This window comes from Indicator indicator, chromosome 22 (assembly GCF_027791375.1).
Source record: "Indicator indicator isolate 239-I01 chromosome 22, UM_Iind_1.1, whole genome shotgun sequence".
In the NCBI taxonomy this organism is placed as follows: Eukaryota; Metazoa; Chordata; class Aves; order Piciformes; family Indicatoridae; genus Indicator; species Indicator indicator.
In genome coordinates this window covers 6,966,429-7,104,226 of record NC_072031.1, presented here as the reverse complement: position 1 = coordinate 7,104,226, position 137,798 = coordinate 6,966,429, and the positions used below count along the sequence as shown (strand labels likewise).

Genomic DNA, 137,798 nt, shown 5'->3' with positions numbered 1-137,798 from the left:
GGGAGCAGACTGTTCACAACTCCAACGGCCCCTGCTTGGCTAGCAGTGATGTGCCAAAGCCACACTTCCATTGGGATGAGGCAGAAGCCTCACTGGGATGAGGCAGAAACCATGCTTTGGCTCTCTTCCACATGCCTGTCAGGAAAGCTTGCCACCTGCAGCACCACTCCAAGAGCAGGCTGTGCCTGTGCCTCCATCCTTTGCACTGTGAACAGGCTGTGCCTGTGCCACCATCCTTTGCACTGTGAGCAGGCTGTGCCTGTGCCTCCATCCTTTGCACTGTGAGCAGGCTGTGCCTGTGCCTCCATCCTTTGCACTGTGAGCAGGCTGTGCCTGTGCCTCCATCCTTTGCACTGTGAGCAGGCTGTGCCTGTGCCACCATCCTTTGCACACTCAGCAGGCTGTGCCTGTGCCTCCATCCTTTGCCCTGTGAGCAGGCTGTGACTGTGTCTCCATCCTTTGCACTGTGAACAGGCTGTGCCTGTGCCTCCATCCTTTGCACTGTGAGCAGGCTGTGCCTGTGCCACCATCCTTTGCACTGTGAGCAGGCTGTGCCTGTGCCTCCATCCTTTGCACTGTGAGCAGGCTGTGCCTGTGCCTCCATCCTTTGCACACTCAGCAGGCTGTGCCTGTGCCTCCATCCTTTGCACACTCAGCAGGCTGTGCCTGTGCCTCCATCCTTTGCACACTCAGCAGGCTGTGCCTGTGCCTCCATCCTTTGCACTGTGAGCAGGCTGTGCCTGTGCCTCCATCCTTTGCACACTCAGCAGGCTGTGCCTGTGCCTCCATCCTTTGCACTGTGAGCAGTCTGTGCCTGTGCCACCATCCTTTGCACACTCAGCAGGCTGTGCCTGTGCCTCCATCCTTTGCACACTCAGCAGGCTGTGCCTGTGTCTCCATCCTTTGCACTGTGAGCAGGCTGTGCCTGTGTCTCCATCCTTTGCATACTGAGCAGGCTGTGCCTGTGCCTCCATCCTTTGCACACTCAGCAGGCTGTGCCTGTGCCTCCATCCTTTGCACTGTGAGCAGGCTGTGCCTGTGCCTCCAACCTCTACGATGCAGATCAGCTGCTCAGCACTTCACATCCTAATGCAGTTGAAAAGAATGTGAGAACCAAGAACGCATACCCCACCTTCCTTATCACAACTGAACTTCTGCCATAGCAAAAGGGTTGCTTCTTATCAGTGCTCATTAGCAAGAAGAAATATTGCAGATCGGTTTTCCTTGGATATCTTTCCAGATTTGGTGCAGTATTACAACACCTAAGTACAAGACAGGTGTATGGCAACAGCCAGGGATACTCTGAGAGAACTGGGGGTGGTTAGTCTTCACAGAATTACAGAATGGCTTAGGTTGGAAGGGACCTTAGAGATCATCTACTCCAACCTCCCTGCCATGGGCAGGGATGCCTCTCAACTTATCAAAGTCTATAAATATCTGAGGGGTGGGTGTCAAGATGAAGGTGCCAGGCTCTTTTCAGCAGCACCCAGTGATAGGAAAAGAAATAACAGGAACAACCTAGAACATAGGAGGTTCCACCTCAACATGAGGAGACACTTCCTTATGGTGAGTAATGTGGAGCCCTGGAGCAGGCTGCCCAGAGAGGTTGTGGAGTCTGTTTCTCTGGAGACTTTCAAAACCCACCTGGATGTGTTTCTGTGCGACCTGCCCTAAGTGATCCTGCTTTGGCAGGGGGGTTGGGTGAGATGATCTCTGGAGGTTTCTTCCAGGCCCTAGCATTCTGTGATTCTGAGGCATGCACCATTGCACTTCTTCCCTCACTCCTTGGCCCTTGCAAGCAGCAATAGAAAAGAAAGAAGAGACTAGCCAGCCACTTGCTCTAGAAATCACTGGGACTATCTGTGTAGTAAAAATTGTACCAAGCACACGCCCAAAAGAATGAGAATAACATGTGAAAAGGGCTGTATTTAGTATACTTGGTGCACAAGCAAGACTTTGGCAGGCATTCAGAACAAGAGGAGGTGCTGGCATACATTCGCTGTGGGAATCACCCCACCTACATTTATCTGCTGAAAAGACAAGGTCATCTGTGCTAGTCCTCTAGCTTCCTCCTGCAGACTGAGAAGAGAAACAGACACCCACAAAAAGGAGTTTATGCCTCTTGCTTGCTCACCCTAAGTATCCCATCTCAGAGCTGGGATGGACCTCTTTCTCTCCAATGATTCAAGAGAGCCCAGAGGATGAGCTTAGGCTGGACAATGAATAGGATCTGGCCTGGTCTAAAATTAAATCTCCTATCTAGGGTCCAGCTGATACAACAGAAAGAGCCTGCCATAAAGATTTTTTTTAAGGGTTTGTTGTAAAGATTTTTTTTTGTTTCTTTGAATGCTGAAGAAGCATCTTTGCATATGCAAAAGATTCAAGTCGATACAAACCAAAAAAAAAAATCCTAAATTTAAAACCTAGCCTAACTTACAAAATTTCCATCCAGCACAGGTAACTAAGGTTGCACACACTAGCAATACTAAATACTATGTCTGAGTTGCCTCTCAGCACTGACACATATGTCCCAGATGGATGTTACATAATGGGGGGGAAGGGGGGGACCAAGGGAAAAAAGAAAAAGAAGTCCAAAAAAAAAAAAAAGAAGAAGAAGAAAAGCTTTTTCCAGGGATTTCTGCAAGCAGAACTGGGTGTGCTGTTCTGGGCTGCTCCTGCAAGAACACTGCGTGCCCCTACGCATGCTGCAACGCAAGGAAGCACAGCCCAAAGTGCCGTGCAAAATGTCACCTCGTCTCCCTCCACGTTATTCCATCTAGTAATATCAGAGGAATGATGACAATATGTTGTTCTCGATGGAAGGAGATGACAGGGCTATTTGTGAGAGCTGGCAGCTGCCACTCGCAGCAGAGCAGATGGCAGTGATAAAAACACAAGGCGGGAGCAGGCTGATGAAGACATCTCCTCATCATGCTCTTGCTGTAGGACCGCGCTCGGCTCCAGGCGCAACCGACACGCGTGGCTGTGTCACTTTCCAGCAGGAAGACCTTGCTTGGCTGAGGAAAACAACTCTTGGGGAGCAATTAAGTCTGCACAGATGATTAATGGGAATCACAGAATCACAGAATGTGAGGGGTTGGAAGGGACCTTAAAGGATCATCCAGTCCAACCCCACTGCCAGAGCAGGTCACACAGGAACACATCCAGGTGGGTTAAGTCTCCAGTGAAGGAGACTCCACAACCTCTCTGGGCAGCCTGTTCCAGGGCTCTGGAACACTCACAGTGATGAAGTTTTCCCTTATGTTCACATGGAACTTCCTCTGCTCCAGCTTGCACCCATTGCCCCTTGTCCTGTCATTGGATATCAGTGACAAGAGCCTGGCTCCGTCTTCCTGACACAGCCCTGCACATCTTTATCAACAGGAATGAGGGCACCCCTCAGTCTCCTCCAAGCTAAAGAGCCCCAACTCCATCAGCCTTTCCTCATCAAGGAGATGTTCCACTGCCTTCAGCATCTTTGTGGCTCTGTGCTAGATTCTTTAAAGCAGCTGCCTGAGGTCCTACTTGAGCTGAGGGTCCCAGAACTGGATACAATATTCCATATACAGCCTCACCAGGGCAGAGTGGAAGAGGAGAAGAATCATCCATCTCCTCTCCATAAAAAGTAGCCAGGAAAGCCACTGCAAGTCTTCTTCTGTTCATACTGTTCTTGCACACAGAGAGACAACCATTCATTTCTGGTCATGGAAAACCACCAAACACTGTCATGGCCATCATCAGTCTGTATTCCCATCTACTCTCCCATTTTCACTTTTTTAAAAGCTTTGGGGTTTTGAGGAAGATGGGGGCTGTTAAATGAGTACATTGCTCATAGAAGGTACCAGCCAACCACTCCTGGAAGCAGAAACTGACCCTAAGGCACACATGGCAGGGTAGCAGCAGCACTGGCCTTTCCTCCCCTTCCCTGCTCCAGGCAGAGGACTTTGGCTGGCACTGACAGGCACTTCTCATCTTCAATGGTCACTAAAAGCATAGACTGCCCAGAACAACCAGGACAGCATCTTCATGACACAGACAGCTGGAGGGGAACTGACAGCCATCACCCGACAGAAGCACCACAGTTGTAAGCAGCAGTCACCACCACCATGGAGCCAGGAACCCTAGTGTGACAGAGCCTCAGGTGCTCTCAGCAGCACCTCAGCTAGACACCAGCCCTGCAGGGAGATATCAGAATGCCAACACCCAACTCAACAGCTTCTGCTCGCTCTGCAGAGTGAACAACCTACAGATGCCAGTTCGACTTAGCTCAGCCACTGGAAAGGTTGATTTAGAGAACAAGGATGCTGAGCAATGCTCTTGGCCTGTTAGCTCCATTCAGACACTTGGTCCTAGCAAGGCTTTCTTTTTCAGTGGACAAACTAATAGAATCAACCAGAATTTTAAGTTGCAGCTGAAAATCTGTTAGCTTTTGTAACAGAGAATCTAGACCTGAAGCAAAACATAAAAGGCACATATGTTTATTTTAATATACAACCTCTAATCATGATACTTTTTAAATGTTGGTTCCACCCTTGCTTAATAAGTAATCAGAGTAATTAACCTTGCAGTAGTTCTGAGGTGTCTGTAAAATACACAGCAGAAGTGTTTTGAACACTATCTATGTTCTTACAGGGCATTAGTGGAGATCACTTTTATCTGCCAAGATAAACAAAAATTAATCTCTACCAACACAATAATTAACCATATGCAATGTAAGACTAATGCACTGGTAATTAACATGATAAAATGTAACTTTGCCGATACACAAGGAAGAGATACAGCTAAATGCACATATGGCTGAAACAGGAAGAAAGATCTGAAGGTTTTAAACCTTTGTGTAGTCAAAAAGCTGCTTTGCCAGGAAAACAATGCAGGTATTTGTCACCCATTTTGCTTCTACTAGCCTGATAATGAGCTTGTAAGATACTCTGCTTGAAATTCTGATGTAAGGCTGGCTATACTCTTACATCAAATCTTGTGTGGTTTACTGTGCCTGGGTATTTTATATCCTGAGACAATCTCAAATATTATGGGTTGGAAGGGACCTTGAAAGGTTAATAGAGTCCAACCCTCCTGCCAGAGCAGGATCACTGAGAGCAGGTCACACAGGAATGTGTCCAGGTGCGTTTTGAATGTCTCCAGGGAAGAGGACTCCACGAACTTTCTGAGCAGCCTGCTCCACTCCAGGGCTCTGTCACACTCACAGTGACAAAGTTTTCCCTTATGTTCACACAGAACCTCCTCTGCTCCAGCTTGCACCCATTGCCCCTTGTCCTATCATTGGATATCAGTGACAAGAGCCTGGCTCCATCTTCCTGACACTGCCCTTCCCATCTTTATAAACATGAATGAGGTCACCCCCAGGCTCCTCTTCTCCAAGCTAGAGACCCAGCTACCTCAGTCTATCCTCCCAAGGGAGATACTACTCCCTTATCTTTGTGGCTCTGAGCTGGACTTTGTCAAACAGTTCCCTATTTTAAAAACTGGCATCTAACTAGTTTGGTTTATGTACCAGTACACAAGTCTAATAAAGAGAGCAAAGCTGACAAGAGCTGGAACCCCAAAAGAAGATGATGAAATATAAATTATTCAGCTGTCCTGTCTCACAACTTGGCCAACACTGATCTTAAATGCAGCTGCCTCTACTAACACACAAAGGGACTGAATCCCATGGTGGAGAAGTGGAGAAATTAATTTATACCAGAAACCTGCCAGCCCCTAACTCCAACTCACAACTGCAACCATTATTCATAGCAATGTGCCTGCAAACCTTGGATCTCTGCAAGGTCCACCTCACTCCTTGTGCCCTTAACTGGATAGGCTTGACTTTGAAGGTTGGTTTTTAACTTTTATGCCTTACACTTGCAAATGAATCATGAAATTCCAGATCTACATTCACCTGACATGACTACAGAGTCCTTTAATAGTCCACTATGGTTACTACCAGACTTAATTTCCTTTGCAGAAGTAACTGGCTAAATAGTATCATTTAGGGGCTAACACACCTTAGAGTCCCACCTTTACAAACCATAGAGACACAATTTATGCCAGCCTGGTAGCAAGCCAGAGTGTAAGCTTAACAAGGTTACAGAAAATTAGTGTTTCTTAAAATACAAGATTTATAAAATACTGCACCAAGCATCACAATTCAAGGAAATCAAAGTTTCAGTGCAATTTCCATGGTTTCACCTTGGTTTATCTTCTTATTTACAAAATGGGAAAGAGAGAAACAGACAACAAACTTTTATTTGTTGACATCGATTTGTTTTTATTTCAGAGCAGTAACTCAGAGGAGCACAATGTAAATTCCAGTTTAGGAAACCATGGCTGCTGAAAACCACAGTGGAAGGAAATACCACTTCTCAGGTCAGGCTTTCCCCCACCAAGCTGCAAGAGTCACTTCAACCCTGGTCACATCCATTGTTTGGGTAGGGACAGAAGTCCCAAAAGAAGCCCCCTGGTGATTATCACAAAGCCTGGATGATGAGGAAAGAGACCACCTCCTTTGGTAATTCCAGAGTGCCAGGCTGCCAAAAGGGACATAGACTTCCTGATGAGCTCAGTGGCAGCCTGAATTCCTGAGGACATGGAAAATCTTTTGTGCTGTTGTTTTGCTCCTGCAGAGACTGTCCAAGAAATTATTCAGTATAGTAGCACACCTCATAAGAGCATCAGAAAGGACCTGAGCCACAGTACACCTGGAATGTGAGACAAGGTGGTCCAGCAGCAGAGCCCTCTCACACTTGGACCCCTTTATGCCCATCCTGTGAACATACTGGAGAGACAACTGACAAAAACCAGCAGAGAGAGCTGCCCTGCTTGCTGCTGAGGCAGGCCAAGCACAGCAGACAGATGGAATCAGAACCTCTGACACCACGGAGGAGAGGGCTCCATCTTTAATCAAATCTGCAGGCAAAGCCAACCCATTTGACACTCTTCTGCCCATCAGCAGTGCAAGTAATTTACACCTCCCTGCTTGGGTTTATGCATCTGGGGCATCTATTTAGTTTTTATTACTTCTGGCCTTGGCTCCCACACTCCTTCACAGATCAAGTAACTGCTTTGCCTGTTTGCTAATTCCAACAGCTGGTTATTACTCACCAGGCTCTGCTACACTCGCCTGGGGAAGAATCATAAATAAATGTGTACCAGCAAGCAGATGCTGTCATTTGAAAAATGGATCCACCTAGTAAAAACGTCCTACTGAGGACTCAAGTGGTCAATCACTGAGCACGTGTCCTGGTGTCAGTTTAATGAAACCTAAAAACAATCACAGGTCTTTGCTCATTAATTCAAATTAGTAAATGAGAAAAGAGTGTTGTTAAAGATATTGCTACAATAATAAAATGCCAAGCAGGACAAACACCTGCAGAAGACAAAGGCAGTACGAGATACAGAACTTTTAGACAGATAGATAGATGATATAGATATACAGAGATATAGATACAGATATAGATGATGGAGAGAGAGAGAGAGAGAGAAAGAGAGAGAGAGAGAGAGAGATGATATAGATATATAGATGATATAGATATATAGATGATATAGATATATATAGATGATATAGATATATAGATGATATAGATAGATATTGCTAGAGATATATAGATAAGATATAGAGATATAGATTAGAGATAGAGACAGATGAGATATAGATATAGATATATAGATCTATAGATATAGATATATAGATCTATAGATCTAGATCTATATCTAGATCTAGATCTAGATATAGATATAGATATATAGATAAAGTGGTGTAAATAATCACTTTTCCACCAGTGGTAGACATAGTAACCTCAAGTAACCATAGGTCCCAGAGTCTATGACTATAAACAGAAGAGAGAAATACAGATGGTTGATCAGACTTTATTATCTCTCTTAATTGTGTCCCTGATTATTTGGTTTTAGTTTGGGTTGTTTTGGGTTTTTTAACAGGTAATTTCTTTCTGAATGCCAGGCCTAGCAGAAAGTGAGCTGCCTGAAGCATACTTAGAAAATAGAATACAAAAGAGAACAAAAAGCTCTTTGCTGTCTACACCACAAGAAATAGCAGGAATAAAATCCTGGTATCAAAATTTCCTCCCTGTTTGAAAAGGGACATCTTTCTGCTGGGTCAGGCAGTTTGGCTTCCACGATCTTAAAAGAAATGTACTTCTGATAAAAACAGCCCAAATTTCAGTGATGGCAGCATAATCCACAAGGAAACAGAACTCTGTTTCACATCCATTTCTGCAGATCACACAGATACCAATAATGTTTGTTAGTTGGCAGCAGGAATTAAATTATTTCTTGCTGTCTTAAAATGTAAATGTCTAGCACAGAGGTCACCAACTTCCTTGGTCACATGACTCACCAAAAATGTAGTTTACAGACATTTACAAACCAGCACACACATACCACAAGGCTAATTGCTCTGCTAGCAAAGCTTCCCAATGCAGCTTCTGGAAATGTTTTGGGGTTTTCCCCATTAAAGCGAATTTCAACGAAATTGCAAACATGCAGTAGGATATTATGAGCTTTTTGTGGATTTTCTTCCCAAAGGGCAGACCTACTACAATAAAACTTAATACACACCTGAAATCCATTTTTATCAGCTCAGCAGATATACAGCTCAGCCCCTTCAGAATACTGATGTTATATCAGCATTCAAACCACTGAACAATATGACTGACTACAAATAAATGTCTTCCAGTGTAAACTCAGAGAGAGACACTGAGCCTTCCAGAATGCCCCCAAACCAAAATCCACTCCCAACTGGTTCTTCATCTACAACAAAGCTGATAAAGTTGATCACAGCCTTAACGCCCCCATATTAAACTGGAGATTATGCATGCAGAAGTTAGTGTTATTTAACATACCAAAGAGAAAATCCAAACCTTCAAAACATCATTTGTGAAACTATTCCTACTATTCAAACTAGGAAAACTATGATTGAGCAAAAATTGTATTAACCAACTTAAAGAGGAATAAAGATTAATATAAATGGCAATAAGTGCTGGTCAGTCTCTAAGACTTGCAACACTTGCCAGCATCATAAATTACAAGTACTGAACATGAGGCCGAAGGAGAAGTTCTCCTTGCCAGTTAAATATTCTCTACTGTAGCAGCATATATTAACATTTAGCAATCAAGGAGGAGAAAAGTCTAAATGAAGGTGCTAAAATCACACAGTCACAGGACAAATTGAAGGTGCCAAGAGAAAGGCAGTTAGAAGGCAGAGAACAGACAGGCCAGCATGATGAGCCAATGCAGCAATGTGACAGCAGGAGAGGAAGTCATTCAAACCAGATAGCTGGGGAATAGGCTAGAAGAAAGCCACAAGCAGCAGTAACAGGAGGACTCAAATCAACTCTCTTTCTTTGAAAGCATTAGCAACTGAGCATGGGGCAGGAGAATCAGTGTTCTTGCAGTCAGAAAGGTGACAATTTCAACTTTTCCTGTAAATGTAAGATTTTGCATCAAGTTTAAAGTTTTCATCACCATGTATGGTGCCAAACACTTTTCTATGGGCTACAAATTCCTTGCTTTAGATTTTGGTTCGTGATGTTAAGACATTTCTCAGAGCCACTGAATTTTAAGTGAAATACCATTTTCTTCACAGTCAAGTTTTAAGTACAAAGCATAGGTTCAAGGCACACTATCAAAACAAGATGGGGCTGAAAGGTGCCATGCAAAGTGCATTACAAGACTGAAATGCATATTCCATACGGGAAGCACAGACTGAAAACGTGCAGCATAAACTTCCCAAAAGACACTGCCCCAAAGCAGCGACCACTCGTGATGGTTCGAGACCCCTCTCAGGTTACTCGGATCAGCATGCAAGGTGCCAGAAAGGCTTTCTAATACTTAAGGTCAACGTTGATCAAAGTATCTCCCTGTCACCCAGCAGTTAATCTACTCATTAATGGCTGTCCCACTTTTGGAATAGAGTGATTTCCAGAGTGAAAACAACTGTCTACCTCACATCATTACTGCAGGGTTAACACACAAGCTACAACAGAAAGCAAGCTACACTGGGGCTGTGCGTTTCTCTTCAGTGCAAATACCTGCGTCAATCACAGAGTTGCTGAACTCCATCAGTCACTGGTCCAGAGCCCAAAGGGCACTGTCTGGGCTGAGCCTGAGCACTGGTGTGCTGCTCATCAATACCCGGGCTGAGCTCCGCAGAGCCTTTAAACTCTTTGAGAGCCACCAAAATGAGGGCTCTGCGTCTTTGCTCTTGCCCTTGCTCTGCACCTGCACAAGCATTCAGCGTTAGGGGCTGGTTGGGCGGTGGCGCTGCTTCGGGCTAAAACCGACCTGAGGAAATAAGCAATTTTTAATCGAGGTTTCCATGTGGGTTCGTTACGCGGCTGCACGAAGATTCGTAGCAGCACAAGGGTACAAACGCAGGAACGTGAGCAGGGCTGCTCCTTCCCGCCGCGGCATACGGAGCAGCTTGGGGAGCAGACCGAGGAAGCGCGTTCAGCAGAGCCCGCCTGGAGCAACGCGGCAGCACCGGGGAGTTGATGACACCGGCCCCCAGCCAAGCCGGCACCGCGGAGCGCTGGCCGCAGCGACCGCGCACGGCAGCAGCGCTCCGACCTCGCACACCGGCACCGCCCCACCAGGACCCGGCACCAACCCAGGCCCGCATCCCGCAGCGACGCCCTCCGCGACCGCGCACGAGAGCAGCACTCCGGCCTCGCACACCGGCACCGCCCCAACCAGGGCCCGCCCCCGAGCCCGCCCAAAACCGGCAGCGCGGCGCGGCCATGGCTGCGCCCTGTAACGCTCAGGGCCCCGTTGCTAACTCTGCGCTGTGGGCGGAGGTGCGGGCGCTTCTGCCCGGCGCCGAGGAGGGGTTGACATTGGCGCTGAGCGGCGAGGTGGAGGATGGGATCCTACAGCTGCTGCGGCGGGCCCGAGGGCTGCTCTATGCCCAGCCCTGTGAGGCGGCAGCGCTGGGGCGCCTAGGCGAGGTCCTGCGCGACTACTCCTGGGAGCGGCTGAACGCGGGGCCGTGGCGGGAGGTCAGGAAGGCCTGGCGGCAGGTTTACACCTACGGCTGCCTCTTCGCGGCGCTGGCCGAGGTCGCCGCCGGCCGCCCGCTGGAGCCCGCCGTCCGCCTCTGCGACATGGGGCTGCTCATGGGCGCCTCCGTCCTGGACAACGTCCTCGCCCGCCTCGTCCGCGTCCTGCAGGCGCAGCTGCCCCGCGGAGAGCTGTGCGCCCACCGCAGCGTCAAGGTAACGGACCCCGGGCTTCCCCCCCCCCAACCCGCCCCCGCCTCCCCTTGCCCTCGCAGCTCCGCTCCTGTGTGCTCTCCTTCGGCGCTCCCTGCCCCGTTCTGCCGCCCCTGGGCCAGGCTGCCCGCCCCCACCCTCTATATCCCCCCTGACCCGGGAACTCCCCGAGTGCTCGCAGGCCGTCGCTGGCAGCAGCTGCAGGAGCAATCTCTGTTTCAGAGGGTCCGGATCGCCCGCGCTCCAGCCCCTCTTGTGCAGCCAGAAGATGCAATTCCACACCTTCGCTGCCCTTCGTTGGAGCACTTCAGAGACAACTATCTCATCCCGGGGAAGCCTGTTGTCTTGGAGGGGATTATTGACCACTGGCCATGCATGAAGAAGTGGAGGTGAGAAACGAGAGCTTCTCTTCTGCCCTATTGATAGAGGGGATCGTTTTCTGTGTCAGGTTTTGTGATGCTCGGTACAGCAGTAGAGCCCCGTAGAAGGTAGGCGTCATCGGGCATGTCTTTTGTTGTCAGCACCTTCCTGCTGCAATGCTGGCTTCGTTCTGTAGCAGCTGCTCCAGGGAGAAGGGAAGCACATCCCAGCATCCCCGGCGCTGCAGGGTGAGCGCTCACTCCAAGGGGGCAGTGCCCAGCCCTGGCTCCCGGCTGCACTGGGTAATACTCAGCTGGAAAGGGGACAAGTGGCATCACCAGCAGCTCAGGGAGCCGCTTGCAGCTTAATGGGGGCCGTGTCAGTGATTTTCGTGTCTTGGAACTTGCTGATAATCAGTGCAGTGGAAAGTGAATTTTGGAGGTGTGTGAGCAAGTGTGATTGGCTTTTTCATTCCTGAGTACAAGAATTGATGTTTGTGCAGCTCGAGTAAGAGATGGAGCCAACACTTCCAGTACTGAGAACCATGTATTTGTGAGACTGAGCTCATGATCCCTTAGAAAAGGGGAGATGCTTAGTTTGAGCAATTCCTTTTGTGCCTCAGGCAAGGGGAAAACTGACTTCAGCTGAACACACTTGTTATTTCACAGGAGTTTTAGTCTTTTTTGAATGAAGGTTCTCCACTGCATAGCTTCAGACACTCAAAAAGATTTAGTCAGTGCCCTTGGAGAGATGTGCACGTCCCACCGGTCATTCCTGTGACTGCAGCTGGGATGGACGTTACTGGCACCTCTGTACAGAGTTTGGCACTGGCAGAGGGTTGATCTGGCATTAACAATGGAAAGACACCTTGTGTTCAGCAAGTGTGGCAGCAGAAGGATAAGACATCCTCCCTAAGCAAGAGAGACTAACAGCTTGCATCTCCTCTGCTCCTACGGAAACAATAGTTAGCTGAAGGAGGTTTTGAACCAAAACAAAATAGTTGTGATATCATGTACTCACAAACTTATTTCCTTGCTCTTTCATCCTTTTCTGTTGTCTTCTGTCACTGGTTGGCTAGGTTTAGAAGAAATGCCTGGTTGCAGAGCTTTACTGCTCTAAAAGGTTGATTTGGGTGGATTGCCTTACATTCAGCATCAGTAAGAGGAGCAGAAGAGAAGGGTAATGGAACTTTCTTTATTTCAGTGTGGACTATTTTTGTCAAGTCGCAGGGTGCCGCACAGTCCCCGTGGAGCTGGGTTCCCGATACACAGATGAGGAATGGTCTCAGAAGCTCATGACTGTGGGTGACTTCATCAGCCAGTACATTGTGAATGAGGTCTGTTACCCTCCTGGTGCTCCTCCAAATACGGCAGTGTGTTACTGGAACAGAACTTCTGCTTAGAACAGACTTGCTTAGAAGTGATGTCAGGGCAGGGGGTATCACAGTATATCAGAGGTTGGAAGGGACCTCAAGAGATCATCAGGTCCAACTCCCCTGCCAGAGCAGGATCTTAGGGTAGTCCACACAGGAACACATCCAGGTGGGTTTTGCAAGTCTCCAGAGAAGGAGACTCCACACCCCCCCTGGGGAGCCTGTTCCAGTGCTCTGTCACCCTCACTGTAAAGAAGTTTCTCCTCATGTTGAGGTGAAATCTTCTCTGTTCAAGTTTGAACCTGTTGTTCCTTGTCTTATCACTGTGAGCCACCCAAAAGAGCCTGGTCCCCTCCACTTGACACCCACCCCTCAGATATTTATAGACATTGATCAGATCCCCTCTCAGTCTTCTCTTCTCAAGACTATATAGCCCCAAGGATCTGTCTCTCAAGTCCCCTAATCATCCTCGTGGCTCTGAGCTCAGCTCAGAATTAAAAGGTTATAAGCACAGCTCTGAATTAAAAGGTTTGATTTATTTTCACCATCTGAAGCTACAGAAAGTTACTGCAACAACAGCTAGGTTTGTTCTTTATATGTAACCATATGTATAGCAGCTGGAGTTTAACAGACAGATGCTTCTGCAGCAACAGTCTGAGTAGCAGACTCAGAATAAAAGAGTTCCTTAGCCCATAGTTCTGTTCCTCTTGGTTATTAAACTGCTTAGTCAGATCAAGGATCAAATCCATGTGCCACCAGCAAAAAAAAAAAAAAAAAAAAAAAGTTGACCAGCAGTTGAATGTCTTTCACAGCTGGGGATCTGAAGGCCTTGTTTGTGTTTCATAGCCTTCTGGCAGGAAGGACCAATGTGCCTTTGCAGATTTGTCTGTGGTGCAGCCTGGAATAGAGTATCAAGGTCCTTACAGGAGGCAAAGGTGGACGAGCCTGTAACCAGCAGGGTCAGGCTATAATGATGCAGAGTGTTGACACAGGCTTGACAACAGAACTGTTGAGGCTCTGTAGGAGCCTCATATAGCTCCCTTATAGCTTGGGTTCTTCCAGTAACTTCAGACAGATGAGTTGGTTGTGGGGATATATCTGCACTCGTAAAATTCCAGGTACTATTGCAGAAGACCCCTTCCAGTAGTTCACCTCTGGAACAAATGTTAGTGCTCTGAGACAGGACATTGGGGATGGGTGTTACCTGTAAGCAAATTAACTGACTGAGAAGTCTTTCCCTCTGTGTCCTTACAACTTTGTTTTTCTTTCTCTGCTGTAATTTCAGAACAGTGTTGGATACCTTGCCCAGCACCAGCTGTTTGATCAGGTAAAATTATTCTTTTAATCTTTTTTCCAGTCAGGTGTTCCTTTTGTCACACAAATCGGTTAATATTTCCTAAGCTTCTGTTTCCACAGTTTGAATGAACAGAGGGAAGAGTTTGTTCCATTTGGCAGAAAGACCTGGAAACAAAACCCTTGGAGAAGTACAGGCAGAGGCTCTTACTGCTGTTCCAGAACAATGTGGCATATATGTACAGGGATACAACCTGGAAAGCAGCATTTCCCTGAAAAATATCTAAGTCAGGGAAGAGATCTGGAGAGGAAACAGGCTTCAGTGCTGTTCAGCCTTTTCTGAAATGTCATTCCAGTTAACCAGGTTGTTGGAAGAGAAGCAAGTTTAATGTGTAAAAAAAGTAACTGCTCCTTTTCCATGAACATCAAACTGTTTGTTCATGTGGGTTTCTCTGGTTTCTGCTTAAAGCAAAGGGTCTCTGAAGAAAGAGAAAGCCCTTTCCTTCTCCTGCCTCTCCTTGCAATTGAATCTGCTTGCTGGAACAGAAGGTGTGAGAACATTGCCTGCAGATTCCTAGGAGTTTAGCTACTTCTCTCCAGCCTTTGCTGGCTGAGCAGTCACTTGTTTGCTTTGTGTCTAGCCTTGTTCCTCTGTTGTATTAATTGCATATCTTTAGCAAGTCAGCACATAACCATTTTTAATTCTTAATTCTTTATGGGAGTAGATCCCAGAATTGAAAGAAGATATCAGGATCCCTGACTACTGCTGCCTGGGGGAAGGGGAAGAAGATGACATCACCATTAACGCTTGGTTTGGTCCAGCAGGCACTGTCTCACCTCTTCATCAGGATCCCCAGCAAAATTTTTTAGCCCAGGTCTGTCCTCTACTTTGTCAACACATGCCATTAGTACTCTACCTAGAGAAAGTGCTCATTATGTGTAAGTGTTGGAGAACAGGGTAGCAGTCAACTTGATGAACGAGCAAAGGACTGAGAATATGCAGATGCTTTGCTATTCTGTTGTGTTTGTCACAACTGCAACTTGATCCTCAATGTAATCTTGTAGGCCACAAACTCATCAGTTAGACAGACCATTACTTCCCCTCATTTTACAGTGATAAATGGAAGTCACAAGAAGCAGCTTTTCTGAAGTCACACAGGGAATAAGTGACAGAGTTGTAGTGTTTTGGCACAAGCAGCACAGATGTTCACCCTCTGCCTACTGCAGGCATTCCAGTGGTATCAGTGCAGGAATCAGCTTGGACTTGAATTTAAAGTAATTTGGTTAAAGGTATTTTCCTGGTATTTCAAATTCTTACCTGCTCCAAGGGAACAGGTACGTGGAATGCCAATAGTCTGATTTAGTTTAGCTCTTTATTATAGTTTATTACTAGCAAAGATGTTTCCTGTATTCAGATATATTTGATGTTAAATGCCAACCATGGCCCCCAGTTTCCAGAAATGTGCAGGTTAATGACAGATTGGAAACCCTGACTGTGATCTGTACAGGTGTTTGGAAGGAAGTACATCTGCCTGTGCTCACCACAGGAGTCAGAAAACCTCTACCCACATGAAAGCCAAATTCTTCACAACACCAGTCAGGTAAGGGTCTACCTAGAATGTTAATGTCAGTACTTCATCATATTTGAGTGAAGACATTCTACTGATGATTGGTTTGGGCTTTTTGTAGGTGGATGTGGAAGATCCTGACTTAGAGAAGTTTCCCAATTTCAGAAAGGCTGCACTTCAGTCCTGTGTTCTGATGCCTGGACAAGTTCTCTTTATTCCAGTTCAATATTGGCACTATGTACGATCGCTCGATATCAGCTTCTCTGTCAGCTTCTGGTGGTCATAGCTATGAAGCCTGCATAAACTCTGCTGGTGTTGTTAAGAGAAACTAAAAATCAGGAAAAGTAGCATCTGGCATCTTCTCACAAGGGAATTATTTCTAAGCATGAGAATATTGTTCCCTGTCCAGAGGTTAGAGGTGGACTGGACAAAAAAAAAAAAAAGCCAAAGAACCAACAAAACTCTTGCTTCAGCATGGTGGAAGAATCTGGATGGGGAAATGGAAACAAGATGCTACAGCCACTTTATTTTTGTGAGGTTTCTAATGCAAACTCCTCACAAAGAGCAACTCTTAAGTCATCCCTTGAATGCTGTAACAGTTCTAGGGCGCTGACAGGACTCTGCTTCAGGCTTTTGGGCCGTGAGGTCAGCATCCATCTTCTGTGTGGAATTAGACAGTGAGGGATGTTGCAGCCCAGAGGTTCAATAAATAAAATAAAACAGCTAACACAAAGCAGGATAGGTACTGACCTGTGTGTGAAAAGTGGCTAGTGTCATGGTCTGAGAACATAGTTAATTGCAGTTAACCCACAGTTTAATTGCATTTAGCTAATAGTTTGATTAATCATCAGCTGGACTGTTGACACTGCCTTCTACAGTGCCATCCATTTCTGCCACAGAAGGAGCTGCTGCCATTCCCCTCTGGTACCAGGCCACATCTCGTCCTTGTCTGTCACTCTTAAAGGAAAAAGCATTCCTGCATAAAACTGGAGAGGGAATTGCTAAAAAAGCATCTCAGGATGGTAATTTTTCAACACTTGGCAGACATAAGTTGGCATTGCCCCAAGTCTTGTTCTTCTCCGTCCCAATGGTTTTAGCTGTGGTAATGTTCCCTCTTACTAAGCACAGCTGCTCATTACCTGGCCATGTGTCAGATGAACTCTTCTGTGCCTAAAGGGACAAAAAACAGGCAGCAGTGCCAGCTGGAAGCGTTGAATGTTCCAGGCAGCCTTTCAGTGAGGACACCTCAAGTACTGCACTAATTTTTCACTTGCTGGAAGTTTAGTTTCCTTTTCAGTTGTTAACTGAAGTTGGACAAAACAGGGACACCACTGCCCAGAACAGCTTCTGGTGACAACTGCCCTGCATGGATGAGCTTGCAGGGCTGGCTTTAGACCCCCTGTATCATTCCCAAACATGCACTGCAAGTCCCAGCCCTGGAGCATGAAGAACTCTACACAAAGCAGCTTCAAGTGCTGTGCAGATGGAACTGCAGGAGAAGAGGAAGGTAATTATAGTTTATTGTAAGATAGGTAACACTTCAGGGAACACAAGGCACACTGAACAATGCTCTCTTACTAGTGAATGCCATCTTATGGTCTGGCTAGGCTGCAGGAGTGGGGAATAAAGATGCCACTGCAGTGAAGTTTTACTAGCATCATCTTGAGCTGAGAGTGAAGCTCTTTTCTGCTCTCCCTGTTTTGGATGGTGAAGGGGAATCTATTGGACTTGCACCTGTAAAGAAAAGAAAAGATTGGTTAATGACACACAAAAAGGATGATCATGGTTTATACATTTAAGTAATTGCTTTCTATATTCTTGTGTTCCTCTTGAGAATGTCCAGTTTCCCTGGCTAAATAGAGGAATTCTGAAAAGACTGCTATTGGGAGCTCACTATTTCCACAAGTTTAGTGTCCTGTGTTGTGTCTGTCCCCTACCTGCCCCCACCTCCAGTCTTTTAAGTTTTTTTGAAACAATGTGCTCAGGACCTGCACTGAAGTTGTGCACTTCAGGGGTCAGTGCTGCCTCTGGATGCTTTACTGTCTGAAACACAACTGAAGTAAGAAATGCCTGCCGTCCCATTAGAGTTAACAAATAACAGAGGCACTGCTGATGAATCACATCCCATTCTCCAGTATTAATACACTCGAGTTATTTCACATGGGTTGTTTGATACCTGAGGTGTCAAAGGGCCAGAAATCGTTGCACTGAGGACAGCGTGGTTCAGTCTGAGCTCTGAAGTACTTTTTGACACAAGGCAAATGCATTCTAATTCCACAGGATTCACACATTTGGCTCTGAAATCAGAAGTATTTGTTAAAAAAAGTCTTTCTAACCTGTCCATTCAAGATAAAGCTACAGAGGGTGGCAGCTACACTGCTTGTGCCACAGAAAGCTGCATGCAGAGCGGTTGGTGCCCACCAAAAGTCAAAGCTGATGATGAAAAGGAAGTGTTTTCCTGAAAACTAGGAAATTTCCCTATAGGGACAAAATTTAGCTTGAAAGACAACAGTGACCTGTTTGGGTGCAAAAAGACCAGTGGGGATGGAAAAAGTAACCTGGCAATATGGGTGCAGAGTGGGTTGAGAGTAACCCTGAAGAGACTTGGGTGTGTTGATTGATGAGAAGCTCAGCATAGCTGGCAGTGCACTCCTGCAGCCCAGAATGCAAATCATGTGCTGGGCTACTGTATGAGGGTGGTGGCACACTGGAACTGGCTGCCCAGCAAGGCTGTAGATGCCTCCTCCCTGGGGGTGTTCAAGGCCAGGCTGGGTGAGCAGCTAAGTCTCTCCCATGGTAGGCAGGATCATGATCTCTAAGTTCCCTTCCAAACAACTATTCTGTTAGTTGGAAAGATGAAAAGATGCAGGTCAAGGAGCAAGGGAATGCACTAGTTTTGGAATAGGACTTCAGGCTGCAACCACTTACATAAGTCTGAACTGGTAACTTGCCAGCTTTCAAAGTCCAGTGCTTAAGCATGCTGTATCTAAGCATAGCTGTTCCTTCTCAAGTCCAAGGTACCATTGCTGAGGCCAAAACCCCAAAATGAACAAGTGTCATGTGTTTGTAAGGTCCAACTATAAGACAGCTAATTCCACCTATTTATTTTCTCTAGCCTGCTGGCTTTGGAAAGCAAGAACAATAATGTTCCTCGCTGGGTGAGTTCACTTCCTCCAAGTTTATACTTGCAGATCCTGCTCCAAGACAAGTTATTTTCTTTATATACATGGCACCAAATGACAAGGCCAGGATTTTTCGGTGCCTTCCTAGTACTCAAAGTATTGCAGACTTCAGCTACAACCACCTAAGTGCATCAGCAGATGGCTACTCAGATAATAAAACAATCATTACCTGGATGGCAAGGCTGTGACAGATGTTGCACTTCCTTGCCACATCTTGGTAGTTGCTGAGAATGTACTGTTCCATCTCAATGATGCAGCGAGTATGCAGAGTATATTCTCCATTCCTCTAAGGAAAAAAGTGGCAAGACAAATATTTTAATTCCTTGTACCATTTTTTGACCTTTCTAACCACCTGCTAGCAAGCATTTGACATCCCTGAGTTTTCTGCCATTGTGAAACTAACATGCTGACAAGTGATAGAATACAAAGCTGAAATGATTCTGGAGCAGCAGAGCTCATTTGTTTAGATGATGAGAATAAAGGCCTCAGACCTTTAACAGAGATCTAGTCCTTGGAAGGCACAAATGAGCAAGCACACTCTCCTTAAAAACATTCAGTTTGGGGACCCTTCATTTGCATGTTAGCAGAAAACTTACTGGCTTCCAGCAAAATCTAGGCATTACTGAGGCATAATTGAAAATCTCTGCTAAATCACTCCAATATAAGTAAATGTGTGGCAGCAGGTTGCTGATCTACCATGCAGTAAATCCAGGAGAGGAAGGATTGTGGTCTCCCTTGTGTTGGCAAGTAACTGCAGTGCCCACCTGGTAAGCTCATCTCTATTTCTCCCTCGCCAAGAAAAGAATTTAAAACTATGCACAATCACTCGTGCATTTCTGGTATTCAACATTCTGCTTTTCAGGGTGACAGCACCGATCACCCTGAAGAGCTTTCCCCAGCTCTTGCTCCAAGTTTAGGTATGCCATCCTGCTGTGTATGAAGGATGCTTCTGTGCTGCAGCACAGGGCTCTACACAAACCACCACAAGAACCAAACCCATGCTGTCTTTTATAGACCTTTACAAGGAATTTTTCCTTGTCAGTGTACTGTCTTTTCTCCAAAGACCATTGCAGCAGCAAAAAGCATGGGTCCCACAAAGGCATTTTTGCTGTCACTGATTAAAGAACAGCTCCAGTTTCAGCCACCACATCCACAACAAAATAGATGGGCCTAGTACCAAAACACCTGAAAAGCGTTTTTGTCACCTCAGAGAGCCACTTATCATCCACAAAAACTTTCAGCAGTTGTTCTGCTTCCTTCTTCTTCATTTTCTTAGTTTGAAGTTGGTCGGCCAAGTTTAAAATATCTGTAGAAGAGGCAAAGCCATTTTCTGAAAAAATGATTAGGTCCATCTGCAGAGAAGGAAACAAATTCAACCATTAAGAACCATGCAGTTAGAGAAGACACACCTTCATGTGCAGCTTTTTTAGCATCCACACACATGAAGGGATCCATCCAGAGGGATCTTGACTGGGTTGAGAAGTGGGCTAGTACCAACTGCATGAGGTTCAACAAGTTGAAGTGCAAAGTCCTGCCCCTGGGTTGGGCTAACCCCAGGTACAAATCCAGGCTGGGTGCAGAATGGGTTGAGAGCAGCTCTGAAGAAAGAGACTTGAAGGTGTTGGTTGCTGAGAAGCTCCCCATGAGCCAGCAGTGCCCTCATGCAGCCCAGAAGGCAGCTGTGTGCTGGGCTGCAGCAAGAGGAGTGTGGCCAGCAGAACAAGAAACAGGATTCTGCCCCTTTCCTCTGCTCTGCTGAGACCCCACCTTGAATACTGCATCCAGTTCTGGTGTCCCCAGCATAAGGAGGACACAGAACTGTTAGACTGAGTCCAGAGGAGGGCCACAAAAATGATTCAAGGGTTGGAGCACCTCTGCTGTGAGGACAGGCTGAGGGAGCTGGAGCTGTTCAGCCTGGAGAAGACTCTAGGGGGGACCTTAGAGCAGCCTTCCAATACCTGAAGGGATCCTAAAAGAAGGCTGGAGAGGGATTTTTCCTAAGGGTGTCCAGAGACAGGACAAGGGGGAATGGTTTAAAGCTATGGGAGAGTAGGTTTAGACTCGATCTGAGGAAGAAATTCTTCAGTACAAGGGTGGTGAGACTCTGGAATAGGTTGCCCAGGGAGGTTGTGGATGCCTCCTCCCTGGGGGCGTTCAAGGCCAGGTTGGATGAGGCTGAGTCTAATTGAGAAGCATCCCTGCCCATGGCAAGGAGGCTGCAGTAAATGATCCTCAAGGTCCCTCCCAACTTTGTTATTTATTTTCAGTTTACTACACCCACAACAAACTGACCTGCAACAGGGAATCATCATCCCTGTCCCCCATTCAGTCTGGTAAGATGGCAACCAATTCCTCAACCACCCATTTCCATTTCTGTTTGAGATGGTACCTTCACAAATAATATGATTTACTGATTAAGAACTGACATACTTACTGTTTTTCTGAACAGTTCCAATTCGTTTTCTGCATAGTCAGATGCCATTTTAGTTATTTCAGTTTCTGCCAAATTCACCTAAAAAAAAAAACAACAACAAAAAACCTTAAACTGAAAGCAAAGAGCCTGTGTGACAGATCCTCTGGAGTATAGAATGCATCACCTTACAACTGACAGAAGTGTCACTTCTTTAAATGCCATGAAAGAGGCTGCTCCTCGAAGATGGCACTCAATAACACAAGTCCTTTCTTTACAGCCCCTGATCTTCCAGCCACATATTCTCCACAGCTTCCTCTGCCCAGTCCAAACTCTTAAAACAATCCCATCTCCCCCTAGATCTGATCTATTGCACCAGGACACTGTGCTGGAGAGGAGCAGTAGCTATGTTATAATACACCATTTTGTTTCCCTGTGCAGAAGTTACTGATATTTCATAGTCTTCTTGCACATGCTAGTGCTATTTATTAGCACTAATTATTATAACTGACAAAATGACCCAGAAAAGTTTAAAGCAGCAGCTGATTAAAGCAGCAGTTAGAATCCCTCCTGTGTGTATAACCTCCCCTTTCTGACACACATTGCAGGGCATTGAAGGGAATTTGTTAGAGGCCATGTCTCATCAACACTTTTGAGCCAGGTTGATTTTTGAGCAAGATAAAAAGAAAATTAGAGAGCTCTCTGTGTTCATAGAATCACAGAATGGCTTAGGTTGGAAGGGATCTTAGAGATCATTTATTCCAACCTCCCTGCCATGGGCAGGAACACCTCTCAACTAGATGCACCTGCTCAAAGCCTCATCCAACCTGGCCTTGAAATTCCCAGGGAGGAGACATCCACAGTCTCCCTGGGCAACCTATTCCAGAGTCTCACCACCCTCATACTGAAGAACTTCTTCCCAAGATTCAGTCTAACCCTGCTCTCCCTCACCTTAAAACCATTCTTCTCTTGTCCTACTGCTAGACACCCTTATGAAAAGTTCCTCTCCAGCCTTCCTGTAGGATCCCTTTGGGTACTAAAAAGCAGCTCTAAGGCCTCCACCAGAGTCTTCTCCAGGCTGAACAACCCCAGCTCCCTCAGCCTGTCCTCATAGCCCTTGGATCATCTTTGTGACCTCCTCTGGACTTACTCCAACAGCAGGAGGTGGGGTCTCACAAGAGCAGTATAAAAGGTGTTTTCTAGTTTAAAAATTAATCTTCAGAAATAAAGTCTCCTGTGAAAAAGAAACTTCTCTTCAGCACTTAAGCAGTGATTAGGCTAAATAAATGAGAAGCTGCTGCACTCCTTGCTGCCACATCTCCATGCACCAAGGCTGTTGCCACTTTATCCTCCCAATTTCCAGCTCCACCAGCAGCTTCTACAGCAGCTAGCAGTGGAACAGTGGAAAAGCCCCACATTAAACCACATAGGACACTGCTTAGGGCAAGAAGTCTGCTGGCACACACAGCCTTGAATTTGGGATCCTCTCTGTTTTCTCCAAACAGGAGTTCTGTCACAGATACACTGCAGGGAAAGACAGAAAGTATCTTGACCTATGTGTCAGTGTGAGCTGAAACTCCCCCCCCCCCCCCGACAATAACCAGGCTAGCTCAGTCTGGAAGCAAATGAAGGCTGTATTTACAAGCAGAGTCTACAATCTACGATGAAATGCAATGAATATGTGCAAATATACAAAATTCACAACATTTACAAATATATACAATCAACAGAAAAGCACAACCGATCTCCCTTTGCTTCCCCCCAAGGGGACCCTCTCTCTCTCCCAGGAGCTTCCCCCCAGACCCCCCTGGACAGAGAAGCAGAGTTAGTTAAGCAGAAAGTTGTTAACTTAGCTGCCAAGGTCAGTACGTGTTATCTTCAGCCAGAAGAGAAGAAGAAACAGCAGCCAGACAGCCCAGCAACTGCCCCCACTGCCGAACGCAGAATGTGCAGAATGCCTACTTTGTTTTGGGTAATAGTTCTTAAACATTTCTATCTATCCAATGGAAGTGTTTAGAACAATCAGTATTTTGCTTTCTTACACCCAATAGTGACTTATTTACACTCTTTCACTTTCTCTGTTCTGAACTTTGCAAGGAAAAATTAAAAAGACAGTTTCAAACCATCACAACCTAACACCCAAAGATGACACTTGGGGCAGGCAACTCACCAAAGCATAATGTGCCCTCCCGTCACTCTCGGACAGCCCCTTCCGGACCTGCATGAACAGGGGCTGCAGGTGCCTGTTGATAGTGCTGATGAAATCATCCAGTTTGTCATGGGCATAGTAAACTGAAAGTAAATAACAAGGTTGGAAAGGACTTTAGAGATCATCTCCTCTAAGCTCCCTGCCATGGGCAGGGACACCTCTCAACTAGAATCGGCTGCTCAAGGTCTCATCCAACATGACCTTAAGCGTCCCCAGGGAAGTGGCATCCACAACCTCTCTGGGAAGCCTGTTCTAGTCTCACCACCCTGGTACTGAAGAACTTCTTCCTAAGACCCAGTCTAAACCTACTGTCCCTCAGCTTCAAACCATTCCCCAATGTCCTGTCTCTGGACACCCTTAGGAAAAGTCCCTCTCCAGCCTTCCAGTATGCTTCCAAGACCTTCAGCTCTAAGGTCCCCCTGGAGTCTTCTCTTCTCTAGGAAAGAGACAGAATACTCACATCATTAAGGTTTTTAATGTCAGAAATCTATTTGTAAGCTGCACCAGGAAAAAAGAAGTTAATAGTTCTTCCATCTCCCTACTAGAGTTCTTTAAAAGACAGACACACCTTTATGGATTTCACAGCAGCGCCGGTGTAACTTCCTAGCCACTGATCCTTCCATTATCCCATGGGACATCAGGACCTGCAGGAACCGCCGATGAGCATCAGTCATCTGAGCTGCCATCACAATCTTCCACCAGGCTTCTAACGCTGCAGAAGGGGTAACCTGGAATTAACACACACGTTCAAACAAATTAAAAATTCAAATCCGGACACAAAATCAGATCCCCCACATTGTTCTCAGAGTACAGGTGGTGATTAACCCCGGGGGTCTGTGAGAAGCATGCAAAAGATGAAGTCTAACTAATTTTTCCTTCAGAATAAAACAACGCAGACGTTGTGCTATCTGCCCCCCAAACCAAACAGCAGTGCCGTGTGTCTCACCACCCACACGACACCTCGACCAATTCCGTGTTAGTTGTTTCTCCTCGCTACGCATCCTAATAACTTGTGGAACTGCACTGTAAGTTACTTCAGACAGAAAATCCTCCTCTAAACACTATGAATATCAGAACTAAATAAATGCATCTCAACACATTCCTTGGCCACTGCCGCCAAATAACCGTTAGCAGGTCACACGAAAAAAAAAAAAAAAAAGACGCTTCCGGACTCCCGGGTTCTTCCACGCCGCAGACCGAAGGGAGCAAACCGAGCCGTGCACCGCCACCCACCCCGGCACACCAACTCTCTGCGACCAGCAGCTCCCGGGCGGGCGACCCGAGCTCACCCCGCCTCCGGGGCACTCTGTCGGGCCTGGGCGCGCTAGAATCGGCTCAAGGGGAGAGCAGCAGGGCTTCCCCGGGGCGACTCACGGAGCGCCGGCAGCCGCCGGCCGAGCTCCGGCCTGCTCCGGCTGGCGCCGCTTCACCGCACGGCCTAACGCCTCCGCACCTCCGCCTGCCGCAGCCCACGAGTGAAGCCACGGGCACAACCGCCGGAGCAACGCCCCCGAAAGACGCCTTCCGCCCGGGCCCCGGCACGAACCCCGCCCGGCCAGCCTCCCTCACCCACCGCCGCCTCCCGCCCGCTCGATAGCTCGGTGATCGCTGTGGCCGCCTGCCATCGATGAGCTCTGGCAGGCTGTGCGGCTTGGTGCCAGCCTCCGCTAGCGCCCTCAGTGGGTGGGTGAGTAGGCGGTGATCTGGGTTCAGGGCGCCCAGTGTCACTTCCAGCCGCTTCGGCCTATGGTGCAATCGTCGGCCGGCGGTGCCCAGGACAGCTCGGTCAGTGCCCGGAAGCGTCCAATCGATGTTACAGAAGATGTTGTAGTTTTCAGCGATGCTCTGGGAGTGGCACAGTGTCACCTCTTGGAGCCGGAGAAACTGCAAGGGAGTGAGAGAAGGTGGTGTGAGCCCAGATCCCTATGTTGGATCCCTTGTGATGCTGCCCGACTCCCAGTCCAGCCCAAAACGCCAAATGCCTCGCAGGCACAGATCAGGCTGTGTCCCCCCCACACCCACCTGCTCCTCCAGCCGCCGCAGCAGCATGGGGCCAAGGACGAGCCATTGCCCTCGGTGCCTGGGTCAGCCACCCCACAGGTCATCATCGAGGAGCAGGCTGAAGGTCAGCTCTGTCTCCGCTATTCTGTTGACAGACGCTTTTTGCCTGCACGGCAGGGCCAGCGCTGGCTCCCGCGGTGCTGCCCCGGCGCGGCCTCCACCACGATGAGAACTGCAGTTGCCACGGACCGTGACCAGCACAGGGATTGCCAACCCCGCAGCCCCGGGCCAGGCACTCTGCGGTGCCAGACGGCCGTGGCCCAGGAGCTCCCAGGGACTCTGGCCGCCCGAGTCAGAGGCCAGGAAGGGAGAACGGAGCCGTGTATGCAGGGAAGGAGGGGGACAACATGGTATATGGCCCTGGAGGGCCAAGTCTTGTGAAGCAGCTACCAGAGGGCAGCAGTGTGGAGAGACTGGCATGCTGGATGCAGAGTCTCCAGCAAAGGCAGGCTTGCAGGGCAAGCAGGACAGGACAGGGTAGAGGAGACAGGATAGTGATAGCAGGGCAGTGCAGAAGGACAGTGCAGGCAAGGCAAGGCAGGGCAGTCAGGATAGGACAGTGCAGGCAGTCAATACAGACAGCACGGTCACCGCAGGCTGCGCAGCACAGTGCACGCAGTACAGGCAGGGCAATACTGACAGCGCAGCACAGCACAGTGCAGTCACTGCAGGCTGCGCAGCACAGTGCACGCAGTACAGGCAGGGCAATACTGACAGCGCAGCACAGCACAGTGCAGTCACCGCAGGCTGCGCAGCACAGTGCACTCAGTACAGGCAGGGCAATACTGACAGCACAGCACAGTGCAGTCACTGTAGGCAGCGCGGGCCACGGGGAGGCAGCACGCCCGCACCGCAGAGCGAGCCGTGGGCGGTGCCTCCGAGTTGGGGGCGGGGCAGGGCGGGGCCGCTCGGCCAAAGCCCCGCCCCGTAGCCGTACCCTTGACCCGGGGGTAGAAGATGGCGGTGGTGTCCAGCCTCGCCCGCCGGATCGTCCGGTCAGGTGCGCCCGGCCCCGCGGGCGGGGGTGATCCGCGTCCCTCCGCCTCTCTCCGCCTCTCTCCTCTGGGGGTCAGCGTGTTTCCCCCCGTGTCTCTCCCGTACTCCCCCCGCGCAACTTGGGTGTCCCTAAGCCCTTCCCTGTGTCCCCCCCGCGGTGGTCAGGGTGCCCTACGATCTCCCTTAGTGAGTCAGCGGTCGTGCGTCGAGGTGACCCCCACATATTTCCTCAGTGGGTCAGGGTGTCCCCCATATCTTCCTGCCGTGGGTTAAGGTGTCCCCGTATCCTGTGCTGTGCCCTGACCTGCTCTACCTGTCTCCCCCAGGTGTGCTCCCCCTCTGCTGCCAGCCACTGGCATGGGGCAGAGCAGCCCACCAGTCCCTCCGACCTCTGCAGCCCCCCGGCCTCCAAGTCGCCCCGTGTCGTGCCTTCAGCAACAACAGGATACTGGTGGAGATGGATGAGAGCTCAGGTAGGGCATGTGGCACCTCGGCAGTGTCACCCTCAGCCCACAAGGCATTGTGGGACACAGAAAAAGCCCCTTTTGTGCTTATCCCACAGCGTGTGTGGCCCTGGGCATGGAAAGCCACCAGAGTCCCAGATGTTCCAGCTCTTAGGACCATCAGCGAGAAGCTATTTGGGATGAGAGTCTCACTAGTCATGGGCACTTGAGGTGGCTATTTCTTGGGTGCCAACTAGCAAACTAGCTGTCACTGTGGGCAGACCTCATACCCTGTCTCCTGCCCACATGTCCTTTCTAGGGACTTGGTAGAGTAGCAGAAAGCAGCTGTTGAGATTTTCTGCACCAGAACAGCTGTCATGGGCCCACATCCCTGCCCCAAAGAAAGGATGCTTCTTCTTGAGGGCATGGCTGCACCACTCAGACTGTGTTTTATGAGGACCTCTCTGGGTAGAGTAGTGCAGTTTGGAAGGGGATGAGGGCTTGGAGCCCTTCATGCTATGCTGGCCAGGGTGACAGTGCTGCTGGCAGGCTTATAAAGGTTTGTGACCCCATGGATAGAACCTGAAGGATCAACCTTACCCAGTGAGCCCAGAAAGAAGGGAACTGGGCTTGGGAACTAGCAGATCTTTGGGGCGCATGGTGTGCCACCACACACATGCTTGTTCACGTTCCAGGTCCACCACTGGCTCAGTGAGCCTAGCTTTCAGGTAGATCTGGGCAAAGGCAGAGCCTTGCTCTTGTGGGCTTTTGGAAGAGCCAGAAGTGGAAAGGCACAACCTAGGTGAGCAGGGAAGCAAGGAGGCAAGTAAGACTCTCTTGGACAAGGCAGCGCATGCTGCTGTGGTGGGGGGTTCTGATGTCTTTGTGTTTACTATGGAACAGGCATTGCCATGATGAAGTTCAAGAGCCCTCCAGTCAACAGCCTCAGCCTGGACTTCCTCACTGAGTTTTGCATAAGTCTGGAGAAGCTGGAGAATGACCGGGCCTGCCGAGGCGTGATCTTCACATCTGTATGTGTTGTGCTGGGCTCGGGCTGTGAGCTGTGGCAGGGGCAGTTTGGCAGGCAGGGATGCTGTTCCCTTGCTCGTGTTTGGCCTTTGGCTCCCTGGGCACTGGCACAAGACAGCTGGGAGGCAGCTTTGATGGCTGGCAGAGGGAGGGAAATGGGATCCTGGAAGGGCTGTGCTCTTTCTTCCATGCCCTTTTCTAGCAGAACAGTAACAACTGAGTATTGTCATTTGTTATTAGACCCAAAATTGCTTATCTGCAAACCTGATACATCCTTTGAGATCTCCTCAACTGCCCAGAGCGAGCTGCTTGGAGATGCCAGTGTTCATTCTCAGATGTGATGTGGGAATGAGGTGGTGCCTGGTCATAGGACAGGACAGGTTTTGTGCTGTGTGGTTGATGTACCCACACAGAGGCCCCAATATTGAGAAACTGTGCTCAAGCAGAGTCCCAGCCTTGCAGGCCATGGTGATTGGATGATCCAAGCTGTGGGAGCACTAGGGACATTGTTCCAGAACTCTGAAAGACCCTGGTTTGTGTCAGATTTAAATACCACTTCTCTCAGGCTGCCAGGCTGAGCATGTTAGAGGGCTGAAGCGTCATCCCTAAGCAGTTACTCTCAGCAATGTTTGTATTTTCCCAATTCCAGAACGTTCCCAAAATCTTCTCATCTGGCCTGGACATCACCGAGATGTGCGGGAAGAGCACGGAGCACTACGCTGAGTTCTGGAGAGCTGTGCAGGAGATGTGGCTCCGAGTGTACGGCTCCAGCATGGTGACAGTCGCTGCAGTCAATGTATGTCCTTCAGATACACCTTCCTGCTGCAGTCTGTCACTTCTGTGGCTTGTTTGCACCGTGTGGGCAGGGACAGCCAGAAAATCAGGCTTGTCAGTGCTGGAAGGAATACAGGGATGTGTTTGTGGGGACACCTGCGCAGTGTGTCTGTGGTTCAGTGTGTTGGGATATGGGCAGGTGTGGAACTGTAGAGTGTTGCAGACTCCGTGAAAGCTGCTGGGCTACAGCAGCACTTTGGTTATGATGGAGAGCTTCCACAGAATTCACATCCTGCTCAACTGGGAGTCTGTCCTGCAGGCTGAAGGACTAGGAGAAGGCTGTAGGCCAGTGGTAAAATCCAGAGGGCAATTGATGGCAGATTCAGAGGAGCCAAGCAGTTGGCTTAGGAGGAGTTGTTGTGTTGGCTTAGGACACCTGTTGTGCCTACCAGCTGCTTTGTCCCTGACAAGACTCATAGGAGTCACCCCAAGGTCACTCACTTGGCCACTGCATGGCTTTACTAAAGGGGAGGAGGTGGGAGGCAGCTGGGCACTGCCCCAAGTTTCAGGCAGCAGTTTGTTGTAAGCCCTTTTACCACTGAGTTTTGCTTCTCCAGCTTTGGTTCTTGGCCATCAGGGAAGTGCCTTCTGAGTCTCAATGCCTGTAGGTAGGTTGTTACCTGCTCAGTGTCTTGTTTTCATTTTCCAGGGCAGTGCTGCTTCAGCAGTTCATGGTTCCGTGTCTATAGGTTGGCTTTGAAGGCAGCTGGGTCTCTGACCAGCTTCCAGCAGACATCCTGTGCAGGACTAAGCAATCACTGAGATGTGCAAAGGTAGTTGCAAAAGGAAGGTTTTACAAAGCCTGAGGACAGGACTTTCTGTGGCAATTAGAGTTACAAACTTAAGCAGAGTTAAAAACTCCTGTAGGGTTACAAGAAAATACCACAGTAAATCTTTGCTGCAGGGTTTGCAACCTGAGTAACACAGATTAATCCACCAGACTTCCAGGCTGGCAAATGCCAGAAACAAAGAACATTGAAAAATGAAAGGATAAACCCTACCATAAATCTTCTTTAGGGTTGTTCTGAATCAAATCCCTCAGAGACCTGAGGGACACCTGCTCTGTTACCCTGTGTCTTCCCTGCACTGGAGGAAACAGTGGAGCTGGTGCCATGGGGATGTGTTAACCATGACCTAGACTCACTCTCTCCTTCTCTTTGCCAGGGCTCCAGCCCAGCAGGAGGCTGCCTTGTTGCCTTGTCATGTGACTACAGGATCATGGTGGAGAACCCCAAATACAGCATTGGCCTGAACGAAGCCCAGCTGGGCATTGTGGCTCCCTTCTGGTAGGGCAGTGCCTCCCACTTCTTATTTCACATGTAGGTCTCTAAAAAAAGAGTTCATCTTCAAGGAGTTTATTATCAGTTTGGTCACTGAGTTGTGCTTTGTATATCACTGATCAGGTATTGCAGCTGCAGGACACAGAGCCTCATTTCTCTGCCCTCTTCTGCAGGTGTCTGGAAAGCTTTCAGGCTGGAGAGTGTCCTCACATTCTTCACCAGCAAGGACCGGCTCTGACTCTGGAGTCAGCTCCAAAATTAGTGCTGGGAAATCTCCCTGGTCAGGCTCAATCTGGGAATAGGCTTTTCTCTGGATACACTCCAAAATCCCATGGCTGTGGAGATCTCTGGAAGTATAGGGACACTAATATACTGAGACCCAGGCCTTTGGTTGCTCTGAGAAGGTGTAAACTTGCTGTTGGAGAGGAGCTTTCACCTCACAGCAAACAGGCACGGCTGTTACCTGGGCACTGAGGGTAGAGCAGCTCTCAGGAACAGAAGGGGGAGCTCTTGGAGTAGAACCCGCAATGGCTCTGCTCACCTGACAGCACAGCGTGGCTGAGCCTGTAGCTGCTGTGTGAAGACCCATGGCTGGGGAGTGGGACCAAGCCTATTCAGCTCCCACATCTGCATACAGCTGCTTCTGGGTGTTTCTTCCCCTGACCATGGCTTCTCCTCCCATCTCTTCTAGGTTTAAGGACACATTTGTGAATGTTGTGGGACACCGAGTTGCTGAACGCTCCCTCCAGCTGGGCTCCCTTCACCCCGCAGCTGAGGCCCACAAGATTGGCCTTGTGGATGAGCTGGTGCCAGAGGAGAAGCTCCAGGAGAGGGCTGTAGCTGTCATGGCACAGTGGCTGGCCCTTCCTGGTAAGGGAGGCACCTCTGGCAGGGGGAAAGGGGATCTGATCTGGGTGGGAAGGACCAGTACTGGGGCTGGTGCCTGGGAGCTATGTGTAACAGTGGTGATTTAAAGGGAAGGTGTGGATGGCTGGGAGGTAGGCAGCCTTGGGCTAACAGAGATGGGCTTGCCAGTGCCCTGGCACGAGAGGACACTGAGCTGGTTCTGCAGGGCACGTGGCTCCAGTTTGGCTCGTCCTGCCAGCCCTGTTGAGTCAGTCCAGACGTGCCTGCGCTCCAGATACAAGCTGAATCTCCATGTCTGGCAGTGGAGGTGTTACCCCAGGAAAGCTGCCATGGAGTTGAGGAAACAGGCTGGGTGGCTGCCAGATCTTTGTGGTCTGGATCAGCTCTGCTGAGCTGGGGATGGCAATGGGGACGTGAGGACAGACAGCAAGTGCAGACATCACATGCATGTTTGGGCTGCTCCAGGGCTGGCAATGTGTGGTTCCTGGGCTGAGAGAGGGCTCTCCACTGGCCAGGGCTTGGATCTGAGCTATCCCATCCCACATCACCTCCTGAGTGCTGCAGGGAGGTTCAATCACATGTCACTCTTTGGCTGCTTCTGGTAGGCACAAAGAGAAAGAGGTGCACAACATTTGTCCCCAGTCCTAGCAGATCAGTTGTCTCCCTGCTGAGTGGTACAGATCATAATTTATTGTGTCAGAATATATCCAGTTCAGCTTCCAGCCAGTGGGTTTTTCATACACCTTTCAAAGAGCCCTTTGTTGTGTGGTACCTCCCTGTTTGGAGGCACCTGCATATGGTGGCAGTGGCTGAGAGCTGGTCAGGGCTGAGTACTATGCATGTTCCCCATCCTCACTCTCCTCCCTGCAGACCATGCCCGTCAGCTCACCAAGTCCATGATGAGGAAGGCAGTGCTGGACCGCCTGGTAGCTCACCGAGAGGAAGACATTCAGAACTTTATCAGCTTCATTTCAAAAGAGTCCATCCAGAAATCACTTCGCATGTACATGGAGATGCTGAAGAAGAAGAAGAGTTAAGGAGCCAACAGCCTGGGGCCTGGTCCCGGGGACTCCAGTGACCCTCCAAAACGCTGCAGTAGCTGTAGACTTTACACTGAAGCCATCTGCAGTGTCAGCATTGGGTGATGTAATGCCTGCTCCCATGGCTGCCCCAAATGTCTCTTCCCCTTAGTCCCTGTAGAGTGCCTGTCACCACTGCTGCCTTTCCTGAGATCAGGGAGAGCTGCCTGCTCAGCTCCTCCAAGGAACACACAGGGAGAGGGTCTTCACACCACTATGGCCCAAGCCTGCTGGTCCTTGGATCTCATCCCTCCTGTCCAACACTTAATTGTGAAATGAGATTTGTCAATAAAGTCTTTGATGAGGTAGGAGATGGATGCTTCATTCCCCTGGTTCGTGGTGGGTTGGTGTGCTGCGCATGGCCAGCCGTGACTTCTCCAAACTGGGACTCAAAGCAGGCCACATACAGGGCTCCTGGATGGGATGGTGCTGGGAGCTGGAGCTGGATCACAGTCTGTGGCAGCAGGAGCTCAAGCTGCCAGCGTCACCTCAACTGGGTAGTGATCGCTGACTGCCAGGGCCTGGAGAAGGACAAGAGGTGGGGAGGTGTAACTTAGGGGTTCAGTGAGTCCTGAGTCATGGTGGTGAGGCTGGCAGGGCAGCTGTGATTGCCAGAACCTTCTGCTTGCTGGTGGGGGACATGATATCCCCAGCCCAAATATACTCAACACACAAGGCTCCAGTTTTGGCACCTCTCATGACCAGATGCCCAGGTGTGGTGCTGGCAGGGGAGCACCTGCCCTCCAAGACTCCCATGTCTCACTTGGGAGCTCTGTGCCAGCTTGGATTCGCCCAAGCCCTGGAGATGTGCCCATGAAAGGCCACCAAGAAACCCCATGTATTTCATCTCTTCCCTACAGGGGCAAGCAATGATACCAAATCACCCCTCCTGTTTCCACCCATGGATTCTTTGTCACCCTGAGCTCCTTGTTTAGGTGGCTGGAACCAGCTCGAGCCGCTGCTTGCTTCATCTCCATTTTTGTGCTGATACTCAATTGTGGCAGCTACATGGCTGCACCAGGCTGCTTAATCCCCAGCAGACACTGTCAGTGCCCAGCAGACTCACCTCCTCCTGGTCCAGCCGGAAAGCACGCTGGAAATCGTAGATAGCAGCTGAATTTGGCACGATGCTTCTCTTCAGCCTGGCACCACACACCACGATCCTGCCAGGGAGACACAGCTGCTGGGTCCCTCTCCTGCCCCCACGCTTGGCTGCGGGAGGTGCAGGGTGGGAGTCCTGGGGTGGCAGCAGTGCTGTGGTGTCACTCACCTGTCATAGGCACAGTGTGACTTGCCCACGGTGGTGTCGGTGTCATCGGGGAGCAGCCACTTGAAGATGTCGCTGGTGCGCAGGCGGATGGAGGACCAGTCGCCCCGCTGGACATAGGCACAGTCGGCATTGAAGTCCCCCAGAAACATGATGTTCTGTAGTGGGGAGAAGGGGGAGCTCATGGTGGCTGGGGAACAGGTCACCCCCACACCAGTCCTCCTGTGCAGGTCAGCTCTGGGGCCCAGGACATCACCCCCAGCAGGGGACAGGCCAGGAGCAGGGTTCCTATCTCATCACCCTTGCACCAGCCACAGAGTGGGGACTCAGTATGGGTTGAATGGTCTCTGGGGCTTAGCACTACCCCCGATGCTGGTGGCACTCACATCTGTCCCCCACTTCCTAATGATGGCCAAGTAGACATCGTAGAGAGCATCGATCTCGGCGACTGCGTCGTGCGGGGCTGAGTGGAGCGGCACCAGCACAAACTCCTCCACCTCTGCCAGGGGAGAGGGATGTCAGCCCCATGGCCACCCTATGCCACCACCCAGCACCACCCCAGCTTACTGGTGTGGGGTGCTGAGACCCTCAGGATGAATGGTTCCCGGCTGAAGATATCTTGAGGGTCTTCATATTGGTAGGTGTCCACCACAGACACAACATCCATCCTGTGGGACCAAAGACATGGTGACCCTGGGCTAGACATCGCCCTGTGTCCCCTCCATGGTGTTGGTGCCCCCAGGGTGGGTGTCAAGTGGAGGGAGCCAGGCTCTTTTTGGTGGTTCACAGTGATAAGACAAGGACCAACAGGTACAAGCTTGAACATAGATTTCAGCTCATCATGAGGAGAAACTTCTTTACACTGAGGGTGACAGAGCACTGGAACAAGTTCCCCAGGGGAATTGTGGACTCTCCTTCTCTGGAGACTTTCAAAACCCACCTGGATGTGTTCCTGTGCAGACTATCCTAAGTGATCCTGCTCTGGCAGGGGGGTTGGACCTGATGATCTCTTGAGGTCCCTTCCAACCTCTGATATACTGTGGCTGTGGTGACAGGTGGCAGCAAACCCAGCCCTGTTACCTGTAGATGAAGAGGTACATCTCCTTGTAGTTCTCCCGTCCCAGGGGGCCACTGATCTCGTAGTCATATGAGGACTTGGAGGCACTGCAGAGACACAAAGGCAGGATGGTGACATGGTTGGTACCATCCTGGAGTAGCCTCAGTATGGCCAGAGGATAGTCCAACCATGGGGTTGGCACCAACCAGTCCTGCTCTGCTGTGTCCATGACCCAATGTGTCCCAGCAGTGGGGTGACATGGATCGTAGTGCTCCAGGCCACACTGCTGTCCCTACGACCCCAGGGTGGTTCCTCAGGCATATCTGGCTGCAGGCAGGACGCAGGGAGGCTCCTGTCACCCCCTTCTTTGCAGGGACGCTCCTCGCCTTCATTTGCAGCAAAGCTAAATTAGGTTAATGAGCACCCTGGGAGCCTGGCATCACCCTCCCTGCCTTGGCTGCTTTGTGGCCCTGCTGGAGGGGACACCAAAGGGGTGAGGACATGGGCTGGATGTACCTGCTCAGTAGCACTTGCTGCCTTTCCGCCCATCTCCATCTTATGCCCTCACCCAAAATGGGGTCAGCACCCAGCTGGCCAAGGGTCTGCCACCCTGTGATGCCAGTTTTAGCCCACCCCAGCAGCCTGTTTTCCTCCTGAGATGCTTACTTTGGAGCATTATCTGCTGCTGGGTCCATCCTATGGTCTGCTTGCTATACCCAGGGTCCTAGGGTGAGGGGTTCTGTCTGCCCCTGTCCCCTTCATCCCCTATCTCTCCTCTGCCAATTCCTGTTAGGTTTTAGAGATGGAGCTCTCCCGAACTGTAGTTCCTTCCCATTCTGTGTGATCTGGTGGGATATCAGCTTTCAGAGGTGGGCTGTGCTGCTTGTATCGCCCTTCCCCTCCCTGGATTATTCCTGAATGTGTTTCAGTGCCTGCTCAAAGCTTCAGCTCAGCATTTTTCTCCTATCCCCCTTCCCAGAAACAAACCTTCTGCTGATGAATTACTTTTTCTGGCCTTTTATTGCTCAGCCAGCTTGGCTGTCCCTGCTAATGTCAGTGTCTCACCCTGGGCCTGTCCCCACTCGTACCTGTTGAGCTCCTCCATGAGCAGGGTGACTGCACTGAGGTCGGAGTCACGCACCTCCTGCACCAGCACCAGGTCATAGCGGCGCAGGATCTGTGAGGCCAAGAGGGATGGTGATGGTGAGAGGGAACCTGTGACCAGCTCAGCGTCACTGTCCTCCACCCGTGTCCTGGCCAAACACCTTGACACGTTGTTGAGTACAGCACCCCATGGGGACCTGCATGTCCATCAGTGCCAGGGCAAATGTCCCCACAAAGAGCTCAGAGGGACCATGGGGTATGTGTGATACCCCAACCTGGACCCCACCAAGTCTTCATTCACACAGGGCACTGGGATGTCATCTCATTCATGTCCACATCCCCACATCCCCCTGGCACAGGAACCACATTTGAGGTCCGCTCCAGTGCCACTGTGTCACTGATTGCACTCACATTGGTGATGATGCTCGCCACTCCCTCGTTGGACATCTTGGTGTCACCAAATGCCTGAATGTTGAAGGCTCCAACACGCAGTGTGGCAGTGGCTGGGCACAGGAGAACCACAGCCAGCAGGGACAGTGCCAGTGCTACAGTCCCCATCCTGCAGGAGTGATGTTGAGTCTCAGGGAGGCAGCAATGGGAGCTGAACTTGGGAAACTGCTTTGGATCTGGGGATAGAGAAAAGAAAAAAAAAAAAAAGTACCCATGCAGGTCCTTCCAAAGTCCTGGTGTGTGGCAAGGTACCATGATGAGTCCTGCCTGGAGCAGCCCACTGAGCCAGCACAGTCTGTCTGCTGGCTCACTGGTCCCAGGGGAAGCTAAAACCTCATCCTGCTGTGGTGAATCCACCCAGCAGCTCCCAGGGTCGCCTGGCACTACTCCCTGTCATGATATCTCCATCTCCTGCCAGCCCCAGCCACCACCACCACCAGCACCCTGGGCTGCTCCACATCCTTGATCAGTCCCCACTGCTGGCGTAAGGGAGCAACTCCTTTTTCCAGCTCATCCCAACCCATCCCAGTCCCTCCTGGTTCCCAGCTGAAGTTTGCAGAGCCCAGATCCCTCCTTACCTTGCCGAGTGCGCAGCGCGTCTGCCGTCCCGGCTGCGGGAGGGGCGGCTTTATTCCCAGTGGATGTGCCGGCAAAGCAGGATGAGTCGGACACCCCCGTGGGGGTTTTGGCATAGCTTTGGGTTGCTTCCTACATTGGGAAACCCAAAAGCCACAGGGCGGCAGGGCGGGGCTGGCATAGCCACCCCTGTGCTGAGGGGATTAGGGGTGGCCGGGGAGGTGTGGCGGTGCTGGGACATCCCAGCGGGGCTGGGTGGTCGTGTAGCACTCGAGGTGCTGCAGCTGGGGTGGCCCCGAGGTCACAGCATCAGGAATGGTGGCCAGGCAGGTGGCGAAGGGTGATGGTGTTGACACGGGTGATTCAGACTGGGTAATTAGAGGGGAGAGAAGGAAATGGTGGGGTGTCCGGTGTCATGGTCAGGCAGGCTGAGCACCACCAGCCTCGGCAAGAAGAGACAGCTGCAAGCACCTCCAGCAGTCCCAGCAGTCACCTAGAACAGCCCCACTGGTGATACAAAGCAGCCCAAGTTGTCACCTAAAGCAGCCCCACTGGTGACCTAAAGCAGCCCCAGCTGTCATTTAAAGCAGTCCCACTGGTGTCCTAAAGCAGCCCAAGTTGTCACCTAAAGCAGCCCCACTGGTGACCTAAAGCAGCCCCACTGGTGACCCAAAGCAGTCCCACTGGTGTCCTAAAGCAGCCGAAGTTGTCACTTAAAGCAGTCCCACTGGTGTTCTAAAGCAGCCCCAGCTGTCACTTAAAGCAGTCCCACTGGTGACACAAGGCAGCCCCAGTTGTCACCTAAAGCAGCCCCACTGGTGGCCCAAAGCAGCCCCAGCAGGGCTGGTGTCCCTCACACCAGCACATGACGTCACCCCAGGTCATGACATCACCCCAGGTCATGACGTCACCCCAGGTCATGATGCCACCCCAGGTCATGATGCCACCCCAGCTGAGTGAGCAGTGGCTCTGTCAGGGAGGTGGTGGCAGAGCGGATGGGGAGGCCACGGCTGCTCATGTCAGGACTTGCCAGGCTCTGGCATGCACTGCTGCGTTTCGCATCCCCACACCCAGTCACGGGGTGAGTCCAGTGTCCCTCAGTGCCCTGCCCACACCGAAACCCCCCACAGGAGGCACGAACCTCCAGCAGCTGACTCACGTCCTCCAGCTCCCCCCACCCTCACCCTCAGCACCCTGTCAGCCACCCCACAGCTAGGCAGGCTCCAACAGATGCGGCCCCATGAGCCACGAGCCCACGCCACAGCAAGGTGGCCAAATCCTGATCAGAGACTCCTGGGCCCTTCTTGGTGTCCCTGTTTTTGCCACTGGCAGCTCAGAGGGGAGCAGCCCTTTCCAACCCATGGGTCTTGTTCTCCTGATGGTGGAAGGGGACCTCTAGCCCCGGGGAATTCCCTGGTTCCAGCCCCAGTGGGACTGCCTCTGGCAGGGAAATGGGAGGCTTGGATATGAGAGGTTGAAGGGACCCTCAGTCCAGAGTTGCAAGGGCTGAAAAGGCTCATTTTTAATGGAAGCAGAGGACATGCCATGCCCACAGGACCCCAGAGAGCAGCTCCTTGCAGGAATGGCAGGCAGCTTGGCTGGCACTGGTAGTCCGTGGGCTCCCAGCAGGGATGCAGGTGCGTGCTGGGGTGTCTTGGTAGCCACCAATACAGGGATGGGCTCAGTGGGCTTTCAGGGTCACTTCCACTGGGAAATGGTCGCTGACAGCCAAAGCCTGAGCGTGGGGGAAAGCAGGGAAGTGGCTGAACTAGTCTGGACCCACCGTCACTGGCATAGACCCCAACACTCCACTCCCCAAAATTTAGAAAGTCCCCCAAAATGCTCAAGCAGAGGGTTGCATCAGAGCAGGGGCTGGAGGTCATACCACCCTTGGGTACACCCTGGAGAAAAGGGAGCCCACCCGTGCTCCCAGGAGGCATAGCGGGTTGGATGTCAATGCCAGCGGACGGGTGTGCCCCAGCCCCTCACTCACATCCTTGTTCTGGAGGTGGAAAGTCTTCTGGAAGTTGTTGACAGTGGCAGAGCCGGGCACGATGTCCTGGCGCAGTGCGGTGCCACAGGCGACAATGCTGCCAGGGCATCATGGGGGCGTTAGTGTCTGTCAGCCCCCCCCCCCATGCCAGCCGCTGTGCCACCACCACAGTACCCACCGGTCATAGGCGCAGTCGGTGGTGTCAGCGACGGTGGTGTCAGCGCTGTCGGGGATGAGCCACGCGCAGGCACGGAGGGAGCGCAGGCGGATGGACGGCCACTGGGAGCTGGTCACGTAGGAGCAGTCAGCGTTGAAGTCTCCCAGGAAGATGATGTTCTGTGGGGCAGCACACTGTGTCCATGCCCACGGACCTTACAGGGCACTAAGGGCTCCCTAAAACCTTAGGGGGCACCAAGAAACCTCCTGAGATTCCCCCAGTCATGGCAGTGGCGCCACCCAAGAGCTGCCAGCTGGACATTGCCGAGTTGGCACCTACTCTGTTGGGTACAAGAGGTTTCCTGTGGGTCATGTCCATCCCAGGATGGCCACTGGGATATGTGGTGGCCATACCCCAGCCCACCACGCTTCCTCAGGGAGCAGCTGAGCTCTCCACTACCCCTTACATTAGTTGCCCACTTGTCGATGACATCGGTGTAGACGTCGTAGAGAGCATCAATCTCTTCTGCCGCGTTGCTGGGCTCAGAGTGCAGGGGCACCAGCACAAACTCCTCCACCTCTGCCAGAGAGGTGGCTGTCAGCCTCTGACTTGGGTGCAGTGCACTGGAAGGGAGCAGAAAGCCCAGGGAACCAGGCCAAGCCCCTGCTAGCAGCCAGGAAAAGCTACCAAAGGGGAAGGGTGAGCTGACTTTCTGTGGTCTGCCAGACTGAAATGTCTAGGGGAGAGCTGCATCCCTCCATGTATGATTTGGGGGTTGATGTTTCTTTACCATCAGTTTTTCCAAGCCACTGTGGTTTTGGGAAGGAGATAGGGGTGGGAGACAGCTGGGAGAGTGTGTGTGCCCTGGGGAGGTTCAAGGGAGGTGATGGCATGGGGCAGGAAATGGCACAGGGTGGGAAATGGCAGGTGATGAGAGATGGCATATGAGGGGAGATAGCATATGATGGGAGACAGCACCCAAGTGGAGGAAGCAGATAGCAGGATATGGCACAAGATGGTTGGTAGCAGGTGATGGGAAATAGGACACGATGGGAAACAGCTGGGAGTATGCAACTGGAAAAAACACCTGGTGGGAGATGACAGAGCATGGGAGGTGATGGGAGATGGTGGGAGATGGTACATGGTTGGAAACAGCAAGTGGTGCTGGCCATGCTGAGCAGGTACACAGGACCCTTAGGAACCCATGGGTGGGAGAAGCCCTCACAGCAGTAAAGGACCCCAGTGAAGCCCCTGAGCTGGGTGCCAGGGTGCAACCTCCCACCTAACAGGCACAGATCCAGGCTCAGCCCTGTGCAGAGGGGACCTTGTGCCAGGTCTGGGCTCCTCCCAACACCAGCTCTGCTCACGTGTGGTGGGTGAGGAGAACTTCACAATGAAAGGCTCCCTGCTGAAGGTGTCAGTCCCACAAGGTTCACAGCCATCATCATAGTAGTAGCTTCCCAGCACAGAGACCATGTCTGATCTGAGGGAAGAGAGCAGAGCAGCCCCACCACAGCCCTGATGGTACCCACCACCCTTTGGGAGCTGCTGGGGTGACAGTAGGTGACACAGTGGATGCTGGACCCTGGCAGCATCCCTTACCTGTAGATGAAGAGGTACTGCTCCTTGTAGCTGGTCCGACCCAGGGGGATGCTGACCAAATAGTCATATGGGTGTGAGGATGCACTGGCAGCGAGATGGAGAAAGGGTGAGAGAAGGCTCCCTATGCTCCCCAGCACACACTGGGCTCTCTTTGGCCAAGCCAGAGGGTGACCCAGTGTGGCAAGATGCCAGCTGGGATGTGTCCCAATCTCCCATTTGCAGGTGCACTGTGCCATCGAGGTCACCTGTTGAGCTTGTCCATGAGGTTCTTCACAGCACTCAGGTCAGCGTCTCGGACCTCCTGCACCAGGGCAATGTCATATTCTGACAGGATCTGGAAGGACAAGCTCAGAGTTGCTCACCTTTGACCAGGAGCTGCTCATGGAGGCATGAACAGGTGCCTGGGCTGCACTGTGAGGGCTCCCAGGGTGGCAACAGAAGGGCAGCCAGGAACCTGAGAGCCCAGGGAGTTCCGTTGCTGATTCCAGTGACCTCTGTCTTGAAAGGACTGTGGGGTGACACAGTGCCCTTTTACACCCATCTGTCTACCATCCACCCACCATCCTTTCAGTTCCTTACCTGCAGGCTGCTCTGAGTGAGGAACCTGGGCAGCACTAAGCATCACCCATCCTTGGCTGGGGACCAGCAAGAATGGAGGTGGCCCAAGTTAGAAATGGGGGAAGAACAGATGGATGGATGGATGGATGCAGAGATGGATGGGTGGGTGGAAGGAAGGAAGGCAGGCATAGGTGGGTGGCTGGGGGGGTGTGGACAAGTAGATTAATTGGTAGGTGGGTGCATGGATGGAGAGATGTCTGCAGAAAGTTACATCCCAGAGACCAGAGCACGACCAGGACTGCTCCTCAGCCCCCATCACTCACAGAGACAATGATATTAGCGATCGTCTGGTTGGACACCTTGGTGTCTCCAAACGCCTTGATGTTGAAGGCGCTGATCTTCAGTGTGGTGGCCATATGCAGCAGGAGAGCTGCAGCCAGCAGTGACAGCACGAGCTTCGAGGATGCCATCCTGCATGCAGAGGGGCAGGGATGAGTTCAGCACCCCTGGCTGGGGGTGGAATTTAGTGCAGAGGACAAGGGTGACCAGTGTATCCCCACTGGCTGTACTGGGTTCACTGGAGGTGTGCATTTTCCAGTGAACCACCAGGGATGGTGCTCTCCCATCCAGCCACTCAGCTCCTGCTGACACAGGGCCTCATTGTGCCTGTCCCTCCTGGAGGAAGGCCAGACTGCCTGTGAAGCTGGAGCAGGTAATTTGCTGGCAAAGTAGGGAACACCATGTCAGGGTGACACAGAGCAGCTGCTTCCTCCTTCACCGTGCTCAGCCCAGACACCTCGCCTGGCTCCGGGGCAAGAGCTAGCCGTGTGCCTCTCCCAGACCTCCCTGGGTCTGTGCCAGAGACCCGAAAGTCCCTCCAGCAGCCATGCTGGGACAAAAGATGGACCCCCCTGACACCTCTCCCCTCCTCCTTCCCTGCCTGGAGCATCCTCACCTGGGGCATCCTGCCCACCTATTCACCACCCCAGCACTGCCCCTGCCCCATCCTCACCCAAGCTGGAGTCTCCCAGAGCTCACAACTGAGGCAGCACAGCAGCTTCCACCACGGGGAAAGGCATTTGGGAAGCATTTCCCATGGCACTTAGCTCCCCTGGGGTAATATTTCACTAGCTGATGGGGATCTGAGCCTGCCCAAGCTAAACTGCTCTGGGTGCCCTGCCTCACCGGGAGCCAGGATAGGCTGAGAGGACCAGCAGACACCCAGCTTTTGGCACACCTGAAGCCTGGCCAGAGGAAGGACTTGCTGCCCCCAGGCTTGCTTTTTCTCCTGGGGCAGCTGCTCTAGATAAACCCTTACCTTTTCCCACTTGCACCCTTGCTATGGCTGCAAATGCTACCATTCAGAGCGCTGCTGTCCCTCCAGCTGGTGACGTGGCAATTTGGTAATGGGATGATTTGGTCATGCCAAAAATTGCCCAAAGCCCCACAGAACCTCCCTGCTGGCGGGGGCACAGCAGCCTAGAGGCTCCTATATCCCATGCACCCTGGGCAATGTTCTGAGCTCTGCCCAGGTCCAGCATAATGGTAAAATTAAGCCCAGATGGAGAAGGTGACATCGAAGAGGAGAGCTGCTGGGGCACAGGAGGAGAAGAGAGAGGGACGTACCTTTGTGTTGCCCAAGGTCTTTGGAAGGAGAGGGACGTGCACCTGCATTTATGGGGAGGGACACGCTCACCTTGCCAAGTGCTTGCACAGCCAAGGAGCCTGTGAGGCCGCAGGCTCCATATGGCATTTTTCACGGAAATAAAGATCTGCTTGGTGCAAGAATCAACCCTTTCAGCCTGTGCCAACAGCTCCTGCCACGGGTAAGGCCCAGAGGGTGCCTGACTTAATGCAACTGCTGAGAGAGATCTGCGAGGTGCAGGGATTCCGTGTGGGGAACAGCAGCTCTCCAGTCTGGGGGGTGGGCAGCTCTCACCCAATACCAGCTACAATTTCTCTTAAAAAGTCTTTATTTCACCAACAGTTCCCATCCAGCACCCCACAATTCCAACAAGCTGGGGCTGGTGGATGCCCAGTGCTGGGGGCTGTGTGTGCTGCTGCAGCCCCACCAGCTCCGTCCTTCGGTTACGGAACCAAGCCAGGAGGTCCAAAAACTGATGAGTCCCTGTCATGCTGCCTGTGCCCACATCCTCCTCAGGAGGTCACCTGGGGCAGAACACATTCCCAGGGCTGCTGTGAGGTGCTGAGCTGTGGTGACCCCACAGCCCACATGCTCCCCCCAGCCCTGCCCTGTGTTCTTGGCTGATATTCTCTCCTGGCCTCCAAAGGCAGCTGCCACGGTTCCCAGGAGTGCCACGACAGGTCCCTGCAGCGTTAGGTGCTCCTTAGCGGCTGGGGCGGGGGGGAGACTCTGCCAGCCCCTGCCCCTGGGGCCAAGCGCCCCCTAGAGCAGGGCCAGAGCCTGTGCCACACTCTCCACAGTGGGATCAGGGCCGGGCCCAGACCTGAGGCTCTCCAGGTCAGACCCCGGCTTAGGGTCCACTGGACCAAGACCCCGCCCAGGCTTTCCTCCTCAGGCCCGGCTCCCGCATGCCGTCAGGACCCTCCCAGGACCACCCTCTGACCCTAAGGGTCAGCCCCAGGGCCAGGCTTTCCCCAGGCCAAGACCCCCCAGGTCAAACCCCAGACTAGCTTCCCCAGGGACAAGGTCCCTCAGGGCCGGACTCATCCCATGCCAAGACCGTGAAGACGGCTCAAACGCCAGCTCCGAGCCATCGCCCTCCTCCCTGTCCGCCGCGGGATGTCCGCCAGGGGGCGCTGCCGTCAACGGAGCGAGTGGGCACTTTTTGTCCTTGTGGGGCCGCCGTAGCTCCCGTCTTCTCTGTGCCTCTGCCGCTGGGGGAGGCCGCGCCGCGCCGAGCGGGGCCAGGCCGGGCTGGGCTGGGCCGGCGGGGAGAGGGGAACAGAGGGGAACAGAGGGTTCTCTTCTCGGTGGGGTTCGGAGCCATGAGCGATATCCGGCACTCGCTGCTGCGGCGGGACGCGCTGAGCGCCGCCAAGGAGGTGCTGTACCACCTGGACATCTACTTCAGCAGCCAGCTGCAGAACGCCCCGCTGCCCCTCGTCGACAAGGGCCCCTCCGAGCTGCTGGAGGAGTTCCTCTTCCAGGTCCCCAAAGAGCGTGGCGCTCCGCCCAAGGTGGGCCCCGAGGGCCGGGCAGTTCGAGGGATGAGGCCTAGTGAGGCTCTGAGAGGCCGGACAGTCCCCGCCGGGGCTGCTGGAGGTCCAGGCCCGGGGAAAGCAGGACAGGCCCAGGAGGCTGGCGACATAAGGCCAGCTACATAAGGCGCTGGAAGGCCGGGCGTAGCCCCAGGGAGTGGCTGTGGAGGTTGAGGCTCCAGGAGCTCAGGACAGGATCCCTAGGTGGGCCGCTGTTAGAGGCTGAGACCTTAGGAGAACAGAACAGGGTCCTTGGGATGCGGCCTGCTGTTGAAGACTGAGTCCCTTAGAAGGGACGGGATGAGGTTCTTCGGGGAGCTGCTGCTGGAGACTGAGGCTCTAGGAGGACAGGATGAGGTACCTGGGGTGCTGGTTACTGAGGATTTATGACAAGGAGAAGACTGGCTGGCAAGACCATGGTGGACTGACCAGAACTCTGGAAGACCAGGCAGGGCCCTGAGAAGTTGTGGTTACTAAGGTTCTTGTGGACTGCAAATAGCCTCACGATACTGTGACTGGGCCTTAGTGCCGTTACCTTACTCCTATAATGCCAAATTGGAAGGGACCTCAAGGATATCTGGTCCAACCTTTCTAAGTAATAGAGGGAGGAAATACTTTTCACCCTAGTATTGCTGTCAGTCTCATCTCTCAATTCATGGGCAGCACTCCCAGGTGCAACAGGCACCCAAGTTTGGTATCCAGGTATTCAAATGCAACTTCGAGGTTTTTGGTGGTTTAAGAAGCTTGAATATGTGTGCTGTACACAAAGACCAAGTTTCTAACACCTGAGGAAAACTCTCAGCCTTTCCTGCTCCTGCTTTTCACTATAGCAGCTCTCAGTTCTTCGAAAGCCCCACTGTATTTTGCAGCTATGCTTTTGTATTCTTTCAGAGACTGAATTCACTTCAGGAACTTCAGCTCCTTGAGATCATGTGCAATTATTTCCAAGAGCAAACCAAGGATTCAGTCCGGCAGATCATTTTCTCGTCTCTCTTCAGTCCTCAAGGAAACAAAGCAGATGACAGCAGGATGGCTTTGCTGGGAAAGCTGGTTTCCATGGCAGTGGCTGTGTGTAGGGTTCCTGTTCTAGAGTGTGCTGCCTTCTGGCTTCAGGTACAGCTTCTGTGCAGGCAGGGAAGGAGCAGGGGAGGGTGCCATGACAGGGGAACTGGGGCATAGTGTCACTATTGGTTGGTTGCAGCTGGGTACAGTCAGGTGCTCTTCCCTGGCTGTTTTAGCTGATACAACACCTGCCTGCTGCAGCTAAGTTCACCTCACTTCTGGGCTCAAGTCTTTTCCTTAGTTTCAGCACAAGGGATAGCTTTTGCCAGTCCATTTATGTGCTGCACTGGCACAAGAAAGTTTGGGGTTTTTTACTGTGGGTGAAAGGGTTTTTTGATTTTTCTGTTAATGTTTTTCCACCCGACCCCAACGCACTGAAAGTTGGCGGGGGGGTGGGGTGGTGGATCGACCAACTTAGGAAACAAAACCAGGGCACTTCTTTTCATGTTACCCAAAGAAACTGACCTTGGAGTTTGGGAAATAAACAATACCTTGTGTGCAAGTTTGAGCATGGCAGAAGAGACAAACCTCTCTCCTGAGACAGGGACACAAAATATCTGTGTCTGGTGTTCATATCTGTGGATGCAGTATACCAGGGATCTCCTTTATCTCCTCCTTTCCCATTGAGATTCTCTACTTGGGAAGTACATCTTTGTCCTGCTACTTTGTGGGCTGTGCAGAAAGCACCTGCCTTATGGAAAGGGAATAGCAGAAAGACTCTGCTGGGAGAGAAGAGTGGGAGAAGCAGACCAGTACTGTTTCTGTGGGTTCCCTCTTTTCTCACCTAGTGAGCCTTAGTAGAGGAGGAAGGGATGTGACCTGAATAATGGAAGAAGATGTATTTTTTTTTCAGATCACAGCTCTTAAGTGTCATGAGAATTGCACAGATTTTTTTTTTTCCACATTAAAAATCTCAAGCATAGCTGAGAAGTCATTGAACTGGTTGTTCTGGTACTGAACTAGTTGAACTACTAAATTATGTTGCTGAAGTAGTAAAAAAAAAAAAAACAAACCTCCATCTAAGTAAAAATACTGATGTAAAAGGTTTTACTTTTGAATTACAGATACTGTAAACACAAAATATCACCATTTACTTTAATATTGTGAAATAGGAATTTTTATTTCTGTCTGAGTGGATCTTTGATAGAGAGAGAAAACACATGGTAATTTGGGAAGACCTTGAAACAGCAAAGTGGGTGGGTAGTGTGGGCAGGTGTGGTGCTTAGGCCATGCAGACTTTAAAGTCTGCTCTCCACAATTTTCTCTGGCTGAGCTTAATCCACTTCTCCCTGTGTGCACCTCTGCAGCGAACCCCTGCTGTGTACTGCGTGAGGCTGGCCCAAGCCTTGGTGGATGACTACTGCAACTTGGTGCCAGGCTCCATCCAGACTCTGAAGCAGATATTCAGTGCCAGTCCTCGCTTCTGCTGCCAGTTCATTACTTCTGTCACAGCTCTCTATGACCTCTCTTCAGGTAAGTGTTTCCAGGCCCTGTCTTTCAAAGTGAGAAGTGCAATATAACGCAACACAAATTAACTGTTGCAAGCAGGTCAGCTGCTGAAATCCTAAAGATGCTTATTTCCCTGCAATTATGGACAGAAGCTCTGGGGTGTGGCTGTTGCTTCATCTGTCACTGTGGGGAGAATAAAAATAACCACTCAGTGGCTGTATCTTTGGAGGAGCAGGCTGGTAATGCCTGGCACAAAGAGCAGCATGCTCCACAGAGGGCATCCCCTGTGAGGGGATGATGCACCATGACTGCATCATTGAATGTTTCATTTGTCTGTGGTCAAGCTGGAGTTCATGGCCACCTTTCACTTCTCACTTGAACCTTTACATAATCTTATCATTTGCCTGTCATGTGAGTGTGGTGTGGTATTGTTTTTCCACTTGTTTAGGTAAGTGTTAAAGAAAATGAGCTGAATGATTGAGGTGAAGAGAGGAAAAAAGGGCCAACAAGTTTTTCCTGTTCCCTCACCTGTTGTAATGCCTGTGGCAAGGAAAAATGAAGAGTGAGTTTGGAGAAAAAGTGAGCAGATAATGAGTGGGAGAGAAAAAAAAATCAAAAGAAGCTTTACTGGGAAAGGGTATAAATGTTGGCATTTGGTGGTATATTGTGAATAGATGGAGAAGGTGAAGTCAACAGGAATGTGGTTGTCTTCTCAGGGACAAAGGAGCATTTGCTTTGGTGTTCTGTAAAAACCAGCAGAGTTCTGAAATTGTGACAGTGCAGGAAGGGTGTGTGAGAGATTAATTAAAGATTAATGAATCCTGTGCTTCAGTGCAAAGCTCAGCATACCCAGCACTAACTTTCCTATCTTCAGATGACCTCATCCCTCCTTCGGATCTGCTGGAGTTGATTGTTTCCTGGATCTTTGAAGACCCTCGCTTGATCCTCATCACCTTCCTGAACACTCCTATCGCAGCCAACCTGCCAATAGGGTTTCTGGAGCTCACCCCCCTGACTGGACTGATCCGTTGGTGTGTGAAGGCCCCCTTGGCTTACAAAAGGAAGAAGAAAGCCTCTCTCTCAAATGGACATCCCCCCAGCAAAACTGCCAAGGACTCAGCTGCAGGAGAAGACAGAGATTGCCACCAGCTGTATTCAAAACTGCATCTAAGTGTTCTGCAGGTTCTCATGATGCTTCAGGGGCATTTAACAGAGAAGAACCTTTATGGGCGCCTAGGGTTGATACCCTTTGACCACGTGGTTCCACTTGTTGAGGAAATTAACAGACTATCTGATGAACTCAACCCTCTCAATGCATCCAAAGAGATTGAACTGGCTCTAGACAGACTGGCTCAGGCTTTGCAGGTGGCCATGGCATCAGGAGCACTCTTGTGCACCAGAGGTACGTTGTCTACAGAGCTGGTGGAGCCCTTGGCATAGGGTTCCTATCCTCCAGCATGTGGATGTTGTATGGGGGAGTTTTGAGGTGGGGAGAGCAAAGATCTGTGTGTTGCCTGCAGAAGTGGTAGTTTGCTGCTCTTAGGAAGTAATAGTACAGGAAATACTTCAGGGCAAATAACTGGATGGGGAGTAAGAAAGGAGAGATCACTGATGTGGAGCTGAAGATCTGATCCTGCAGCTATACCATAGATAAATATAACAAGGAGCTTCTAGCTGGTTATCTGACAGGAAGACATGTGACCTCCTCATAACTGCTTGTAACTATTGAAAAATCCTTATTTAGTTGTGTTTCTCTGAGCCTGCCTGCTGGAGGAGAGTCCATGAAGCAGACAAATCTATGGGGTGGGTGTGCTAGACAAGGAATTTGATAAGCAAACAAACTTCATCTGGAACTTCTGGGCCTTCAGCTCTCCTGTAATGAGATCTCATTAGTGTGTGTAGTTTCAGTTATACTCAGTAAAGGAGCTGGTTAACATGGCTTTTGTCTGTCTTTCCTGTCTCCAAAACCAGTTCTTCACCAAAGAACCACAGAGATGGAAAAAGCAAAGTGCTTCACCAGCACAGGGTCAGCCAGACTTTTTTTTCCTCAATGCATTCTCTTGAAAACAGGCAATTTCTAGGCAACCAGAAGGCTTGAAGCTTCCCAACAGCCAAGAGAGTGGCTGGAGAGTGGCCTTTCATAAAGTAGCTCTGGTTGTAATGAGAACAGGCAGAAAAGTGGAGTTTCTTGAGCTGCTGGCTGATTTCAGCTGTGGCTTTTTTTATCCTTTGACCTGGTACTTTTTGAACACTTGCTCATGCTGTAGAGGTAGAAGGTAATTCAGTGTGAAAAAACCCAAACTGGTACAAAACAGGTGTTGGGTAAGCTTTGGCCTTTCTTATCCTGAAGGCCATATTCACAGTGGGCAGTCAAACCTTGTATTTCCTTTGTCTTAGTTACTACTTCACAGTAGATTTGATATTGCAAATTCTACACTGAGGCTTGGTCTGCCTAGAAATTAAGCTGCATTTTCCACCCAGCAGCACAGGTTCAATGGGGGAACAATAAAATGCTTGGTGTGGAAAGCCTAGGTGGAGACTGATAAGGTGGAGAAACATTTTCTCTCCTATGGAAATTTTTGGCCCCAGAAGGAGATTCTGGATCTGTTGATGATTGGAGCTTTTTCAGTAATCTCATCTTCCTGGGAAGGAAAAGAGAAGGTTCTGGGGAGACCTTGTAGCTGCATTTCATTATCTGAAGGGCACCTACAAAAAGGCTGGGAAGGGACTGTTTCCAGGAGCATGTGGCAGTAGGACAAGGGGAGTGGTTTGACACTGGAGCAGGTCCTGAGGAGGAAGCTCTTCACAATGAGGAATGTACTGGAGCAGGTTGCACAGATATGTGATGGAGGTCCCATCCTTGACCATAAAGGTCAAACTTGATGGGGCCCTTAGCAACCTGATCTAGTTGGTGTCCCTGCTGACTGCAGGGCAGGTTGTACAAGATGACCTTTGAGGGTCCCTTCCAACCCAATGCATTTTGTGATTCTAAGGAGAGCAAAGAGGAAAATTGCTCTAATTTTGGCTTTACCTTATTGCTATGTTTTCTGTCCTCTTTCAGATGACCTGAGAACTGTCTGCTCCAGACTACCACATAACAAGTAAGAGATCCTTCTGCTACTTTGTGGGTTTTGATGCATGTTGTGAGACACACACCTGAGGGCTGCTGAGACAAAATCTCTAAAAATGTGTGTTTAGTTTCTGGAAGTTGGCCTTTACTCATTCCCATAGTTTAGCACACAGGTAAAGGTGACAGTGCTGGCTACTTCTTCCCTTGCAAACTCAACTTTTGACTAAAGGAGACTTCAGTGACTCCCACCTTCTAGGTGGTTTTGCCCAGCCTGTGTTAGAGCAAATGCACAGAAAGAGAAAACAAAATGACAGTGTGGAACCTGCCCCAGAACTGTTCTAGCCCCAAAGCCCTGCTTGTTTTACATCACCCTAAGCTGAACTTTGCTTCTTTCCTCTTTGCAAAGAGAAACCAAGGTTGTTTGGTTTGGTTTGGGGTTTTTTTGTTGTTGTTAAAGGGAAAGGAGGGGAGGGTGGGGGAATGGTCCATAAGGACAGGCTGGATGAGGTCTTTACCAGCTGAGTTGAGTTGAGAGGTATCCCTGCCCATGGCAGGGAGGTTGGAGTAGATGATCTCTAAGGTCCCTTCCAACCTAAACCATTCTGTGATTCTATGATAACTAAATCCCTGCCCTCTTGCCTCTCAGCAGTGCCATGTGTTGGCTATGAACTGTCCTTAAAGCCAGGCCCTTGTGGGCTGGCGAGAGCCACAACTAAAGCCTTGTCTAATCCTCACCTCTCTGCATTTCTCTCCACAGCCTCCTCCAGCTGGTGATTTCAGGTCCAGTACAGCAACCAACCCACGGTGCTCTGCCACCAGGATTTTACCCTCACATCCATACCCCTCCTCTGGGTTACCCTGCTCATGCAGCTCACCCGGCGCTCCCGGCACACCCGGCACTCCCAGCCCATCCTGTACAAACGTTTATACCAGGCATGACATTCCCATACCGACCCATCCGCTAAAGTGCTAGGACTGCAGCGTCTCCAGTTCCCCCTTAGTTCAAGGAAGCCTTGCAGATGGAACCAAATGTCTTGGGAACCACATTTTCCTCTTTGGTGTAGAGCTTGAGCAGTGCTTGCACAAGGGATCAGCCCTTCAGCAGCAGTGAGGACGCAGATGAGGATGAGCAGGCTACAGTCAGCTTGGATGTGGGATGCAGATCCTAAGGCAGATCACAGGGACTAAAGGAGGGGCTGGGAAGAGGCAACAGAAACATGAAACCTCTGCAGCATGTGGAAATTTTTTGGATCCACGTTGTTTCATATCATCACCAAGGGTGTGCTCTTTCTCAGTCGTGTTTTTTTTTCAGCAGCCCTGATCTGTTTACAGCACAGGGAACCCAGCTGCCCTTGCTCCAGGAGGCCCAGAAGGAAAAAGTGAGATTTCTCAAGCTGCTCCACTCCAGCCTGCTCATTTCTTTGTAAATGTTTGTATCTATAGCTACAGAGTATGTGTACACTGTATATTTTTGGAACACAAATGTTTGTTTCAGAAGCACAAGGTAGAGTAAAGCAGCACTTCCTATTAAAGGAAACAATTTAAGAAGCATAAAATAATTCTGCCGTTTTGTCTTTCAGAAAGTCCAACTTGTTCAGCCTGTGCCAGGGAGGGAACAAAACTCTTTGTGGTTGTGCTGACCCACCATCCTCCAGGCTGGGGAAATGCCTTTTTAATGTGCCTCAGTCAGTGAATCCTGAAAGATCTGGTGTGTTTAATGGTCAGTGGAAACCTGGCCAGAGGCTGGCTGTGGTATGCTGGCCAGCTCTGAGGTGGCAGGAGCATCCTGGGAAGGATGGCAGAACTTGGTGCTATTGGTGCTACAGCAAAACAGGCCTTTTGCCTCCTTCTGCTGAGCTCTTCTGTTGTCATTATGCAGTGATGCTCTGAGCCCCTGCTGCTGGGTGAAAAAACCAAAAAGGTTCCTTCCTATGCATTACTGACTTTTAAAGACTTCCACTGCTGTCTTCATTGGAAGAGATGTGGTGACTGTGGTTAGCCACATCTCTGGGAAAGGAAGGTAAATAAAGCATATTATTACAATATCATTATTAACTTTTGGTCAGCCCTGAAGCAGTCAGGCAGTTAGATTGATGGTCGCTGTAGGTCCTTTCCAGATGAAATTTTCTCCTCCTCTCTTGTGGTTGTCTTCTCTTTTCATCATCTTCCTTCTCCTCTTCCTTTATTCTTCTTACTGTCCTCTCCTCTCTATCACTTTGTACAGCTTCAACAAGACAAAATCCTTTAACAAAAAAAATCAGTACCAGAGTTGAGCCCCAGCAGTTTCACCAGTCGTCCCAGTGCTCCTTTCAGTGTAGGACTAGGGGAAACGGGCGGAGGTGACCAACCAGCGCCCTGTTTCCCGAGTCCTTTGTGCCCAAGGACGCCTTGTTAATTAAACCCCCCCGTTGATTAGCTGCGCTGATCGCTCTGCTATTGCCCTGCTCCGGGCTTCCACTTAGCCCGGGGGACGAACTTGTGCGCCTGCGCAGCTTTCCCCCGTCACGTGCCCTCAGCCAGCCTATAAAGTGGCTCCTTACTGCGAGGTGCCTGGGGACAGGAAGTGCCTGCAGGTGTCCGTCGCGGCCGCCGGCTCGTCTCCTGCTTCCGCCGCTCGGTATGCGCTGAACCGACTCGCCCGCCCCGCGGCGCGCCCGCCCGGCGTCCGCCGCCACTCCGAGGTGAGCGGCGAAGCGCGGTGGGGCCTTCGGAGCTGAGCAGGGGATCGGGGTTGTCATGGCGACTTACGTCTGGGACGGGTCCAGCCGGGCCCGTCCTGGGCGCAGGTCGCCATGGCAACTCCAGCCCCCTGGTTCCTACGCCGTTTCCCTCGGGCTGCCTGTTCCTTCACCTAGGACATTTCGAGCTGCGTTCGGTCGCTCAGCCAGCAGCGCAGGGGCGGCTGCGACATTAACGCGTCTCCGTTTCCTTTCCCTTTGTAGCAGAATTTCCCTTGGGAGGGCGGGGAATGTGTCCTATGTCGCTAGATCCAGCTCTTTCTCTTGACCTGATAGCCTGGGTCATGGCTCACAAATATCCCTGGCCTCCCCAGCTTGGCTTTTGTGTGCCCTGCAGAAGTCTCTAAACCAGCCACTGAACCCAGTAGGGGTTCGGTGAAGAGAAAGCAGTTGCTCGCCTTAGTATCTAAATAGAATAAGAGCTGAATCTCTTTACAGCATGTATCTTGAAATTTGTAATGGCTTCTGATCAAACTGAGCCTTAAATGTTGTCCCAAAAGCTACATGGCACAGTGGTTCTTGCTTGGCATGGTGGGAGTTGGCTTTGCCAGAAGTGTGCCTGTTGCTGTGCCTGGTTCCCTGGGCTGTGCAATGGCTGGTTATACTTGTGGCATATCTGCATGGTGAAAGTAACGTTTTCATTTCAGAGGCTGCCGAAGCTGCATGCTGAAATTGCCAATTTTGTTTCCTCTCGTAATAACTAGGGTGGTGTCCTTGCCACAGGACTTACTGGGTCCAGCCATGAGCTCTTAGACATTCAACCTTGATTATAGATATCAAATACTCATCAAGCTGTTTAAATATTTATGTTTACTCTGGAGTTTGACCTCTGTTGGAGTTTATCCTGCTTTTGTTGTGCTGCAGCACCTCCCAGTATCTGCTCGGTGACCGTGGTGAGCTCCCCTCAACCTTGGCCTTGCATTACACTATTCTCTCCTCTCTTGAAATCTGCCTGGATGAAGCTGAGTGTCTGTCCTTTTATTGACAGATAAATAGAGGCATTAAATATTTGCAAGTAGCTCAGACCAAAGGCTTTTTAGGTGTGTGTTTTTCCCCTCTCTGTTTGTTCTGGTAATTCCCAGTATCCTGTTTTGACTGCAGCTGAGCAGCAAACTGATGTTCTCAGGGAACTTGTTCTGAGAGCATCTTGGGGTTTATTTGGGTTTGTTTTGTTTGGGTTTTTTTCCCCCTTGCAGTAGATAACACAGATGGGAAGTGTTTGCCTTTCTCCAGCCTACGTTTCTTTTTTATCTACCAACTTACAGACTTAATTTGCTATTTTGTTAGCATTTTGGTGTTGTGAGAGCTTTCTACAAATGTGAAGAGCTTTAGATTTTCATCATTTTGTTGTATATCTATTTCTCTCTTCTTCCATCTAGTTTTTGTGAGTGATGAATGGTTTATAGCCGGAATCTCTTTTTACTATGGATTCATCCTAGATTTGCTCTTTTAGCTGCCATAGGCTGTCCTGAGTCCATCCTAGTTTCTACAAAAGCCTTTACTGGGAGGACAATTCTAGTAACTTTTGGGGAGTGCTACTGCATGCTGTTTTTCCAACTAAACTAACTCCTTCTAGGAATAAACTCCCACAGATTTCTCAGAAGTGAGGCTCTTTTTAAACAAGCCCATAGCTCTCTCCCAACCTTTTATAATTAGTGTGAACTCTTCATTTGCAAGATAGCACTGGAGCAGCCCCCAGTGAGAAGCAGTGGTACTGGGTACTGCTTGATGCCAGGGTTTTGAGTAGATGGGTTTAACTTGCAGGTTAAAGGAAGCAGTTCTGTTATGCCTAATAAAGTGGGACTTGAATAAAACTTTATATACCTGGTAGCAAATAAAGCCCCATACAGCAGCTTAGCCTTGTTCTAACAGGCCTGTCAGCAGCTGCTGCTGCTGTTTCTCTTAGCTGGTTGCTTGATGTGTTTAAAGCAAGACAACTTAACATGTCTGAGTGACCACTGAGGGGCTGTCCTGTCACTGCCCCCTTAAAACCCGTGGCATTCTTCATTTTCCTCTTTTTTCCTAAACCAGAGTGCCATCCTTCTGGCTTTTGGTATCTGGGCTGGCCTCAGGTGACACAAAACCTTGTGGGAACTGCCAGTGAAATGCAGAAAAATGGTCTTTTGTAGTTGGGAGCTCCAAGATCCTTTAACACTGTGTATTTCTTTTTGTTAGTGAAGTCTGGTTCTTTTTTCATTTCTCTTATTTATTTCCCAGTAAGGGTGATCTTTATTTGCATGTGGGGGGATTTATTAATGTTTACAGATACCTGAAGGACGGGGAACAAGGAAAAGGGAACAGACTCTTTTCAGTGGTGCCCTGTGATAGGACAGGGGGCAACTGACACAAATAGGAACACAGGAGGATCCACCTCTACATGAGGAAAAACTTCTTTGCTGTGAGGTCGCAAAGCCCTGGAGCAGGCTGCCAGGAGAGATTGAGGAGTCTGCTTCTCTGGAGACTTTCAAAACCTGCCTGGATGTGTTCCTGTGTGACCTGCTCTGGCAGGGAGGTTGGACTTTATGATCTCCAGAGGTCCCTTCAAATCCCTAGCACTCTATGACTTCTTCTTGGAGGGTTGTTTTTTTTTTGGGGGGGAGGGATGTATTGTGAATACAGATGTTGGGTTGGTGTAGTCTGATTAAGTTGGTGTTGGTATCTTAGGCCATCAACTAAGATGTGAAATGGTGTGAAATGGTCTTGCTGCCCAGGAAGCCATCTCCTCTCTTTCTTCCTGGTTATTTTTCATCTCTCCATCCCCAACCCCGGCCACTCCTAGCATAATTCATGGAATGAGCAGGAGCAGGTGAAACTGTGGTTGCAGAGGCTGACTCTAGATGACGAATACCTGAGGAGTTACAGGTACAGCCTCGGGGACTTCCTCGTGAGTGCACGCAGAGCTGAGTCAGAGCTCTGACAGCTCTGTCCTGCTCATCACAGGCTACTGGCCTGCAGGCAGCCTTTGGTGATGAACAGGGGCTCCCTTGGGTAACTTGGTGCCATCCCTCTGCTGTCAGTGCTTTGTTCCTCTGGTGTTAAGATACTTTTAAAGGAACAATGGGCTAAGCTGGTCAGTGTAACTGCAGAGAAAGCTCTGTCTTAGCTGAGCATCTCTTCGACAAACTCCAGAGTTAAGTGCTGTCTACAATCGCTGTTAGAGAGGCATTGTCCTGCCTTCCTGTGCCTTTAACCAGTCACAGCCTGTCTGATGGCTTCAGTGCAGGATGTTGCAAAAAAACCCTAGAGCTTCTTGTCTCGTGCCATGTCCTCCCACCCACACTTTCCTCTTCACAGCAAGGTGGGAATGGGAGCTGCTCAGTTTTCCAGTTTCTCCTTTTAAACGTATTATTGTGGCTGCAAGAGCAGGCATCTATGCCAGAACCCATGTGAGTTGTTAGTAGCTTAAAACAGTGGCAGTGGAGTGGGGGGCAGGTGTTGAGTGGAACCTGCTGGAAAACACCACTCAGAAAGAAAAGGAGAAGGAGTCATGTTGGCTCAGTTTGAATTCAGGATCTTGGAGAGATGCAAGTTTGGGGCGCTTCTCTGCCAAGGAGGGAAGGACTGTTGTGTTTTGGTTTTGTTTGGCTTTTTTTCACCTTTTGTTTTATTAAAGCACCTCGTTTGCAACAGCCTCTAAAAAGTTGCTTGTCTCCTGTAGTGGTGGAGGTGGAGGACAGGGTTTTATCAAGCTTGGTAATCAGGACAAGTGTGGGAAATGGAGGCAGCTCGGATTCCCCTCTCCCAGTGTTTGTACTACATAAAGCTGAATTCCTGGCAGGTTTTTTTTTTTTTTTTAGTGAGTACACACGTTTTCTGCATAGCTGTTTGTTCTGATTCAGAAATGGCAGCGAGCCTGCATGTATGATGAGTCTTTTGGGGTGGTTTTGTTGTTTCCTGGAGGAGCAGCTGCCTATTGGAAACTTGGACGAGGTACTGGAGCTCTCCTGTGACCAGCTCCTGGTTGCAAATGTGCCTCCTTTGTGACCCTGGGGTTTTAACTCCCTGCAGTGCTCCTCTCTCAAAGCAGATTTTCTCTTCTGCGTCTTAACAAGAAAAGATTTAACGGCGAAACCCTCTTAGAGATTCCCGTTGGCCATTCCCGGAGGAATCGCTGTATCTGGGGCAGCAAGAAGCCTTTTGCAGCCTGCATGAGAGAGGCTTTAATCTGGTACCAGCTCCTGCGAAAGCCACGGCTCCAGTAATATATATATCAGGAGCTGCAGGGTGAAAGAAGAGCTCAGGAGGTATCTCACATGCAAAACACTGACGTCCCTGCTGCTGGAAGGCTGACAAGGCAAACCTGAAGCGTGCAGAGGCTGAGGGATACCACTAGAAAAGGATTTTGCTAACAGTAAGTGTTTTCATTTCAAGTAAATAAGCGCTGCTTGCCCCACAGGTAGAACTACATCTTGCCTTTTTAATATCCTCTTGGGGTCTGTTTCAAATCCTGACCCTTCGTGGCAGGAGGCCAAAGTGTTAATTGCTGTGATTCTATGGTTTCTGGGGCTTCCAGGTTCTTAGTCCTGCGATGTGCATGCCTCAGTCTGGGTGTAAATGGGAAGTGAAGTGCAGAGCTGGGGATGGGGCTCAAGCGCGTTTCGCAGAATGATGTTGTCAGGATTTCAGAGCTGAGGACAAATTGGCTGAGCAGCGTGGGGTGAGCCTTTGGGAGGAAGGCTGAATGCCAGGATGGGTTTTCCCAGGTTGTGTGCCACAGTGCTGCCTTCCTGGCTGCTTGAGTCCAGTGTGCTCTGGCCAGGCTCTCACAAACAGTCCACGCAAGGAGGATTTAATATCAGATGGACTTGTTTGGTGTATTTGGTGTTCACTGGGTTTGGATTTAGCAGGGTGATACTCAACACACTGAAACCACAGTACAAGCATAACTCAGAAACTGCAGTGCACAGTAGAATTCAGGCACAAATGTCATGTCTGTCACTGGTTTCTGTATGCTCACCAGAATGGTGCTCAGCACCTGCAGTCACCAGGAAGGAACATGCAGACTGAAGCCAGCTCAGGCCCTTCACTGTCTTCAAAGTTTTTGTACTTTATTTTTATTCTTTGAGCTCAGCCTTGTATCTACTTTCCCCATGCTTGCCTGGCTAGCTCAGGAAGACATTGTTCTTTGTTAATTGTCTCAGAGCACCTGACAGTTCACTGCTGCAGCTGTTTTATCTAGACCTAAGGTTACTCTCCAGTCTCCCTGCTACTGAGATAAATTCAGCTTTCTTTGCAACACTTTCTTCCCCAAGCTCACTGGTTTTTGCACTCCTCCACTGCAGGGGTGTACTGGTTGTGCACACTGCCCTGGGTGGATTTACTGGAGAAGAAAGTCCAGGCTTTGTCAAGTCCTTTCTCCAGAGCAGTGTCCTGGAGAGAAGTTCATTAGAGCTTGGGGGGTGTTAGGAAGCAAACTGGGTTGCACAGAGCAGGGCTGGGCTGCTGGCATGTCTTCAAGATGTGGCAGCCTGGGAGATTGTGCAGGAGGAAGGTGGTTGAAGAGGGCACTTTTTTGCACAGAAGGAACCTGCTGCTGAAGGAGTTTAAGGAACTCAAAGTCTTGTGCTAGTGCACGTCCTTGAGGGACCAGGGGACTATGAGGGGCTCTGAGGTGCTGGTAGACATGACAAAAAAACCATTGTGCCTGGGTCAAAAGGTGTGATAAATGGCATAGTCTAGTGTCCAGACCCTGTTTTCAGCCATATTAGTACGTTAGTTTCAGACCAAGGCACAAAATCAGTCATTTTTATCCTAGACTGCTCGTTAAGAGTCTCATTCACTCCAAACATCTGCTTCTGCTAATGCAGGGAATGAAGTGCTGGCAGCATTGGGCAGCACTCCCGTGGGATGTGGTTAACGGTACAGAAAGGGAGGTGCACAGAACTCCAGGCTCTCTTGGTTTGCATGACATACAAGGAAAGAGGAGAATCATCTTCTGGGGTTTGTGTGTTGCTTTGTTGTCCAAAATGAACATGCATGGGATTCCTAGAAGGAGTAGGAGCATTCCATGGGATAACTGGAGTGTAACAAATAGCACCTAGAGGTAAACTTGTATTGCACACAGGGCAGAGATTGTTGTGCTGGTGTAGGCAACACATCTAACACCCCAGCTTTACAGTTGCACCTTTTGGGTGCAAAAGAATTATCTGAGTCCAGGCACAGTGCAGAAATTTGCTCCTCACTGATGTCATGTGGGACTGTGGGCTTGAGCAACCTGACCTAAGTTGGGTTGAACCCTGAAGGATCTTTCCAACCTTATTTTTTTTTTATGCTGTGATCAGACCTGAAGTAGTGTCTTAGGAGGGATCAAACCAAGTATTTAAATACTTTAAAACTTGGCTCCTATTGCTTTGATAGTATTGGCCAAAGTCCTAGAAGCACCTCTTTGAGATTCTTAGTAATAAATTCATGATGGTTTCAAATCCAGTGACAATTTTATTGTATTAAATGAAAAGAGCTTGCTAATGAGTGTCTGTGTGGAACATTCCCTGCGAGACCAGTAACCTAAAAACACAGTAAGCTCAGAACGAAGTGCAGAAGGGAAATCTTCACTGCTTTGTTGGAATTAGACCTTTGGCTGCTTCAGACTGAATGGTTTAATGTAAATCAAATCCCCAGTGCCAGATAGCATAAAGTGGAGAGTCAGAGCTGTGAAAACTCCTGCTGGCCCTCCTGAAGTACACCCCTCAGACAATAAAGAGTTTGTGTCAGTTTGGGGGATGGTGATGCTCAGTCACAGCCAGCGTGTGCCTGTCCTGCATTTTGAGTAGCTCTATAAATTCCCTCTGGGTTTTGTTTAATCCTATTTATTTGCAAGTAGGAGAGATGTCATTAATTGTGGTTTTTTTGTTGTTGTTGTTGGTTTTTTTTTGTTTGTTTGTTTTGTTTTGTTTTTGTTTTTTTTTCCTGGAAATCCTGTTTTGCTGGGGTTTGAGGACTGTCCAGACAGAAGTCGCAAACAAGGGTTTGGTGATGACAGCAGAGCATCACCTTTGAGGGCACCAGGCACAAGGAAATCAGCTCTGGCCCACTCTGTGTGTGCAAATCTTCCAGGGAGTATCTGCCAGTCTGTGCTGGGCAGGTGGGCTGAGTGAAATGCTGCTGTGCCTGTGTCCCTTGCTGTGGTGATGGGTAGAAACACGCAGCCATAGGCAGAGGGATGCGGCCTGACAGCCAGAGGAAGGGCCAGCTCACATACTGCCTTTGCACACTTGCTGAGCACCACTGCAGCTCCCCAGGCCTGCTCCACATGTGGTATGTTCTTGGGAGCTGTCTGGAAGAACTTAATCTTCTCCTTCTGTGGAATGGCAGCAGATAATCCTTAATAATTGAACTGGAGTGTGCTTGAAGAAAACGCTTTCAATTCCAGAAGGTGAAAATCTTCAGCCCAAGCAAATAAAGGTCTGCACAGTTTAATAGTGGAGGTGCCTGCCATAGTGAGGTGGTTGGCTCTGAGTCTTTTGGGGGATAGTGCTTCATGAATAGTAGGATCCAGGAGTATGCCAGTGCTTGCTTTCTTTCATTCTTTCCTGCAGGCTTGCTTCTTTCTGTTCAGGGGAAGTTGATTTCAATTAGTTCTTCAGTTGGAAAGTAGAAGATTTTGATGAGCTTCGATCTAGCTTTGTTTCTGCAGGTGAAGAAGGTTCCTTCACAGTGTTTTTTGTGTGTGAACACTCCATCTGAAGCCCACGCACCCCTTACTGGAAGTGATACATGTATATAGTTCTAGTTAATACTCACTTAGCTTTAGATTAACTCTGCCAGGAAACTCAGTCCTATCTGTTGCTAGATGATACGTTTTTTTTATTCAAGGTTTTCATGAGCTGGATGGAAATGAAAGTCCAAAGGAAAAAAATCCATAAACCCAGCATCTTGTGATGGTCCAGTGCTGAAATCCAGCTTATTTTCACAGGATGCACAAGGCAGAAACATTGTCCAGATGTGTCTGACAGTGCTAAACAAGGGGAATCTTAACTTGCTGAACCACTTGGCCAAGCTTTTCTAGGTATGGAAACACCCAAAGGAGTTTCAAATGCATTTAAGCAGCTGCTTGCCAAATTCTAGCAAGCATCAGGCTTTATCTTGCAGTTGAACATCCTGTTGGGTTAAGAGTTCTGATTCTGTGTGGTGGTCTCAGTTTCTCTAGAAATAGGTTATTATGTAGATTGTATCTCTCTTTTTTCTTGTTGTTTTTTTTCTTTCTCCAATACAAGAGCTCTAAGAAGGAAAGAAAACTTCCTGTTCTTGAGAAAAGCCCAAGTTCAGGTTTTTTGGCTCTGAAACATCTAGATCCAGTAGAGAAACTGTCCTTGCATTTGGTAGGTACCCTGAAGTCAAAGCAAGAGCTGCTTTTGCACAGTAGGGTGTGGGAGTGCTGGTGGTAGAAATATGTCAGTACCTGTACTGGGCTCAGTGAGCTGACTGAATGCTGTTCATTCTTGGAGGCCCAGCCATTGTTTGGGCTGCTGCTGGGTGCTAAAGGCTCCTCTGCCTTTTACACACAATTGTGAAATCATGTAATCATAGAATTGTTTAGGCTGGAAAAGACCTTTAAGATCAAGTCCAGCCATTAACCCAGCACTGCCAAGGCCACTGCTTAACTGTGTCCTTCAGTACCATATCTATATGTCTTTTAAATACCTCCAGGGTGATGATTCCACCACTTTTCCTGGGCAGCCCATTCCAGGCTTAACCACTCTTTCTGTAAAGAAATTTTTCCTAATATCCAACCTAAGCCTCCCTTGATACAACTTGAGACCACTTCCTCTTGCCTTATCACTTTTTCCTTGGGAGAAGTAACCAACCTGCACCTGGTTCCAGCCTCTTTTCAGGGAGTTGTAGAGAGCCAGAAGGTTTCCCCTCAGTGTCTTTTTCTCCAGGCTGAACCACCCCTGTTCCCTCAGCTGCTCCTCACAAAACTTGTGCTCTAGACCCTTCACCAACTTCACTATCTCTCTGAGCCTGCTCCAGCACCTCAATGTCCTTCTTGGAGTGAGGGGCCCAAAACTGATTATTTCTTTATTCTTCCAGGCATTTATTGTGTCCTTTAAACCCAAGCTGACTCTAAAAGTGATCATCTCATCATTGTGCTACCTGGGACTTCTGTTAGGACTCTGGCCCTGCTCGTTGCAGCATGTCATAGGCTGTGCAGAGAACCCAGATCTTGGGTGGTCACCCAGGTATCTGAAGAGCCAGGGGCTCTCACCTGGGAATGACAAGAACTGATTTTTGCCTGGGGTTTCTCTTGGTCATAGCAGCCACCTTCTGCAGTTCCTGCAGCAGCTACACCTGACCAGGGAGGAAGGTGCACAGGGCTGCTCTTCTAAAAGCTTGGGGCAGAAGACAGTGCCAGAAGGGTGTCCTGAACGTTCTGTAGCCGTGCAGGAGCGTTCGGATTGGGTCCCGTAATGCAGCGTGGGTGGAGCGAGTCCCTGCAAAACACAACCCGTGCTGGGAAACGGCTGTCGGGATGTGAGGGGAGGGGCATTACCCTCTTGGACAAAACAATCGTGGATTACTTTTTAAAGGCTGACCTCAGCTGCAGGATAATGCATAATGCTTGCCTAGCTCTTTGAGAGTATAGTGTTAAATAAACATGAACTAATCCTCACAAGAATGTGTCCTCTGCTGGCTCTGCCTCTCCTGCAGCAGCTGCTGGCTAAGTCTGCTCCTAGGCCCTTGTCTTTTCTTCTCATTAGCAAAAACATGACTCTGTCATGGTTGTTTCGTTTCCCCTTGATGTATTAATGCCCAGAGGACTGGCAGAGAAAGGCTGTTGCCTCGCAGGAGCATCAAAACTTCTCCAGAAGAATAATATGTATGAGAAAGAGCACTGCTGCTGCAAACCTGAGTGCTGCCTAATGCCCCCTAATGAAGTGATGCAGCAGGGCCTGGAGCTTTGCCACAAGCAGAGCAGCTCTGGCTTTTAATGTGTCTGCTTGCTCCTCCTTCCTTTCACCTCCCTGAAGCTGATCTTAGGCTATCCAAGCTTTTGACTCTGGTCTGGGAACGATTTTGCCCTCATCTCATGATCCAGTGGTGGGTCACTGCTCTGAAATGGCTCAGCAAAGGGGCTAGCAAGGGTGGGAGGAGTGGGTGAGTGGGACTGGGGTCCCCACTGCTGTGCATCAGCAAGCAGGAGAGGAGCAGCTGCAGCAAGGGAATGTTCCTTCAAGGTCCTAAGGGGTAAAGCTGAGGCATGATAAAAGGTCACCAGGGCTGGTGGTGGGGAGCGTGCTCGCTGCTTCCATTCAAAGTCTAGCCTCAGAGGGCTTGAGCCAGTTCTGGGAGTGTAAAATTAGTTTTAAAAGCAGCAAGGAGTGCTGGTTTTGTGGGTTGTCTAGGTGCTTAAGTTGTTTTGAAACCAGCATCTGAACCAATTGTGGAAGCTGTGGGCTGCTTGGTAGATGTGTAGCCCCTGTGCTGGAAGAGACTGAAATAGCTGTGGTTCTCTTTAGCGACCTCTTTGGAGAAGAATAAGCAATCCAGATCAATGTATGGGTCCCCTTGGATGCCCTTCTCAGGAAAATGAGTAGGACCAGTCACTGGGAGGGAGGCTGTGTCTGGGAAGGATCCCCTGCTTGACAAAACCCCATCCCATTTCATCTTTTTCAAGAGCTGTTGGAGAACATCCTTGGACCTCTGCTCTGCTAAAGCACTTTGCCATTCTTTCTACCTGTGTGGGAGAAGGGCTGCCAAAATTTCCTCTAGACCTTTATTGTATCCCTTCTGCTGTTGATCTATGGGCTGCTTGATGTGTTCCAAGTCACACACAAACCAGTGGAAGAGCTCCTCCTTCCTCCCTGGGAGATCCAGGCTGACGAGCCTAGAGGCTTTATGCTGCTGTCTGGGAGGACAGTGGGGTGAGAGCTCACACTGTTCCTGTCAGCAGTGCTGATTCCTTCTCTTTCAGCACTGATGTTGAGTTCCAAGGACCTCAGCACCTGGGGACTCTGCTCTTTGATCATGTGGCAGTTTAGGCTGGATGCCCCCTGCCACTGCTGCATGAGATACACCTCTGGTGTCCTGGGTGCCCACCCAGAGGGGTGGACACAGGGAACGACATATTTCTACCCATAAATCCTATGCCCTATAAAGCCATCTGCAAAGTCATTCTCTTCCTCTTTCTTCCCTCTCTGCTCCCACGGGAGATGTCCTCTCTTATCGGGTAATGCCGGGGGAGTATCCTCAAGGCCTCTTAGGCCTGTCTAGGCCTAATGCCAGGAGGAGAATGGGCGGGGGGGGGGAGGGCAGTCTGAGACCTGGACAGCCTGAGACTTGCCTAGCAGTGGGAGGGGGAAGAAAGAGCCATGGGGGTTTGGGTTTACCCTCACGTGGGGAGAAGGGAAGGATTGGGAAGCTTTGGGAATTCTGTGAGGGGTTCTGTACGCTTTGGGATACTCTTTGCCACTATGCTTTGTAGTCTTCTGTAGCTTCACCAATTGCTTTTCCATTTAAACTTTCCATCACTCTCCAATCCGTTTGTGTGAGTCTCGTTCTTTTGTCCCTTTCGGGGCAAGAGAGGATCTGTCTGGCCCCAAACCAGCACAGACCATCACCATGTGGTGCTAACTGGAAGCCACTCTCTACCAGTTCATCACAGAACCATAGAATGGTTTGGGTTAGAAGGGACCCTAAAAGATCATCTAGTTCTGGGGCCCCTGCCACAGGCAGGGACACCTCCTCTTAGACCAGGTTCCTCAAGGCCCCATCCAGCCTGGCTTTGAATACTTCCAGGCTTGAAACCTCCACAACTTCTCTGGGCAATGTGTTCCAGTGCCTCATCACCCTCATGAGGAAGAATTTTTTCTTAATGTCTAATCTAAATCCAGCTTCTAGCAGCTTGAAGCCATTACCCCTCATCCTGTCACTCCATGTCCTTCTAAAAACTCCCTCCCCAGCTCTCCAGCAGCCCCCTTCAGGTACTGGAAGGCTGCTCTAAGGTCTCCCTGAAGCCTTCTCTTCTCCAGGCTGAACAACTCCAGCTCTCAGCCTGTCAAGGAACTGCAGAAAGAAGCTAGCTTGTGGACTTCAAAAGAGAAATTTCGGGGTGGGAAGTGGATTTTATGGCTTAGCCTGCTTTTCCCTTTGGGGTGCAGTGGAAGGAGAGCAGTCACACAGGGTTGTATGCTCTCATATGGCAAACTGGGATCCTGGCTGTGCCTGCTCCTTTCATGTGTCTTTGCCAGTCAGTGCGTTAGGGAGGTGATGTGATTCCTGCATTGAAACTGCTCAGATGGCACATCTGGCCCCGGGGGCAGTGTGTTTAAATCTGTTCCTTCTCCTGCTTGAGCTTCAAAGCCAGAGCAGTGGAGAGGTGAGCAGCCCTGCCAGCAGGAGGTGCACACAAGTGCTGCTGCCTGCAGCTCGCCCTTGTCGCTCAGCATTTCCAAGCCAAGGTTTTGGCCCCTTAAAACAGGGGAAAGAAAGTAAACCCAAAACCAAATTACTTTTTTAATGAGAGGTAACCACCCTTTTTTTCTTTGCATCCTGCTCTGGTTGTTTTACCTGGGACCAGGAGTGCTGGGGTGAGAGAGACAAATCTGTGGACAGAGAACTGGAGGTATCCCCTGAAAGAGAGCAGAGTCCTGCAGCTGCGCTGTCTCTGCCTGCCTTGTTTGCTCTCTGTGTTCAGTCTCACAGGGGCTTTGTCCTGCCCAAAGCCTGTTCCTCATTCATGCCTCTGTGCTGCAAATGCTTTTACAACCACTTCAGTTATTGCTTGCTTCTTTCCTTCTGGTACCTTGTTCAAAGAGGCTGAGGGTAAGCATCCTGCACGTGGTCAGCAGGGCCATGGGTTATTTTCATCCTTCTTCAAAACTCATTCTGCCAGGAAGGACTTTATTGATAAGAGATGCTGAGAACCTGCTGCTGCCTTTGTGCAGGTGGCTGATTGAAGCTGAGAGTCAGGATCTGTGCCTCATCATCCCTAATGTGTTCCCAATTCTTCTCTCACAGGTGTGAATGACAGAGGAGGTGCCCCCGACTGCACTGACAGACGTACACCTGCGTCTTCTCTGCCACGATGACATAGACAGGGTGAAACAGCTCTGTGGTGACTGGTTCCCAATAGAGTATGTAACTGCTGCTCTTGAATGTCTTTATCAATGATCTGGATGAATGCACCCTCGGTGGGTTTGCAGATAACACTAAGCTGGGAGGGAATGCTGATCTGCTGGAGGATCAAAAGGCTCAGCAGAGGAACCTGGCCAGGCTGGATCAATGGGATAAAGCCACTGGGATGAGATTCCACAAGGCCAAGTGCCAAATCCTGCACTTGGATCACGACAACCCCATGGATGCTTCAGGCTTGGGGTAGAGTGGCTGGAAACTGCCCAGCAGAGAAAGACCTGGCGGGGAGAAAGACCTGGCTGGAAATGAGCCAGCATGTGCCCAGGTGGCCAAGAAGGCCAACAGCATCCTGGCTTGGATCAGCAATAGTGTGACAGGGAAGTGATCCTGTCCCTGTACTCAGCACTGATAAGGCCACACCCTGAATACTAGGTTCAATTTTGGCTCCTCACTCCAAGAAGGATATTGAGTGGCTGACCTCTATCTGTCCCACATCAGTTCCCCAGACCCCCCTTTGTGTCTGCACCGGACTAAGGAGCTTTCCTGAGGGAAAGACAGAGCTTTCTGCCTTAGAACAGCCAGGGAAGCTACAGCTGTAGCCTTGAAGGTTCTTTTTTTTTTTTCTGTTTAGCTTTGTTGTGAAGGTTTATAGAGGATTTTAGTGGATTATAATTAATATTGTATAAAACGTAATAAACCAGCAAAAGCAGTCATAGTATTTAGAATTTGCAGGTTTCTTTTGAACACAAGGTGTGCTGAAGTCTCATGTGGAAGTAAATCAGAGTACCCTCATTTCCCTTTCATAGCTGCAGAAGAGGGAGGAGAGCTGGAGGCTGGGGATGTGATTTTGGGGTACAAACAAGCAGTATTTTTTCCACACACGTATCAAATTAATGAGATCCTCTTAGATGAGGGCAGATGGATCTTGTATTTAAAAATAACTTGCTGAAGATGGAAGTGAGAGCTTTGGGCAATGAATGTGAAAGGGAAGTGTGGCTGTCTCAGCAAGGCAGGAGGCTGTTACACGGGCAGCCTGCATTGCTGCTTGGATGCAGTTGAGAGGAACCCTGCTACCAAATGGGGTGCAGCAGCTGTCTGGTGTTCACTGCTGCCACACAACAGTTAAGGCAGGAAAGGTGATTGACTTCTTAATCTAGATTTCATAGAATAAGCTAAATTAATAGCACAGAAAGCTTTAAATTGAGCTGTGGCTGAGCTCCTTGGCTGTATGTCTTTGGCAAGATGGCCCTTCCAGCTTCCCTCCCTTGGTCTTGGCTATGATGCATTGGGCTGTGGTTCCAGTGACTGGCATTTAAAGGCATTGCTGCCCATTTCCAGTTGAGCAGCACCTCAGCACAATGTTGGCTGTGGCACTGCCTGCTCCTGTGGGTTCTCTCTGGAGCCCCTATTACAAGAGGGATATGGACATGCTGGAACTTGTCCAGAGAAGGGCCACCAGGATGAGCAGAGGGCTGGAGCACCTCTCCTATGAGGAGAGACTGAAAGAGTTGGGGCTGTTCAGTCTGGAGAAGAGAAGGCTCCGAGGTGACCTTATTGTGGCCTTCCAATATCTGAAGGGGACCTACAAGAAAGCTGGGGAGGGACTTTTTAGGATATCAGGTAGTGATAGGACTAGGGGGAATGGAACAAAGCTGGAAGTGGGGAGATTCAGACTGGATGTGAGGAAGAAGTTCTTCCCCATGAGAGTGGTGAGAGCCTGGAATGGGTTGTCCAGGGAGGTGGTTGAGGCCCCATCCCTGGAGGTGTTTAAGGCCAGGCTGGATGAGGCTCTGGGCAGCCTGATCTAGTGTGAGGTGTCCCTGCCCATGGCAGGGGGTTGGAACTGGCTGATCCTTGTGGTCCCTTCCAACCCTGACTGGTTCTATGATTCTATCCTACTGAACATCCCTGCTTCTTCTTCTCCCTCCCCAGGTACCCTGACTCATGGTACCGAGATATCACTTCCAACAAGAAGTTCTTTTCCCTCGCAGCCACCTACAGAGGCTCCATCGTGGGCATGATAGTGGCAGAGATCAAGAGCAGAACAAAGGTGCATAAAGAGGTAATGCTACTGACCTGTGCTTCAGCAGGAGACAGGCCACCTCCTGCCATGGTTAGCTGTGATGGGACTTGCTCTGGGTGTTCTTCCCTCCTTCATCCAGATACTTGTAAGAGCAGTGCTGAGTTAATGTTAAGAAAGCAAGAAGATGCTGATTTGCAGCTGCTGGAGCGTGGGTGGTAGGATGTCTGAACACAAGGGCTGCTGAGCAGCCTGCTACTACAGAGTCTCTTCCTGCTGGAGCTAGGCAGCCATGCACTGATGGGAAGAGATCAAATCATGCAGGTGAAATCCAAAAGTGACATCATAGCAGGACATTCACCTGCTGCCTGGCTGGTTTTGTCTGCCTGGCTGTGGCTGGTGACTGAGGTATGTGAAGCTGTGGGAGAACCACCTCCTTCATCTCTTAGGGAAGGTTTGAACTTCCTTAGCTGTGCTGGGCCTGTCACTACTGTGACTTCCTGCAGAAACTCCTTTGTTTACAGGGTCACTGTCTGGAACACAGAGCAGAGGTAACCAGGCTGCAGACAGCTCAAGCTGCAGGGATAGCAGAGCTTGGAGGCCAGGAGAGGCAACACAGTGCACCAGAGAGGTGAGGAAGAGATGGTCACTGGAGAGAGTATGGGAAAAGAGAGTTGGGTCAGTGTAGGGAAAACAATATAGGCAAGGGGATGAAGAAAGGCAGGGGCAGTGCAGTGAGTGCAGAACTTGGAGAAGGCCATCAGCAATAACCTGAACATTGGTAGGAACCCAGAGCTGTGGCTCTCTTCACTCCAGCTGTCTGGCTTCACCTCAGAGCTAGTCCAAGTCAGAAAATGCACCTTCAGCAGCTCTAACAAAAGGCTCCTGTTCCAGCCAAGCTGAAAGCCAGGGGCTTGTTCAGACACTGCTCCAGGCACCTGAGCCTGGAGCACATCCTGACAAGGAGAACATGCTCCTTGTCCTCTGCAGCAGTACAGAGATCTCCAAGGGACACCAAACTCAGCTGGAGCACACAGGCAGTAACAACTGTTGCTGGATTGATCTAGACACTGCTGAGTTGCTTCAGAATTGACACTTTGAATCCTTTCTGGTAAAGAATGCAAATACATTCTCTGCCTAACCCCACAAATAATGTATATAGTAAGGAAGCTGAGTGGCTGAAGGAACTGGGGGTGTTTAGCCTGGAGAAAAGGAGGCTCAGGGGAGACCTTCTGGCTCTCTACAACTTCCTGAAAGAAGGCTGGAGCCAGGTAGGGGTTGGTTTCTTCTTCCTAATAACAAGAATGAGAGGAAATGGGTTAGGTTGAACATTAGAAGAAACTTCCTCACTGAAAGGGTTCTCAACCACTGGAACAGGCTGCCTAGGGAGGTGGTTGAATCCCCATCCTTGGAGGTGTTTAAAAGCCACAGAGAGGCATGGTTTAGCACCAGGCTTGGTACAGTTAGAGGATGGTTGGACTCAATGATCTTAAAGGTCTTGCCCAACCAAAACAATTGTATGATTCCACGAAACATCATGATTTGTGTTCATGCCTGGGAAGGTGACATGAAAGTAGGAGTAACCCCTCAGGCTCCATGCTTGGATTTTTTTAACTCCCCCCATCCTTTCCAGAAGCTTCAGCTAGGACTATTCAGTGGAGAAGTTTCCTGCTCTGTCCTTGCTTTCACATGTTCCTCTACAGGACTCTTGCTTCCCCCTGTGCCTCCCCTGGTATCCTACTAAATATCTTGTCGTATCTCTACTCAGGATGGAGACATCCTAGCTTCCAATTTTCCTGTGGACACTCAAGTTGCTTACATCCTAAGTCTTGGAGTGGTGAAGGAGTTCAGGAAACATGGAATAGGTAAGATGCTGCTAAGTGACAACTCTGTTGCTGGTGTTTGCCACGTGTGAGCAGTGGGCATGGGTGAAGGAGCTCCACCATTTCACCACAGCACCCTTTGAAACAAGCTTGTTGGTGACTTGTATGAGCAGGTGGGAAGGTGATGCACTTGCATCCCCTTCTTGGTGTCTATAGAGCTGCACTGAGATGTTTTCACTGGTGTAGGCACAGCACAAGGTGCAGGTGTTTCTGAAGAGCACCACCAGGCTTTGCCCATCTTGCCCCCAGGGGCCAGCTGAGCACACCAAAATCTTGCACTCCTGCTGCTCAGACTGACTGGAAGTGCTGGGACTTCAGCCCTTCACACTGGGAAATGCTGCAGTCAGAGTTTATCTCCAGTCAGAGCAGGATGGGTTTTGTCATCACATAAGTGCTCTTCTGCTGCAATTTCCAGCCTGATCTAGATCTTTGGTCTGCAAAAGGAAACAGACCAGGTTTGGCAGCATGACCCAGTGTGGCACAACTGGAGTCTCTTCAGTAGATCCAGGCATAACTCATCTTCTTCAAGTCCTCCCTTCTTCCCCAGGCATGTTTAGAGAGGTACAAGCTGATAGGATTCACAAAGACATTACCAGAAGGGTCCTCAGGAAGAGCACTGTGCTTAAAACTTATATTGAAATGTTGCTGGAGGGAAATTTTCTGTACAAAGAAGATACCAGCAGAGAACAGTGTTTAGAAAAGGTGGTAAAGAGGACTTCTCTGAAATTGTGCTGGGTTTGAGTCTTCTTTCAGTTTCCAAATCCTAATTAATTTTCTTTTTTCCAGCTCCATCTTTCTGGAATGTTCCCCTTTCAGAATCAGTATTTCCTGTATCTGTTCCATCTCTACAGCACATCATTGTGCTCTCTCAAAGACTTTGGGCTTGTACCTGTAGCAAAATAACCTAAAAAGCTGCTGCCACTTTTTTTTTTTTGAGATCTTTCTCCCGAGAGTTTTGAGATTTCTTCTGCTTGTGTTTGAAGCTGAAGTCTTTCATGCAGGAAGCTTTTCACTCCAGGCATACTTCTGAGCACTAAAGCTCTCATTTTTCTCTGGCAGGCATAAAAGGCTTTGGTTTCTAGTTCTCTGCTATTCTTAAACCAGAGGGCAGCTGGGTTCCTGTGAGATGGGAAGAGTGGAATATCTCATAGCAGAATTAAACTGCTCTCCTGTTGATGTCTCTCAGTGGCTTTTTGTGCTTGGCTGATAGAAATTCTCACTAAGTCACCATGAAGTCAGTGCTGGTGTTTTCTGCTCTGAACTCTTGTGGGTGCTGCTGAAAGCCCTGTGTGCTGTGGGGATTGTGAAACAGCAGCAGGAATCTCATCTGGGTGTTTGTGTTAGCTGAGCTGTTTCTTTAGCCTTTTGTTACCACATCTGAGGGAAGAGGTTTCTCTGCAGGTTCTGCTGGGTCCTTCCTGACGTGCTCTGGTGGTTTGGATGAACCTTCAGGTCTTGTCTCTTAGCACTGGAATATTCTCTCTGCCCTTCTCTGGTTTCTTCTGATGAAAATCCAGGTTGAAGGAGACTCTGCCTTAGCTCTCCTCCCTAGAAGGGACCTAAATCCTACCAGATTTTAGATTTTAATTGGAGCTCAGCAGACACAGTGCAGCAACCTGCTTGTGAAGTCCTGTTTTGACACTGGGCTGTGTATAATGGCTTTGAAATAGAGAAATGTGATGGAACTGATAGCACTGAAAATGAGTCACTGACCTCCCCCAGAGCTGCTCGACTGCTGTTGTCAGATTGCCCTGTCTGGCTCATTGCTGTGGTGACTGAATCAGGAGCTGGTGTCTGGATAAGATCTGTGTTGTGAAGCGATGCTCACAGGCAAGATGAGATGCAGAGTAAAACCATGCAGCCAGAGCCTGGGAGGTTCCTCCAGAGGGTCTGTGAGAACTGATGGGCTCTGGGGTCTTCAAGCATGTGCAGCAATTGCTGCTTAGACCCTGGGGGCAAGAGATCAACCTGCAAAGCCTTGTGCTGTCCCTGAGGAGGCAGCTGGTATCCCTGGTGGACAAGAAGTTATCCATGGGGCAGCAATGTGCCCTTGTAGCCAAGAAGGCCAATGGGATCCTGGGGGGCATTAAGAGGAGTGTGTCCAGGAGATCCAGGGAGGTTCTTTTCCCCCTCTGCTCTGCCCTAGTGACACCTCACCTAGAATATTGCATCCAGTTCTGGGCTCCCCAGTTCAAGAGGAACAGGGATCTACCTGAGAGTGCAACAGAGGGCTACAAGGATGATGAAGGGACTGAAGCACTGCCTGATGAGGAGAGGCTGAGAGCTCTAGGGCTGTTTAGTCTGGAGAGAACACTGAGAGGGGTTTTAATAAATGTCTATTAATATCTGAGGGCTGGGGGTCAGGAAGGAAGGGACAGCCTCTGCTCACTCATGCCCTGTGATAGGACAAGGAGCAATGGATGTAAACTACAGCACAAGAAGTTCCACCTCAACATGAGGAAGAACTTCTTCAGTGTGAGGGTCACAGAGCACTGGAACAGGCTGCCCAGAGAGGTTGTGGAGTCTCCTTCTCTGGAGATTTTCCAGACCTGTCTGGATGCATTCCTGTGCAACCTGCACTACATGATGTGGTCCTGCTCTGGCAGGGGGTTGGACTCCATGATCCCCAGAGGTCCATTCCAACCCTTAACATCCTGTGGTGCTGTGTGAGCTGCACTGTGTGATTCTGCTGCTCTTGCCTTCCGCAGGTTCGCTCCTGCTTGAGAGTTTAAAAGACCACATCTCGACGACTGCCCAGGACCACTGCAAAGCCATCTACCTGCATGTCCTCACCACTAACAACACAGCAATAAACTTTTATGAAAACAGAGACTTTAAGCAGCACCACTACCTGCCCTATTATTATTCCATCAGAGGAGTCCTCAAAGATGGCTTCACCTATGTCCTGTACATCAACGGCGGCCACCCCCCTTGGACGATCTTATATCCTTTACCCCCAGTCTGGTTAGCCATGGAGCACACTAAGCAAACACCAAACTGTGGTTTGGCTTAACAACAGCAACCCAGCAAAGCATGACCTGGCTGGGTCTGGGGACTGGTACCTGCACAGATGCTAGGTTAATCTGAAGCCAGAAGGAAGGCAATGTTGGAAGGACGTGACAGTGACCCCTTTGTACCCAAGGTGTCCCAGGAACAGCTCAGGGAGGCAGTGTGGGGTGGTACATGGAATTCTAAGTTGGAGCAGGTTTGATGCCAGTGCTAGCGAGTGCTGGTGTTCAGCCAAAATGTGAGATGTGCTGTGGCTTGTGGGGTGCAGGATTTGGCCAGGAGCACAGCAGCAAAGGCCTTGGTCTTGCTTCCTGTGGCCTAGGATCTCCTGTGACTCAGGCCTGGCCTGGATCTCAACAGGCTGATTTTGGGAGTTTGTCTCAGGGGCTGGATCATGGAGAAGAAACTTGATCTTTCCCAGTGTAGCCAGTCAGCCCAGACCCCTCCAGGCAGGTGGGTGGGTTGCCATCCCCACAGGAACCTGCTGTGCAGTGCAAAGGGAGCTAGCAGCTGCTTAGAGGAAGCATTTCCCACCTAAGCTGCAGGCAGTGTTCCAAATTTTCCATCTTCTGCAGTGCAAAGCAGCCCTGCCTTTGATAGGGGGGAGCAAGCAACTGACAGGAGCAGATCTGAGCAGAGTGGCTGTCACTGTGTCCTCAGATCCCTTTGGGCAGTGCCAGTCCACAGGGTATCTTTGGTTCTGAAGCTGCAGTGTAGATGTTGCTGCCCTTAACTGATGACCACTGACTACCTGCAGCACATTGGATCGACGCTGGCCAGCCTGAGCCCCTGCTCCATCCCCCAGAGGATCTACCGACAAGCCCAGAGCCTCCTCTGCAGCCTCCTGCCCTGGTCTGGCATCTCTGCCAAGAGTGGCATCGAGTACAGCAGGACCATGTGACTGAGCCCAGGATGTACAAAGAGCAAAGGTTGGTACCTGAGAAGCTCCTTTCGCTTCCCCCTTGGCCATGCCCCACAGCTGCTCTCCTGGGGCAGCTGGGGGCATCCTGCAGCACAGGCTGCTGAAGCTGCAGCTCTGCTGCTGGGGCCAGCTGCTATGGAAGGTGTCTGGGGCATTGCTCTGCTCTGGTCTCCAGCCTGTGGCCAAGCTCCTACTGGTTTCATTTGAAGGGAATCTGACCTCTGGTCTTGTTTACTTCAGCCTGGAGCCTGACAGCAGATGAAATGTGTCTTTGCTGTCTCTCCTTTTCTCAGCTCTGTTAAACCAAGGCCTAGAGCTGCAGGGTCCTCACTCTTCCCCCAGCTCTGTGTCCCAGCACAGTAACTGGTAGCCCATTTGCTACCAGCTGCATTGCATGTATCTGACAACAAGGTCTCCAGGACAGTGGCTCGAGGTGACCTGTAACACCTGGCTACCCCAAGGCAGCTGCCCTCTTCTTTCCCTAGGATTGTTCTTCCTCCCATCTCCTGAACCATCCGGCTCTGCACGGATCCCCGTGATGACAGCTCTTGGTCAGTGACCCAGCCCCAGGAGGAGACTCCTCGTTCCACAGGTTGACCAAGATTTGGCAGACTCCACACCTGCAGCCCTGACTTAGCCCCGTGGCCTGGAGCCTTGAGCTGCCTGGGCAGGCCTGGCTGGCATGTGAAGTGCCAGGCTGTGCCCTGGCTGAAAGCCCTTTGTCTCACCCCTCCGTGTGCATGTCGCACTGTCCCTGCCACGTCCCTTGCCTCTGGTTTGCTCCTACTCGTGTACGTGATGGAGAGAGGTCCCTGCTGCTCCCCAACCCCACAGCTGCTGGAAGCAGTGCTGATGAGGTAAATTAATGTGCACTGACCAAGCATGTAAACGAGCCCTGAGTGCCCTGGCAGGCCTCTGGCAGAATATTCAGCCGAGCCCTTGATGCCAGGGAGGTGGGGAGCAAGGATCACATTTGGGTCCTGCCAAGTCAACTGCTGGTGCTTCTTGAAGTTACCTTCTAGGGAGGGTAACTGCCTCGCATGAGAACCCACCCAGCCCCACCAGCCCTCTGGAGTAACCTAAAAAGAAGCATCTAATTCAGGATGTATCAAGTAGAAGGCAGGGAATTAAATTGCTATTTCATAGTGAAATATATATCTATATTATACTGTAGAGAGCTTTCTGCCTTTGTCCAAAGCTGGAACACAGCAGCGGAGGGAAGCTGGGGGGTGTAGAGCTGCTGCTGCTGCAGCCAGAGCCCTGCAGGTCCTGTCAGAGCCCTTCTCCAGTGGGCTGGCCTCCTGCAGAAGTTTTGGGGATGCACAGCTCACAGCAGCTTTTCCTTGCTGAAGAGAAGTCCCCCCCAGATGCTCACTGGTGTGGGGCTGGGTCTCAGCTCACCAGTGGTTCCTGTCCACTCCACATGGAAGACCCCACATGCTGCACCCCTCCATCTTGGAGGTTCAGTGAGCACCTTGCTTTTAGGGTGCAGTCCCTGCAGGACCCTGGACATGCCCATGTCAGAGGTGCAGCAGTTCCTGTGCCCTGCCAGCTGCCCCCTTCCTTGGCCGAGGCTCTTCCCCTGCCCAGCTCTATGTTCCTCATTCCCCTCACCAGCTGGAACCTGGGATGTGAGCAGAGGCCTGAGCGGGGGCTGGTGCAGGGCCTGTGTGCCTGGGCAGTGCCAGCTCTGGCAGCAGGCAGGGGCAAGGCCCAGCCATGAGACACAAAGCAGCTGGGGACAAGGGAGGGAAGAAGTCTAAGATCGTGCAGCCTGGCTGACTGCACAGAGGGTCAGTGTCTGTCAGCCCTGAGGTGGGAGCTAATAAATAAGGGTGTAAGAGGTGAGTGTGCTGTGGTACCAGGCTGGCTCCCCAGGAGGATGCCTGGACTAGCCTCCCTCTGCCTGCTGCTGTGCAGGGCTGGCACTGTGTGTCCTGGCATGGAAAGCCCCAGTAAGCACAGCATCTCTACAGCTGCAACTGCTGCAGCAGATTGCTCCAGCCCCAGGGGCTGGCACAGGACATGGTATGGCGCAGCAGAAGGCTGTTCTGTGGGGAGCTGCTGGTCACTCTTTCAGGGCTCTGTCTAGCTCCATAACTGCCACAAGGTACAAAGGGATCTCCATGAGGAAGGTCAAGCTTGGAGCTGAGGGAGAGTCTCTCCTCGGTGACCTGCAAAGCCACAGGAAGCTGGGGCTGTCCATGGTGTGAGCCTTGCTCTGAGGCTGTTGGAGCAGAGTGCTCCAACACACACAACTATTGGTCCTCTGCAGGGTGGCAGCACCAGCAGCCCTGTGCAGTCAGCTGGTGTGAGGTGGCCACTGCCCTGCATGCAGGGCAGGGTAAGCCCAGCCTGGCTAAGGCTCTGGGGACACAGCTTGGTGGCAGAAGCCATGTGATGGGGCAGGGAGTATCAGACTGAGCTGGGGCTGATGCTTGCAGCCTGGGCCTGAGGTGCCAGGTTTTAGCTATGCCCAGAGTTGGGGGGGGCTGGGCACTGGGGTAGCCTGGTGAGTGTGCAGCCTGCTGCCACCACGTCCTCTCTGTGGGGATGTGGTGGAGCTGTTTGCACAACAGCAGGGCAGGGCTGCTGAGCCCCTCCTGGCACTGCATGGGGCTCCCTGTGCATACCCCTCCTGGGCTGTGCAGCCAGCTGGGGGCCTTTGGCCAAGCTCTGGCTGCCACCACCTCCTCGAGGTGGCTCAGCTGCCTCCAGCCTGGCCTTGCTGGCTCAGCCAGTGCCCTCACATGTGCCTCTGCCCACTGCCAACCCGTGGCTGTCTGCTGAGGCACTCGTGGGGAGGCACTGGCTGTCCCCACTGCCCCTGATGCACCTCACAGCTCTGCTGGCCCTCTCTAGCAGGGAGGGTAGGACAGGACCACTGTGACCCTCTTCTAGCCCCAGCACTTTCCCAGGGGAGATCTGAATCACCATTCCAGCCTCATCTGTGCAAACACTTTTTGGGTTTGGGGTTTCCTTTGCTTATGCAATTTTCCACTTAACATCTATTGGTTGATTCAAGTTTCTTCAACTCTGGCCCTTGAGTCTACTCAGCACCTGCTTTCCCAGGACCAGAATGAATTCCCCCTTGCTCTCCCAATTGCCTGGAACTGATGTTCCCTCCACTTTCCATTCTGGCCCTTATACAACCAGACTCCACTGCTGCAGCACTTGAGCATGAGGGGAGCCATGACTGGGCTGTCCTCCTGCCACCCTGGCTTCTGAGGTGGCCCCAACTCCCAACCTGTTACTTATTGAAGAGCCTTGTGCTGCTGCCATCAGCCTGTCTCTAAATGTCTTCAATTAAACCAAACCTCTTCTGAGTTTCACTGCACAGCAGCTTGCATCCAGAACCTTCACCTGACCTTCTGCTCTGTGAGGTGGGGTGATTGCAGGCCCCCTGCACCAGGGCTGAGGGTGGCCATGGCTACAAGCAGCTTTGAGCAGGGTAGAGGGAGGGACAGCATAGTGCCAGAGACTGGGGAGCTGCTCTCGCAGCACAGAACTTGCCCTGTTCCGTCAGGGCTGCTGAGATGCTGAGGGCTGATGCTCAGCTGAAATAATTACCCCCCCCAGAGACCTGGGCTTTGAGAAGCTGCAGCTGTGCAGGCTCCAGTGAGGCTCCACAGCCAGGATAAACCCTTACAGGCAGCCAGCACCCAGGAGGTGCTCTGGCACCCACAGCACTGCAGACAGCTTCTCCCCAGAGCCCTGCCGGATGCTCTTGGGTGCAGGAGCTGTTCTAGAGTAACTCTCCAGCAAAGCTTAACACAGCTTATCGTGCTGCTGCCCTCTGAGCCAGCCTCCTCCGCCCTAGCTACCCCAGCCAAGAGGTACCAGCAGCAGCTCTGGGCCTTCTCCTTTCCCTCCAGCTTCTCACAGTCCTACAAAGAATAGGTCAGGGGGGCAAAGGGAACCAACCCCCATCTGCTGCCACTCCAGAAAGCTCTGGGTCACCACAGGCTCTGCACCAGCGGTCAAAAACAACCCCAACTGCAGAGCGGTCAGCAAAGCCATTTATTCCACTTTCCTGCTCCCACAGATCTCCAGGTAGAAACCTACCTAACACCCCGTAGGGAGTTCACAGCACACCCAGAGCGGGAGTCTGGCTGCATTGGCCACTGCTGGCAGAGGTGCCCAGACAGCAGCCCTGTCCCTCAGCTGTGTCACTACAGATACAGCCACGTCCAAGTCACCGTGGGTAGTTTAAAACAAAAACAACAAAACCCCAAAGAAAAAAAAAAAAAAGAGACAATTTTGTTCCTTAAAAATGAAAACCGGGAACCTGGCGGCAGCGGCGCATCCCTGAAATCAAAAGGTAACTCTAAGGCCTGGGCGCCTCGACGTAAGCACATGAACTCTCTGCAGGGGGCTGTGCAGGTGGATCTGGGAAGCTCGCTAGAGTTTAATGGCCATAAAAATACATCACTTTCCCCTGCTTCAAACCCGCACCCCCGGCTGGGCAGTGGAATCACGTGGGCAGCGACTGCAGCCAGCCACGGGTCAGAAAGGTAGAAGAAAGTCTCTAAGTCTCACCCACTGACGTGCAAACGCAGCAGCGTTACTCCATCGCTTCAGCCACCAAGTGCTCTGCCACAGCGTTTGCCGCCAGCCCTGCCTGCTGCTCCACCACCTCCACCGCCAGCTGCTCCGCCATGGCCCCGCTCTCCAGCCCAACCACTGCCTGCTCTGCCGCCTGCATGACTGCCTGGTTCTCTGCCCTATCTGCCAATTCGTCGCCCGTTTTAGCGGCTACCGCCAGCTCGTTGCCGTGCCTGGCTGCAGCTGGGTTTCCCATCCCCCCGGCTGCGTGATCTATGGCCGGCTTCTTCGGCTTCTGCGTGGCAGCCACTGCCTCAGCCAGCTTCTCCTCCGGCACCATGTTCAAGATCTTCAGGGCAAAGAGCAGCTGGAATTTGGCGGTTCCAACAAAGGAATTAGCCAGGAAGTTGGGCAGCCCACCCATGCGGTCTTTCTGGGTGTAGAGGGGGACACGGACCATGCCCATCACCTGCAACAGCATAGAGCACAGCTTAGCACAGGACACAGTGGCACTGGCCCCACCCTGCCACCACCCTCTGCCCCCACACCCTTACCCCAGCACCCCTCCAGCCCACAGCCCAGTCCCATCCTGCCAGATCCTGCCCCTCCCTCCCACACCAAGCCCTGCCCTGGTCTCCTGCCCTCGCCTGCCTGCCCTCAGCCCGGCTGAAGCCCCTGCACTGCCCCTCCCCAAGCTCACCAGGCCCTTGCTCTCCCTGCCCAGCCAAGCCAAGCCCAGCCCAGCCCAGCCCTGCCCTGGCTCCATTCCCCCTCCTGCCCCTTTGAGGGGACCCCGCTGCCCCAGGCCACTACAGGGAGCCCACTTCCCACTTCCACACCCTGCCCTACGTGCCCCTCAACGACGCCACAACCCAGGGCCAAATGCCCTCTGTTTCCACAGCTGCTGGAACCTGCCGAGCGCCCGGTGGGCGCACGGGGAGACCCTCGTTCTCACGCTTCACCCTGGGGCGTCAGCCGGACTCAGCTACCCGGGAGGAAGGCTGCCTCCTCCCGCCCTGCCTCCGTGCAAGCTGGGGAAAACTCGGGTTAAAGCATCACATCACCACACCAAGGATCGCGATTCCGGTCCAGGCTGCCCAGCTTAGAGTGGGGGAGATGCCCCCCCAGATGTGAAACGGCTCTCACCCACACCATGAGGCTGAGCAGGTCAGTGGGGCTCCTCCCTACACAGGCAGTCACCAGGAAAGGCCTGAGCTTGAGCTCGCTACCCTCTGGAGCCTTAGACATGACCCCAGCCAGTAGCCAGAGGTCCTAACGCTGGTGCTACACGGCAGTGCAGGGCACTCGCCGGTGGTAGCTCTACATGCGGTGCATTCCCCCGCTGGGCTGCGGCAGCCCAGCAGACACCTAAGCAGGGAAGCGTCATCTTCCCTGGGCCTAACGGACAGAGCTCTGCATACCCCCTCCCTGGATGCCCCACCTCCAGCCCGTGGTCTCGGGAATGCACCGCGCTGATCTCGATGGTATGCAGCTCCTCCAGGGTCAGCTGCCTGGCGTAGAAGTGTGCCACCACGCGATGTGGCCCCTCTGTCAGGTGCGAGCACAGATAGTCAGCTTCCGTCAGGCGCACACAGCCCAAACCCAAGCCCAGCACCCGATTCAGACCGTCCTCCAGGGACCAGTAACGGCGATCCACGAACCCCCCGGGAAAGCCCAGTAGTCCGTCAAATCGCATCTGCATCTGCAATAGAGGCGCATGGTGTTAATGGGGCACCGCGGAGCCCCCCGGCGGGGGGAGAGGGGAGGCACGGGCGCCCGAGCCCGGCGCCACGGAGGCCTCCGCAGAGGCGGAGAGCGGGGAAGCCTCCAGGCCGCTCCAGCGCGGCCCTACCACCTCCAGCGTATCCAGAACCATTCACCGACATCATCTCCGACAGCTCGCCGCGGCTCTGGGCCGGGACGCCGAGGCGTGTCCGCCCCGGCGCACATCCGGGGGTCCCGGGGCTTTTGCCCCGGGCTCGGCCCGCCGCTGCCTCGGTCAAGCCTGATAATAGCATCAGTTACTCTGCACAGTAACTACCGGGCAGCCAATGCCACGCCGCCGCCGGCCGGGACCACCCGCCTGCCCGCAGCCCGCCTCCCACAGATCCCGCGGCCCGACCCAGCCCTAAGGCCCGCCCGCCCCGCCCCACACTCCCATCCCTGGCTGTCTCCCGTCCTGTTACCGGTCCCGGTGCCCCACCGCCCGCCCCCGGTCCCCCCCCCGCCCGCCCCCTCACCAGCACGGCGTAGCGCAGCGGGATGCGGCCGAAGAGCATGCCCGGATTGGGCGCGTACAGCATGGCGTGACACGAGTGGCTCCAGCCCGGGCCCAGCCGCATTGCCTCGTACCGCGTTAGCGGCTTCAGCTCGGGCACGCCCGGCACCCCCAGCGTCGGCAGCGGCGGCAACGCGCCCGCCGGTAGGGCCCCCATGGCCGCCATCGCCCCCATAGCCGCCATCGTCTCGCCGCCCGCTCTGTGAGCCCGCTCTGCGCACGCGCGGCGGCGACGGTGACGATAGGGCTGAACCAATCGCCGCGACAGCCAGTGTCAGCAAGACGCCTGCCGCGGAGCCAATGGGAGCTCGGTGACACCCGCCTATCCCCGCGCCCTCTCTCGGCGGGGCGGCCGATGGCGGCGCGCAGCCAATGGGAGCGGGTGGCGCTGCCCGCGTCGCTCGCCCTATTAGGCAAGAGCCGCGCGAGGGGCTGGAGGCGGGACCCACCAATGAGATCAAAGCTGAGGGGTGGGCGCCACGAAGTGCGCGCCGGGAAAGGCGGACGAGGGGACGGGCAGCCGACCCCGCCCCTCGGCTCGCTCTGCACGCGGCGCTCCGCATAGGCCCCGCCCCCCGGTGGCCACGCCCCCCACGCCCAGCAGCCGAGCGCGCGTCCGTCTCCTCCCCCAGCCCCGGTTCGTCCCTTTCCTCCCCCCCGAAGCACGGACTCGCGTAACTGCTCCACGGGTTTATTCCTACAAACATAGAGAGGGAAGAGAGAGGGGCTCGCCCCAGGACCCGCCGCAGAAGCAGAACAAGGCACACGGCGTGGGCAGCGCCGGGCTCCGCGGAGACGGGAGGGAGGCGTGGGGCTCAGCCAGGGCCCGTTCAGGGTGAGCCGAGGCTGACCTCCAGCCTTACCTCAAGTCGGCGGAGTCCCGTGCCCCGGCAAGGCTCACCCCAGCACCCAGGGCAGGCAGGGAGGGCCGCAGCTATGTACAGGGGCAGTGACAGCAAAGGGCTGTGCTTGGTGTGTACAAAATATACAATGGTAGTGTCCTTCATCTGCTGATTTTAACCCCAAAAGTCCCACCCCCACCATACGCCCCCCATGTGAAAACACGACGCCGGCCCCTACCCACCGCCAGGAAGCATGCACGTCTTTAAAGAAATCACTGGGCTGTGCCGAAAGCGTGCCGGTGGGACACGCTAACCGTGCTGGTGGGACACGCTGCATCCCCGGGGTGGTGAGCTCGGGCCAGCCCCGCTGGGGAGGGGGGGAAGAGGTTGTGCGTGGGGTCTGGGGTCCAGCGGCTGGGGCAGGGGTGTTTCAGCCCCGCTCACAAGAGGCTCTGCTCGTCCTCCAGGTGAAGACGTGTCTGCTTGAAGAGAAGGGGCTGCGTAGGGCTGCCAGTGCCGCGGCCGGGGAGCATCTTGGTGAAGTCAGATGAGCCTGAGTGAGGAGAAGAGGAGTTCAGTCCCGATAACGCCATCTCGGGGGTCAGACGAAGTGCCCAGGCAGGGTGCTTGACCTCAGGGAAAGGGCATTGTGGACCAAGGAGACCATCACCCCCACCCCTCCTACCCTGCACTGACCACAGGAGGCAGGGCTGGAACCCACCAGCTTAAACCCCTCTGCCCCTGCTAAGCACCCAGGGGTGAGACATGAGACATGAAGGGGACACACTATCTGCTACCAGTCTGGGAAAAGCCAGTAGATATTCATAGTGCCCATTAGGCAGCAGAGTTCTCACCCAGGAGCCTAGCCAAAGCGAGAGGGGAAGTTCCTAGGACTGGGGAACAGTCGGTGCCAGGAATGGAAACAGAGCCAAGACAGGGCCAGCAGCACAGGCGGGTGGGTTTGCTGCTCCCTCCTTTTCCCTGCCCCAATGGCCAGGATCAGCCCCATCCCCGCTCTTGCCTGGCTGCCAACTGTCCCAGGAGGGCTCCTGCTGCCCCACACAACAGTGATGTGTAAGAAGAACGAGAAGACGTACCAGCTTACTCCTCTATACCAATAGAGCAGGAATCGGGACCCAGTGCTGCCCAAGACAGGAGGGAGGAAGGCAGACAGAGAGGGAAGGAGACATTAGAGAGGTACTCAGAACAGACTGCCGCTCTGCGGAAGAAAACAGGCTGCAACAACAACAGTCGGGGTGAGGCCAGCAAAACACGGCCCCACTGCCACACCACCCCACAGCAGAGGGGTGCCCGCTGCCCCCCACACCAGCTCAGTCTTCCAGAAGCTGGCCCAGATGGTTCCCCTCCTTCGGCCAAATGTGGGAGCATGGTTTGGTGCAGGCACAGGAAGCCACTGTCACATAAACTGTGCCACTGAGCAGCCATAGCCCAGAGAGGAAAAAGGAGGGGAAGGACAGAGACAAAAGGGTGAGGGAGGAAGAGAAAGAAGGGAAGGACAAGTTACCTCTGCACTAGCCCCCATTGCCCTGGGCAGGTGCATTCCTGTCCCATCCTGAGGCTGCAGCCCACCACCCCAGCTGGGGAGGCTGCCCGTGGTCAGGCACACCAGCCACAAACTCCTAGGCCCCTTGGTGACTTGAACCAGACCCCAGAGTACAGAAGGTCCAACCCCAACAGCACAGCCATTACCTGGCAGGTAGACGTCTACCGGAGGGTCGCTCTCTGACTGCGTCAGGCTCCTGTGCTCACTGCAGCTGGCATCCTGCAGGACATCTTCAACTGAGGGAGGGCGGCTACCTAGAACCAGCCAAGAGCACAGCCCTTCAGAACCAGCCCACCTCTGCAAAGCACTTGGCCAGGAGGATGAGTTGAGACCTTCCACTTGAGGAAGCTCCCTGCTTGGCCTAAACCTCACAGAGGTCTCAGCGGAGCCAGGCAGACTGGCCCAGGTCACAGTGGCAAAGGGCCAGCTCTGCTCACATCCCCACTCAAGCCCCAAAATGCATGCAGCACTCCCCTCCCACCCTGTCCTCGTGCCTTCAGGATGCTGACTGTGGACCAGAGACCCATCCCAAAGGCATGGGGTATATCTTGCATAGCTGGTACTGCAGCCACGGGCTCACCAGGACCACACTGAGGCAGGCAGACATCTCCTCCCTTAGCCATGTCAGGACATTCTGCTTGTGCAGAGCTCACAGCAATGAGAGACGCTCAGAAACAAATCAGAGAGCTCTGCTGACTTTTCCCCCATGCTTTCGAGGAGAGACTGGGGAAGTACCAGAGACCTGCTGAAGCACAGCAGCTAGGAGATGAGATTTCAGGGGCTGTATATTTCTGACAAATGTCCACTCCCCAGCTGTCCCTGCCCCACCACAGCAGAGCTGCACACCACGATGAGGTCTGACTGCCCCCAGGGCTGAGTGCACACTCACCCTGCTGCAAGGACAAGGCCTCCTCAATCTCCTCCCCTGCCACACTCTGTAAAGAGAAAAAGGCACAGGTTACTTCTGCAGACTGCAGGCCATCACTGTGCTTGTCTCCTGCTCTTGATGGGTCTCCACAGAGCTGTGCTTGGGGCCAGGACTTGTTTCCCAGAAGGACCAAGAGGCCACCCACCAGAGGCCAGGATGGAGGGGGCTTACAAGCAAGAGCAGTGGGTGCAGAAAGCCCAGCAGGGCCCATCTTCCACCTCAGACACTGCTGGGCCCCTCCAGGAAACTGAAGGAAGGTCAGCTCTGACATGGCTGCAGCCAATGGGCTTTCCAACTCTCCCAGTTCCCAAAGATGTGTTAGGGGCACGGGGAGCAGCTATGTCCTTCACTATGGGTAAATAAAGGCCTCCAAGACTGCTGGCTCCATGCTAAGGAGATCATCTTTACTCTGTCACTGAGGAAGCTGATGGCCCTTCTCAAGGCACCTCTCGTGCTCCAGAAACAGCACCCCCTAGAAGAGCTCTGTCTCAGAGCAGCTCCCCAGCAGAGCAGACTTACTTCTGGAGGGCTGGTCTCTCTCAGGACCAGCTCACCACCACTCAGTGCTGGTGGCGAGTCAGAGTCCTCGGAGAGCTTCTCTTCATCCTCCTCATGGATTGGGGACGAGGGAGAGCGTAGTGTGCTGCAGCAAGAGAAACTCCATTTGCGAGCAGCCACAGCACTGCCAGCACCACAGGCACTGGCAGATTTGTTGGCAGCAGCTTAAGCTGTCACCACCCCTACCCTGCCCCTTCACCAGCAGCGTAAGCCAATGTGCATGAGCAGGAGATCAAACTATTGAGCTAAAGTCACCAGGGCCCTCCAGCATCAGCTCCGAGGAGAACAGCAGCAGCATTGCTGGGGAAGAGCCCGGTGGTGCAGAGCTCCGGCACAGAAACACAACTCAGACAAATCAGTCCTTCATGAAAATCAAGAGGCTGCTTCTCACACCTTCAGAGCTCCCTTCCAAGGAGGAAATTTGGAATGCAGCACAGTGAGGAGTGCCAGGAACAAACCCCATCAGACCTAGTCTGTACAGCCCTGCAAGGGACACCTGAAGGACACCTGCAATGGGCTGCCTGCTCCACACCTACATCCTTCATCACAAGGCCACTAGAGGAGGCTTCAGACAACAACTAAAGAATCTCATTCAGCATTTTGTTCTCTGAAATTTGAGCATTCTTTTGCTCCATGGAAAGCTGAAATCCAACATAGTGTGAATGTGTAATGCAAATCAAGGGACTAACTGCTTTGGAAAGGAGATGTTTCCCTCCAAAGTCTGGACTCAGTTCTCCTTAATAAAAATCCTCTTTCTTTTGGTGACAAAGCCAGCCCTTAGGACACATAAGTTGGTCACCTCAGGCTGAACACAGGGTGATGTCCCAGCTCTCTCACTGGCGTGAGTACATTCTGGCCTGCTAATATTCTGGGTTAGCAGTGCTACTGGTGCTGGGAGCAGCCAGAGCGCTCTCCTGGTCCTAACGCATGTGGCCCCAGGGCTTGCCAGAGGAGTGGACCCCTCCATCCCCATGCTGACCTATCTGGAGACTTGCTCCGCTTGCCCTTTTGGTGGCTGCTCTCCACGGCTCTGTCCATCCCAACAAGGGGCCGGCTCGCTGGTGGCATCCCATCCACCACTCCAGAGTAGCTGATTTCCTCATACAGAGGAGCTGAGGGGATGGAGGGGGAAACGGAGCGGAGGCCATTCAACGCTTCCAGCAAGGAAATGGGCTCGTAGCCTGGAGGGATGTTATCAGAGCTCTGCAGGTGAGAAAGAGAGGGGCACCGTTAAGAAACCCTCACCAGGCTGGATGCCCCCTACATAGGGAAGGTCCTGCTCCCCAGTGCAGCCCAGCCCTGCACCTCTCATCCTCTGCTCCCAGGCACCCCATCCCCACAGCCATTTCTTCAGAGCCTCCTTCTCCTGCAACAGCCACACGTTCCCCTTTGGGTTGTGATGCTGCTGATGCTCCAGGAAAGTTTCCGGAGCAATGCTGGAGGGCCTGGGCATCTCAGAAAGCAGAACATGGCTGGACACCCCCTGTGCCATATTTTCAACAGCTGGACAAGGCGGGTGAGAAAACAGGTTCCTAACAAAGCTGGTATGAAATACAGGTGGATTTTTTCACCCAGATTTTCCTCCAACAGTTCAGAGACCCTTCCAGCTCAATAAGCATCCCACTTGTGCTTCCGGCCCTGCTACATGCAGCTGTTTCACAGCAGCACCACTAAGAAAGAGTCAAAGGAAGAGAGCATCTGTGTACTAGCTGAGAGCTGGTCTTTGGAGCCCAGACCACTTCCACTTCTTCCACAGCCTTGGTCCTTTCAGCTGCTAGCACTGTCTCTCTGCACAGTCACCTCTGCTAAAAGGTAGGAAAGGGATCACAGAACCACTGACCCCAAAAAGGGAGGAGAGCAAAATTCATTAAGCTGGCAGTCAAAGGGAGCTTTGCAAAGCCATTGGCTTAACTCCAAAAATCCTCCTGATTATAAAGGTCTTGTGGACTCAGAGACAAATGGGGTTTATGCTGCATCCCAGCAGGCCATAGGCAGCTCAGCCCATCCCACTGCAAAGAGACATGACTGCAGCAGTCCACATTTACACTAAATTGAGCTGTTTCAGCCCTGTATCCTCAGCGAGGTGGCTCTGTGTTGCGCCTAAAATGGTGTGTTGCTGCTAAGCCTGGCCATGAACTCCTGTAGCTTCTCTGTGCCTGATCTCCTCATCACACAGCCACAGATGAGCCTGCCCAACAACTTGTCCCAACACAGCCATTGACTTGGTGTGAGCTGATTGCTGAACCAACTCACTTGTGGTCACATAAGGAGCCAGATCTGATGGGAAGGAAAGAAGGAGTGGCATCTGGGGTCAAGCATCAAGACACATCCCCTAAGTATTGGTCCTGTGATGGTTATGGGCTTTCTCTGAAGACCATATCTGGTGACTGCAAGATAACCACGTCAGACAAAGAGGAATTGCTGTACAGCTGCTGCCACCTGTAGGTGGTGAGGCCAAAAGCCACCTCCACAAAAGCATTTTATTTCCAGACAGCAGCTTGGAGGTGATAGTTTGTGGACAGAAAAGTCAGGGAGACAAATCCTTTTGGCTAGTGTCTGGGACATTTTCTCCTGGCTGTGTAGACCAAGGCTTGAGGGTTCACAGGCTGCTTGCTTTTGGTTTGCTGTGGTGAGAGTTCAGGATCTATGGCTCAGCTTAGAGGCTGGAGGAGGATTTCTCAGACAATGGCTACAACATCCTGGCTACAACATCCTCACTGCAACTTGGTGAGTTTTCAACACTATCCTAGCAGTCTCTGCTCTCTCCTGGGACATTACCCCACCCACAGATCCCCCACTTCATCAGCAGTACTGCTAGTTGCTGTAGGAAACCTGCAGAAAGCCAGGGTCATGGCAAGCTTTCAACAGCCTCATCACCTGAACCCAGCCTCAGGTGTTTTCCAGGCTCAAGCAGAACAAGCCACCTCCCTTGTAAGGCTGAGCATCCAGGCCTGCTTGAGCAAAAGAAAACAGCAATCCCCCTGATACCATTCAGAGATGTAGCTGCATTTGATGGGAATACACAGAGACCCTTGCTGGCCTGGGGAACTACCTCACCTTTCCGCTTCCTGCTTCCTGGCTCCCCACAATTCCATTCATGGTGGCCCCATCACGGCATTCCAGTTACACATTCTCACACCAGCTCAGAGAGTCCCCAATGAAACAAGCTCCATCCTTCCTGTTTCTGCAAAAGCAAACCTCTGCAGCCAGTGTTCCTGAACGCAAGACCTGGTCCAGCAGTGCCTGTTTGTCCCCCTCTACATCCTAGCACCAAGGTGGAAACCACAACAAGATGTGCCCACAGCAAACTGCCAAAGGGATGAGACAAATGCAAGGAAGCTTTTGGATGAGCCAAGGGGACAGCAGCTTGCTCACAGACCTACAAAGCTACAAAAACATCTTGGCCAGGAACTATCAAGCAGCCAGGCTCAGGACCTGAGGACAGACCCAGGGTATCATCAGGAGACCTCTGTGGCAAGCTGCTTCCATCTTGTTTATTCCTTTGCAGGCAAACCAGGGAGGTTAGTGAGTGCCTGTGCAGGGTGTGAGCATCTCACCACTGCCATGGAGGCAACAGGCAGAGGGCCACAGCCCGTGCGGGGCACAGCTCAAACCAGAGTGTTAGCAAAGCCTTCAGTGAGGGACACTTCCATGTGCTAGTGCCACTGCTGACAAAGAACTGCCACGGGAGCCAAACACAATCAGATCCACTTACTGTTTCCCTTCTAGGTTTCCTGCTGGGCAGGGAGACAGTGCTGACTTTAAGGACTTTAAAGGAACACTGTCAAGAGAAAACCGCGTTTTAAAGAAGTTGTTTCTTGAGGTTAGCGACACAAAGAGACACACAGCACGTCCTCACCTCGCTCCAGGTGACAGCACCTGCTTCCTCCACACACCATGCTCTGCTTCACAACAGCCCACAGGGTTTCTCCCCTGTCCTATTTCTTAGCCCCAGCTGAAGGCAGGTGGACAAACCCAGGCTTTTTCAGTGACAGTATCTTCCTGTTCCCATCAAAGCCTGTAAGACGACCTAGATGCAGATCTTTTCCTCACTCTGATCTCATATGTCTCACCAGAGCCAGCTGTGCAACAGCAGTCGTTAGTCAATGAGCTGCTCCCCTACCATGCTGGGGACATGAGACCAGGCCCTGAGGCCACCAACACCACACCTTCCATCCCATGCTCCATCAGCTGCATGCCAAGACCTCAGTCACTCAGGGAGGCTGGCACTAAGAGGCCTTCCTGCTACCACACAAAGGGCATTTCACCAGAGCATGCTGCCACACAGATGTGTGTGTGAAAGTCAGACTGAGCCCTTCACAGTCTCCCAGCTCCCATCCTGTCATGTCCAGAGTGCACTACAGGCCCCAAGAAACCTTCTCATACTGATGTTTCTGTGGATTTGTTTCCTCCAAACGAGAGGAAGGCACTTGGCTAGAACGAGCCATATTACTAATCCATGAGAGGAGAGATCCTGGCTGTTCAGCAGGTTGACAAGAGAGGTTCACCTGTTGCCTGCTTAGGAAGCCCTCACTCCAAGGCCTGAGCACACCTCCTGAGATCCCAGGGACACCAGTCACCAAGCAGAACACCTTGTGTACACAGGAGCTGCACCCAGGCTTAGCAGGCATGGCTGTGAGGTACTTACGGAGTGCTCGTCGTGGTCGACGCTCTGTGCCAAGACAGGGCTGAACGACACTGGCGACAGAGCCCCTGGCTTCTTCCTCACAGCCCGGATCTGCAGCAGGGCACGGAAGGCTAGGAGAGAAGAGTAGGCAGGTGACTGCATGGTCAGGCAGGATCAGGTCATGCCAGATGCATGCCAGAGCTCCCTGGCTTACTGCAAACACACTGTCGGCACGGGGGAGCTCCCCATGTCCATGGGTAGCAGGGCCATGGAGCACACCAAAGCCAAATGCTGTGGCTTCTAGTCAGTTGATATAGAAAGAGATCTGCTGGCTGAAAAGGTCTGGGTACATGCAGCCCTTGCAGAGAGCAGGCACTGCCTGTCCCACTACAGTCACATACAGCAGTGCTCCAGGCCTGACACTGTGCAACGCAGTAAGCAAACCATGACCTTGGTCTTGGACAGCGCACTGAAAGTTACAGGATAGGGAAGGCTCCTGTAAAACCACTTTGGGATCATTCAGACCCCACAAGGCTCAGCCCTGGGGTCCAGTTGGCACTGGAAGCATGGCTCCTGCTACACACCACCAGTGCTATGGTGGTGACAGGCTCTGCAATAGCTGCAAATGCAGCTGGAGGGTGAGTGGCTGTATTGCTGTCTCCAGCATAGCCATCCCTTGGTCCTCCCACCACACAAGCTTTGATCTCCACTCCCTGCCCACAGTCCCACTTTTTATCTGCAGTTCTTTAATATCATTAGTTCCTCTGTGCCAAGGGTGCCTAGGAATGAGCCAGACATCTGTTCTGATGCAGCTGTAAGAACTTGCTCATGCTGAAGGCAAAGCCCAGCCGTTCCCCTGGCTCTTGCTGCTCCCACCTGCTTGCAAGACCAGCCTAGAGCCAGAGGACAGAGGTGCAAACCTGTCCTTGCTGCCTCTGCACTCCCCAGAAGCAGATTCCCAGGAAGCTGGACGTGGGGGACACTTTCCAAACAAACAGAACACAGATGAGATAACGTTGTTCCTGTGCTCTGTGTTGTGCTACTCATAGCCAAGGCTGTCTGGCCCTTCCTCTGATAAGATCTTGCTTTTAGTTCTGTCTTTGCCAAGTTTGAACTGTTTGGATTTAAATTCTCAGGCCAAACGTCTCTCTTAGGCTCTTTTTTTCTCTCCCTGAGAAGTATCAGTTAGCAACAATCAAATCCCTCAGAGACCAAGCACAGAGGAGAACACAGGAGCGACCTTTTCTCAAGAGCCTCCTGTGCCTCTGGAATGCAGTGAGTGCTGCCTGGTGCCAGAATGAGTATTTCAGTTTTCCCTTCTTTTGGGAAATGCAAGGGTTAAGCAGTTCCCTCCCTAACTCTCCTGGCAAAGTAAAGGACTCCAAACTGATCGTTATCTCATCTCTGCCTCCCTGGTGAAGTCAAAGGAAGGTTGTGGAAGGGAAAAAAAATAATCATGCAAAGTACTTGGACAGCCCTCTGGTGGGGCTGGCTGCTGTCTCAGATTCTTTCAGGATAACACTTCTATGTCCCCTCCTCTGGGGCATTTTCCATCATCTTCACCAAAACACAAGAACTGCCTACACAGCCTGGCTCAGGGCACCTACACTTTCAGATCCATCCCTGGGAGAGGGCAACTAGCCAAGGAGGCATGGACAAAGAGCCATTCTCCCATGTGTTCCTCCTTTCCTGTTCAAGGACAGTAAGTTTAGATGCCAGGAACCTCCAGATGCCAGGGGGAGCAGCAGGGTGTTTGATGCTGAGCTTCGGGGTGGTGTGTGTAAAACATGCTGCCTCTCACAGCCTGTGCTGGCTGAGCAGGAGCCCATGAAGGAGCAGATGCCCTGGGTTGCTGGGCACAGACTCACGCAGCCTGCAGATGGGGCAGTTGTTGGCCTGGTAGCGCAGGGTGTCGGCGCAGGAATTGCAGAGGCAGAGGTGCCTGCAGGGCAGAATCAGGGTGTCACGGAGGTCAGACAGGCACACCACACACTCGTTGCTGTTGTCACTGTTCTCGTCATCTGAAGGCTGCAATGAAAGGCAAGATGCTGTGAGTGGAAAGGGCCATGCTGGACTGCCAAGGAACTCTGGAGCCTGGAGAGATTTGCCACCCAACAGCCTGTGAGACAGCTGGCATCTAAGCTCCAGCCCACCCAGCCTGCTTCTCGGGGCTGTGCTTTGAGCTCACTAAATGCCAGAGACCAGGGCACTGTCCTGGAAATTCAGGTGTAGCTGCCCCTCCCTGAGCTAGGCTGTGTGCAGAGGGGGAGCTCCTTTGGGCTAGGGATGATCTTAGCTGAGGGGGACCAAGACTAAGCTCCTGCATGCCAGCCTGGTGGCTCCCAGGGACTGCAGAGGAGCAGCCTTTTCAGCAGTCCAGCCCTTCTGCCCCATGTCCATAGAGAGAGAGAGCAGCCCCAAAATACCCTGCTTGCTGACTGTGGCAGGCAGTAGGTCAGGCTGCCCCTGGGCTGGACTCCAGCCATGTCTAGCCCAGTTTCCACAGGTCCTCTGAAGTGATGAAGTGAGTGGTTCTCCTGCCACAGCATCTTCACCAGCCTCCTGTGCTGGCACAAGCTTTGATGCAGCTGCAGAAAAACCAGCCTGGGATGCTCACTTCCTTATAGCCACCCTGGTAAAAAGGTCAGTGTGGACCCATTCAACAGGAATGTGTGATGCACTCAGCTTTCAGTCACTTGGAGCTCCACAAATCGGATTGCAGGCATAGAGCAAGCTGTTGCTGGCAGGAGAAACCCACTCTCCAACCACAAGCACTCTCTCCACTGACCCCTGAAAACCCCACCACAGAAATTATGCTGAAGGTCACCAAACTGATGACCTGGCATGGGCTACCCTCTACCTTTGCAAGGTCCAGTTTCATGAGGCCTTTGTGGTCAGCTGGGTAAACATGTGCTGGGCCAAGGGCAGCCTTGGTGTAAAGAGTAATACAGAGCATCTGTCACCTGCACTACTTTGGGAGGTAAGGAGGACAGGCTTTTGGCTTTCCCATTCATACAGTTTGCTAAGCATACTGGGAAGAACAAAAATGGCCCCAGGCCACTTGTCTGATGGCCCACAAATGTGTGATTGCTGGATGAAAAGAATCATCATAAGACCCTGGAGGACCCAAACAAAAGCCTCCAATCCTCTGTGCAAGAAAAATCTTTGAAAAGACCTCTCCCTCCTGCCTCTTCAGGTGCTACCTGTTGGAACAGGCAGATAAGAGATCAGAGGATGGTTTGGGCAGGACTCTGCACATTGCTTGGAGATGAAATCCTGCTTGTCTTGCTCTGTGGCTACTCCTCTATTTGCAAATCATGTGCTGCACACAGCAGAGCAGTCCGAGGTCAGCCCTTGGTGTGCTCTGCAGCCCAGGTGGCAGCAAAGGGCAGCTTTCCATCAGGCTGGAGCATGAAGCAGTCACACAGTCTGCATGGGGCTGTGCAGAGAGCTGGGATTCAGCAGGAGCTCCTGCCTAACGATGGGCAGTGTTTCTGGTTTTGGCATTTGCACATATATCCCTTGTAAAGCTGTGCTCCCTCTTGCTGGGGAATGAAGGCTGAGACCAGTTCCCAGCAGCACTACAGGAATGTGCAGTCTCACAAAGAAGCCACAGGAGCAAAGCACAGACACCAGGCATGACTGCCTTGACTACAGAGAGGCAGCAACACTGACCCATGGCTGTCTTTACAAGCCCTAAAAATCAGTGCTCTGATCCATGAGGCACTGAAGCCCTGCTCTCCCAGCAATCCCAGTCCATGGGAAAATCCTCAAGAGCTTCATGCTATCAAAACCATCTCAGCACAACTCCAGTGACTGTTTGAGCCTTACAGCGAGGACTCTGGCCTTCTTCAGTGCCTGCAGGAATGACAGACAATGACTACATTGCCCTGACAAGCCCCATAGTTAAACTCAAAAGCAGAAGGTGCAGGCTGGAAAGCCACAGCTCAGGGAGCAGGAGCCTCCTGAGTACCTTTACCTTGGTCTCTTGGTTGTTTTTGTTCTCGATGCCATAGATCTCCTGAAGCAGATAGCTCACCCGGTCAACCTAGGGAGGAAGACAACAGCTGAGTGCCAGCTGCTCTGTCATTGCTGTTTCCTGATCACCTCCCCTCCCTCCCTCCCTCCCTCCCTGTGTCAAAATGTCCATGTTACACCCACAACAGCCAGCTCCCCTATAGCTACAAGAAAAAAAATAACAGAAACAAGTATCACAAAGGACAGCTGGGAAAATGTCTCTGCTTGCTCCAAAAGTGGTGCCCATCCTGTCTGGTCTGAGCAGGGAGTCCAGCAGGCCACTTCTGTCACTATCAAAACCATCTGAGGAACAAGAACTCTCCTTGCCTCAGAGATCAGGAGGGAACAAGTACTGCTTAACTGGAACCAAGATGAAGTTCCACCCATCTTTGTAAACACCAGCAGAGGTGCTGCGCCAACTGGCAGCTTGTTACAGCCACCAACAGCTGCACACCACTTCCCTGTCCATCACCTGGGAGCACAATGTCAAACTACTACAGATAGACAAACCATGAGAAGCACTTGAGGGACAACCCTGCATTAGTGCAGTGTCCTTTATTACCATCCCCAGGCCCTTGGTGGCATCTCTAAATTGGGCTGTGTGGTAGCAGAAAGTGCCCTAGGCACAGGTGGAAGTTGCTCACTGCCCCAGCCCTGGGACACACCCCTCCAAGCCATGCCTGTATGCAAACACTGGCAGCTGAGAAGCAAAGCAGTGAGGCAAGAAAGGTTCAAGTCCCAGCAAGACAAGCCCCCTCTGCTCTGTGGGGTGCTCTCCCCTTGTCCCCAGCTTAGCCAGCAAGTGTAGCACAAGGCTCACAGCTAGGAGCAGCCTTTACAAGGATGCACAAAGATAGCAGCCCCCTGAAACGTGGTGCTACACAGCAGCTTCCCCTGAGCAAGGTGTGTTCCTCTGCTCAAAACCCCACCACAGGGAAAATGGTGAAGGGGCTGCAAGGTATCAAGCTGACACATCTCACACACAGGGGATGGAAATGCTCTCCTGCCATCCCCAGTAACTGTCCAGTTGTCATCACACCGTGAAGCCAAGCCACTGGGAAGCCAATGCTTCAACAGCTCCTTGATCACAGGGCTTTTGGTATTTCCATGGGTAACTGGACACTTTTCTCTCCTCTTATCAAGCCAGGTTCCCACAAGAGCAATGGCTTTGCCATGGGATTTCAGTGCTGCAGAAGGTGGGGCAGGAGCTAGTTATATGCAGACTCTTTGCCAGTTCAGAGATGCTCTGAGCTGGGACACAGCAGCCTTAACAAACCAGTTCCAGAGCCTCCCTGTTGCCCTCAGTGTGCAGCTTCCAGACAGTCTGCTCTGGGCCTGCATTTCACAGCAATGAGGTCAGCAGTGGGACTGCTGCACAAAACCCTCTGCAGCAGCTCACAACTCACCCAGGAAGCTTGAGAGCAATTATGTGGGAGATGTCCTTTTGGAACTTAACATTACAAAGAGAGTCTTGTTACAGCGTCCTGACTCCTTGGAGAATCACAATGAGCAACACTGAGTACAGAACTGGTCAGCTCAAAGCAAAGAAGAGGTCAGGAAGGAAGAGACTAAAGCCTCTGCAGGAGTCTGCTTTCATTTTAACTGCTTGCCTCTAAAAACCCTGAGAAGGTCCTGTCCCAGTAGAAGGGTAAGCAGTGTAACATGGCTCTTACTACAAAGATCTCTTGGTTTTAAAAGAGTAGGAATAAATAAGAAGTAGGTGCACTGTACACAATGCAGTCCTTCACCTTCATGCTTCTCCAACTCATTCCACACCACCTCATCCTTTCAACAACTTCTGTTGCTATATACAGCCTCAGCTGATGCACACAGGAGTCACTAGCCAAGTCCAGGTCATGTTTTTCTGCTGATCCATCTGTTTGTATCCATCCATGCTGAATTTCTTTGAACAGGTTGGTACAGACACTGTAACTGATCTCAGCCAGAGAACAAAGCAGTTCAGCTCATTAGCTGCTGCTTCCTGCTCCTGAAGAGCTTTAGAGATCTGCTGCACACAAAAGGAACCTGGCAATAGCATGGAGAAGGCAGAAGAAAAGCAGTGATGAGGAAGAATGTACAATGCCATGCAGATGGTTTACTCCAGACTTACACTCTATACCTCTGCTCTATGCTTTGGTGGGTGCAGATGCTATCTCAGTTTCAGTGGTACTGTGTGTTCTTCTAGCAAGAGCCTCCTTCTATTTTAAAAGCCACAGGAGAGAACATACAAGCATTGCACTTTACAATCTGCCAAGAGAAAGAAAAAAAAAAAAAAAGGACCCACAACCAAAGGCTGAGTGGGAAGGTTACATGCTCTGCCAGTAAAGACAGAAAAGCACACACAGTTTCACTCCAGGAGCTGGCTAACTGTACTGTGGCAGGATGGGAACTTCCCAGGAGAGACTTGCAGCAAGCCAGCCTTCCATTTGGGGTGCCCAGAGTGCTAAATGGAGAATAGCACACACACTGTGTCAGTGTGCACAGCAACCCACCAGCCACTGGGAGAGCTCATGGCCACCTAAGCACCATTTTAAAAAGGAAAAAATAAAATAAAATCCCTCCCCCCCCTGCCCCCCAAAGACCCAGGAGGAAGATAAATGAGCAGCTTTTAATCAACTCAGAAATGGTCTTCTCTGATCAGAGGAACAGATGAGGAAGAGGCACTGCTGGCACCACGCTGCTCTGCTCCCTCAGCACTTGGGCAGCCTCTTCCAGCACAGCACACACATGCTCTGCCTTCAGGGCATGGCTCTTCTGCATGTTCCCACTACAACCCTGCCTTTGCAAGCTCAATAGACTCCTTTCTGAAACAGCCTTTATCTCTCTCTATGAAAAATACTTATGGGACCTAGACTGATCACCTAAGCCAGGAGGTCACACTGCAACACCAGGGGAAGCACCAAGGAAGGGAGGGGAGACACTTTGGGGGACACAGGGCTGGAGCAGCAACTCATTCACCACTAGCAGTGGGATAAAGCTCTGGAAGTGAGGACTAATATTGCTGCCACTAGGCACAAGCAAGATTGAAAGACAGGCCATGAGTCTCTGCAGAGCACTGGTGAGGCAGACGGAGAATTACCAAATGTCGTTTGGATCTGTGACTAACTGATATTGTTTAGTGGCTTTTTTCCTAACCTGGAAGGAATGTCTTGGAGCAAGAAGTGTCTAATCAAGGCACTTAGTGAGCTTCTTGGTAGTAAATCAGATCAGAAAAGCGTATCCATCAATCACCAGCAAACACATTTAAAGCAGAAACACAGCACACATCTAAAGGTGAAGGGATCAACAACCAAATCTCTCTAAGACATTTCACACTGATCCTTGATGCAGGATCCCTATCAGATTTCCCTTCAGAGGTTGAAATTCTCACTAATATCAACAGTCTGCAGTTGCTTGTGTATTTCTCTCTACACAAGAGTGAATGCAACTACAATCTTGTTAAGGAACTACACAGCTTCACCTCATCACACCACACTGGAATGTGCTAAAAAAGGGCTACACACACCTGATGATTCCCTGATGGCCAATCTCCCTCCTTCTCTTCTTCTCATACTCTGCACAGTATGGTATCTGAACGACTGCTTCAAAGCAAGACCACATCTGTGACTGCCCAAGCACCAGAATACTTGTAGGGGACAGGCACAATGAGCCAAAAGGTCTCAGGCTCTGGGGCTGCTCCTGAGATACCATGAGCACAACAAGGAAGCTTGTGGAGGAAGAAAATGATCCACACACACATGGAAAGCAAACAGTTTTCAGCCTCCAAGCAGAACACTGGGAATCTGCAGACATCCTTCCACACCACAAAAGACAGAACCCAAGGAGATCAGGCAGTGTCAAAGAATAGATGTGCTTCACATCCTGAACACATACAGCACTGAGGCTCACTTATGCACACCTGATGTACTTAACACCTATACAGGCATGGAAGCATTCAGCACTGTGCTTTGCCAGTGGTGTATGTAAGCTCCAGTGAGGCAGAAGCATACAGGGAATACTATACAGAGTGATTGCCTCCCAGGGGAGCACTGAGACCTGCACCATTGCACTGCCAGCCCAGCACTGCTGTATTTGTTGTCCCACCACACATCTGGCTGTGCAATAACCAACCCAGCGTTAAGGGTTGCCAAGGAGCTCGCTGCCTTTGCTGGTGACGTCTGAGCTAACAAAGTGAGATCTCAGGCTCTTAGTGAATTAAGAAACTTCCCAGTGGATCCAGTCAAGCTCCTGTGGGACACCAGCAAATGTCTAACCAAGCAGTAGACAGGAAATGGGTACTTACGATCTGCTTCTGCTTTAATGGCTTCACAGAAAAACTGCCATCGACGTGCTAGGAAACAAGGACATGGATTAGACAGAATCAGAATCATGCAACTGCTTTGCTTGGAAAAGACCTTCAAGGTCATTGAGTCCAACCATTCTCTAACTCTACCAGGTCTGGTGCTAAACCATGTTCCTCAGCACCACATCTCTGCACCTTTTAATCACCTCCAGGGATGGGGATTCAACCACCTCTCTGGGCAGCCTGTTACAGTGGTTGAGAACCCTTTCAGTGAAGACGTTTCTTCTGATAACCAACCTATACCTCCCCTGGTGCAACCTGAGGCCATTTCCTCTCATCCTATCTCTTGTTACTGGGGAGAAGAGACTGACCCACACTGGCTCCAACCTCCTTCCAGTTGTAACCTCCTTCATTTGTTAATACCCTAAATAAATCCAGTTAGAGAGCCACCCAAGAGAGAAGGGGACTGGCACGAGGGTGAGGACAAGGCCTGTCCACTGGATGGAGTCAGGAACAGCTCACACATGCCTCACATTGCCATCTTCAGAGCTGTATGGCCACCTCCAAGCCTTCATTTGCTCAGTGGCAGCAGGCATGGCTAGAACACTTCTATATACACCCAGTGTCAGCACTCCTGATGGGAATTAGTGTGCTCTTCCTAATTTCCCCATCATCCACAAAGGCCAACGACACTGAGGGAAACAAACTCTTCTGCCACAGTCCAGAGAGCAGGAAAGGAGCCCAGCAGACCCTGCTGCTATGAACAGCTGCAGACATGCAGCTGTTTGCTGAAGGAGTTTAAGGAGGAAGGGACCACAGGGCACCAAGAGACAAAGCAGCTCTGTTTGCCAGGCAAACACTAAGTGCCAAGTTTCTGCCTTTGGAAGAGCTGCAAGGCCAGACTAGGCATAGCATCAAGGCTACTATTCTGATCTTAAAGATGCACAGAAATAGGAAGTTACCAAGGCCTGCTGGCCTCTGAGCATGCTCTGGTGATCAGCAGCAGTGCTCATTAGCAAGGACCTCCTCTGGATTTATGGACCTACACTTCAAAAGCTGCAATTATTCTAAGCATGGACAGTGTATTTTAGTCAAACAGGGAGGAAAAAGAACTCCACAAGCACTTTGCCCTGTGACCTTTTAATAAAAGAAAGATTTTGATCTTGCTTTAAGCATTCAGTGGAAGATGAGAAGTAAGAAGTGGCCTCACCAGACAGTACCTCCCTCTCACAGCACACATAGACTAGAAAAAGAAGGGAAGCACTTAGAATTCTTGAGGTCATAATCCAGCCTTGACAGAATGGCCTGACCAGCTTCAGTTGGTTCCCAGTTTTGCTGCACACCTCATTCAGCTCATTCCAGAGCCTTCTTCCATTGCCTTTGTGCATCCAGAGAACTCAGAGATTCTTCACAGTGGGTGGAAATAGCCCTTGAAAACCTTCTTCCAAAGCTGGTGCAGTTCAAGACACTTTCCAGTCTTATGACACAAGTATTTCCAAAGCTTCACTTCTGCCCTTGTGGTAACACATTCCCAATATGTATTTTCCTATATTTTTCTAGAAGGTGCTGGACATGGTATTGCTAGACCAGGTAGCTGGGACAAATTCAGGTCCAAGCATGAGCTCTACTCCCTGACCACAGAGGCCGGACTTACTGCAATAGCACTGTTTGAATACCTGGAAAAAAGCAGCTAGATATACTCCTTTTTAATTAAAATTCTTACTCACACCATCGGATCCAAAGCCTAATCTGAACTTTGCTACAACCAAAAAGCCATGAAGACAATAGCCAGGGGAGTAGAGGTGAGGCTTTCAGACAAGGAAGGCAAATGTGTCAAGTACTTCAAAACCAGGCTGTAACATGCAGGAATCTGATAGTCTCATCTTTTTTTTTCTCCTTACAAATGGCTGAACAATCACTTTGCAAGGTCTCCCCCTCCATCACTTTGCCACCAAGATGACAGCTCCAAACACTACAGCCTTCCCCAAGGACCCACTGCCCACATTGTCCTCTCCCAGTTCTGCTGAATGATGACTGAGGGATTCCAGTGTGGTTTGGTTTTTCAGATCAGCTGGAAGAGAAAACTAGAAGAAAAAAACCTGCCCTAGTTCCAGGGGTGCTGCAGCTGTTCATCTCCCTTCTGAAAGGTGGGAGCAGAGAACTACCTACAGAGCCAGTGCTCAGGAACACTGTGCCTCTAACACAGGAAAGCTCATTTTCTTCACATACTAAGTCCAACAAAAAAGCAAACTAGTACACTTGGAGCATCTTCTAGCCACAGGACTTCCTTTGGACTGACTGTACTTCCCATGCCCTCTGACTCAGCTTGTCACCATCCACATTATCTACCTAGGAGGAACAGAGTTAAGACCTGGCAACTTTGAACTTTGATTGAGAAACAGAAGTCAGCCATGTGACAACCTGAAAGTGAAGAATTCTAACAGCACAGCCCTAATGCTGCTCCCCTGTATGTGTCCAGCTCTCCTCCAGCATCTCTTGCCTCATCTTAGCATGTCACTACAAGTATCACTTGCCCAGGCTGTATATCTGCAGTATTACCACAACCAGACACAACAAGGTGCAATAATGGATTTTGCAACTGTTTTCAGGGCCCAGGTATCATGGGAAGAGGCTTTGTTATCAAGGCTTGTGGACACAGTTTGGTTTAGCCTTTTGGTGAAGGCAGTAGTGAGCTACATCAAACATGCCACTGAAAAGTAGTGGAGCTCCAGGTCTCCAGGTCTTTCCACAGGATGTATCCTAATTCTTTCAAAGGGCTTGGTCCTACTTGTAAACTAAGGCCAAACAATGGTGCAACAAGGTCTGGACACAGCAGATCCGGTTTTGCAAAGAGATCTTTGCACAGTAGGAGCCATGGTCAACACCTTCCATCCTCAAAGATCACTGCCACCAAGACACACCCTCTCTCCACACACAGGAAACACCAGCTGCAATTAGCTGAGTGACCAGCTCAGGAACAAATGATAATTAAAGGCTGCACAGGAACTGCTGCGAGCAGTTATTGGCACTACGATAGCACCCAGGAACCCCAGGTACAGGCCAGGACTCCAAGGTACTGTCACATAAACACAAACTCAGGGCCCATGGAAATATTCATAAACACACAAGGACAGGGACAGAGGGGGAAAAAAAGAACTCACCTTTTCAAATGCAGCCAGAAGAACGTGGGCATGACCTGTCACCTCAACCACCACTGCAAAAAGAGAAAGAGCAGTAATAGAATCATAGAATGGTCTGGGCTGGAAGGGACCTTCAAAAGTCACCTAGTCCGATCCCCCTCACAGTCAGCAGGGACATCCTCAACTAGATCAGCTTGCCCAGAGCCCTGTTGAGCCTCACCTTGAATATCTCCAGGGAAGGGGCCTCAACCACCTCCCTGGGCAACCTGTGCAAGTGCTCCACCACCCTCATAGTAAAGAACTTGTTCCTAACATCCAATCTAAATCTGCTCTTCTCTAGTTTGAAGCCACTGCCCCTTGTCCTGTTGCTGCAGGCTCTTGTAAACAGTCTCTCTCCATCCTTCCTGTAGGCCCCCTACAGGTACTGGCAGGCTGCTATTAGGTCTCCCCAGAGCCTCCTCTTCTCCAGGATGAACAATTCCAGCTCCCTCAGCCTGTCCTTGTAGCAGAAGTGCTCCAACCCCCTGATCATTTTGGTGGCCCTCCTCTGGACCTGCTCCATCAGTCCTGGTTAAACCTTGAAAACAACACCAGCATAAAACTACCTTGAGCTGAATTTGAGTCCATTCACAATTCCTAAAGTGGCACCAGTTCTATTTTCATTTCCTTTTGCAATTAAAACTTTCAGTACATTGTCCTCAGGTTGGTTCATCTCACGCTCCTGAAGAGCAAGAACCACACACTGATGGGCTTTGTGGTGGACACTACACAGACATTCCTTCACTATCATGGCTGCTCCAAACAATCCCACTTTGTTTGCAGAGGTTGGGAAGGGAAAATAAAACAAAGTATTCAGTGGGATTCTGCCTTCCCTCCCCCCCCCCGCCCCTAGCTCCTGTTTTTAATTACCTGAATTTATCACAGAGATTAATAAATCCATCTGGTTTAACAGCAATTGGCAGCACTTCCAATCCTCCCACAGGGTCTCTGTACCTTTTCCTGAGAGTAATCTTACTGGCAGGAATGGGAAAAGACTAACAGTGCAAGCTCACATTCTTCAAGGCAAGCAAACATCTCCTGGCAGAATTCAGCCCAAACCAACATCTCGCTGACTGCTAGTTTAATTTGCCATTTCATTTCATTTAATACCAGCAGTTCCAGGCCAGCTGTAATTTTCCAGGTGCTGCAAACACACAAGGCCAGCTCCTTCCAGTCCCATTGGTTAAAAAAGAACCAAAACACACACAACAATTTCCTCAAATTTTGCTCAAGTGTCACATATTTTTGTGCTGGTGTTCTTGCCAGGGGAGGATTTAAAAGCAGTTGCCTTTCCAGATTATTAAAATAGATGACAGTATTGGCTCAGACAGGGCATGGTATGTGCATAAATGTATGCTTCCCATGCTGCCTCCTGATCAATTTTTGGTCATTCTAGGCATGCCCAACACCAGAAAGTACAAACACTTTTCCAAAAGCTCCACAAACACAGGAAGGTGTTTTATATTTATGGTCAAGAAACAGACATATAAGTCAATCTTACTAACAGTGCCTGAAATCACTAAAAATAGATGCACTTTAGAAGTAATTTCCTTCATGTTGCACTGTGCTTGGTTAGTCACTCTTTCAATTGGTTCACTCAGTTCTATTTTAGTTCTGCTCAAAGGGCTGTAAAATAATACAGTGAGTTTCTGGGCACTTTCATATCTACAACAGAAGAAACTGAACAGGTGACTGCACTAAAGCATGCAATCAACAAAGGATTTTTTTTTTTTTCCCTTCTAATTGCTCTCAAATTTTGTATGAAAGCAGTGAAATGCTGACCACAACAGCCCCCAGTTTTAGAGGAAATGTCACTTCCTCAAGGCCTTTCCATTGCTGACACTCAGAATGAGTGCAAACACACATTGCCCAAAAGCACACACCCCCTGAGGACAATACCGTGCAAGGTGAGTAACAAACCAAACATTCCTTGGATTTCCCTCTTCCAAATGGCCAAAGGCTTTACAAATAATCAGTATTATTTCTCATCAAAGAGAAGTAAAACTATTCAGCACCCTTCAGAAAAAGCAGGAGAACATGGCACTGCTGAATGAACCTGTGTTTGGTTAACATCTCAAAGCCATTTCTTCTTCTCTGACCATTCCTAGGAGAAGGTCTATCCTACACTTAGCTCTAGCTTTTGTGAAGACAACTTAGCCCTCCAAGAAGGGGAAAGGCCAACTCCCCCCTTACTTTACGAATTTCAATTGCAAAAAAACAAAGAGAAAGGAATTTTGTTCCAGTTTGTGCCTGGCACTGGCAGCAGAGCCAGTTCTCCTAAACACTATTCCAACACCAAACACATGGCCATTTTTCCTGCTAAAAATGGAGGCTGTTTTAGAAAGGTTGTTTTTATGCAAGCACCTGTGGTTAGCTGGGCCCTTTTCACACACAGAACTCATGAAACATTTTTATTTTGGAAAGACTCCCCAGGCTTTTTCCACAAGTAAAATGTTTTCATCATTGCAAAAGGAGGCTTGCCCTGAAGGAGCCCTCACAGAGGGGTAAAGGAGGACCAAGGGAGCAGAGCACCATTCTTACCATCCCCTTCATCCACCACTGCTCGGATAACCACAGGGAACACACCACGATCCAAGTCAAAGTTCAGCTGAGGGAAAGAAAGAAGATGAGGTTAGACAGTTCACACCAGCCCTGCCTGGAGACAACACTCCAGACAGTGTGAGAACAGCAGAGCAGTGAAGGTCCTTCTGACAGGCCTCCAGCCCCTTGTCTCAAAATGACACCACAGAGCAGGAGGACTGAAAACTGAGGTGTTAACTTTCCAAGGGAGTCCACCAGAATAACTACAACATAGATACGTTGCCATGGCACTGCACACCAGCTATGGCCAGCAAAGCAAAGCATCTCCCTTTGAATTCCATATGGCATTTAATTCTTACTAATCCATAGATCCTAAAAGTCTCCTGAGTGATTTGCAGTAGGAAAAGTTTCTCAAAATATATCTAGTGCCATAGTTTTGGTTGCATATAGTAGGATATACTGCTTATAGCACAGCAGTAGGCATCATGCTGCTTACATCACCAAAGAAAACCAAACTGACTCTTCTGTGGAGCTCTGGAAGATGGAGAAAAATCTGTAAGCTCACACAACACTCTGAGGAAACACCAGACTGATTTGCATCTCTTGGCATGTTATGAAATTCAGGTCCTTGACCTTCTAATTGGTGGGAGTGAAAATTTAAGATCTTGCTTGAGTGCAAGGAAAACAGACTCGATTCCTTCCTTACCCTACACTTCATTACAGCACTTCAAAAGCTCCATCATCTTACAAAGAGAAGTAAAATGCAACCTTACAAACACTGTCCTGTGCCAGGAACGGAACTGGCTCAGAGGCTTGATTTCTGGTGGGTTTTGTTAATTATTGATGGGGACTTTTTTCTTATCTCTTGCCAGGAGAGAAAAAGATGTCATTTCACCATGGTGCTCCAGGTAGTCTGTTTTCAGTTTTCTGCTGAAAACTGAGACCTGTTTCAAAGCACTGCAGCACCCTTCAGAGAGCACTGTGGGGCTTTCTTCACTTCCCTACAGCCCCAAAATCACTTGCAGCATAATTTTCTCCAGCCAGTTCCTCAAAAGATAAACTATCAAGACAGCCATCAGCACACATGGCAACTCAAAACACCCAGGATGGAGTGAAGGTGGCTCTGACTGTGAACCTTAACATAGCTGAAAATGGTTCCTCCTCAAATTACAACCTAAATGTTAGAATCCTAGAATAGTTTGGGTTGGAAAGGACCTTAAAGATCATCTAGTTCCAACCCAGCTGCCACGGGCAGGGACACCTTTCATTAGACTAGGTTGTTCAAAGCCTCATCCAACCTTGATGTTCCCCCTGAAATGACTGATGTTTGTACAGCAGGAGATGATACACCTGCTCAGCCACCAGCCAGCTGTGCTGTAGCCCATTAGCCACACAGCTGTTGTTCTGCCAAGGGTTGCAGGCACAAATTTTGGGCTGCAACAGCTCACTAAGATTCCAAAAGAAGGCTGAGGGAGCAAAAAGGAACTGCAAGTCTGCTGCTTTTTCGTCCCTAGCTGCACTCTCCTCGTGCAGGCTGCATCCCTTTGGGGCTGCTCAGCTTCTGAAACGCTTTCTAGAAGCAACTCTTAGCAGCGTAACAAAGCTTTGGGCACACACAGATGTGCACACCTGATTGCAAACAGAAATCGTGTGCTGGAAGACCTTATGATCCGACCTAGCTAGTCTGCAAACCTGAGGGATATTGATTTTCATCCTCTGTATGTTGGTTTTCCATTTTATTACACCTTTAAACTACCAGAACCTAGTCTCTTTTCAAAACAGCAGAGTAACAGAGCGAGCACAAAAATCTCAGTTAACCTCTCGGTGTTTCAGAAGAGACTCACTGAGCCACTGGAGGTGTTCAAGGCCAGGGTGGATGAGGCCTTGAGTAACCTGGGCTAGTGGGAGGTGTCCCTGCCCATAGCTGGGGATTGGAACTGGATGGCCTTTAAGGTCCCTTCCAACCCAAACCATTCTGTGATTCTATCTCAAAATGGCTCTTTAAGGGTACATTCCACATGCATTTTATGGATCTGAAAACAGCTGTCCCAACACAAGCCATACACTGTAATGTGCCAGCAAACCAGCACATTACAAAGACAAAGGCAACTTTCATGAAGCTTTACACATAACAACCTGCCATAACATTCTTTTCCTTTCTGCTGGCCAGCCAAGAACCACATCATATGTGAGTGTTATGCTGAGCATAAACATGAAGTAAATTAGGGTTTTTTTGGACAACTTCAATAAAAAAGCTGGGCAGCAATCTGAGGCAAGCAATGGTAGATAGCTGAGTGCTAACACTCTGCTAGCTGTCACAGACAATCACAGAATTGGTTTGGTTGGAAAAGATCTCTAAGATTGAGTCCAACCATCAACCTAAGAACACCATGGCCATTAAACCATGTCCTGAAGTGTGATGTCCACATGCTTCTTGAACACCTTCAGAGAACATAGTGCTGCATTTTGGTGGTCACTTAAGATGCAGCCACATGCTTTTGACTGGACTTAAGAGGACAAGGATTGATATGTACACAGAGCTGAAACAGAAGAAGAGACCTCCCAACTACAGCTCATGTTCCACTTTCTCTCCACAGCCAGAGCTCCCAGCAACATCAATGACAACAGAGGATGCATCAGAACCAAGCAAAGGGAGCTACAAGATCATTTTTCCACAGCACCTCTCCCTTTAAGCTGTGGAAGGAACACAACTTTAGTTCTCGAGTTGAAACCTTGCTGGCAGGAACAAAAGTGAAAATTAAGCTTCTCAATTCTTGAAGAAAGCAATCTGAGCTCCTACTTTCCAGCTCTCTCAGATGACAGAAGGGACTGGAAAGCAGTTCTTCCAGGCTTTTGTAGGCTGAACTTGTGAAATCATATACTGGCAGAGAAGCCAAGACATCAGGAGACCAGACTGCAGGCTCTTGGTAACCACCAAGGCATTTGTTAAGGCACGAGACTGATTAAAACAGTACCTTCAAGACAATAGCTATTCAATCTTTTCAAGACACACAAGAGATTACTTTTTTTCCCCTCTCTTTTTTTCTTTCCTTCCCCCCCTCCCCCCTTTGTTTCTTTTAGTTTTTAAAAAGGTAGAGTTATCTACCAGGATTCACATACACTACACTCTTAGACAGGTTTTGGTGAGGAAATGAGCACTGCATAAGTATAGACCTGGAAGAGGAGTGCACAGGAACAAATATATTAGCAGTAGTTACAGACCAATTCGTCCACATCAGAAATCTTTTATGGCAATTCTGCACAGAGCAGAGGAAAGACCAAGGACTCCTTGCCCTGCATCACATGCAGGAGATGCCCTTGGGCCAAACTCAGAGGCTTAAGAAGCAGAGAGCTACTGCTTGGGTTGGAATTTTGCAAAGATACCACAATCAATAGGACCCTACAGATCTTGTTATGCAGGAAAAGCCACAGAGCTTAATTAAAGCCAAGCCTTTGTCTGGTTGCAGTTATGAGTTAAACTAAAAGAAGGAAGGCATCCCCTTATTCAGCATTAATGCACCAGTGTGAATCTGCCCCAGAAAGGAGAGTATCCTCCCACAACACTGTGCTGCTGCAGTTAATAATGCAGGATGTGGCCCTTAAACAGGACTCTTCCAGAGCAGTGGTCTCCAAACTATTTTGGCTGTTCATTCCATCAGTAAACAATCTTGAGCACACAATCCCAACATAGGTACAGTTTATACACAATTACTACTGAAGTTCTTCCCACATCCCAGTGAATTGTCTTGCATGTACCTCTGTGTTGGAGACCACTCTTCTAGAAAACCAGCCAAAAACTCCAACACAAGACACAGAAAACATCAAAACAAAAAGACTGAGAGACATTTGTTCCCACTAGCTCTTTGGGAGGCTGAAGAGTGGCAGGTTCCTCCAGGAAGAGCTCTAGTGCCAGTCTCTGCATTTTCCCTCCTACACCAGATGTTGGGATGCCAGCTGAGCAGAGATAGCAAAAGTTGCCTCTTTGGGTTTCTTCTGTGTTTGCCTGCTCTACCTGCCAAGTTCCCAGACAGCATTCATACCTGCTCCTCCCAGGGCCCCATTCATCTCATACCCACAAAACATGCCATGGCAGCTGGGAGAGGGTGCCTTCCAACATGGCACTAAATGGGAGTCCAGTGCTTCTGGGACAACAGGCTTATGGAAAGGGGACACTAAGGAGACACTTACCTCATCATCCTTCCAGTCTGAGAAATCAATCTTGAAGGAAGGCAGGGAGAACTGCTGGCTTACCCCTCTCTTGTAATGAACCGTCTCCGACTGCAGAGAGGGATTCTTTGTGCTGTATCTGAAGAAGGGGAGGAAAAGAAAACTTGCTGTGACACATGATGGCTCTCTGCTAGGCTCTTGCTCATTCACACCTGTTGACCCTTCAGGAATCACAAGTGGCAGCTCTAAGCTGGCAGGGGCTGGCAGCCATTCAGAGGGGATACAAAAAGGGAAGGGAATGATCAAAGCGAAAAGGTGAGCACAAGGAAGGGAAAGCAGTGCAAACAGGCAAGGTCTGAGTGGATCCATACTGACCTGCCTGGAAACACTGTCAGAGCAGTACAGTGGGGTGCATCAGCTCACTACATCCAGGGCCTAGGCAATGCTTTCAGCCTGGCACACAGTTTTATTTTCTGCAGGAAACCCAGGAAGAACAAGCAATGATCTAACAGTGGCCACACACAACCCCACACAGCACTAAAAGCTCTCCCATGCCTCCCCAGGACAGCTCTGCCCTGAGGAACACTGCTGTGCTCACCATCATCCTGGTAAGCAAGAGCCATTCCAATTCACTTCTCTGTTCTTTATGTGCTTCCTCAGAGATGTTGCAGGAACATCCCAACACCACTGCAGGGACACCAACAACTCCTCCATGCCAGCCTCCTTCTTCCACTGTTCAAGGCCCAGCACTTGAAATGCCATAACTGCCATGCTGGGATGAACATCTGTGGGATGGCACCATAGCTACTATCCACCATCTTCTGCACCCAGCAGCCATGCAGACTACCTGCCCACTGACTGTCACTATGGATGGTGTGAGTCACAGTGAGCTTCAGTGGCAAAGCAGGATTGAGGAGTTTTTGCCCCTTTCTGGAGAGTGGTATCTGAGCTGGATGTGCACAGCCTCTTGCAGTGCCAACTCTGGCACAGGAGAGAAGGCAGGATGGGAACATCTGAAGCTGTTTTTACTATCAAAGCTTTTGTTGTTGAGCTACTAACTGTGTGTTCAGAGCACGCTGACAAACTAGAGAGAAAGTGAGAGATCCCTTACCCAAGAGGCTTACATTGCAGAAACACCAGCCTCCCCTGGCACAGTGATGAGACAGGTCTAGCTCCAGCTCTACAAGAAAGACTTTAACAGCTGGTCACAGTAATGGGATGTTCTCTCTCGTGCCACTAACCATCACTTCCTAAGTGGAGCTTCACATGGTGAAGAAAGCCCTGGCCTCCAGCCACTGCACAATGAACAGCTACAAGCTTGAAGCCTTGCTGAAACTTGATCAACCAGCCAGCCTGGGGACAGGCTCTAGGGACAGGTGTCACATTAGCACCAGGAGTTCTAGGCTGAGGTCTTCCTTAATTCAGCTTGGGATATCACACAGGATCCCCTGACAAGCAGCTCCTCAGATTTTGCTCATCTGTCTCCCAAAGAATAACATGAGTAGCACTACTGTCAGCCTTGAGGAGACACCACCAGAGGACACGGAGGCATCTGATGTGGCTGATTCAGTTCAGAGTCCTGTCAAGCAGAGCAGTTAACAGAGTGCACAGAGGCAAAAAAAAAAAAGAGGATCCTTTCTCAAAAAAAAAAAAAAAGAAAAAAAACCCACAGGATTCTGTACTTTTGAGGACATTCAGCTGCTCTGAAGCACAGACACAACTTATACATCACTAGGGACATAAGCAAAGGTTGGAAAGCTCCAAATTCCTTCAGCCTAACTATACCTTGTAAAGGAGCAGAGCACACCAAAAGGGGATGGAAATACAAAACTTTTCTACACACAAGGTAATGTCTTCTGGTTTCTGTAAGCAAGAGGCAAGAGGGTCAGGCAGCTCACTTCCAGAGAGAGTGAAGTCAAAACCCATGGGAAAATCCCCTGGGGCTGAGTCAAACAGGAACTGCAGAACTGAACATCACACCAGAGATGTGAAGACTGGGCTGGATTATGGAAGAGGTGATTAGAGGGGACACGCCTGAACCTCAAAACTTGGCTTTATGTTATGCTGTGGAAACTTTACACTCGAATTCTGTAGCTCTGACAGGTACCTGCTCCCTGAGTGCAGGAGCCCACAGAGACAGCAGGCTGCTCTCCAAGGCCAGGCCAGCCAGCACTGTAACACAGCCAGAAAACACCATCATTAGGATGCATTTTGCAGCCAAGGATGTAAGGACCTGGATACCAGAAGATGATGAGAAATTCTTAATTCCTCTCAAACCCAAGGAGGAAAAGCCAGGCTCCCCACTGCTGCTGCTTTTCTCTGGAAAGTCAGTGTCGCTCCTGCACCCTCTGAGGAACCAGAAGTTCCTATCAAGTGTCACAGGATCCATGATAAATTCTGGAGGGCCATGACAAAGCAGACCACACACACTCCGCTCTTCCTGCCAAGGCAGGTGCATTGTGTTATTTATGACAACACCTTACCCTCAAAGACCATTCTGTACTGTGTTGAAATGGTGCTGCTTTACTAGAAGGTCCCACTTCATCCTTTGCATTTAAAGCACGGTGTGGGAAGAGATCAGAATGACAGGTCTTTTATTATGTGTGAATTACAGAGCCAGCAATTGAGTGAAGCTTTATTTACTGAGTTGTCAAGCACAATGAATAGAGCAAGCCTGTATCTAGCTCCTTTTGTGGTGCTCTTAAAGCTTCCCAGCTCTGCAGAAAGGCACAATTCTCCCTCTACAGCTGGGAGAGCAGGGGATGGAAGAGTGACTTATCCAAGGTGACAGCAAGTCAGGAACCTATTCGAAATAAAGTGCAGAGAGGGGAAGGTCAGAGGCTGCCTGGATGCCATGCACCACAACAGCACTGGGGAAGGGATGTAAACATGCTGATGATGAGTGCCAGGAAGGCTGGAGGACCTGCACTTGTAACACCAGAAGCCCAAAACAGCCTACAACAGGAAAACAAGTAATGCTGTTCCAAGGAGGACAGGCTTGCTGCTCTCACTGCCCCTGAGAAAAGAAATAAGCCAGGTACAAAGATTTTCTGAGCTGAAGAGCACGAGAGAAATATCAGGGAGGCTTCTCCAAGTGAGCTTCATGCCTCGGGCTGTATGACCCTGATTGCTCTCATTGCAAAGCAGCCTTGGATCTAAATATCCTGACAACACTGGAGACCTCCAGTCAGCAGCCAGTGCTGAGGCTGCAGAGCACCAGCAGGGCAGAGCCTGGTGAATTCCCTTGGCAAGTGCTGGTGACCCCAGATTGTCACAGAGATCAATCATCTTCCTAAGGTGAGGCACAGGATCCACTGCACATGTACAGACTCCTTGTGTTGCTCGGGACAACCTGGCTAGCATCCTGTGTATTAGTGCCTAAGTGATTTCTACCCAAGCCCAGCCCTTCTGGTTGGCATTTGCATTGTCTTCCATTCCCTGCCTGTGGTGCTCTGGGCTTACAGCAACACTACTGGAGAAACTCTGCGGAGCTGTGCTACAGAAAAAGAGAGTGTGCTCTAAGAGTAAAGGGTAGCAGAGGAGCAACATGCTGCCTCACCCTGCATAAAGGCTGAAATCTGAATGTCTGAGCTGTTATTCCTCAGTTTGCACCAAGCCAGGTCTCCATCCACATGGGAAGTCTAAGAAAACCACTTGGTGAACACTGGCAACTCAGGACAATGGAGAAGTGGGGTCTCTTCTACTAGGTCAAGATCAAACAGAAATCTCCAGTCACATTTTTAAACCTGTCTGTTTGCTCAGGTACCCCTGACAGCATGAGACTCACCAGGAACAGAGGGTACCACACTGCAGCAGCCTGAGCTCTGTCCTCAGGGTTCATGCAGCCTGTGTCCTGCTGTAAGCTCTTTGATACACCTTTACTTATACTCCATGCTGATTCCTTCCTCCCCTGTGTCAAACTCCTCCACCCCACAAAACCAGCTGTGCATGAGAGAACTGGCAGATGAGAAGCTCCATGACTGCATCATGGTGATTTTTGAGAGAACAGGAAGCAAACTAAAATTATTCCCCAGTTCCACTTCTCTACCATCAGCTGAGAATCACTCGCTGCCTGCCCAGAGAAACTCAGCCTGAGGCTCACCCAGGCTTCTCCCTGTACACAGTCCAGACTTGCTACTGGGCACCTGGAGACCTTAAGTAGCTCCCAAGCCAGCAGTGCATGCCAGAGTTCAGGAACCTCTGGCTAAGCACAGTTAAAATTGTTGTTGTTACATGCTCAGTGGAGATGCAACACTAATGTGCTCCTCCCTGAGTAGCACCTGGGTAAGTTCTCAGCAGAGCACCATTCCAGCTCCTGTAGACTTCTTCAAAGCTGTGTTCCTTACTCACATCTCCACCCAGCACTGGGGCTGCTTTGGGCAGTCAAAAGACAGTTCCTGTTACCAGAAGCACGCTGGGACTCCTGACTGAGAAGCACCAAGCAGGGATCCTAGCTAGCTTGCCTCAGCATTGTGCAGAGCACCATCCAGACCCCATTGCTCAGAGGATGCAGGTAGCAGTGCTGCCCCAAGGCACCGGTTTTGACTAGTAAGGGCTAAGAGACTGACTGTGCTTGGAACAGCTTGTGGACAGAAGAAGAGTCCTCTTTCTTGAGTGGCAGCTACCCACACACATTGCATGGCAATCTGCAGTGAACCAAGGACAAGGCAGAGTCACAAGAGAACTTTAGAGGATATGCAGGAATCAATTCTTCCACTGCTGCAGACTGTGAATGCCTGGCAAGTTCCATGTCCTCTTACAAGTGAAGAGGAGGGAGTCAGTCATAGAACCAGAATGGTTTGGGTTGGAAGGGACCTTAAAGATCATCAAGTTCTAACCCTCCTGCCATGGGCAGGGACACCTTCCACTAGACCAGGGTGCTCAAGGCCTCATCCAGCCTGGCCTTGAACACTTCCAGGAAGGGAGCATCCACAACCTCTCTGGCCAACCTGTTCCAGTGTCTCACCATGCTCACTGTAATGAATTTCTTTCTAATCTCCAGTCTAAACCTCCCCTCTTCCACCAGCTCAAAGCCATTCACCCCTTGTCCTATCACTGCAAGCCCTTGCAAAAAGTCCTTTCCCAGCTTTCTTGAATTTTTCGTGTTCTTGTTCTGCTAGTGTTCAAAGGGACCAGGATTTGATATGGAGCAAGCACACTGGCCACCTCTCTCATCCACATACTCGCTCCCCTTTCATTTTGGGACTGATCAAACAGCTTTTGAGGATGAGGGAAGTTGAACAAGTGTCTCAACTCAAAGTGATTTTTTTGTTATAAAAGAAAGATTACTAAAATAAAAGAAGGCCAAAACCCTGGGTGTCAGTCACAGTTAGGGAAGACCCAACCCTGACACTCCCAGAGTTTGGAGGATGTCTGGGTGCTAACCTGGTGCATTGCAGTCCTGCCAGTCTTCTCATCCCAGCACTGTGGAGTTTCCGCTCCAGGCCAGGAGAAAACAAATACCTTACCACACAGCTGAAACCCTGCTGCCCATATCCTGCTTCAGCACCTGCAAAGTCTGCCTTCAGCTGTTGAACTTACTGGTGAGGGCATCACACTCACAACTCTAACCAGGCTTCAAAGCTGGCGGCTTACACACCGGCTACACAGAGGCACAAAGACCAGAGCTCTCATTAAAGACAGAGAGTTTGTGTGCTTGCTGCATGTGTCGGTGTGAGCTGAAATTCCCCCCCCACCGACAATAACCAGGCTAGCCCAGTCTGGAAGCAAATGAAAAGCTGTATTTACAAGCAGAGTCTACAATCTGTGATGAAATGCAATGAATATGTACAAATATACAAAATTCACAACATTTACAAATATATACAATCAACAGAAAAGCACAACCTATCTCCCTTTGCTTCCCCCCAAGGGGACCCTCCCAAAGGGGCCTCTCTCTCGCAGGAGCTTCCCCCCAGACCCTCCTGGACAGAGAAGAAGAGTTAGTTAGAGCAGAAAGTTGTTAACTTAGCTGCCAAGGTCAGTGTATGTTATCCTCAGCCAGAAGAGAAGAAGAAACAGCAGCCAGACAGCCCAGCAACTGCCCCCACTGCAGAATGCAGAATGTGCAGAGTGCCCACTTTGTTTTGGGTAATAGTTCTTAAACATTTCTATCTATCCAATGGAAGTGTTTAGAACAATCAGTATTTTGCTTTCTTACACCTAATAGTGACTTATTTACACTCTTTCACTTTCTCTGTCTTGAACTTTGCAAGGAAAAATTTAAAAGACAGTTTCAAACCATCACACTGCAATCTACAGATTACAGCTCTCCAGCCTGTGAACTCTGCACACTACAGCATTCCCGTGGGGGACTGGTGTCTGCCTGGATCAAAGCAGGCTTTGGCTGGCAAGGCTTGTGCCTAGCAAAGACCAGCACTCGCCTCTGATTTCTTCACACAGAAGAAATCTCTCCGCACAAAGAATTCCTATTAATCACCACAGCTCACAGCCAGAAGCAGCCAGAGCACCTTTCAGAGGCCCTGAACAGACAGAGGCTATTAAATAACCAAAGGAATATCTGAGTGCCTCTGGCTCTCCTACGCAAGCTTGAGTGAGAACAGCCATGCGCTGAGCTACTCGTTCCAGCTGGATTTCATTTTGTGAACCAGCTCTCCCCCAGCTTCCACACACAGACAGAACAGATCACCGCCGCGGCGTCACGTCCAACGGCACTGCGGGAGGACGCCTGCCAGGAGAGCAGCAGCCATTGCACAACAAGGAAATGAGATGGCTGGAAAAAAAATATATAAATACATATATCCACTACACCCACGTGTGCTTCAGCAGCACAAACAGCACAGCCCTGGGAAAGGGCAAAGAGCTGGACTGACCTATTTTTGTGGTGTTTTCTCTTTATAACAAGAAAACAGAGTTCAGCAACATCACTAGGATACAGGAGAGGATCTTTTCTGTCCAAAGAAGAAGATTCATTAGATTCACAGAATGGTTTGGGTTGGAAGGGATCTTAAAGATCATCTAATTGCCACCCCTGTCGTGGGCAGGGACACCTCCCACTAGATCAGATTGCTTAGGGCCTCATCCAACCTGGCCTTGAACATCTCCAGGGAAGGGGCAGCCACGACGAATGGGTTGCAACACTCAAACCTCTCATACTTAACACCAGCTCCTGATCCGCCTGCTTTGCTCATGTCCTCAGAGTTGGCTGTTTTAAGTGATTCCAGCTACAGGGCTGGTTTGACTCCTTACCCTGAGGAAACAACCGCTGCTGTCATGTTTTAACTACACAATCCTTCCTGCCAGTCAGCAGGATAGCTACAGTTGGAAAAGTCCTGGGGGCCCTCCCAGGAACTGTGCACATCAAGGCTTTTGCCTGAAAAGGAAAGGATGTATTCACAGAGCACACATAGAAAGAGAATATGAACATCTCTACAGCCTGTTCCAAAAAACCATAGCTGTCTCCTAAATCAAAGACATCTAAGGGTACGAATACCTGAACCAGTTCCTGCAGAAGAAAGCAGGCTACGAACTGGGAGTCCTTCAGCTATTCACAGAATCATAGAATTGTTTTGACTGGAAAAGACCTCTAAGATCATTGAGTCCAGCCATTGACCTAAGACTACCATGGCCATTAAACCATGTTCCAATATGCCACATCTACATGCTTTTTGAACATCTCCAGGGACTTTGACTCCACCACCTCCCTGGGCAGCCTGTTTCAATGCCTGACCACTCTTGCAGGAAAGAAATTTTTCCTTATCTCCAACCTAAACCTCCCCCAGCACAGTTTGAGGCCATTTCCTCTTGTCCTATCACTAGTTTCTACATTTTCACTACACTTTTCCTCTTATCCTATCACCTGTTACTACATCTGCACTAGCACCAGGAAGTGCTGGGTACCATCCCCACAGCATGAGGCTGCAGAGATGGTGAAACCTCTGCTGTCCCATGAAGCACACATTTGCCTTCTCCAGACTTTACTGGTCAACTGCAGTCCCACAGAGGTGACAATACAGCTCCCCAGGGAACTCAAGAGTTCAACAGCTCAGGACAAGAGGCAGGCAGCAGTTGGGAGCTACGTGCTCCCAAGATCTTGGCTGGGAAATGGTATAGCTGAGCACATCTCCCAGCAGGATTACCTGGGAAAGTCTGTTGAATGCTTCTCTGAGACAGGTTAGGACAGGCAGCACATACTGATAAAGCCACTGGCTTTTAAACAGAGCCCAAACAGCTCCAGGAGGAAGCTTCCTGGCTTGCAGAGAGCAAGGTTTGCCTTTGGTGATGGAGATCAGCTAGTCCTGAAGGCAGACCCATGACACACTAAGCACTGTAGGCAGGCCCATGACACACCAAGCAGTGTGGCTCTCAGGTGAGCAAGAGGTTCTATGACAAGCTATGCCTCTGCTCACAGACAGCCACCCACTCACTCTCCCTCTTTCCTCTCACCCCAAACTGTATGAACACAACCACCTTCCCAGCAGGAGCTTCACAGGAGCAAAAGCACTGATACTATCAGGATCAGGGGCTGTGTCAGCAGAGAAGCCAGAATAACTTGTTCAGCACTTCTAGGGAGCCATGCTGCAGTCTGGGGACTAGGAGACAATTTCTGCCTTTGACAAGGGTCCAGAAAGTTTCTCCCATTTTAGGATTTTAGGAGAGTGAGGGGAAAATATAAAGTATTTTGTTTTAAGGAGGACCTTCTTCCCAATCAAATGTTGGCTACAGCAACAGAAAAGTTTTGAATTTATACAGGATGCAGCTTTTGCAGGTTCTTGTTCCTTGAATGCAGCTGTTAGAAGGAAAAGAATTGCAAAAAAAAAAAAAAAAGGCAAAGCTAGCAGGCCAGGCAGGGGGAAGCTGCATTCCTAATGGTGCACTAAAAATGCACTCGCTCCCTCAGAGCTCTAAGAATGCAGCCCCAACTCTTTTTTATTTTTTTTCCCCACTAGAATTTCAAAAGAATAAATCAAAGTAATTATAGCACTACCCTTTCAGAATTGCTTTGCAAAGCTGAAATCAGAGCTTCAAAAGGTTTTACTAGCAGCCAGGAAATCCAGAGAAGCGGAGATGCCTACTTCGGGCAGCTGCACTCGCCCCAAGACGTGCTTCATGAGCCACTTCCACATGGAAGAATAGCCTGGGCTGAATTAAAGCAGCTTATAAAGTCTATATTTGTACCTCACTTCCCTCAGACTTTATTACCTACACATCTGCATGAAATCAGGATCGTGCCTTCCGAGAGGTTCCCTGGCTTCTGGTGCAGCCCCCTACTCCCCACACTTCTATAACATTTATTGTCCGTGAACTCCAGAGACAGACAGTTCATCACTCCTCTGCTACAAGGAAATTACAGGATCATTTATTAAGTAAAAGGCCAGCAGTGGAAGCAAGAGCTGAATCTGAGTGCTTTGGATTTTGACATAAAGCTTTAGTGCATAGGGGCCTGCTGCCACCCTAGCAGGGCAGCACTGTATCAGCAGCTACATTTTGCTGACCAGGTAATGACTGCTGACTGCTGATCCTGGTTTCATGCAGAGGCTCATGCAGGTAGGGCTCATGAACAAAGGCCTCTCCTCTGCCAGTTGAACAGAGACCCAGCTCTCAGCAACCCATGGACAGGGTGGATTGAAAAATACCTTTTTTTTTTTCCCTTTTTTTTTTTTTTCCCCTTTCTTTGAAGTTGACAGTTGTGTTAACTTTTAGAAACTCTACCTAGAAATTGTTCACAGTCAATTTAAAAAGCAGTTAGGTGGTTCAGATTTGCTGCATAAGCTCTAAAGAACAGACAGCAGCACTGGTGACAGTCAATGGCTTAGTGCAGGGCACTAAATTTCAGTAAAATGCATTCTTAAGCACTTTCCTCCTCCCATCAACCAAGAGAGTTCTGAGAGGAAAGCTGCTAGATACAGAACACTGAAACACTGCCCAGAGAGAAGACACTCTGCCCAGAAACAGTTGGTTATACTCAGTAACTACAAGACTTCCATTAAGCAATTAATATTCAAGGCAGAACTTGACAAGACAGTCTCTTAAGAGTCCCCCATGGAGCAGTTTAACGAAGAAGAACACTACACTGAGGGTCTCAGAGGATTCAGTTGCACTTCCAGCCCAACAGAGCTTGGTTCAAGACACAGCTTAAATAAAAAATGCAGCTTTTTGTTATAGAAAACTTTCTTTTTTTGCCACTTTGTCACAACAAAGTGCCACACCATAAGTCTGCACAAAGACATTTTTAAACTCCAGGTATATACTTCACAGACTTAAGCTCTTTGTAAAACATAGCACAAAGTTTGATAGGAAGCTTACACCAAGCTGTAAGTGGAGATGGTTCATTGCTACTGACCACTGACAAATCCTCCTTTGAGGTAAACCAACAAGTTTAAAAATCAAGATGTAAACCAAGACTTGCTGATTTAACCAATGGCTAAAGTCTGACAGTGTAAATACATCCACCCTGGCTACAGAGGCCCTCAGCTCTCCTCATTAGCCCATAGATGGTTTCCTTCTTAGGTCAAAACCCAAGGAACATTGCAGGGCAGTACAAGGGACACTGGCCACCTCTCCACATTGTACCTGTGTTAGGAAAAGAAGATTTCAGTCTCCAAGACTGCCATTCCAACACCTTCACTAGCACTAAGTTCACAGGTGACCTAAGGACCTAAGAGACAGAACACAGAAACTTTATCAGGATTTCTAAGGCATCCTGCTGTGTTCAGCTCTGCTCAGGAAAAACTGCATCCAAACAGAAAGTGTTTTCAGAGTTTGTCAAGTGAGAATTTTGAAGCACTTGAAAGGAGCTAATTTATTACCTCTCCAAAATTCTGGATGGGGATATCCTCCAGTTTGGAGGAATGCACATCTGGATGAGAGCACTGAGCTTGTCACATTGCTAAAAATACTCTCTTCGTTGATTATTAGGGGGTGTTTATACTCTGCATGAAACACCTAGGGCATTTTATGCTCTGTCATACATATTTCTCCCTGCAATAAAACCTAAGTTCACCCCCAAATCCAGAGCACCACTTCAGAAGCCATCAGCACTAAGTGCACAGAGCCGCTGGTCAGCCAAAAGCCTCTACTGGAGGAAGCCAAGAGCTTCTGCAGCCTCAATCTTCCTTCCTTCATTGAACAAAAAAGAATTCTTTGTCCCATGGCCATCCAAAGTCTGCCATAATGTACCAGCAGCTCAAGTGTACCCAACTCACACCACGGAGAGCACATTTCAGCCACCTCAGCTCTTGATACAGAGAGGAATTCTTTTGTAGCCTTACAGCATACAGAGTTGATTGGAACAGTTTAAATCATAGAATGCTTCAGGTTGAAAGGGACCTTTAAAGGTCATCCAGTCCAACGTCCCTGCAATGAGCAGGGACATCTGAAACTCGAGCATGTTGCTCAGAGTCACAACCAACCTGGCCCACAATGGTTCCAGGAATGGGGCATCTACCACCTCTCTGGGCAACTGTCATCTGTTAAGTTAAATATTTGCTGCTGTTATTCAAAACCATCCTGCCTCATACCAGCTTCAAAATGAAAGTGCTGGCTGGAGCAAAATATTATGGGGCTTGAAGTTCAGGTTGTAACACAGGAGGCTTCCTGTTCTGCTTGCTGCTTTTAGGTTCTGGGTTTTGGATGTTGGCTCCTCCACTGGGATGCCAGCCAGGTAGAGAGGGATAGGGGAGGAGCTCCCTGGCTTGGGTTTTTAGCTCACTGCCTTCTACTTGCTGCTGCTTTCTGCAAATAGGCTAAGGTAATTGAGCAGTGTGTTATCTCATTTACAGTAAACTCTTATTTCAACTCTGGAATTTTTGTGTGTGTGTTACTTTCCCTCACTTCTGTGTTGTAGGGAAAAGACTGTGGCAAACTAGCACAGCAACCTGGGCCAGTGTCTCACCACCCTCCCTGTAAACAATTTCTACCTTGTATCCAGTCTGAATTTCCCTCTTTTAGTTTCAAACCATCACCTATTGTCCTGTCACAACAGGCCCTGATAAAAACTCTGTCCCCATCTTTCTTATCAGCCCCTTTAAGCACTAAAAGGCTACAAAAAGGTCTTCCTGGAGCCTTCTCTTCTTCAGGCTGAACAACCCCAACACTCTCTCTGCCTGTCCTCATAGCAGAGGTGCTCCAGCCCTCCAATCATTTTTGTGTCCTCCTCTGGACCCACTCCAACTGGTTAATGTCCTTCTTGTGCTAAGGTCCCAGAGCTGCACACAGCACTCCAGCTCTTTTAGATAAAAACATTTTTAAATCTGTAGGGATGCTCTACCAGGATATGAGGAAGACTCCACAGATGATGTTTTGACCATTTTTTCTACAGCTAAGCAAAGGCAACTACACCTACCTGCCAGGAAAGACAGAGTTTCAGGTGGTAAATCCTCCTGACAACCAGTCTCACAACAGCATGTGTGTAATGGTCACTTATCCCAGAAGGGACTTTAAGTGGGCCTCCCTTCCACATGTTATGTAAGTGTCAGACAACTTTATTTTGGTGGCCCAGGTGTTCCTGTCATAGGGAACACAGAAATCCAGAGAGTCAAGAGATCTGGAAAAAGAACAGGTAGTATTTGAAGGGAAGGGTGGTTGTTTTAATTTCCTAGAACATCTTGCTGACAAAGGATACATCTGTGAGTTCCTCTCCTTTGTTGCTCACAGAATGTTTTCCCCACACCCATTAAACAAACCAAAAAGAGAAGAAGATACTGGCTGCACGGGGGAAGGAAGTGGAAGTAACATGCAACACTATCAGAATACATGAAAGAAAACAAAAAAGAAGAGATTTCCCTCTCCTCCATCCATGGCAGCACTGCCCTTGGGGGTGATTAATGGGATGTGTTTGACAGGCTCATCACCACTCCACATGCCCACAAGCCCAGGACTTACACTGCCATTCCACCAACAAACTCTTCTGTAGCCTGGCAGTAGATTGTGATGGCAACACGAGCATCTGCATCGAAGGTGAACTCCAGGCTGTACAGGACCTTCTGCTTCCCATTCTCCTCCGTAGGGCTGTCCACATCATCTTTATACCTGAAAGACAACACTGGAGGATTAGAACCTGTGTTTGTGAGATAACATCGAGATCACTCTGGAGATCAGCACAAGGGAACTCCAGTCTAGGTGTTCTGGGCAGTCAGGCACCATGGGCTTCCACCCGGGGCTTTTCAGGGGATTTCCATTCTTTCCCCCAAGGAAGGTTCTTGCAAGATTTGACTGAAGTTATTGAAGTTATTAATGGTGCTGAGGGATCTCACCCAGCCTTACAGTGCCAGGACACAGTATGAGACAAAGAAGTGAACTCTTGCATGTCAAACCCTTAGGAGAAGAAATACTTCCCTTCCTTTTAAGTCTTCACCTTAGATTCAGTAACTGGGCTAAAGAAATCCTGCATGGGCCCGAGAGGTCTAAACTCTTAATTATTATAATTCTGCAAATGAAATGGTTCATGACAGCAAAACCCCCAAAGTTTCTGTGACACAAAGAACTTCTGAAACTCAACAAGAGGTACCTCAAGTATCACAGAGAAGAGGATATTCAGGTCAGAAACAACCTCGATGACTATGCTGCAGTGTGGAAAACACTCAGGAATGGGCTTGGCAAACCTCTGTAATTCAAGCTAAAAATTGTGAAGGGAATCCTTATTTACTGAGTTCACTGGGATGCAATAACTGCTGCCTAATTAAGAGGGTTCCACTCCACTAACAAGAATGGAATGTTCAGTTTCAGCACTTCAATACAGAAGGTGTAAAATCAAATTTGAGAGCAGTATAATCAAACACCTCGTACACATCCTAATGGAACCCTAGTGAATTGCTACAGCATACACTTGCATTCCTGTCTGAAGGACTTGGAGAGCTCCAAACAAGATTTTTGCCAGAGGTTCATCTGGGTCAGAGCAGCAAATCAAGCTAGAATCCACCCAACATGTTAGTATAAAAAAGACAGATCCAAGGAGAGTGTCTGGACATCTGCAGCAGCCTGGATACAATGTCCGGTAGGTTGCAAGATGGTGTTTTCACACAAGCTGGTTGCATTCAAAGAATAAAATGATGGCACTTGAAGACTAAAGAAGAAATACCCTAGTCAGCAGGGCAGGTTTGCCTGATAACACAGGGGTAGCACCAACATTTTGTGCTCGGCTGACCCAGCAAATGGCAACAACCTGCTCTGACAGCCCAAAGTAACAAGGTAAGAGACCTGGGGGTGGGCGCAGATCACAGAAAAGCAACAGATCATTAGTAAAGCCAGTGCCTGTTTTGTCTCCTCAGTGAAGTCACACAAAGCACAGGGGTTCCCAGATCAGCCTTCTGCTCCCAGCTCTACCCCTGCACCTCCCTGCCAGCATTCTGAATGTGCTTCCAGCCTTTCAAGAAGAAAAGGGGTTAAACCCAGACTAGAACTGAGCTGTTGCTCTGGGAAACCACTGAGGGGCCACTACCAACTGCGATGCCTGAAGAGAAGGTTTCTGAAGGATGTATCTGCTGGGAATTAGGAGAGCTAAAGCCCTGCCTGCTTGGAACAGCATCACTGGAGCAGGGAATGCAGGATATGTGCTAAGTGGAGACAGTCACAGCAAGGCTCTGTACACAGCTTGCTGTTGCAATGCACCTGGTGCTGGAGGTTATGAAAATCATCTGACACAAAGCAAGGAGCTCAGATGAGAAAAGACTGCAGAGGCAGCTATGGAAGCTGGTAGATGGACCAAGGAAAAAGCAAGGACAGCTTTGGTACACACTTTGAGAGGTAGAGGCACTTCATGTTCCACCCTAAGGTGTAGGAATGGTGGGCTGTAACTTCAGGAAATAACAAGACAAAGGCACACATTTTGCATTCCTTCTCCTTTGCAAGAGTTGTGGCAGACAAGGAGGTGGTCCAGGAGTGCTTCAGGTGGTACATGAGCTCTATTCTTTCCACCTGCACTTGAAGTGTACAGTGTACATTCAGTCAAGCCCTACAGACAGTGCTGGTGTGAGGTGGCCACAGATGCATGCAGAGGTTTCTACAGCAGTGTGCCTTTCAGTCATGCACACAATTCATCACGCAGCCTTCACAACCATGGGTGCAGAGCAGACAAGACTGACCACCTTTGAGAACAAAGAGCTGATCCAACTTTATGATGAAAAAGGCAAAGCAGGATGACCAAGGAATCTGAGGCCACCTGGTCTGACATCACTTCAGGATAAAACAATGGAAATGCTGGAACTTTTTGTTTGTCTGTTAAAGAATTAAAAAGACAAAAATAAAATTAACAGCAGCTATGACAATTTTGTAGAAACAGGTCGAGCTGAACCCAATTTCATCCTTTGAAGAGGCTGAAAAGTTTGAGCAACAACTCAGTAGACATGCAGGATAAATTGTTACTATTTGACTTAGTACTGTGAGATGTGCGTTACAACAGTGTTAGAGCAGGCCTGAAATGAAGGCAGAACTAGGTGACAGCTCTATCAGCACTGACTTTCACAGCAGGAGAACATCATCAAATGGAGGCTTTCCTGTTTGGGGTTCTGCAGGGACCTGTACACAGTTCAACACTACCCAGGACTGCAGGCAGGCAGTTCCAGCACCCTCACCATCACCACCTCCACCCTTGGGTGGACGAATTCCTGGATCCATGGATCGAGATTAGCCCTGTTATGCTGGAGAGAAAAGAGAAGGGATTTCCCTTCTCTCACAGCTACCCAGTCTCCCCCCAGTCCCCAACATCCAATTCCCTCTCAGGCTCTATCCAAAATGTTTGGTGGTCTCACTACTCTCCATGATACTGCTGCTACTTCAGACACATTCCCAAACCACTAAAGTTGTTGATTCCTTCAGCACTTTTATTCCATGATGCTATCCAAAGCCCACACTGAAGCAGAGAGGCAGTTGCAGGATGCAGCTTCTTCATGAAACACATTGCTTCATGAGGTGATCTTCCTCCTGCAACTGAAGTGCTTTCCAGGTAAATGTAAGCAGCCAGTACCAGCCCATCAGGTACTTCAGCTCTCAAATAAAGCTTCCAATGAAGAGCCAAAACAGGGACACAAGACAGACATGAGCAGGTCTCTTTCTGTTTGTAGATAACAGCAAAACTGATGTTACCCTTCTCTGAGGTTCACCAAGTCTCATCCTGCTAGAAATAAAGCAGTCTGAGGTGTCAGACTCAGGACTTCAACACCAATATCCACAGGTTTACTGCTTCTCTCCAGAGCTGCTGTAACTAGTTAGGATTTCATCTGGTCAGAGCCAGGCAGGAAGCCCAGAATGGACATTTCCTCCTACTCCTCCATAAAGCTCCACACTCCAAATTTGGATCAACATTGTCTTTACAGGTGAACAACGAATTGTCAACTAAACACAAGGAAAAGCAAAAATCTTGTGAGGATTTTACCCTCAGAACTTACTCTACACCTAGACACTTGGCTCAGTATCATATTATTTGGTGGAGGAGGTGATAAATTAAGCTTCCTTAGTTCTGGAAATAATGTGAAAGCCTTAACAACTGGTTGTGAATAAGCTAAGCTGGAGAGGACACAAAGTGTCTTTACATGTAGAGAGGGAGTAAGAAAAAGCCTCTAGTCCAGAACAGTAGAAAAGCACAAGACAGAATGTGCCCTTGGAGACTAGCAATTAAAATCCCATTTGGGGTCTGCTTCAGTACAAAATTAAACAGAGTAACAGTGGTGGTGGTGTCATCAGCACTAACACAGCAGCAACAGCAACACAAGAGCCTGTGAGAGCTCATGAGGCAGAGAAAGAACTGATGCTACCAGGAATTAGATGGATGCAGACCTAGACACTGTCAAGATGCATGGACACCTCATTTCAAATAGTCCAGAGCTGCAGCTCTGCTTGTGGGGGCAGGACCTACAACTAGAGAAAGCAGAATGACAGAAGTATATATACAAAACCCTACCAACTCCTCCACTCACAGCAAAACCTCTCCCAGTGGAAAAGCCACTTCCCATTTAGCTCCTGAGAGATATTATGCTGTTTAGTTTACAATGGATGCCTGCAAAGAGAGCAAAATACCCTTTCCACAGCAAGTCTGGCAGGAAAGCAAGACTTTTTCCTAGAGAAGCACTTCACCCTTTAGCTGAGAAAGCCAGACAGCATTCAGAGCAATTTACCAATGGTTCCTTATCCAGAAGCTCTTCCCTCTTTTCCTGCTCAATTGGAAATCACAGGTATTGCTCATTTAAAAACAAAACCAAACCAAAATAAAGCCAGAAGAAAACAAAAACAAGAACAAAACAAACAACAAAAGACAAACACACACAAAAAAAAAAACCCAAACAAACAACTTTTGGATTTCACATAAAACCAAACTGAGAGCTTTGTGTGGTTATGACTCAAATTGCTCACGTTACGCCACGCTCTCAGAACCACCTTGGCTGAGAGCTGAAGCTGGCCCCCAGCCAGTCCCCCAGCCCTGTGCCTGAAAGGCAGAATTCAGAGCAGCTCCAGGATCTTTGAGAAATGGTCTGCCTGGACATCTGCCCAGCGGCTCAGACCAAAACAAAGCACTGAATGCTGGGCCCCTGTACTTCAGCCATCTGTTTTAAAGAGGGCAGCTGCAGGCCAAAGTGTTGGCCGCTGTGTTTAATCCAGCTAGTGCTGGTTTAGATGCCAGTGTAGAGCAGTGATAGGTAACAAATCTCCTTGATTATCCACATCTCCTTCCACCGGGCATGGGACACAAGCCATCTAAACAAATACGTAACACTAGGACCAATCTTTATCTTGGCAGCAGCAGAAACCTGAGGAAGTTTCACTCAAGACCAGTCAGTCTTCCTGGCCTGTGACTTGCACCAGAATCAGCTGCTTTCTGGCTTCTCCTTGCACAAGAATGCAGAAAGGAATCTGTCTGCAGGGTTTCTTGACCTGACTAATATCTTCCGTTCATGTTAACGATTTCATGGTTTTGTTTACCACTCTGGTCTGTCCTGTAGAAACACACACAGCGCTGGTTCTGTCAGATTGTTAAGTCTAGGGACAAGAAGCATAAAAACTACATAAAAGCTCTGATCACAAAGGAATCATAGAATCACTTCAGTTGGAAAAGAACTTTAAGATCATTGGCTCCAGCCTTTATCTAAATCCATCAAGTCTGGTGCGAAACCATGTCCCTCAGCACCACATCTTTGCCTCTTTGAAGCACCTCCAGGGATGGGGATTCAAACACCTCCCTGGGCAGCCTGTTACAGCAGTTGAGAACCCTTTCAGTGAAGAATTTTCTTCTAATACCCAGCCTAAACCTGCCCTGGTGCAACTTGAGGGCATTTCCTCTCATCCTATCACACATTACTAGGGAGAAGAGACCAACCCCTACCTGGCTCCAACCTCCTTTCAGCGAGCTGTAGAGAGCAAAAAGCAATGCAGAAACCTCCAAACATATCTAGCAACAAGGATCTGAAATTCAGCTGTTTCCCCAAAACTTTAGCACATGCAGTGTGGCTCTGGATCACAGATCACTGGGTTGAATAAATGAAAGATTTATCAAAGTACCTGACCAGCCGGAGAGAGTCTTTGCGGATATTCACCAAACTTCTCAGTGTCTTCACTGGCTCATGTGGAGCTGGAGTTACATAGGGAAACTGGAACAAAAAGGCAAATAATTCTCCTGTTATTATACTATAAAAGGTAGCAGCGTGTTACCTGGCATACAATTTACCCAAACCAAGAACCATCTACCTTTCAGGATACTCGGTACAACAGCCACAAGGAACACTAACAGAGAATTCTATTAACAGATAAATCAAGCATCTTCCAGGGTGAAAATCCTGCTCAGCAGGATAGCTCATATTGGGAGTACATGCTTGAAAAAGGGCATTTTCACAAGCTCTTTTTCTGCACCCTGAGTTCTCAGTCATGAGCTTTTCTTTCCATTAAAGAAACCACCTCCAGCTTGAGCAGAAGAAATGCAGCTCTTTCATGTGTGTTACAGCATGCAAACAGTGACTTGACTGCTAATCAGCCTACTGAAGCCCTGGATTACTGGAGGAAACTTTTTTATTCTGAAACAATGGGGCAAATGTTCTGGAAAAGAAAAGGAGACAGGGATAGGGGGCCTCATTCTACTCTACAGTCAAGAGACCTTCTCTCATAGCTTGTCCTTTAAATAAAGGATAATGCTTCAGACTGGATTTCTCCTTACTGGTCACAGAATCTCCAGCAGGAAATGCAAAAGAAAGTGCTTGCTGTGGTGAACACAACCTGTACAGCTGCAGAGCTGCCTGCTGGATTTCCCATCTGCTCAGCAAAGCCTGAAGCTGAAACATCCACTCACACAACTGCTGAGTTTGATAGGTGCTCAGAGTGGAGATGCAGCTGTGCTCCAAGTCACAGCAACAGCACAACACAGAGAGCTACAGACCAGGCTTTGAGGCAGAAGGGTACTCTGAATGTATCCAAAACAGTGCCACCACACAGCCTCTTTACAGTTGGGATCCCTGACACACACATCTACTAGTGCCCTGCAGTGGTGTAAAGAGGGGGACTAACATGGAGCTGAAGTACCAGAGACCACCAGCATAGATATATTCCTTAGACACGAGGAGCCTGCTAAACAGGCAGACAAACATTGCTGCAGCTGGACTTCAGGGCAGCTCCAGGGCACAACTCTTCAGTGCTGTCCCCTCAGGCCACAGGAGTGTATTGGTGGGGCAACAGCCAGAGCCTGAGAACAAATGTGTTGTTTCCTGACCACCAGGAAAACACCACATAAGACCCTGTGCCACAGCCACAGGCAACAGAGAATTCACAGGGCATCAGCAGGTACTTTCCTTGCACCCTGGCAACTCAGTACTGTGGCTGGTAGCACTGCTTTACACAAAGCATTCAAGACCTCAGTTACTCTAAAGCAAGAACTTGGCCCACATCAGGAAAGCAGTTTTGCTGCTCTGTGTTCAAGTGTTTGTTTTTTTTTTTCCTTGAAGATTAATCAGAGCTGCCAAGGGGCATTAAATTTACATAGGCAAAATATATACCAGGACAACCTCCCTGTCTTAAACATATTTGGCAAACATCCCACTGTGTTAGCAGCATTCTCACCCACCCCTCTGAAGAAGTGAAGAAATTCAGTGCTGGGATGTCTGCAAGGAAACCCAGGCTGAGACACGCAGGCAGTTTAACTGCCAGGTTAGTCCCTACAGCCACAGGCATAGGAGATACTTAGTTAACAGTTGTGTCTTCTGCTTTTTTTGGAGTGGTGTGCAGCTGCTAGCCACAGAGCAAAGAAGAATCCACTTTCCTGCACAGATTCCATGTGCAGACACAGTGTAGAGTATGTGGTAAGCATCCTCCTGTTCACTGCACTGTTAAATCCAGAACAATTTCCATCTAAAGTCCCATTCTCCTAATGTTGTTGCTCATCAAGCTCTTTCTGCTTGAACAAGGGCTTTCCAGACACTCCCTTCTCCTACCCTGGAGAGTCCTGTTAAGTAACTGTGGTGCTGAGAAGACCAATGGCACAGCACAAGGACAGCTCAGAAAGCAGAGTGTCTTTGTCACTGCTCCATTTCAAACACTGAGTCATCTTGCCTCAGTTTCCCCGACTTGTAAAACAGGAGTGATTCTGTACTGCCTCTGAGTGTGAATCCACAAGAGTCACAGCTTTTCTGAAGATGACATCCACAACATCAATTTTTCATCTCCATGTTTTGAAGCTGCAGAAACAACTAGGTAAATAGCTGGCAAAGCAAGCAGTTGTTCTCCATTTCCTCTGCAGCACTTTGAAAACATCTCTAAATGGCTCCTACACTGCTATCTTTTGGTTCTTTGTAAGCGGTTTTAGATGCAAGAGAAATCCAAACCATAACACCCACACAAAATTCCCTCACTACTCCGTGGTCACAACAAAAGAACAAACCAATCACTCAAGCAATAGCTTTTCATAGTCTCAAAAAACACCCAGAAACAGCTCCGTGTTCCAACTGGGAAAACTAAAGGAGAGACTTTCTGGGCAACCCATCTAAGTTACAAAGCAACCAAAAATCACCAAATATCAAGATCTGTCTCAATACTGGGCAGTTATGCCTCTCATTTACAGAGAAGAGTAAGTGCTGAACACTGGCTGGTATCCATCCAAGTCGTCCAGGAGCCCTGTGAAGTTAAGGCTCTGCAAGTGGACCTGCATCCCAGCCTTGACTGAGAGAACTGGGCCTGTTTGGTCTGGAGAAGGCTGACGTGGGATCTTATTAATATCTATAAATATCTAAGGGGTGGGGGGCAAGATGAAGGTGCCAGGCTCTTTTCACGGGGGCTCAGTAATAGGATAAGGAATAACAAGGTGTAAGCTGGAACCCAGTAGGTTTCACCTCAACATGAGGAGAAACTTCTTTACTGTGAGGGTGACAGAGCCCTGGAACAGGCTGCCCAGAGAGGTTGTGGAGTCTCCTTCTCTGGAGACTTTCAAAACCCACCTGGATGTGTTCCTGTGTGACCTGCCCTGGGTGATCCTGCTCCAGCAGGGGGGTTGGACCTGATGATCTCTGATGATCTCCCTAACATTCTATGAGTCTATGATTCTCCTCTCTGTGGCATGTTTTACACTCATTCAGGCAGGCAGAATTAGTCCCAAAATTTGCACTCCTGAGTTCCTATCCTTCTTCACTCAGTAATTCTTCCTTCTGTTCTCTGTGAAAATAACCCTAGAAGGTGAGCATTGCTTCTTTGAGAAACTCTGCACCTGAACAGCTACAACAGCTGGCAGGCTGGGGTGTGGGATGGGGGGAATATATTTGTGCCTCAAAATGGAATGACACTCCCCAAGCAGCAAGGGTCTCATGTCTGTTCTGTCCTACTCTACACAAACATGCTGAAAGCAAAAGGGTAAAACAGACAGCAAACAGGAACTTGCCTGAACAGGTCTGTTCCCGAGGAAGTTTAGATCCATGTTCTCACCAAAAAGGTAGCCCTCAGGGTGAGGGGTGTCAAACTTCTCACCTCCCATAAAGAAGTGACTTGCAAAGTAGTTTCCTAGAAAGAAAAACAAAACCAAAAACAAACAACATGAGGGAATAAAAAACAAACTCTAAACGAGTGTTTGCCAGAGAGCAGCTGGTCTGTGCAGGTTTGAATTCACAACTACACAAGAACACAGCCAGAGACAGCAAGGCACAGAAGTACTTGTTGGGTCACTCCTTCCCTGGCCCAATGATGGCCATTGCCAACAGGAGAAGCAGGCAAGGGGGAAAACCAGCACAGAATAAATCCTTACAGTGGAGATAACTCCATGTTAACTTGTTTTCCAGAGAAGGGCCAGGGAGCAGTAAGTCAGCTCTTTCCAATATTGCTCAATTTTGATTAATTCCTCCCCTCTTCTCCACCTTCCACTGTGAAGTCCAGTCCCACAAACGCCACAGACCTGCTCAGAGAAGGAAGCCTTGCATGGCAGAGGTGTTCCTGATGGGCAAAGCCTGCCTTCCACCTCCTCTCACCACCAGGTCCCAGGGTGAGAGCCATACAAAACCTTTACTGTCCTAGAGATTATATGCCTTGATGCTGAATTTCATTATTAACAGAGACAGGTCTAAATGCAGAAACAAGGATGTCTGGAGGAGATAACCCTGGGCCTGACCCAACTGAACTTCAGCTTTGAAAGCTTCACCACAGAGTTGTTTCATCCTTCTGTTTGGTAATACACTACAGCAACAATGTCAGGAGATGATGCATGCCTGAGGTCAGTGAGATTCTGGAGCACTGCACCAACTGCAAACAAAGCAATTCGGGTGTGTGGGAGCATCACAAATGTCACCTCCTCCTAGAAAGACTTCAGGAAGACACTCTCGAGTATGAACTTCATGGAGTTACAGTTTCAGAGAACTAAGTATCAGGAGAACTAAAATAAAAGGCTCCACCCAAGCCATTTCCCTTGGAGTTTCAGAGTGGGGGGTTTTCATGCTGTGTGATGAAAGGACTGAGTCAAATCTACATTCCCTTCCCTCTGAGCAACGCACAGACAGCACAAAATTTGTTTTAAAATGAGTCATTAAAGCAGCAGTAACATCTGAAAGGTTATGGAGGCATTATGGAAGGCTTTGCAGTTCCTCCAGCTAGGAGCAAGCACGATTTACTCTGAAATGGAAGGGTTTTCCTGAATGGTTCCGTGTTTTCCATTAAGGCTTTTTTCCTTTATGCTTCAAGAAAGGCTCTTCCTTCTCTGCACAGATGGCAGAGCTTTAATGAGGATGGCAGTACTCAGCTACAGCTCAGCTTACAAGCATCCTTCTTTCCAAATACAACAATCAGCTCTACCACAGGCCCAGAATCTGCCTCGACTCTGTGCTACAGAAGCAGCATAACAAAATGTAAGCGCTCCAAATGACAGGCAACTTTTGCCCACCCCTCCCAGAAGCAACAAATTTAAAAGCTAATCTGTTTACAACCTCCAAACCTTATGTTTAAGTGAAACCTCCTGGGTTCCAGTTTGTGCCTGTTGCCCCTTGCCCCTGTCACTGGGCACCACTGAAAAGAGCCCAGCCCCATCCTCTTGACTGCCATCCTTTAGCTATTGATGAGCATGGCGAAGATGTCCTCTCAGGCTGCTCTTCTCCAGGCTAAACAGCTTCAGGTCTCAATCTCTCCTCACACTATAGATGCTCCAGGCTCCTCAGCATTTCTGTGACCCTCCATTGGACTCTCTCCAGTAGTTCCCTGTCTCTCTTGAACTGGGAAGCCCAGAACTGGACACTTTGGGATCAACAGGTACAGCTGGAACAACACTGAGCCACATAACTACCATGTTCAAGGCACCTGCTACGCTGTCTTTGCTTCACTAAGAACTGGGTTTGGGATCTCATAACAAATTGTTAGGGTTTCTCACAAATACACACTACCCCCTGCACCAGCACTGATCTATCTGGAACCACAGCTTCAATTCCACATTCAAGCTGAAGGCTCCCTTCATCTTCCTGCCAAGGCACCTCCTGTAAGGTGAAGGTGGGAGGCTTTCATCCAGAGGCACTTCCTTCACAAGCAAACAAGAAACACAGTCAGTGCCACTCACAAAGAGCACAGGGAAAATGACTTTGAGGATCTCAGAGGAGAACACACCAGTGTGCAGAACACCCCTGGGCTCTGACAGTGTTGCTATGGGTACAGAAGCTGCCACGTAGGGAAAGTCTCAACAGCAAAACCAACAAACAAGGATGGCAGCAAACTGTCTTGACAGATTTGTAACACAGCAGCTAAAAAAATATATTCTACTGGAAGCTTCAGAAACCACTTGCTACAACAACACATCAAACTCAGAGCTCTCAAGGTAAGACCAAAGTCTTGTATTATTCCTCTCAACCACTGGCATAAGCAGCTCAAGAGTTTGCCCATGTTGGAGACAAAATGCTTTAAGAACGAACTAAAAGGATTAAGAAACTGCAAGAAGGAAAAAAATCAGATATCCTCTTTGCTGGTCACTGACAGACACACACCCAGCACAAGACTGCCAGGGTTTTTAGTGTCCTTAAAAGGCTTGTAGATATTTTCAATCCATTACAATCCTGCTGCAGCTCTACCTTTAGGTTCTATTTCCAACTCCATTAGAAAGACAGTGTTAGGCTTTTGGCCAGACCATCATGTCTCAAACCCTGTTCCCACATGTCCCCCCAGCCTATAAAACAACCCTGACCTACCTTACACAGGTGTTGCAAGGCCAGGTCTACCCAGAGCTCCATAGCTATGGACACAAGGGGCATGCCAAGCACCATCCTCTTTGGTAGGAAAAAAAAAAAGAAAAGCAAAAAAAATCTTTGGGTTGACCATCTACAAACTGTTACAAACACAGATCCTCCACAAAAATGCAGCAACAAGGGAAGAATCACACACAGCCAGCATCCTGGCTTGGATCAGCAACAGTGTGCTCAGCAGGACTAGGGTGGGGATCATCCCCTTGTACTGGGCACAGGTGAGGCTGGGTTCAGGTTTTGGGCCCCTCACTCCAAGAAGGATGTTGAGGGTGTAGAGCAGGGTCAGAGAAGGGAAATGAAGCTGGTGAAGGGTCTGGAGAACAGGGCTGGTGAGGAGCAGCTGAAGGAACTGGAGTTGTTCAGCCTGGAGAAAAGGAGGCTGAGGGGAGACCTCATTGCTCTCTACAACTCCCTGAAAGGAGGTTGGAGCCAGGTGGGAGTCACTGTCTTCTCCCAAGGATCAAGGGATAGGACATAAGGAAATGGCCTCAAGTTGCACCAGGGGAGGTTTAGGCTGCACACAAGGAACAATTTTTTCACCAAGAAGGTTGTCAAGGCCTGGAACAGGCTGCCCAGGGCTATGGTGGAGTCCCCATCCCTGGAGGGATTTAAAGACCATGTAGACATGGTGCTGAGGGACATGGTTCATCACAGGATCACAGTACATTAGGGGTTGGAAGGGACCTCCAGAGATCATCAGGTCCAACCCCCCAAGTGGTGGACTTGGCAGTGCTGTGTTAACAGTGGGACTTGATGACCTTGGAGGTCTTTCCAACCTTCATGATTCTGTGATTCTATGAAATAATCAAGGATGGAATCTGAGAAAAATGCCAGAGCAAAGAAAAACTGCAGCTTTAGTTCCCCAGAGTAAATCAGCACAAAACACAGAAGAGCGTTAGATAAAAGAGAATACAGATAGGTGACACTGCTAAAGTAGATGAAGGACAAGCAGTGGTTGTAAGAGAAAATGTTGTGGTGGACAGCTTTACAGTGGCTGGAAAAACACCCCTGGGAAACCCAGAAAGGCCAAAGCTGACTCTAAAAAATTAGTTTGTCTCATGAAAAAACAAACTGGAATTCAAGGCTTCTCCAAGGCTTCAAGTGATGAAAAAAAAAAATAAATCACTTTTAGTCCAACCTGGTGGTGGGGTTTTATTAGGATAAATACACCAGCACCAAGACCAGGCTTAATTACTTCTCCCTAACCCAAACACAGTGTCCTAATAGCAAACCCAGCACATGGATGTGATGCATGAGTGACGTGCTGGCAGGGGACACAACCCCAACAACACAACTGTAGCTCCATCAGAACAAGGGCTGGATCATATTGTGTTCATTAATAGAAAGTAATTAGATGCCATTAGAACTAATGGTGAAGTGATAAGAAATTGAGACATTTTTAATCACCCAACCAGACACTCACCACCACAGCCTGCCAAAGGACGGACTGACAGCATTGTCCTAGACACAGCCTGAGCCAGCACCATGGGTGGATGAGGCCATCTTGCCTTCCTCATCACCCATCCCACCAAAAGCAGTTACGTAGCAGACAGGAACATGGCTGTGAGCTGGGTCAAATATAATCCAGCAACAAACAAGTAGCAAAAGCAACCCCATGAGTGCTTCAACCTGGTGCCTACAAGAAGTTGGGGAGAAGGTAGGAAAGGAATGCTCCAGTCAATGGCAGATGGTGGTGGCCATTATCAGCAGGGTTGGGCTGAAACCCTTCCAGAACTACAGCAGCAGTGATGGAGACAACCACTCAGTTCTGCTTTGCAGAGCGGGTGAGGAACAAAAGCTAAGTGTGAAATAGAAGAACATATTTCTCTCTTGACACTGTCATGGTTCACATGGCTTAAGAGCTGAGAATGAGGTGATGGATTTGGTACAACTCTGGGTACACTTCTCCTCTTGAAAAGTGCTCTTCTTCTGATTAAAGCATCATTTCCCAAACAACAAAGCAGCTCAGATTCAGAGAGAAGTAATCTGCCTCTTTTTTTTTTTTCCGCCTACCAAAAACGTCCAGGGAATTCTCTTTCAAAGGCCTACTCCAGGGAAGAGGAGCCATCCCAAGGGCAGGTGCTCTCTGCCCTGCTCCACACTGCAGCTGAGCTCACTGGAACAAGAGAGGAGCTGATGAAGGAGCTGCAGAAAACACTGGTGCATTGCTCACTGGTTGCTAAAGCAATAGGGGCCTGATGAGACTGAATGCAACACCACAGCTCGTTGGACTGCTTCAAGCACAGAAGCATGACGATTGTCATCACTGTTCCTTGTAATTACCCATTTTTAGCCCCTTTCATGGGGGCACCAATTCTGCAGTACAAGCTGGGCCCTTCTCCAGCCTTGCTCCAGCTGGTCAGGCATCTGCAATGCCAGCACAGTCCCCATAATGCAAGCAAGAAAGGTTAAAAGGTACCAGCAAAGAGGGATCAGAGAAGGGAATCAGGTGTCACCTTACAGAATTTCAGCAGCCTCAGCCCACCCCAGATGAAGGAGGCAAAATGCAGATGATCCACACCCAGAGCCCTGCAGGAATAAGCAGGGCATTTTCAGAGGATTTTTAACTACAAAACTGAACATCAGCTGCAACTGTGGACACCTCATTAGGGACTCTGGCTCATAAAGACCAAGGTGGGTTCCACAGCAACCTGCTCAATCGCTGTCAGTGACCCAGCAATAACCACATCCAAAGTCAATCAATGAGAACTGAATATTCACCACTGCATTTGCAGCCAGCAATGACTTCACAAGGGCTGTCACTGGGTAGGACCTGGTAAAGTAATCAGGTCCCTTTGCACTGACAAACTGCTGAAATTGCAGTCACAACACTTGTATTTTGTTTTTATTTCCTCACATAACATGTCCCTCTTGTGAGGTAGTGTATTTGTTCCAGAAGGCAAACCTGCACCTCTCAGATGCTGAGCAGGAACAGACTGTCCAGAGCCACAGCAGCTTGTCCAGACACTTGCAGCAAGTCAAGATCTGCTTAAGCCAGAGACTGGGAGGAAAAGAATCTAAAAGGTGATGGACACCCCCCAGTCCTGCATGTGACTCCAGTGGATAGGTGACCTCAGAGAACACTCTCTAACCACATCTCCCTGCCTTTCAGGGGCAATCTCTGAGCAGCCAAGAGACTGCCTGCATGCCAAGCTAACACTCCAGTGCACACATCCAAATAGCTAACACAGCCAATGGAAAACAGGCTTCTCCCAGGAAGCCAGGAGCAGTACAGGGCTCTCAGGGACAGTGTCAAGTTGGAAATAATTAGCAACCATTTAGCCCAAGAACTTTCTGTACTGCTTCCAGCTTGCTTCCTGAAATCAAATAAAACCACACACACTCACTTCCACTCGTCTTCACTGTCAGCTGTTGTACCACTCAGAGTCAATCTTTCCAGCCCCAAGACAAACACACTCAGGATTGTAGGACCAGAAGAAGCAATGTCCTTCTGAACACACTCCACTTGAAGAAGGGAGGAGGGATTGCCATCCTAGCAGCCCTTACTGTCCTGACATTTAGTAACCTTCTTTCAGTCTCCAACTTTGAAGCATTCATGACCTCTTCTTCTGCCTAGAAAGATCTTGAGCTTGAACAGCTCTACTCCCTTCCTGAAGTCAAAAGGATCCTTGTTAGATAAACCTGAAGAAGGCAGAGAAAGCTCTATCCTAAAGCAACTATGGTTTCAGAGAAAGCACAACTAAGTGTAACAGAAAATTAACAAGTACCTAATTGTATTTAAAGCCTTAAAGGAAATGCCAGTATTTTTTCTTTAATCAGCTGCCTGAAGGCACAAGCTCTTCAGTTTTACAAGGGAGGTACCAGGTGTAGAACAGTCTTTGGCAGCATATTGTCCAACAGACCCCTCCCAGGGTACAGGTGAACATACAAACCCAACCCCTTGGGGTGGGATTGGGCTACCTTGGTGAGCACATTGGCTAAAACCCACCAGAGTTAAATTCTGCTCCAGGTAATTATAACAGTACAGAACCAACAGGATGAGGGTTTGAAAGAAGCAGTTTAATGTTCATTCCATATGGTGGTTATAATGAATCCAATCTATATCTGCAATCTATATCAGCAGAAATCAGGTGCTGTAAGAAAACTGTCAGCATGATCCATGGTACCATAGCTACAACTGAGCAGGCAGCTCACATCCTCACTGGAAAAGCCCTCCCACCACCCAAGGGACACAGAGAGCCCTGCTGGAACCTAACAGACACATTTGCCTTTCCCAGCAGCCCAAGAAACTAGATCCTCCCTAAAAAAAAATAGATTATGTTTTCTAAGAGAGCCAACAAAGATGAAGAAATTTTCTGGGCAGGTTTCCCCGTTCCACCTCCTGCCCACCACAATTCCTGCTGAAAGCCAACGTGCAACAAGACAAGATGTAATGATGGCAGGACTCTATTTGAGAAGACCTTGTGTCCCCTCCAAACAAAATGAGGGAGACCTAGCTCCTTCCGTCACAGAGTCCTGAGCATGTCACAACAAGCAAGTCAGACATAGGTAGAACTCAAGTTTCTGAACAAAAAGGCTATGCTGTACCTGTACTTGAGCAAGGGAACCCAAACTGCCACTCTGCAAACTCTTTACCCTGACTGGAAAAGCCCCACCAGAACAGAAACTTAGCATGGATACTGCACAGAAAAGAGCATCTCGATTTCCCTGATGGCTTATTTTGTGAGAATAAATAAAACTCTTTAAACGAGTTAAACCAGGCCAATCTCAACAGCCTGTCTAAGACGAGGTGAGTCACCAGCTCATCCCAACTTCACAGAAGTGGCACTGCTGGCAACACTGAGTTTTCAGAACATCTCCCTTTGGAAGACAAACATGCATGTAGGCAGTCCAACAGCTCCTAGGTGAGAGCCACTGCCATTTTAAGGAGTTAAAGAAGGTGGCCCTGGGGGAATTTTTCCATCCTACATTCCACCAGATGAGATTTCCCTTCCACATCCCCACAAAACTCCATCACCTCTTCTTCTTTACCAGCAGGAGATGTCCCACTTGCCACACACTGCCGAGTTGCTGCATTCACGTTTTCAGAACCAAGAAGCAAAGCCCTGCTCAACCTTACATGACCAGTCGGCAACGCCAGAGCCGGGTGGCTGTGGAAACTGACAGAGGGGCGGACCAGCGCCTTGAGCTTCAGTTTCCGCACACACGCCCTTCTGGACCCTGACACTTCAGCCAAACAGGACACCGAGACGGCTTTAGAGCACAGATTTAGCCCCAAAAGACACCTCCATCGGCTCTCTACACCAGGGAGGCTCCGAGGCCAGGCAAGCAGGGCCCGAGAAGAGCCAAAGCCCGGCTGATGAAAGGCGCTCCTTCAGCCCCTTCCCCTGAAGAGCCCGCGGCCCATTCGCGCCCCGCTATGCCTGTCCCCCTCGGAGCGGCCCAGGCAACGGCGGGGCCGGTGAAGGCCCGTCCCCCTCCCCCGTCCCCACCGCTGAGGGGAGCGACCCCGCGGCCCTCACCGGACTTCGGCGGGTAGCGGTAGGCCGAGTTGGCCTGGATGTCGATGTCCTCCACGCCCGCGATGCGCCGGCTGAGCAGGGAGCCCATGGCGGCAGGGCGGGCGGACTGGGGAACGCAGAGCAGCGCGGCGGCAGCGGCGGCGAGCGGCCCGCACCGGCACCCACGGCGGCGGCGGCGGCGCGGGGCACGCCGGGAAAGCGAGTCCGCCAGCCCCGCGACTACAGCTCCCAGCAGGCACCGCGGCAACGCCGACCAGCGGCAGGGGGGGGGCGTTCTGCCGGCAGGGGACGCTGCCACACGGAGGTGGGACCAGCCGTAGCACCGGCAGAGGGCGGCGGGGGCGGGCATGGGGCTGCTCCCTACACCAGGATGGAGCACCCTGAATCGGGGCAGAACACTGTACCGGGAGGGAGCATCCTGCATCGGGAGGGAGCATCCTGTACCGGGAGGGAGCACCCTGAACCGGGAGGGAGCAAGGGGAAGGAGCAGCCTGCACCGGGAAGGAGCACACTGCACAAGGCCGATACCCGGGGATGCCCAGGGGATGTGCACGGAAGATATTCAGGGACACACCTTGGATGGGGAAGCCCTTAGGAGCTGGCACAGGGATGCCCAGGAGGGATGCCCAGGGACATCCTCTTCTCAGAAGGTATGGCCAGGGGCACACGCTGCACAGGAGTGCACAGGGGCACACTCTGCACAGGAATGCTCAGAAGGGATGCCCAGGGACATCTGCAAAGGGATGCATCTTGCAAAAGGTGCAGAGGCAAAGAAGAGAGAAGGA

The 137,798-nt window shown here is 50.0% G+C and overlaps 9 protein-coding genes across 14 annotated transcripts; 4 read left to right on the top strand and 5 right to left on the bottom strand.

The window, feature by feature from the left end:
* Positions 1–10,754: 10,754 nt before the first annotated feature.
* KDM8 (lysine demethylase 8) lies at positions 10,755–16,110 on the top strand. The gene is made up of 7 exons (XM_054391177.1): positions 10,755–11,267; positions 11,430–11,614; positions 12,789–12,921; positions 14,243–14,284; positions 14,976–15,125; positions 15,759–15,851; positions 15,940–16,110. The coding sequence occupies exons 1-7, from the start codon at positions 10,755–10,757 to the stop codon at positions 16,102–16,104; spliced, it is 1,281 nt and encodes a 426-aa protein (XP_054247152.1). The 3' UTR covers positions 16,105–16,110.
* Positions 16,111–17,336: 1,226 nt separating this feature from the next.
* On the bottom strand, positions 17,337–24,305 carry NSMCE1 (NSE1 homolog, SMC5-SMC6 complex component). The gene is made up of 7 exons (XM_054391188.1): positions 24,188–24,305; positions 23,581–23,702; positions 21,435–21,512; positions 20,206–20,352; positions 19,170–19,286; positions 17,995–18,115; positions 17,337–17,552 (listed from the first exon to the last, which is right to left on the bottom strand). Exons 1-7 carry the CDS (start codon positions 24,303–24,305, stop codon positions 17,476–17,478), a joined length of 780 nt encoding a protein of 259 aa, XP_054247163.1. The 3' UTR covers positions 17,337–17,475.
* Positions 24,306–26,637: 2,332 nt separating this feature from the next.
* ECI1 (enoyl-CoA delta isomerase 1) lies at positions 26,638–32,511 on the top strand. Its single transcript, XM_054391141.1, has 7 exons — positions 26,638–26,680; positions 27,003–27,149; positions 28,023–28,150; positions 28,798–28,944; positions 30,147–30,268; positions 30,954–31,132; positions 32,000–32,511. Exons 1-7 carry the CDS (start codon positions 26,638–26,640, stop codon positions 32,164–32,166), a joined length of 933 nt encoding a protein of 310 aa, XP_054247116.1. The 3' UTR covers positions 32,167–32,511.
* A 167-nt stretch (positions 32,512–32,678) lies between these two features.
* LOC128974475 (deoxyribonuclease-1-like 2) lies at positions 32,679–36,194 on the bottom strand. Its single transcript, XM_054391123.1, has 8 exons — positions 36,048–36,194; positions 35,621–35,709; positions 34,556–34,639; positions 34,043–34,143; positions 33,862–33,974; positions 33,479–33,633; positions 33,275–33,371; positions 32,679–32,729 (listed from the first exon to the last, which is right to left on the bottom strand). The coding sequence occupies exons 1-8, from the start codon at positions 36,192–36,194 to the stop codon at positions 32,679–32,681; spliced, it is 837 nt and encodes a 278-aa protein (XP_054247098.1).
* A 2,149-nt stretch (positions 36,195–38,343) lies between these two features.
* On the bottom strand, positions 38,344–41,442 carry LOC128974471 (deoxyribonuclease-1-like). The gene is made up of 8 exons (XM_054391120.1): positions 41,296–41,442; positions 40,660–40,748; positions 40,415–40,498; positions 40,180–40,295; positions 39,279–39,391; positions 38,834–38,991; positions 38,656–38,752; positions 38,344–38,397 (listed from the first exon to the last, which is right to left on the bottom strand). Exons 1-8 carry the CDS (start codon positions 41,440–41,442, stop codon positions 38,344–38,346), a joined length of 858 nt encoding a protein of 285 aa, XP_054247095.1.
* Positions 41,443–43,942: 2,500 nt separating this feature from the next.
* On the top strand, positions 43,943–51,188 carry INTS15 (integrator complex subunit 15). 2 transcript variants are annotated; one of them, XM_054391150.1, is made up of 8 exons: positions 43,943–44,134; position 44,403; positions 45,105–45,268; positions 46,525–46,690; positions 47,541–47,601; positions 47,836–48,068; positions 49,728–49,767; positions 50,494–51,188. In XM_054391150.1, the coding sequence occupies exons 1-8, from the start codon at positions 43,943–43,945 to the stop codon at positions 50,699–50,701; spliced, it is 1,065 nt and encodes a 354-aa protein (XP_054247125.1). In that variant the 3' UTR covers positions 50,702–51,188. The 2 variants fall into 2 exon arrangements, with proteins under 2 accessions (XP_054247125.1, XP_054247124.1); XM_054391149.1 differs by lacking the exon at position 44,403 and having other exon boundaries at positions 45,047–45,268; positions 47,541–48,068.
* Positions 51,189–65,437: 14,249 nt separating this feature from the next.
* On the top strand, positions 65,438–73,380 carry NAA60 (N-alpha-acetyltransferase 60, NatF catalytic subunit). Of its 2 annotated transcripts, XM_054391012.1 has the most exons (5): positions 65,438–65,547; positions 67,478–67,607; positions 69,334–69,430; positions 72,157–72,391; positions 73,202–73,380. In XM_054391012.1, exons 1-5 carry the CDS (start codon positions 65,438–65,440, stop codon positions 73,356–73,358), a joined length of 729 nt encoding a protein of 242 aa, XP_054246987.1. In that variant the 3' UTR covers positions 73,359–73,380. The 2 variants fall into 2 exon arrangements, with proteins under 2 accessions (XP_054246987.1, XP_054246988.1); XM_054391013.1 differs by lacking the exons at positions 69,334–69,430; positions 72,157–72,391 and adding an exon at positions 70,673–70,677 and having other exon boundaries at positions 73,199–73,380.
* Positions 73,381–77,615: 4,235 nt separating this feature from the next.
* NUDT16L1 (nudix hydrolase 16 like 1) lies at positions 77,616–80,386 on the bottom strand. Of its 4 annotated transcripts, none has more exons than XM_054391089.1 (3): positions 80,165–80,386; positions 79,366–79,626; positions 77,616–78,393 (listed from the first exon to the last, which is right to left on the bottom strand). In XM_054391089.1, exons 1-3 carry the CDS (start codon positions 80,384–80,386, stop codon positions 77,944–77,946), a joined length of 933 nt encoding a protein of 310 aa, XP_054247064.1. In that variant the 3' UTR covers positions 77,616–77,943. The 4 variants fall into 4 exon arrangements, with proteins under 4 accessions (XP_054247064.1, XP_054247066.1, XP_054247065.1 ...); XM_054391091.1 differs by having other exon boundaries at positions 77,616–78,273; XM_054391090.1 differs by having other exon boundaries at positions 79,366–79,620.
* A 1,180-nt stretch (positions 80,387–81,566) lies between these two features.
* Positions 81,567–137,101, bottom strand: MGRN1 (mahogunin ring finger 1). The gene is made up of 18 exons (XM_054390836.1): positions 137,014–137,101; positions 128,707–128,825; positions 125,355–125,443; positions 119,751–119,897; positions 106,929–107,046; positions 102,741–102,807; positions 100,182–100,234; positions 97,021–97,068; positions 92,701–92,769; positions 90,590–90,749; positions 88,743–88,852; positions 87,810–87,875; positions 85,074–85,297; positions 84,056–84,179; positions 83,498–83,543; positions 82,755–82,862; positions 82,142–82,186; positions 81,567–81,597 (listed from the first exon to the last, which is right to left on the bottom strand). Exons 1-17 carry the CDS (start codon positions 137,099–137,101, stop codon positions 82,146–82,148), a joined length of 1,677 nt encoding a protein of 558 aa, XP_054246811.1. The 3' UTR covers positions 81,567–81,597; positions 82,142–82,145.
* Positions 137,102–137,798: the final 697 nt, after the last annotated feature.

Excerpts from the sequence above, each read along its gene's own strand:
- KDM8 (XM_054391177.1), top strand. The coding sequence starts at position 10,755 with ATGGCTGCGCCCTGTAACGCTCAGGGCCCCGTTGCTAACTCTGCGCTG. Across the intron at positions 12,922-14,242 it reads GCCAGTACATTGTGAATGAG|AACAGTGTTGGATACCTTGC; the intron begins GTCTGTTACCCT and ends CTGTAATTTCAG. Across the intron at positions 15,852-15,939 it reads TTCTTCACAACACCAGTCAG|GTGGATGTGGAAGATCCTGA; the intron begins GTAAGGGTCTAC and ends GGCTTTTTGTAG.
- NSMCE1 (XM_054391188.1), bottom strand. The coding sequence starts at position 24,305 with ATGGCAGCTCAGATGACTGATGCTCATCGGCGGTTCCTGCAGGTCCTG. Across the intron at positions 21,513-23,580 it reads GGAGGGCACATTATGCTTTG|GTGAATTTGGCAGAAACTGA; the intron begins GTGAGTTGCCTG and ends TTTTTTTTTTAG. Across the intron at positions 20,353-21,434 it reads TGGAACTGTTCAGAAAAACA|ATGGACCTAATCATTTTTTC; the intron begins GTAAGTATGTCA and ends CCTTCTCTGCAG.
- ECI1 (XM_054391141.1), top strand. The coding sequence starts at position 26,638 with ATGGCGGTGGTGTCCAGCCTCGCCCGCCGGATCGTCCGGTCAG. Across the intron at positions 26,681-27,002 it reads CCGCCGGATCGTCCGGTCAG|GTGTGCTCCCCCTCTGCTGC; the intron begins GTGCGCCCGGCC and ends TGTCTCCCCCAG. Across the intron at positions 28,151-28,797 it reads GAGGCGTGATCTTCACATCT|AACGTTCCCAAAATCTTCTC; the intron begins GTATGTGTTGTG and ends TCCCAATTCCAG.
- LOC128974475 (XM_054391123.1), bottom strand. The coding sequence starts at position 36,194 with ATGGGGACTGTAGCACTGGCACTGTCCCTGCTGGCTGTGGTTCTCCTG. Across the intron at positions 34,640-35,620 it reads CTCATGGAGGAGCTCAACAG|TGCCTCCAAGTCCTCATATG; the intron begins GTACGAGTGGGG and ends GTGTCTCTGCAG. Across the intron at positions 32,730-33,274 it reads TCCGGCTGGACCAGGAGGAG|GCCCTGGCAGTCAGCGATCA; the intron begins GTGAGTCTGCTG and ends GTCCTTCTCCAG.
- LOC128974471 (XM_054391120.1), bottom strand. The coding sequence starts at position 41,442 with ATGGCATCCTCGAAGCTCGTGCTGTCACTGCTGGCTGCAGCTCTCCTG. Across the intron at positions 40,296-40,414 it reads CAGTACCTCTTCATCTACAG|ATCAGACATGGTCTCTGTGC; the intron begins GTAAGGGATGCT and ends CTCTTCCCTCAG. Across the intron at positions 38,753-38,833 it reads ACCGACTGCGCCTATGACCG|CATTGTCGCCTGTGGCACCG; the intron begins GTGGGTACTGTG and ends ATGCCCTGGCAG.
- INTS15 (XM_054391149.1), top strand. The coding sequence starts at position 43,943 with ATGAGCGATATCCGGCACTCGCTGCTGCGGCGGGACGCGCTGAGCGCC. Across the intron at positions 45,269-46,524 it reads GTGCTGCCTTCTGGCTTCAG|CGAACCCCTGCTGTGTACTG; the intron begins GTACAGCTTCTG and ends GCACCTCTGCAG. Across the intron at positions 46,691-47,540 it reads TCTCTATGACCTCTCTTCAG|ATGACCTCATCCCTCCTTCG; the intron begins GTAAGTGTTTCC and ends TCCTATCTTCAG.
- NAA60 (XM_054391012.1), top strand. The coding sequence starts at position 65,438 with ATGACAGAGGAGGTGCCCCCGACTGCACTGACAGACGTACACCTGCGT. Across the intron at positions 67,608-69,333 it reads GAACAAAGGTGCATAAAGAG|GATGGAGACATCCTAGCTTC; the intron begins GTAATGCTACTG and ends ATCTCTACTCAG. Across the intron at positions 72,392-73,201 it reads CACCCCCCTTGGACGATCTT|TGACTACCTGCAGCACATTG; the intron begins ATATCCTTTACC and ends ACTGATGACCAC.
- NUDT16L1 (XM_054391089.1), bottom strand. The coding sequence starts at position 80,386 with ATGGCGGCTATGGGGGCGATGGCGGCCATGGGGGCCCTACCGGCGGGC. Across the intron at positions 79,627-80,164 it reads CGCTGCGCTACGCCGTGCTG|ATGCAGATGCGATTTGACGG; the intron begins GTGAGGGGGCGG and ends CCTCTATTGCAG. Across the intron at positions 78,394-79,365 it reads CCCGAGACCACGGGCTGGAG|GTGATGGGCATGGTCCGTGT; the intron begins GTGGGGCATCCA and ends ATGCTGTTGCAG.
- MGRN1 (XM_054390836.1), bottom strand. The coding sequence starts at position 137,101 with ATGGGCTCCCTGCTCAGCCGGCGCATCGCGGGCGTGGAGGACATCGAC. Across the intron at positions 119,898-125,354 it reads GACTCTCTCCGGCTGGTCAG|GTATAAAGATGATGTGGACA; the intron begins GTACTTTGATAA and ends GTTGTCTTTCAG. Across the intron at positions 92,770-97,020 it reads CATTAAAGCAGAAGCAGATC|GTTGACCGGGTGAGCTATCT; the intron begins GTAAGTACCCAT and ends CTTCCTCCCTAG.